We start from the raw sequence: 127,999 nt of genomic DNA, 5'->3' as shown, positions 1-127,999 counted from the left end.
TAAAGAGATAGGGCTTTATTTTCTCTCATCCTCAAAATAATGAGTTTGTTATGATAAATAGAGAAGGAAAGTAAAAAGACAACTCCAAAAATATATTTAAAAAGATTTTTTTAAACCTTTAGCCCTGCTACTCAGAGAAAACACTGCTAGACATAGGCTGTGTACCTTTCCCGAGTCTTTTCAAATGCATGTGTACCTACGTAACACACGCTCTAGGGTATGTTTTTGACGGGCCGTGCTTTTTCCCGCTGTGCATGCATTACGGGTGGTGTGCCTTGCTGAAGAGTGGAGCCCCGTGTTAGCGTTTGTAGTTCTGCAAGGTTGCGGTGGATGTTAGCTCCCTGCTGTGCTAGCCCGCACTGACCGGGATTGCCCGTCTGCAGCTCTTTGAGGTCAGCTCAGGCCGTGTGACTTGCTTTAGCCAATGCAGTGCGGGCAGAAGCATTTAACTGTAGGTGAGAGACTCAGCACAGCAGTCCCAGAAGCACATGTTGGTAGAGAAGTAGGACACCGTGCCATCCTGTGAAACCCAGCTTCCCTGGATCTCCAGTGAACTTTGCACAAGGGGAAAATAAATCTTTATCGTGTTAGTCCGCTGAGGTGGGGGGATGGACGTGTGTTTTACCTGCACCATGATCGGCAGGGACAGCGGTGCCGCGTTGTTCCATTATGTGGCTAAACCATCGTGAGAACCGCAAGTCCCGTGTCAAAATTAGATTACACAGTTTCAGAGTATTTATGATTTTAATTTAAAACACTATTTAAACATACTAAATTCAGCATACTTTTACGTTCATCTCTGCTCACTTTTTCAATTATTTTCTGAGAAGTGGGGATTGCTAGGTCAAAGAATATGCATATTGTAAGGCTTTTATTTTTATGGCTAATATCTTCATATCATCACCAATTGATTTGTTCCTTTGACTAGGTGATAAAAAGGCATATCTTCGAGTCATACTTGATGGAATTCCAGTTTATTAATTTACAATGGGAAGTTGTAAATCTGAGCAGACCCCAGTTTCTGTAGGACGGCCTAGAGAGAGCCCAAGTCTTCGTTCGCAGGCTGTTTGGAGGACAAGGACGCAGGGGAAGAAAGGCTGGATGATCTTGGTGCGTCAGGACGGCCTCAGGGGCTCGTCGCCACGGCTGCTGGAGAGTCAGCCGGTCTCATTTCACTTGGAAGGTGGAAACACCCCAGCGAGTTCTTGGTTCTGGCTTTCCCTCTTCAGGGTCCACCTAGATTATGATCCATTTGTGAAAACATTCCCAGGTCCTTGAGTTTCAGCTGTCTTTTCAATCCATCACTCTCGGTCCCTGAGTCTCCTCGACTATACTTCAATCCCTCTGTACGTCATTCCACTACACGCACAAACCATCCCTTAGCAAGCTTATGCACATTGTATGATTTCCTATAAAAGTTGAGCAATACATTCTGTGATCACCTTCGTGACTCCAGTCTCATCATCTGTAGCATACAAATGGAGCCTGAGAGAGAGTTTCCCAGGTCAAACCCAAGGGGAAAACTGAAGATTCAGACTCTGTCTGTCTGACCTCAAAGTCCCTGTTCCTTTTCTAGTTCCCATCTGGTTCTTTCATATTTAAAGAAATTTCAGGTCCTGAATTTGACCGTCTGGAGAAAGATAAAGTAATAGGAATTTCTTAACACCCATTAGCAATGGCAGTGTGGCAGATTGGCCCGCAACCTAGGGTTTAAGATCAAGGGGGGCCTTAGAAGTCTATTCGCCATTTTTTTTCTGGATCATAACTCAATGGCAGCGTTGACAGGTGGCTTCTGTGATGACATGCCTCCGATCATTCATTTCCCATTCATTCTAAAGAGCGGCGGTCCTTAATCTGTATTTTATCATACTCCACTATTCTTAAGTCATTTTGGAACTATAACAGAATTTCTTTCAGAAAGTGCATTGTATTTTTATCTGAACTAGACTAGCATTAATGCACAGTAAAGAATACAGAGTTATCCCAAAATCAAGGCAGTGAATTTGAAATAAGGAATCGCTCTTCTATCGTATGGCTGTTACACTTGTAACACCTCTTAGGGGGCTGTCACTTAAATCCACCTTCATGGCAGGAACTGTCATCTATTCCTGTAACACTTAGGAGCAGCCAATAGCCTGTAGGCTCTGCCGTGACAATCACTCCCAACTATCAAGTCACAACACAGTCCCGTGATCTTAGTATTTCAGAATTATAGGCATCATTCCCTTATTCAATAAATGTAATGTTAAGTTTTGACAAGATAATGGTAAACAACTGCATAGTTCCACAGCTGTGAATTCTTCCAGTTAATTCTGTGGTGACAGAATTTGCATGATTGCCCAATTTGTTGGGTTCAAGATACTTTAGGTCATAGAAAGGAAAAGCTGTGTTTAATCCATTCTTCTGGACCCATCCCCTGCTTTAACTCCCGTCATGGACTTGACACGTGCGTGGCGATGGCCCACTGGCCAGCTCTGGTTCTCGCCCAAAGCTCCGTACGGGACCAGCATTTATGTCTCTGTCCCAAGTGCCCATCACACAAGACCTGCTCAGTCCGTAAAGGATTATTAGCTCTTTCATTCTCTACATCTTTCCTGTGTTTCATTTATTCAGCAGATTAGAACGCACACCTAGGTATGTTCTTCCCATCCTTTGACAATGCCACCTTAGGCTGAGTGTGCAAGAAGTTGTGTTATGTGCACTTCGTTGAGCTGTTACCTGGAGCTGGAGGAACTCACTGGAGAGCAACTTCTGTAAATAAGCAGGAACACCTGGTTGAATTAACCCCTTGCGGTACTAAAAAGAGAAGAAAGGGAGAGGAAAAAGCTTATTGGTCAATCCGAAATTTGTTCATTTGTGGATTTACTTGTGTAAAAACAATTCTTTGCTCAAGTAGTTTGGGGGCTGTGTTTCCAAGTTATTAATGTACTTTTATATTTCTTGTATTTTATGGTCTGATGTGAATCAGGTATCTTTTGCTTCAGGAGTCACATCTGTTAATCAATCAGATGAATCCTAAGTTGTAAGCGTGCGCTGAAAACAGGCAAACTTGCAGACACAAATCTCAGTACAAGCCTATGTGCTCTACCTTCAAATGTACCCCAGAACACTCCTCACCACTCAACTGCTGTTCCCCGTGGCCCAGTCCCCCGTCAACTGATGGCTCGAGTAAGCTTCCCAACCTGTCTCCCTGATCCTGCCCCTGCCCTACCAGCCAGATCTCAACACACCTGTTAAAATGCAACACAGATCATGCCACTCCTGTACACAAACCCCTCGCCACTCCCATTCCAGTGGAAGCCCAAAGTCTAAACTGGACCCTTGTCTCCCTCACATCTGGGATGCTCTCTTACTCCTGTCTAGCCACACTCCTTGTTCACCTCCCTCTAACTTCTGTGAACACAGGGAATTTGCACATAACAACCAGCAGTGTCAGGCACATAGTAGGCACTAAATAAATAATGATGTTGTATGTGTGCAACTTGGGTGCTGTGTGCATAAATGAAAAGGAGCTCATGTGAACTTTTTTAGGGAGTGAAACAGTGTGGAGTGGCTGTCCCTACCACCCTGCATCATCTCATACCCATCTCATTCCACCTGCCAAGCTCCTGCTGCAATCGCCAGAGACAGGGTGTAGAGGATAAGTACCCGGGGGACAGGGTGAAACATCAACCACTAATTCTGGGTGTCTGATCATCATAAGACTTGAGACAACTCCACGTTGATGGGCATGTTGGTTTTAAAGTATTTCTGCAAACGCTTATACTGTCTTAAGGAGAGGTGGAATTAATGTTTTCTTCCCTCGAATCTGGGCCAACCAGAGTGACTCACAAATAGAATGTGGCAGAAGTGAGAAGTGACACTGCAGCATCTGAGGCTGGATCAGAAAATGCTATGCAACTTCCACCTGGTTCTATGCAGGGGACCAGCGGCCTCTGAGGCCGCTGGCGTTCCGGTCAGTGGCGGGGCCGAGCTTCTAGCTGACAGCCAGCACTAACCACCAGCTGTATACGTGCATCATCTTTAATGTCCAGCCCAATTGAGCTTGCAGATGGCTGCAGATCCAGCTGACAAGTGGCCACAATAGCAGGGGGGGCTGCCCATGGGAGTCTCCCCAATTCCTGACCCACAGAAATGTGAGCAAAATAAAATGGTTCTTTGAAGCTACAAACTTGTGGAGTGATTTGTTACATAGCAACAGTAACTTGGACAGTGGGCAACTGTACCCTTAATTCCTCATCTGGGGGCCACAGAGCAGAGCACCCTGACTTCCGCCCTAAGCAAAGAGAAGTAGTGTGGACACAGGCAGCATAGCACAGATGAGGAGCTGCTTCAGAAAGACTGAATCCAATCCTCCGCCTCTTCCATGACCTTGAGACCTGGACCACCCAAGGCAAAGGCAAGTCTAGAACCCAGATGTCCAATTGTCATCGTGGGCTCCTGGAATTTTATAATTGAAAAGACCCCTAGGCTGTACATAGTCCGAACTTACTAATTTTACAGATGATTACACTAAGCCTTGGTGGTTGAAAGTTCATTACTGACCTTACTTCTTAGCTCTCCTGAATTTGAGTTGACATCCTCATTAAGTTGTACTTGGAAAGGTGGCAACCAATTACAGAAAAAATAAAATTCCTAAGAATGGGCCTGGTGCATAAAGGACATCTTCCCACTGAACACCTTGGTCTTTAGACGCGGAGGAACAAAAAGATTCATACAGGTAGCTATTACTCAAAATGAACACAGGGGGTCACCATGTCCATGGTTTGTCCTGAAACTAGCTCAGTCTTCTCGTCTTTGAAAGCCATACTACACCTAACTCCCACAAGACTGTTAGAGTCTAGTCTTTAAATCCAGCAGGGAAAGACAAGTTATTTACTGCTCTGGGAGTATCATTTTACCAGATACCAAACTCTGAGCTAGTATTTAGGCTCTCATTTTGCCCAGACTTGTAGATTTGATGCAAGAGAACTATCTAGGCAAATGTTCGATGACTACAAAATAGGAAAATGAAAAATGTGGAAGTGAGGTAGTGATGTCATTTTTAAAAAGATTTAGAGAGGAGAGGGGGAATGAACATTCTGTTCATGATTCTTTAACTGTGGTGTAATCAAACAACTGTGCAACATCTTCACACATTTAATTGTGGTGTAACCAAACAACAACAACAACGAAACAGTTTCAGCTGCCTGCCGCCACAAAAGCCAAACTCAGGCAGAATGCTGGTGCAAATGGGAAGAGGTTTTATCCTGGTGCTGTGCGACCTGGGAGAATGGTAGACTCTGATCTCAAAGCCCAGCTCAGCAAGACCAAGACAAAAGCCAGTGCCCAGAGTTCCCGCTCCAATTTGAAGTACAGTCCTTTGGAGCTGCAGTCACAGTCTCCATCCAGGTAGCTTAGCTTGTTCCTGGCTGCTGTCCACTTCAGGCTCCCTTCTGAAGACTGTGTGCGGAGCCCGCATGGCCCTGGGCCTCAAGGTCACATACTTCCAGGACTTCTGGGCCTGAGAATACGTAATGCACTGGTTAGTGCGTCACAGGTGCGTGAGAGAGGCTCCCTCCTGGAGGCCATGGCCCACACGGCTGGTGAGACCACGTGGCCCATGGAGAAAACAGGAAATACCCCATGTGAGTTCAAGTCCTAAGCAAGCGAGTCACTGACAAGCAAGAAAAAGCAAAAGAGCCAGTCCCTTTGTTCCACTGGGATTATATTAGCTTGTGTGGGGGATGGACAAGGTGGTTTCTCAAAATGACCAGTCAACTTCCCAAACGTTCACCTGCTTCAGGTGGGCCCACCTCCCAACCAATCCTTTGCCCAGGCTACACTGACAGGCTCTTTGGTCCCCCACAGCCACCTGACCTGTTTTGTGTTTCTATGGCGTTTATGCCTGCCTTCCCCTAACCCACCCCCAACCTGGCACTGGAGTGGGGAAGGGCTTTTTCTCTATCCAGTTATCTTGCTAGCTCTTTGCCCACTCAGACCCTGTCCAATGATATTTCTAGCTTTTCATGTGCTCAGTGTAAGAACCTCCCCCTGCCGCCATCTTGGCCAATGAGGGAGACTCTGACAGACTGTCAACAGGTAAAGGTGGGAACCAGTAAGATATGGATGCCATTTTGCACAGAAGGCTAAGAGAGGTTCTTTTTAAAAATAAAGTCCCTAGTTTTTAGCAGAGCCTACAAAGCCTGCCTCACTTGGGACCAAGGTCTTTGACTGTTCTTCTCCCTCTTGAGCTTCAGCCCTACCTACCTTCATTCAGTCCCTCCAAACATTCACCTGTCCTCTCCCAACCCCTTCACCTGGCTGGTTTCTGTTCCACCTTCAGGTTAGGTGTCCCTTTCTCAGAGTCTCTCCCTTTATTCCCCTTTGATGTAGCTTCTCGTTGTACTCTATCACTGGCCCCTGGTTTTAGCCATCACAGAACTCGTCACAATTTCCAACTGTACTATTTTTGTTGGTGCACTGGTTTACTGTGCACTACATTACAAACTCGCCTGGTGCAAGGGTACTGTCTGCTTCCATGCATGTGCACCCAGAACAGTGTCCAGCACATAGTAGGTACTAAATACAGAATTGCCAAATTTTTGGTACTTGTGAGTAAGGAAAGTGGCCCTGGAGTCTTCATAAGCTGTGAGTTCTCTAATCATTCGTATTAAAAACAGAGAGATTTCTGCCCTAACCTTTGGGCTCTTTATCTACATAGCTCTCAGGGAGAGCTTCTTATGAGGGAGTGTTTGGGACTGAACCAAACTGAAAAATAATCGACTGTGAGGCCTGTGGAAAGTGTGTGGAAGGTGCCAGGGGCAGAAAGGGAGAACTCAGAACTGAACTGTACTGATTCCCCTGGTCTTTGGGAAGATACAGTCTGAGTGAGAGCTTCATTTTTACCCCCCAAAAGAGAGAGGCTCGCCAATTTTAGGATCAAAGAACAGATACCCTTCATTAAATGTTTATTCTGTGCCAGGCACCATGGGAAACACTTTACAGGTATTGTGATTGTGGTTAATTCTCGCAGCAAACGTAGGAGTTGCCTAGTACTGTCACCTCCACTTACAGCTGAGGAGACTGCGAGGTTACAGGTCAGTCCCAGGCTGCAGAGCTAAGCGGTGGTGAGGCCGGGACTGACAGCATGGCCTTGGGGTAGACTCTGAGCCCACCCCCCTACCGCCACGCCTACCAGCCCTGGAGCAGATCTGCTGAGTCAGCATTTCTCTGAGCAGGGCTGGGCACGCGTATCTTGAGCACGTTCCCTCCGTGACCTGTGCACACTGGAGTGGGAAGGCCCCGTCAGAGAGTGGGGCTCCGGGAGGGGGGGGGGGCGCACCCGAGGCCTCATGGCTTCCGGTGGCCTCCCCAGGGCTTCCCTCATGGATGTTTCAGTTTGCCGCTGAATCAGCGGGGCCCTGACCGTGTGTGCCTGGGGTGGTGACTCTGGACCTCAGGCTGGAGGAGGAAGTGTGAATGGGGAGTGTAGGACAGGAAACCTGTCAGACTCTTACTCACAAAGGCTAAAAGGTTTGGCTAAAATAAATACAGTGAAGTGCCGTGGGAAAGAAGAGGACAAGCACACAGGAAAGCTCAAAGTCTGGGTCACGCATGCTGGTGGCTAAAAGCTAACCCTAGTGGGAAGATAATGGACTTTGGAGCCAGGGGGCCCCAAATCTGAATCCCAGCTCTGCCTTTTGCTGGAGAGCTGATCCTAACAAGTCCTTTAACTATTCTGAGTCTCGGTTTGCTCAACTATACGCAGAGGGATGATAACTTACAAAGACCATCTGGAGCACTTTCAGTACTTTCTCAAATGTGGTTTTAAAGATACACTAAAAAATATAATAAACCATGTCATTGTTTAAAAAAAAAAAAAAAGACAAAGAAGAGAAAATCCACAAAGAGGAGACGAGCCTGCACAGAAAACCTCCACTGCTGCACAAATTCCTGGCAATTTTTTGCTTCACCCAACTCTTAAAATACTGGATTAAAAGAGCAGAAAGTGTGTCTTAAGATTTATTTATTTATTTATTTTTAGAGAGAGGGGAAGGGAAGGAGAAAGAGAGGGAAAGAAACATCAGTGTGTGGCCGCCCCTCATGCACCCCCTACTGGGGCCCTGGCCCAGAACCCGGGCACGTGCCCTGACTGGGAATCACACCGGCGACCCTTTGGTTCGCAACCCATGCTCAATCCACTGAGCTACACCAGCCAGGGCAAAAGTGTGTTTTAAAGATAAGATTAACAGCCACTAGTTATTACCTCCTAACACTGTTTTCAGATTATTGACCCATCCTAGAAAAAAAAGCCAACATGTAACAAAGTATTTATGATGGTATAATATCATTAGGACAGAAATTAGAAGGCAAAAGACCTGGTCTCCTTCAACAGAAGGGAAAATATTTGTTCACACAAATTTTTGAATGTAGGAGACAGCTTAACGACATTTTCTCAGGTGACGACTAACCCCTGCCTGTGCAGATCCAGCAAACAGCCGTGTGCCTTCACGTTACTCACCCTAGCACCTTGGGGCCAGCGATCTTCCCGTCCTGCTGTGTGTGCAGATGACTATTCTGCTTCTTTCTTCAGTTTCATGTGACACCTGAGCGTGGCTTGCTCCGCTGAGGACAAGCTTGCCGGAGCCACACAGCTATCGTGCCCTCTCGCTCAGCTTTGAAACATGCTTTTAAGAAGGCACGTTTTGACATGCTTTGGAAAAGGTATTTTGATCAGTGAGTATACAAGGTGGCTTTTTTTATTCATTCAAACATTCATTGAGCAGCTAGGGAGACACAAATGTGATTAACGCATGGTCAAAGAGGTGAGGCAAATGCACAACAAAGTAGAAAGCAAAGTGTAATGTCCACGGAGTCGCAGCAGATAAAGAAAGTGCTATAGGAGATCAAGCTTTTTTTAAAAAAAAGAAGTTAATACAACCTAAAATGTATTACTAGTGGTAATCACAGTAATAACTATTGAATACTGACTTTTTAATCCTGCCAGTGTTGGTAGGAGTGTCTACGGAAAGTAACTTCACAGGGTGATCTGATCATAAGTTCCTAACTGGCAGGTCGTGGTGGGTAGTCATGCCCTGGGCGTGTAACTTTCTAGTAAAAGTTGATCTCAGCCTTCAGCAAGCCCTGTCCATTGTTTCTATTCATCTAGGTGAACACACCTTTGAAATGCCTCTTTTCAGGCCTCTCCTCTAAAGCATGACCACCCTCAAGAGAACACAGAATTTTAATCCAATCCCCCGCTTTGCTTTCTCCCTTCTGCACAAAATCTTTTTAAGTTCTCTTTAATACCAAATGCACAAAAGAATGTGCAAATTGTTGTTTTCTTGGAGGCACTCACCTACTGAAATAAACCCCTCTTGTCCTGTAAGCCCATACCAGTGTAGCAGAACCCCTGGGTTCTATTGCTCTGGGTTCTATCGCCCTCTGAAGGTAAGAACCATGGCCCTCAATGGCAGAGTCTTATGCAAAGGAAAGGAACTGTTTATTCAAAAGTTATACAGGTTTAGAATAATGGTGGAATTCTGCTGTTAAATCCCAAGCTCTTTAGAAACAAAAAAAGAACACCCATAAACACACAGTCCTGCCCCACTTTGCTAAACAAGGCCAGTGGGAGGTACCATCTCTCAGGAAAAGAAATAGAAGTCTGTAGTTTAGCTGGGCAAATTCCCATTCTGGCTTCTTTCAGTCATCCGTGCTCATCTAGGCTCCTGCTCTTAATGCAGTACTGCATCATCGGGTGGGCCGGGGCGGCGTGGGGTAGGCGGGATCCTTCGGCATCCTTTCAGATTGAGTGGCCAAGCTCCTGCACTGCTGCTACATGGTCAAGAGGCTTCTCTGCCACCGAGCCTCATAGTTCAGAGAGAGAAAGAGAGAGAGCGTCTCTCATGACTCGCCCCCTCTCCTTCCCACATGGTCCAGAGCTCAAATGACTGGGAGACATTGGCTGCCCTGTGCCTGGGTTTAAATCCTGGCATGGATCTTCCTCTGTAACCCCATTTCTGACTCTTCCCACACTGGGTTACACCTGCCAGTACTCTGGTTTCTTCTGTCTTTCTCAGCTGCCATTGTTAATCCAGGAGGGTGTGGCCCCGTGAAAAAAAGCTAACTGCCTTCCTGCTCTGGAGTAGGTACAGTAAGCCCCTCCAGCTACATTGATTCATGGGTTAGAGTCACGCCCATTTCCATGGCTCTCAACGGCAGGCACAGATTTTAACCAGCACTCTGTTACACCAGTGGTGTATGAGCCACATTTCCCCAGGTAGGGGTTAGCTCTCCATCCTCCCCCTGTCCCAGCTCACTCGAGGGCTAGATGGTTCTGACTGTTCTCCATTGCCCTTCCCACTCCTTACCCCAGATTTTGAACCACTGGTCTTGAGGTTCAGCTGCTTGCCTGTGTGGAGGAAAAGGGGCCACATATTAACCTGACAGGCTCAGGGGAGGCCTGTGAGTCAGGCTTACAAACTCAAAGACCTAAAGTAACCACAAAGGATGGTCTAAAATTAAAACTTATTAATTAAAAGCAGTTCATGGCATGTAGTCGTGGCAGGTAGCCAGTATTTTTCCCTAACAAAGGTCATTCTTTACTTTAACTAAGCCAATAAATTGTCTTTTCGAGTCTATTATTACATACCTTTGGAATGTCAAGGTAGCTTCCCTTTTTCCCAAACCCCTTGGACACAGGCTGAGACCATAAATCCCCTCATTGTTATTGTTATCCTACTAATTGTTGACTGTTAACTAATCTTTACCCACCTATGTAAAAGAAGTATGTGTCTATCCTTTTACCTTTTTTCCAATCCCAGAGGTTTCTCTGCTTTGCTTACTCCTGCCTTCCCTAATCTATCACCAATGCACTTCTTATAACCCGCTAAATGGCTTCTCCTTTGATTCTAATGTATAAAATAAGGTGCTAACCTGCCATTCTCCAGAGCATTTCTCAACCCGTTGAGATGTTGCTTCCCGGCAACTGTCGTCAGTTTGGCTCAAATAAACACCAAAAATTCTCTACAGGTTTGAATGTTTCTTATGTTGACACCCAATACATACATTTATCTACTGACTCTGCACCTAGGCTTTGCCTACACGTGGCCACAGGATTACTTGGGGAGTGCAGCTAAAAGCTGCAAAACTAAAGGTGGCTGCTCATCAGGAGCACCAGGGCTAGCAATTCTCTAGTTACGTTGAAATTTAAAAATTGACCAAGGAGTTGCTCTGGCTGGGGTGACTCAGTGGATTGAGCACCAGCCTGTGAGCCGGAGGTCACTGGTTCAAGTCCCAGTCACGGCACATGCCCGGCCAGATCCCTGGTTAAGGAACATGACAGAGGCAACCATTTAATGTATCTCTCATACGTGGATATTTCTCTTGTTTCTCTCCCTCTTTCTCCCTCCCTTCACCTTTCTCTAAGAAGTAAAATAAGTAAAGTCTTAAAAAAATAGAGAATAAAGAATAAGAAATAAAAATCAACCCAGGAGTCCCAGAAGAAGCTGACAATATTTAATACCAACATGGCATCCAACTTCAGACCCAATGAAGGCCTCTCAAGTGGGAATGTGTCTCTTCCTATTATGTAGCATAGATGGCAAACCAAGGCAGGGAGCAGGAGGGCTACACATCCCACCCACTGACTCAGCAGTCCTTGAAATTCTACATATCTTTTCCATGATCTGGGAAAGAAAGCCTTTGAAGCTGTGCTTTCATCCTAAGTTCTGAAAGCCAGAAAGAGCCCATAGTGCCTAAGGGAAGAAGCTTATTAACACTTTTGGGCATTCATGCCCCCTTCCTGGAAAGCTAGTAGCACCTTTACCTGTCAGTCAATATGTAACTTCTTTAACCCCCTCCCCGCCAACTATTAAGTCCTCAGAACAAAGACTCTTACTCTTGCCACCCCTGCCCTCGCCACTCTTGCTCCTGCCTTTCTCCTCCAGCCCATTCTCTTCCAGGAGAACATACACCAATAAACTCTGCTTGCCCGATAATAGACTGGCTGATCCATAATTCTTTACTGCATTGGCGAGAAGAACCGAGTTTCTGGGAGTTTCTCCTGTAACATTCCTACCCAGCTATAAATCTGGCCCCCACACATCACACCTATGGCTAGGGTGACTCATCGCCATCACCACTGAATACGTCCTGCAGCCACAGGAACTTCCTGGAGAGTGGTCATTGTTTGAGCATTCAGAATTGCAAAGTCTGGCGGATGTGAAGAAAGAGAGCAAAAGTCAGACAAAAGTGGGATGCACTTTTATTTTTTATTTTATTTTTAGAACTTCTTGGGGTGGCATCGATTAATAAAATCATATAGGTTTCAGGTGTACAATTCTATAATAATCATCTGTATATTGTGTGTTCACCACCCCAAGTCAAGTCTCCTTCCATCACCATTTATCCCCCTTTTACCCTCCTCTACCTTCCTAACACCCCCCTTTTTCCTCTGATAACCACTTTACTGTTGTCTGCATCTATGAGTTTTTTTCTGTTCAATCTCTTCATTTTTTTTTCACCCATTCCAAAAACCGTCTCCACTCTGACCGATACAGTCCGAACAGATACAGTCTGTTCTCTGTATCTATGAGTCTGTTTCTTTTCTGTTTCTTTTGTTCCTTAGATTCTACATGTAAGTGAAATCCTATGGTACTTGTCTTTCCCTTAGAGGATTATTTCACTAGCATAATACCCTCCAGGTCTATCAATGATGTCACAAAAGGGAAGATTTCCTTCTTTTTAAAAATTAAAAAAAAATTTTACTTTATTTTTTAGAGAGAGGGGAAGGGAAGGAGAAAGAAAGGGAGAAAAACATCAATGTGTAGTTGCCTCTTGTGTCCCATACTGGGGACCTGACCTGCAACCCCAGCATGTGCCCTGACTGAGAATCGAACCAGTGACCATTTGGTTTGCAGGCCGGAGCTCAGTCCACTGACCCACACCACCCAGGGCTTGATTTATTTTTTTTTTAATATATTTTGTTGATTATACTATTACAGTTGTCTCATTTTCTTTTCTCCCCTTTATTCCCCTCTGCCCTGTAACCACTCCCCCACCATCATTCCACCACCTTAGTTTATGTCCATGGCTCATACATATAATTATGTTCTTTGGCTTCTCCATTTCCCATACTATTCTTAACCTTCCCCTGTCTATTTTGTGCCTACCATTTATGCTTCTTATTCCCTGTACCTTTTTCCCCATTCTCTCCCCACCACCTCCACTGTCTCCTTGTGATCTCTATTTCTGTGAATCTGTTCCTGTTCTAGCATTTGCTTAGTTCATTTTTGTTTTTGTTTTTTTTAGGTTTGGGCTGTTGATAGTTGTGAGTTTGTTGTCATTTTATTGTTCGTATTTTTGATCTTCTTCTTTTTCTTAGATAAGTCCCTTTAACGTTTCATATAATAAGGGCTTGGTGATGATGAACTCCTTCACCTTGACCTTATCTGGGAAGCACTTTATTTGCCCTTCCATTCTAAATGATAGCTTTGCTGGATAGAGTAATCTTGGATGTAAATCCTTGCCTTTCATGACTTTGATTACTTCTTTCCAGCACCTTCTTGCCTGCATGGATTCTTTTGAGAAATCAGCTGATAGTCTTATGGGCACTCCCTTGTAGGTAACTGTCTCTTTTTTTCTTACTGCTTTTAAGATTCTTTCCTTATCTTTGATCTTGGCTAACATAATTATGATGTGTTTTTTTGTGTGCTTCCTTGAGTCCAACTTGTTTGGGACTCTCTGAGCTTCCTGGACTTCCTGGAAGTCTACTTCCTTTGCCAGATTAGGGAAGTTCTCCTTCCTTAAGTTTTCAAATAAGTTTCCCATTTCTTGCTCTTCCTCTTCTCCTTCTGGCACCCCTATGATTTGGATGTTGAAATATTTAAAGTTATCCCAGAGGTTCCTAAGCCTCTCCTCATTTCTTTGAATTCTTTTTCTTCATTCTGTTTTGGTTGAATGTTTATTTCCTCCTTCTGCTCCAAACCGTTGATTTGAGTTGCGGTTTCCTTCCCTTCAATGTTGGTTCCCTGTACATTTTCCTTTATTTCACTTTTCATAGCCTTCACTTTTCCATCTATTTTGTGACCATACTTAACCATTTCTGTGAACATCCTGATTACCAGTGTTTTGAACTGTGCATCTGATAGGTTGGCTATCTCTTCATTGCTTAATTGTGTGTTTTTGGAACTTTGATCTGTTCTTTCATTTGGGCCATTTTTTTTTTTTTTGTCTCTGTGTGCCCGTTATGTAGTAAGGGGTGGAGCCCTAGGTATTCATCAGGGTGGGGCAACCCACTTGGCTGTATTGTGGCACTGTATGTGGAGGAGGGGTCTGAGAGGCAACAGCGCCGCTTGCTCTGCTCTCAGCCAGCTTTCAGTCACTTCCCCTGCTGCCTACAAGCAAATTGGGCCCTTCTGGTGCTTATTCCCAGTTGGGTGGGTTTGTGTATGTTTTCAGGGCCCCGTGGGTCTCTCCAGTGATTTCTGCTGTGAGGCTGGGAGTTTCTCCTGCTGCCTTAACCCCCACAGGTTTTTTCAATCAGAGGTTTTGAGGCTTTATTTCCCCACATTGTAACTCTGGGTTGTGTGGTGTGTCTTGCTCCCCAGTTGTTCCTCCTGGTTTATCTGCACATAAATGTGGGGCCGCCTGCTCCGCCAGCTACTGCCTTGCCATGCATCCTCTCTGCCCAGCTGCCAGTCTTCGCCCTTCCTACAGGTCTGGATGAACGTTTCTTCTTTAACTTCTTGATCGTTGGACTTCCATACAGTTCGATTTTCTGGCAGTTCTGGTTCTTTTTTTGTTTTTAAATTTGTTGTCCTCCTTTTGGTTGTGTGAGGAGGCAAAGTGTATCTACCTATGCCTCCCTCTTGACCAGAAGTCTGCTAGTCTGTTTCTATTTTGTTTACTTTGTTCCTTAGATTCTACATATAAGTGAAATCATATGGTACGTGTCTTTCCTGAATAGGCTTATTTCACTTAGCATGATACTCTCTAGGTCTATCCATGCTGTCATAAAAGGTAAGATTTTTTTCATTTTTAAAAATTTTATTTATTTTATTTTTAGAGGGCGAGGAGAGAGGGAGATGGGGGGGAGGGAGGAAGAAAGAGAGGGACACAAACATCAATGTGTGGCTGCCTCTCACGCCCCGTACTCAGAACCTGGCCTGCAACCCAGGCATGTGCCCTGACCAGGTATAGAACCAATGACACTTTGGTTTGCAGGCTGGTGCTCAGCCCACTGAGCCACACTAGCCAGGACTTGATTTCCTTCTTCTTCTTCTTTTTTTTAATAGCTGAGTAGTATTTCTTTGTGAAATGTACCACAGCTTTTTTATCTACTCATCTGCTGATGGGCACTTGGGCTGCTTCCAAATTTGACTATTGTAAATAACACTGCAGTGACCATAAGGGTGCATATATTCTTTCCAATTAGTGTTTTGAGCTTATTTTAATATATTTCTAGAAGTGGAATTGCTGGGTCATAAGGCAGTTCCATTTTTAATTTTTTGAGGTATCTCCATACTGTTTCCCACAGTGGCTGCCCCAGTCTACATTTCTACAAAGAGTGCATGAGGGTTCCCTTTTCTCTGCATCTTCTCCAACATTTGTTTGTTGATTTATTCCTGATAGCCATTATGACTGATGTGAAGAAATACCTCATTGTGGTTTTAATTTGCATTTCTCTGATGATTAGTGACGTTGAGCATCTTTTCATACGTCTATTGGCCATTTGTATGTTCTCTTTGGAGAAGTGTCTATTCAGGTCCTTTGCCCATTTTTTAAATGGGTTGTTTGTTTTCTTGGTGTTGAGTTTTGTAAGTACTTTATAGATTTGGATATTAACCCCTTATAAGAAGTATTGGCAAATATGTTCTCCCATTCTGTGGGTTGTCTTTTTATTTTGTCAATGATTTCCTTTGCTGTGCAAAAACTGTTTAGTTTAATGTAGTCCCACTTGTTTGTTTGTTTCTTTCTTTTTTTTAGATTTTATATATTTATTTTTAGAGAGAGGAGAAGGGAGGGAGAAAGAGAGAGAGAAACATCAGAGTGTGGTTGTCTCTCACACGCCCCCACTGGGGACCTGGCCCACAACCCAGGCATGTGTCCTGACTGGGAATCCAACCAGCGACCCTTTGGCTCTCAGGCTCGTGTTCAGCAGCCAGGACCTGTTTATTTTTTCTTTTGTTTCCCTTGCCCAAGGAGATGTATCAGAAGAGATGATACTAAGAGAATTGCCCAAGATTTAACTGCCTATGTTTTCCTCTAGAATTTTTTAAAAATCCTTACCCAGGGACATTTTTCATTTGAATTTTTAAGAAAAAAAGAGGAAGAAAGAGGAAGGGAGAGAGAGAAACATTGAGGAGGAGAAGTATCAATTGGTTGCCTTTGTATACACACCCAGAGTGGGGGGCGGGTCGCATGTGCCTGTACTAGGGATGAACCCGCAACCTAAGTTTGTGCCCTGACTGGGAATCAAATCTACAACGTTTAGATTGTGGGATGACACTTCAAGCACTGAACCATACCAGCCAAGGCTCTTCTAGTATTTTCATGGCTTCAAGTCTAACATTTACGTCTTTAATCCATTTTGAGTTTATTCTTGTGTATAGTGTAAGAAGGTGGTCTAGTTTCTTTCTTTCTTTCTTTTTTTTTGCACATATCTGTCCAGTTTTCCCAACACCATTTATTGACTGGATTGTCTCTACCCATTGCATGTCCTTTTCTCTTTTGTCAAATATTAATTGACCATAAAGTTGTGGTTTTATTTCTCGGCTCTCTATTCTCTTCCATTGATCTTTGTGTCTGTTTTTATGCCAGTACCAAGCTGTTTCTATTACTATGGCCTTGTGGTATAGTGTGATATCAGTGAGATTCACTATGAAAAGGATGATGCCAATCCTTTCAAACCAAGACCCAGGGTGGGGAAGGCAAGTCTCCAAACACTGACTGGGGGATCAAGTCAAGGGCAAGTCTTCACATGTGAAAATGTTTTGGTTGTTTTGAAGGCTCACAGTCTTTTTCTAAAATGGAAATATTAACTTTATTATTTTCAATTTAAGTACAGTTGACATAGAACATTACATTAGTTATATTAGTCTCAGGTGTACAATATAGTGATTCAACTTACACCCTGCAATGTGATCAGCCCAGTAATTCTCTAATCATCTGTCACTGTGTAACTTATCACAACATGGCAACCATCCCTTTGGTCTCTGTTCTTATGAGTCTTTTTTATTTTGTTCTGTTTGATTACACGACAATAAAAAAGAATGAAATCTTGCCATTTGCAACAATATAGATGGACCTAGAGAGTATTATGTTAGGAGACGTAAGTCACACAGAGAAAGACAAATACTGTATGGTTTCACTTACATGTGGAATCTAAGAACCAGACTCTCAATTCTCCTTGGCACCTGACATCTGTATTTTCAGTGGTGATTGTAACTGCCTTCCAGTGAAGGTGTACCTGCATTCCATTTCCCTTTTTTTGTGTTGGTATAGCTGTGATAACCATCAGCCTGCTTTGTGGAAGTATCTTGTGTTTAACAAGACAAACAAAATAAGAAGTACAGGAACTCCTCTTCCCCATTCCATTATTCTGTAGTTCAGTTAACATTTAACTAGATCGCCATTATGATTGGAAAGAAAGACCTGGTTCACTCTCTGACAAACCCTGTTTGATGGCCTCTCCTTTGCTTCTTTTACTTTTTTAAACTCGTAGCTTGGTATCTGTCAACTTCTAGAAAATTAGTATTTTGGTGTATGGACTGGCATCATTTAACTGTGTTATCATGTCCCAAATTGCTCGTCTCCTCCCTCCCACCATACACTCCATCGTGGCTATCACTTTTGCTGCATTCTCTGTATTTCCCATCACTGTGCAGCTATGGAGTGACTTGACAAGTGAAACTCATAAATTGAGCTAACCTGATACCAGGGCATTGGTTTGAGTCACTGGACCTACAGAATTGCACACACAGGCTCAGACACGACCTGATTGGAAATGTACAACACACCGTGCACCCTGGCTTCTGCCGATTAGGAAAAATGACATATGTGGAGCCACTTTAAAATGGACCTGGTGCTGCCATCCCAGAGGAACTGCCTTGCATGCGTCATTCCTCAAACCTTTGGACTGTTGAAACTGGGCAAACTCGCCTTAGGGCTGGACTGAAGCAGCACTGGATCCCAAACAACTGTTTGTTATGACCAGGACTGAAAATCAGAGATGCTCTTTAGAATGAGCATCGCTGTCACAGGTGGGCACAGGTATCCAGGTTCTTGGTGATTGGGACAAAGAATTGAACCAAGCACCCAGAGTTTATAGCAGAGAACATGGGCGCAGGCCAACTCTAAGCAGAGAGTGACCCCGTGGGCTGGAGGGATTCTCTTCTCATAGGGTGGATCCTTCCTGGCTAGTTTTGGTGGGCTTTTATTGAGCATGTACAAGTAGTTGTGTTTTAAAGCTACTGAGCATGTGGTCTCCGATGATTCCCTTGACTGGCCACCAGAGAAGGGGGTCACACAACGTTAACTTAGTATGATGCTATTATAATGAAGCAGGGGCCGTGTAGCATCTTCTGTGCAGGTACAGTCATAAGTCACCATGATTCAGCGCTTTTCTAGAAAGCAGGGACACGGGTCTTAGAACGGGGGGGGGGGTGTCTCTGTCTTGTGGGTGTCCTTTATCTTAGCCTTGGGGCACCTCCGGAGTTTCCTCCTTCCTATCTCCTGCCTCATCACTATTTAGCTTACCTGCACCTTCTCTTTCTTGGTTGGATTCAGGTAATTGTTCCCCTTCCTTTTCTCATAAATACCCTTTGCATTCACTTCCTAATGCGAACTCTATTTGGGTTCCTACCTGATACAGTGTTTCCTGAAAACATACTCTTTTGGATCTCAAGTGAATGCTTGTTGCCTTTCACTTTGGCCTTTTGTCCTTAGGTTAACACCATGACAGCAGATTTTGAATGTAAAGGCCCCGTCAGGATTGGACCAGGAAACCCCTCTTCACAGTAGAACATCCTGAGTCCCTTTAGGGGACCTCCGGGTCCTCAACAGGGTTGGCCTCCTTGTTGACCTCATGTAGAGCCTAGAGTTTGAAAGGGAGCAAAGGGATACGGAAGTCAAGACTCAAAAATCAAGCTATTCCACTGAGACACGTGAATGCTCTGAGTAAAGATTACTTAACACCACTGCAGAGTCCTGAGTTGGGTCTGCCATGTGTGCAGCTCCAGAGGGAGTCGGTGTGAGCCTCAGTGGAGCCTCGGTACCTTGGTTCCAGGCTTAGCTCTGCCCTTGGTTAGCTGTCTGTGCCTGCTTTGGCCTCACTCCCTCTGCGTCTCAGCCTCTTATCTGTACAATGGGCATAGTACTCCTTGAAACAATCAACAAAATACAAAGGCAACTATAAAATGGGAAAAATTATTGCAAACCATGTATTGAATTACAGGTCATTTTGATGGCAAGATAAGATACCCTATGTGAAGTGTCCAGCCCTGAGACCGGTTTGGGGTGTGGTTTGAGAATCTGGAGGGAAGAACATTAGGGAGAGAAGGCCAGAAGAGTACCCACAGCCTATCTCAGCAAGGTTGTGAGGGAGGGCAAGGGCTGCTAACAGTTTTTAAGTTGAACTCCCTCATTCTATAATCAAATTTTCTCTAACATGGGCCACACAGTCAGGGAACTTTCTCCTGCTTTAATCTTTTACTTCATGCGTGACAAGAGCATTGAGATTACTTTTTGCTTTAAAACTCACCTTTAGTCTCCCTATCTCCACTAGCAATGAAACCCTTAAAGCAGGAGGCTCTAGGAGCTTTTCATTGATAAGCAAGGTGTGTGAGACAGGGCTGAGCCCTGCCTTGAAATTAGATAGAAAGAGGAGATCCCTTGTACTGAGACCAAAAGTCCAACCTGGGGAGAAAACGGACCCTGGGCTGGAAATTAGGAGTTTAGAAAGCAGCTCTCCTCAATTCACAGTAAGCTGTGGACCATCTGTCCCAAGGCAAACTGAACCATCACCTGAGGTTTCACAGTTAAATCCTCCTCCAGCGCCCTCTGGCAGATGCCACACACTGGGAGCAGCAGCCATCGGGGGTGTAGTAACAGAACATTGAGCCTTTGAGGACTTTGAGGTTGGAAGCTGTTCTGTCTTGGGGGCTTTTAGTGCACATGATGCCTGTAATGTAGGATCCATGGCCCTTGGCTCCTGCTCACCTCTCGAACCTCCCCTCCCTTAATCCCAGCCACAGAGGCCTGTTTGGGGTCTTTTAAAAAGGACAGCTAATTTTTTTCCCCCCTGAGCACTGGCTTCTCATCTCCAGGTCTCATGTCACCTCCTCCACTGTTGGCCTTCCCTGACCTACCACCCCCTCCCTGCCCCGCCCACCCAAATAAATGAGCTTCCCCTGTGCCTAGCCCAGCAACCTGCGCGCATCTTGTCTGTAATCTCACCTGCTTAGCACTGCCCTTACTTTGTAATTATTTATTTACTTGTTTATTTGTTCCCAGCGGGAAACCCCACTCTTCTGTAGGGCCTGGCACAGGGGAAGCACTGATAAATATGGCTTCAATGCATGGGCGGGTGGAGCGTCCCTTACTTCCAGGTCACCTGAGCTGGCACACAGCCCACGGAAGGTACACAGTCGACCCTGGGAAGGACTTTCACTAATTTTGGCTTCCAGAGACGCCCGAGCGAAGTTCTTAACCTTTTGCGGGTGTGGATCTGTTTAGGTATTTGATACAACCAACCGACCCTCCCAAAAGAACATAAATATGTGTTCAAAACTCTTAGAGTGTGGGGGTGGGGGACTCCTAACACCCCAGGTAAAGATCTAGCTAGACTTAAGAAAAGTCAAGGGGAGAAGGAGATTGGAGACTCAAAGCCAGTCTTAGGAGAGACCTCTTAACACCGGGATGTTTAAAATGACCTAAGGCTTTCAATTGCAGTTATATACAATATATAATGTGTAAGAGATATAATGTAATACATATACAGGCAAGAAACCGATTTGAGCGCAGACAAACGCTCCCTCCACGCCCGGTTTAGGAACGAACCGCCCCTGGTACTTTCCACGAATGTATGGGGAGGTATCTTCGCAAGGTCTGAAAAACGTTTGTCGAATGAATGACACTTGCGCACCGCAGGATCAGGAAAGCAGCACCCCCGCCTCGGGACTCCCAGCGCAGGGGTTTTCCGGGAGGACCCCACAAGCTCCTGTCGCCGCGCGCGGCAGCCGAGGCCAAGGTGCAGCAGAGTGCGCGCAGGTGGACGGGCACCTGAGGCCTCCAGCGCCGCGCTGGGCGGGGCGAGCTGCCTTGGGGTGAGGGTGCGGGTGCGGGGCGGGCGGAGGAAGGGCGGGAGGGATAACGGGAGGGGCCGGAGGGGAATCGGCTGGGAGGAGTCAGCAAACTTTCAGTTCGAGGGCATTGTGGGAAGCAGCCATGGTCTGAGGCTGGTACTTCACCTGTCAGCCGCGTCGGCTCCTTGCACTCCGCTCTAGCGTCCTGAGTACTGCCCTCGCCGCTGGGCACTAGCCAAGCTGGGGCGGCGCAGGCAGCGGCCCAGCCACCATGGTGAGTGCAGGCGATCGGGCGGCGGCTCTGACTCGGGAGTGCGTGCTCCTGGGAGGCACCTGTGGAGCCCGGCTCCCGGAGCGCCTCTCGGGGTTTGCGGAGGGGGGTGGGCCCTACCCGGTCAGCTGGAGTCCCTGGGCCAATCCGCGACTGTGGCCCCGAAGCTGGGATGGCGAGGACGCGCCGGGACACCAGGAACATCAGTCTGGGACTCTCGCGGCCACTGGGCACCGCTTCTTCATTCATTCGATCAAGGTTTGCTGAGCGCTTAGTCTGTGCCAGGCTCGGTGCCAGGCGCTGGGGACCAGCGGGGGACCAGGTGGAGACTGCTATCTGGGAGACGTTTAATACACCAGTAACATATAGATAACCTCCGAGAGGAAGTACTCGGATAGCTCAGATACTGGAGGATGGCGGGTGGAAAGGCATGTCTGCAGAGTGGGCGAGCAGGAAAGGCCTCTTTGACAAGGCGGTGACATCTGAGCTGTTGGAGGTCGTGGAGGAGCCCCGTGAGCGGTGGCAGCGAGAGAGCAAAGGCCAGAGAAATGTAGGGGGCCTGATGAGGCCAGTCCTTATAAACCAAGTTAAGGAGTTTAGTTTTTATTCCAATTGAGTGGGGGGGATACTTAGGAGCGTTTTTGCAGGAAAACTAACCTTACCCTTTCTATACTTTTAAAAGATCTTTTTGGTGCTTGGTGGAAAGTAGAATGGTGTGTGAGGAGGGGTGTCAGAATGAAAACAGGGAGACCAGTAGCAATGCTCCAGGTGACAAGTTCTGGTGGCCTGCACTTGGGTGGGAGCAACAGTGTCAGGCATCTCTTGCTCTCGCCTCCTGCCCAGGTGGCGTTTTTGAGAGTGCAGTGGCCCGAGCTGCACCAGACCCACTTCCCCAGCTGAACGCACTCATCGCACCCGAGGAGGAACACAAGTGACCTGCACGTCCCTGGTGCACTCTGCTCAAGCAGGCCACTGCAGGCAGGAGAGGACCCCAGGCAGGACCGGGTGGGTTTGGAAAGTTGATGGGCCAGGAGAGCAGTGAGGTGCTGAGCCCCTGGACGGGAAGACCACAGGTGCCAGTTCCTAGGAGAGGTTTGCTGCACAGACTAGAGGCGCCGTTGTTGTCTGTTGAAGGTTTCTTGTAAGTACAGCATGATGCAAAAAGGAGGCTGTAAATAATGGAGCAGCTTTCTTGGCTTGCTCAGGTTTCCCAAGGAACAAGGTGGTGGTGAGCAGCGTGGCCCGCCAACATCATTTGCCTAATGGAGGGTGGAATGAGGCCCTGGAGTTTCGGAACAGCACTGGCTGCTTCCGTTCCACAGGCTGGGCCAGGGTCCATGCTCTCGACAGCGCCTGCTAGGGACATTCAATTTTTCTTGCTGGAGTCATACAATCAGTTGATCAGAAATGTGCGAAGTTTCCCTGGCTCTCCACCAGGTCTTGCCCGACAGGGAACATTAACATTCTTGAGCACTTGTGACAGGCCAAGCGGGATGCACAACCCTCTGTGTCCATGATCTCAATCCTCGAAGGTGAGAGCAACAGGTGCCCTTTGCCTTTGACCTGCTCTGACCTGTTCTAGCAGTGTGTCCTTGACCTCGCTGTGCCAGTTTGCTCATGGACATAGTAATTGTTCCCAACTCATACGGCTGGGGTTCTCAAAGGGCAGTCTGGGTACCCTTAGGAGTCCCGAAGACTTTTCAGAGGGCCACAAGGACAAACTGTTTTCATGGTAACACATGATATTATCTGCCCTTTTTCATGTTCATTCCCACGGGACTGTCCCTGGAGTTTTCTCCAGGCGCATATGACCTGGGGTGGTGCAACCAGTTTAATGCAGAAGCATCTGAGAGAGTCCAGCTGTCTTCTATCAAGCCAGACACTATGGCACTTACCAAACTACAACTGGACCACTCTCCTCGCTAATTTCTTTTTTCTTTGGAAAATATTATTATTCTTCATAAAAAGTTATTTCTGTTAGTGTGTTATAGCTTTATTTTTGAAAAAATAAACTGGTGAATATCTAAATTTTTCTCTATTTTAATGTATAGTATATGGCTACAACCTACATAAACAAAAATTTGGGGGAATATGTGTTTTTTAGAGTGTAAAGGAATCAGAGACAGATTCTGTGAGTGGGTGCAGATGAAAATGTATGGAGCCCCTTTGCCCACAGTAAGTGCTCAGTGACTGTGATGTCTCATCTATTTTTACCGTCACCTGGTAGGGAAGAGTAAGTGGCCCTCCCTGTTGCCCTGCAGTGCTAGGTTTTGGGGTGAGGGCCACTGGTAACTCCCGTCTTTGTCCTGCCCTGTTCCTGGTTCCTGACTCTTGCCAACTCTTCCTCTAGGAAAGTGGAAGGTGCTTAGGGCATCGCACCTCGGACATACGCCCAGCAAAGGGTTCTGGATTCCACTGTGCCAGTGACCCCGGTTTCTAGCAGAGACTTCACACTTCACGCCGCATGGAGCTGTGTTTGTGTTTGGACTGGACTGTGTGAATCAGCTCTGGCCCGCCTTTGTTTTAGAAATCTCTGCCTTGGAAAACAATGCTGGCGTTATCGTGTTTCAGGGGCTCTGAGCCCGGCGCTCTTAAACATCTTACTGGGAAGAATTTGCTATTGAATGGTTGAAAGGGTGATGGGACAGTTTTTTTTTTTTTAATGTTTCTTTATTTTTTATCCCCTGTAAGAAGATAGCAGTGAGGATTTATAGAGTGATGTTTAAAAGGCTTTGGGGGACACTGTTAATAAAAATGCAGGTGGATTTCACTCTATGCAGGCCACATGCTTCTGAAAAGTTGAGGTGGCTTCTAAAAACATTTAAAAACTGCTTTTGAAGTGTGATTAATCCCTTTCTTGTGTCGCAAATCCAATTCTTTAAAAAAAATATGTTATTGCTTTTACTTATACATTCTTAAATAAATACAAATCGTAGCACCCTGGCCTCAGTTTGTAACTTTCAGTTATTTAACATGCTGGGAGGACAGAGTTTATAGCAGCGAAAGAATGGAAGAAGAGTTAACATTTTTTGTGGGCTCTGGAAGTTATCTAGTTCAGTATTTCTCAACCCCACCTAAACATTAGAACCACTTGGGATCTTTAAAAATTATTGATGTCCAAGTCCATACCAAGCAATTCATCACATTTCTGGGATGCCACCAGGCTTCTGGAGTTTTTAAAAGTTTCCCAAGTCATTCTAAAGTAAATCAAAGCTTGCCAATATCTGACAAAATTCTCTACTCTCCGTCCTATGAGGATGACAAATAGCTACTCAGACTCACTCCCTCTGAGCTCCAGCAGCGGGGTAGCAGCTTGAAAGGCACCAGTGACAGGGAGAGACTGAAGTGTCTGGCAGCAAGGCGAGCAGAGGCCATTGTGCCTGTGCTAAAACCTCCCCCCGCACAGCTGGTAAGCTGGTGCCATATCTGAGACTCCATCAATCTGGCTCCAAATCCAATTCTTATAATGTGTGTTATTTATCTATCCTGAGATAGACTGATTCCAAAAGTGTCAACTTTTGGGGGGGGGGGGTTGTGATTTTAAGTCTTCTTTGGAGAGAGACCTTCCCAAGCTGAACTGTGAAGCCGTTTCTTTATCAGAAGTCCTGTTAGTTTGAAGCAGCGTGTGTGCACCCATCTCCTAAATCAGATGATTCCGTTTCCCATGTTCCATTCCCCATGTTCATTGGCCTCTTTATAGTACAGAAAAGGTGAAAAGGAATTGGGGAAGGTGAGGCAGGAGAACCCCAGCTATGAAGCTGTAGATCCTACCATGACCCCCCTCTCCACCCAGTCCATTAATTTTATTGTCTGAGGCTTAAGTGAACGGTAATCAGCATGTGGTTATTTGGGCACTTTAAATTCCAGGGAAGGAGTCTATTACCCTAGACTGTTTGGAGCCTGGGGTGGGCTGCTGGCCAGCAGCTAGTGTGGGGGGCAGGGGGCGGGCAGTAGGGAGGGAAATGGCCCTCTGTGGTGTTCAGTTGTCCCAAGAGGGTTCACCCACAACAGGCCCTTCCCGCAGGTCTCCCAACAACGTCAGGGCACTTGTATTTGCCTCTTGCCAGGTCTGTTACTTCTCAGTTCCCATTACTAGATTTTTTTTTATGACAAATACTGACAATAGCTTACAATTTTTATGTGGCATTTTACTAACAAAAGATGGAAGGAAATGGTCAGTAGACTGCATGTTTGCCACACTGTATTGTCAAGGTCTGTCCCTTTGGGTCCCATGAAATGTTTCATTATGGACAGACACAATAGGAAGAGTCATCCCCTCCCCTCTCACTCAGATAAAGAAAGTCCTTTGAAGAGTCCCCAAAGACAGGCATTTCATGACATCTCAGCAAATCATTCCTTCATGTAAAGAATTATTAAAGTATAGTTGGCATACAATATTATGCCATTTCAGGTGTACAGTGTAGTGATTTGACGTTTATGTATCTTATGATGTGATTGTCACAGTAGGTCTGGCAACCATCTGTCCCATTCAAAGTTAGGATATTAGTGACTCTATTCCTTGTGCTGTGAATTACACCCTCATGGCTTATTTATTTTATATCTGGAACTTTGGACTTCTTAGTCCTCTTCACCTTTTGTACCCACCTCCGCCACCACTCTGGCAACCATCATTTTCCTCTCCACATATAAGAATTGCAAGTAACACAACACAGAAACCAGCTCCTTCAATTTTATTCCTGCGGCCAGAGATTGTCCCGGAGATCTGAGACTTCATTGCAGTCACTTCTTCCCCGGGGCCCATCTTTGCCCCTCACAGAGTCTCCCTTTCTTATACCTTCTTCTTTTCTGTTGGAATTCTTTGTTTCCCCTGAAGTATCCTACCCAGGAGAAACTCCCTCATCACCATTTGAAGCCCCCAGATCCTGGGTCATGAAAGAATATACACAGTTACTGCAGGCAAATGTCCCTCAGGTGCTCTCGGTGGGGACGAGACTCTCACCAGCACCCTGTCTAGAGAAAATACTTATTGCATGGCTGCTAATAGCGGAATACATTAAGAATTGTTTAAGTTAAAAATGAAATGCCATTGACCCTTATGAGGAAGACAGGTTTCAAAAAAATCTCTGACTAAGTCCCAAGTTGGAAAGATCTGGATTATGAGATAGCTTTCCCTAAATAGTTTCTGAAAAATGCCTGGAGAAAAAACAACACAGTCACTCATTGGTCTCTCAGTGTGGTGGGGCATAGACCTAAGGAATATTCAGTCAAGAATAAAGGCATTCAGGATTTTATTTTGAATGTCCTTTTTGGATCTTAACTAGCAGGCCTAGCTGAATAAGCAAGAAGCTTCCTACTTTCCTGGAACTTCCATTCTTGGTGGGAAGTTCTGTCAACTTTCTAAATGTATTGTGTCAAGCACACAGAGGAGAATTATACTATAGAGCAGGGGTGTCAAACTCATTTTCACCAGGGGCACATCAGCCTCGTGGTTGCCTTCAAAGGGCCGAATATAATTTTAGGACTGTATAAATATAACTACTCCTTAACTGTTAAGGAGTTGAAACTTACATTCGGCCCTTTGAAGGCAACTGTGAGGCTGATGTGGCCCCCGGTGAAAATGAATTTGACACCCCTGCTATAGAGCTTTGCTAAGTCCTCATCTCATTTTTACTTGATGGAAATTGCTGACGTTTCTGAGATGGGCATGTGGGGACCTAGTTGAGACGTGTATCAGGGAGTAATGCTGGCCTTGAGGACTAACTCAGGCCCTGACACCCCCAGCCCTTCTTGGCCCGAGGAGGTGAGGCCATTCTTCTGGCTGGCTAGCCTTTGCACGGGCACTTTCTGAACCAGTTCCGACTGAACACGTTGTTCAGGAGCATCTACCTGCATTTAGTTTCAGATTAGTGCTTTTGCTGCAGGCATGCCTCTCCCCGTGTCCCCATGGAGCCTGGGGCGCGGGACACCATGGCTTCTCTAGACCCACTCCCCCGACCTGTGTCTGCCCTGGTCATGCAGGTGTGGTGTGGCTCATGCGCTTAGGTCTCGTACATTCTTCCCCCATCTGTGTGGGATAGACAGATACTCTATGTGAACTGAAAACTTCCAGAATGATATGTGGAGACGGCAGTGGTCTCTGGGAAGGGCTCTAAGCAACTCGTGTGGTCAGAAGATTCACTTTTTATTCTCTGTTCTATTATTAGACACTTCAGTCTTTTCTATTTGAAAGTAATATGTTTTTTGCTTATATAAAAATGACTATAAATATTGTTGTGTTTATGACTTCAGCAAAACTCTGTTTTGTTTTTCTCTATGTTTTGTAGCTTATTCAGCTTGGATGTGTTTGGAATCAGGATGGTGGCAGAGGAAATTCCCTTAAAATACCCACACATACGATTTCTCTTCTCAGTAAGTTGGGCTCTTGGCTGGAGTTCCAGAGCTCCTAATTGTACTTGGCTTTCATCTGAGAATTGAGACTAGCTGAGGGGCAAAAATGCAAGCCATCTTTCTCACTTCAGTGACTGAAAACTTTTGGTAACAAGGTAGAGTAATAGTTCTAGTTGCTTCACAGAACTGAACCATTAAAGTACAGAGCTGTTTGTCCGGTCATGTAGGGCTGGCCTCTCTGTGTTTGGCAGACAGGTGAACATTCCAGCAAGATTAAGAAGCCACATCCCTAAAAATGTCGGGAAGGACCCTGCAAATCTGGGATCAGATGCAGATTATCACTGAATTGTTCTGTCCCCAGTTTCAATGTCTGCTCCTTTCCTCTTTTTCCTTGAAAAAAACAAACAAAAAACTGGGTAGTGGTCTTTCAGGCTGCAGATGGATCTCTAAGAGCCCTAAGAAAAATGTCTCTTTTAAGAGAAGTGTGAGAATTTCACCAGGTAACAGAACGTGCTGTCAGAGGAGACCCCTTGGTCATGTGACACCAAGCATGTGACAGCTTTTCATGAAGCCTTTGCTTGTTCCCATCTAAGGCAGGTGTGGGATCCAGGTGTGAGGTGGCGGGCGTGGGGATGTGGCAAGGCGGACACCCCAGACCCTGCGTGTGAGCTCCACAACTTGGGACACATGGCTCATCCCTCTCCTCATCGGCCCACTTCCTCAGGTGCCCTGAGGATTAAATGAGAGAATCCAGTTCAAGCCTTTTGCTTAGGGCCTGGCACCTGGAATTTATTCCATAAATGTTTGCAAGGCTATTTTAAGAGAAATAGGGAAAAGCTAATTAATCACTTTAAAATGGTTCATTAGGTTTATTTTCTTCTCCCTGAAGAATGTATTTGAGCCGGTGAAATAAAGAAACAAACTATAGACTGCAGATATTGGGGAGGTGGGAGAAGGTATGTATAAAACGTTTTTCTTTGATGTCTTAAACAAGCACTTGCCTTCAGTTTCTTTACTAAGAAGCAACTTCCTCAATTCTACGTGTGTTGCATATGAGTCCTACCTTTCAAAGTCCATTTGGCCTCATGGTTTTGACACCCCAAGAATTCAGATAATCTAGTCTATATCAGCAATCTTTGGGAGCCTGGACTCTGCAACAAGGCAGGTCAGATTGAACCTGAACTTTGGAACAGTATGATGGATATGCCATCTCCCACCTGCTAACAAGTTTTGTTCTTAACTGGAGGTATCGTCTTCAAGACACAGAGGCCCTGGGGACTGGTTTTTAATGAGTGCTGAGCAGGCTGCAGTAGGAAGAAAACGAAAGTTCTTAATAAACATTTAAGTGGTCATTACCTTGCAGGGTGCTGAATTTTGCATATCGAAGCATATTGAGCATATTTAAGCATAGCCTCGTAAATGAAGTTGTTCCTGATCACAAAAAAATTCACATTAAGATCAAATAAGCATCACTATGAAATATAAGGTCCCAAGTTATTAATGTTTCATTCAACTTCAAAGTCATATTGAAAATTGCATGGAACTTTCACCTTCTGTTTCCGGTATTTTTATTCTCCTTGAAATATTTGAAACAGAACCAAAGGCCAGTCTGCCTCTCAAAAGACTCCAGGAAAAAATCTAATTAGAGGCATATTTACTATAAGACAAAATTAACCAACTAAGAGTATCGTTGAGATAATCTAGGTTGATTATTCTGGCCAGAGGAAATGATAAATGGAGAAACAGTCTATGAATCAGTCTTCATGGTTTATTTGCCACTTGTTAATCCTTGTGTTCTAACTGTGGGGGTTATTAGAAAAACAAAACCCACAAGTAAGAGGTCTGTTTCCTGATTACGAGATATTGTGCTGTTGGGAAGAAATTTCTCCCATGCACAGCAGACCCAGCCGAGGACGGGGGTGGATAATTAAGCTCCAAAGCATGTTGTTTGGATTACAGAATTGCTGCAGGGAGTCTGTGCAGGGGCCCTGGGAGGGGTTCTGGAGGGACAAGCGAGGGGCTGAGCCCCAAAGGGTGGGCGACCCTGCCTTCAGCTTTTCAGAGAAGGGTGTGGGAATGTTTGGATGTGTGCGCGGGAAGGGGTTACTGTGTGGACCGTAGGGAAAGGCGGCTTTAAGGAAATGTCCGTCTTGCAGGAGAGCCTGCTGAGTCTCCCAGGAGGAGCAGGTCTCTCACTGACTCCACCTCCACCCTTCTCTCCACTAACTCTGCCTTCCAGGCAGCCCCACTGAGAGAAGTCTTCAGAATATTTGGGCAATGACATTTCTCACAAGTGGGCACTATAGATAACTAAAAAGGGCAATCTTTAAAAAAAATTAGAGTTAAAAAATAAATATTAATACCCTCCTTAAACATTAGGGAAAATGGGTCAACAGTCATTTAAATCTTGTCCAGGGCCAGGAGGAGCCTCATTTCACTCCGCTGCGTGGCTTGGAAATGACTGGTATACTTAGCAGCCAAGGTCCAATGTTACTGAAGTCTTGAGTGTACTTAGGGGTGTGTGTGTGTATTTTGTCTCGGAGAGGGTTAGTTCCCTTGTGTATCTCTAAAGCACACCTGCTGTTACCCCCTCCACTGCCCCCTGCATCTGCCCCAAGCTTTCTTCCTCCAACGCTTAGAGTCTGTTTTGAGAGGGGACACTTACTTGAATAGCAGCACGGGACAAACCTCACTAGAAAGACAGAGGAGTGGCATGCTTGCAAGGACTGCTGGACTACGAGGTGAGGAGATTATTCAGGTCCTTCACCCAGCTGTGTCCCTAGCTGTGACCTTCCCCAGGTCACCTAAGTTCCCAGGACATGTCCTCAGCTGTCACACCGGGAGAACTTGGGCCTGAGATATAATCTTAAAACCCCTTTCTGGCTCTCACACTGTTATCAGCACCAAGAAAATCATACGCCTCTCTAATCCTAATATACATTAGTATCAAAATGAGAAGCAGGGCTTGCTGGGGGCTAAATTGTTGGTCCACGTGTCCTTGGTGTTGCTGTGGACCAGGGGCTGGGCTCTTTCTAGGTATAGCTTACAGGTGGGGCTCTCGTGTCCACAGCTGACACGAAGAGACAATGGCCACCGCAGCAGAGTGTGTATGTAACTTTGTGTGGGTGGTACCATTGCTCACCCCTCGGTTTGTGTGTGTGTGTCTACTTACTGACCATATGAAGCGAAGTTGGGGCTTCAATCAGGTGAAGTGTAGAAGCAGGACAGCATTATAATTTTGCTATAGGTGCACATTTACTAAATACCTACTGTGTTCTGTACCCAGAACTGGAGATTATCAAGAGACATAAAGGGAACACAAGTAATTATGTGTCTGATGCCACAGGGCGGGAAATGGATACGTAGAGCGGCTGCTGTGCCACCCTCGGCTGTAGGTTTCTTCACGAAGGCAGCAAACACAGATGTGGTCAGGAAGGGTTAGGGTACATGGGGCGGTGTGAATTCTGAGAGAGATTCTGAAAGGTGTTACAGACTTGGTTTGGTGAGGAGCCATTTCACACGTGGGGGAGGAAGAAGGAACTGGGTGGTGAGATGGGTCCCAGCCACACATGTTTCAAGGTCTATGAGTGGGTTATTGTGGCTGCATTTGGGAACGAGTTTGGAAAATGCACCCTGCCCCTCTCTCATACACACACATATACACACTCTGCAGAAATTGAGTTCCTGAGTCATTTGGTGGAGAATGTTGAATGACAGAGGAGGTTGTCTCCCTGTCACTGGGGGGAGGACAGCCCAGGAAGGTGTGGTATGTTTGCTTTCCCTTCAGAATCATCCTGTCAGAGATACGGAGTGTGAGCGGTATGACAGGCCTGCTGGGAAAACTCCTAAGCTGGATCTCTGTTCCGTTGTTTTGTTCGGGTGTCAGGAGCATTATGCACCCATACAGATGTGATTGGCTTGAAGCTTTAAAGTGAAATTCGAAGTTTGGTGTTAACTTTCTTCCCTACTAGATAAGTGGAGCCATCCCATCCATATCTCAGAAAAACTTGAGCCTGTCTCTCATGTCCGGTCATTTTTTTAATGCCCTTTTTGCTGAGATGCACCAGCTGATCATGAGTTTGGAGGCTGGGGCAACATCAAATTGCTGTATATTTTCTTCTTTGTTTGAGATACAACTGACATATAACACTGTATTAGTTTCAGGCATACAACGTAAGGATTCAATATATGTATATATCCTGAAATGAGCACAACAGAAAGTCTAGTTACCCTTCAAAGTCATTTTCTAAGATATTCAGGCAGTAAGTATTTATTGGTTAAGCAGCTTAATGTCATTGTCTATTAAAATTCAAACCACTAAACTTATTGAAGAATAAAACATTTAAAACATAATGGACTAAATGCAAAAATTTCAACTAAGGCTTCTTGTGTGAAGCATTAGGGAACAGGTGTTTGTCCTGCCCCAACTGCAAGATAAGTAGTTTTCAATCTGAGAAGAAAAACCTTTTTAAAGGTGACTTCCTTTGAAATCGTGAGCTTGTCTCATTAGCTGCTGTCTATCCACATTTATTAGTAAAATCTATATTGAAAGTGCCTCAGACCAGCAACTAGCTTAGCAAATCATTGTGCTGGTAAAACTGGCGCTGGTACAACCTCTGTTCCCCTTAAGTCAGTGGTAGGCCCAAAACATCAGTATTTTAAAGGCCACACTACATCTTTCTGACAAGATTTACGTTAAGATTAAAAAAAAAAAAGCTTCTAAACCCCATTTTCCTGAGTTCCCTTTTAGAACCAGTGAATATAATTGTATTCTATCAGTAAGAGTTTAAAGAACAGAATACTTAAGATAACTAACTTTGCATAATCATTATATTTTTACAAGTATTTACAACATGAAATGCTTCTATAATATACTTCTAATTTACAGTTATATTTTGTACTAGAGTCTCAACTATGGAAGCTAAAAATGTTGGACCTTGAGCAAAACTGACCAAAAAAACCCCCCAAAAAAACCAACCCACAAAATTCTTTTTTGTTTACTGTGAAATAAAGTAACCACTAACAGAGTAGGACTTCCTTTTCTTTACAAAGCATCTTTTCCCCCTGTCCCCTAGTTTTGTTGAGAAATAATTGACCAAAACATGTTGGGGGGTATTTTTTGTTTTTTGTAACATCCTTGAAAGATTTATAATAAAATCAGTGTTATTGCCAATTGCTCTAAGTGTTTAGAGGTGCCAGTGACTATAGTGTATTCTGTAGCTACAATTGCTAACATTTAGGTTAGATTCCTGAATTTTAAAATATTTAAAATATTTGGCAAGGGAAAAAGTGGGAAAATGGAGTGTACTTCTCTTACATTTCCTGTTTTTCTACTGGGGGATATAAAGAATGGTTATTACCAGCCCAAGTGACCCCCAAATATCTGTTCTATGCTTCCTTAAAAATTTTCACGCTCCCTGGCAGATCTAATGAAAGAAGAAACAAGTGTCCAAAATGGAAGACGTGAAGTCCATCTTCAGCCTGGCTGCGCATGGCCGATTGCTCTGTGCTGGGCCTGGTCTGGGGCTCACTGCGCTGCTTCCGAACAGGGGGCTGGAGGCCGCCAGGTAGAGAACAGGTGCCTGTTAGCCCCTGCATGTTTATTCCACTGCCTACCCTTAATAACATCACATGGTAAGAGTAGAAAATGCCCATCAAGGGATTATATAACGAGATTTGCAGGAGGCCAGGTTCACTACTAAGTAATTAGCCCTGGGGTTACTTTAATGGCAATTAGAGTAGTATTAACCTGTTTCGCCATGATTGAAGTGTAAATCCATGACTGTTAATGTCTTAAAAGTAGCTGATGGTTCTTACCATTTCATGGGATAAGAACCCCTTTGGGAATCTGCTAACTTTTCTAGATCTTCTCCCTACGCCAGTGCTCATAAACCCTAAATTTTGCATACACTTTCTGGAGGTTTACCAACACCCCTTTTGCCTTCCAGATTATCCTCATAAGACTCTGGGCATTTCTTGTAAAGCTGTAGAGTCCTACCTGAATCTAATACCTAGCCCGCCATCTATAGCTTCTTGACGCTGGGAAAGTCTTCTAAATGCTAACAACATAACTTTTTTTTGTCTTCAATATAGTTACCTTACCTGGGTCGGTGGACTAAACAATATAATGTATGCAAACATGCTCAGCAGTGTCCCTGCTGTGCAGTGGGTCATTTTTACTGGTAAGTTCAATGTCATGGGGAATACCACATGCTGATTAGTTGAGCAGCAGATTTGAGTCATCCTCGTGGAATGTCTCCTTGAGACGTCAGAGGATGATCTGAAGATTTCCTGGGAGAGCACAAGGTCAGAGCAGTGAAAGTTAATGGGTCACTGGCAATGCCTTTGGTGTGTGCTCACAGCTGCCGCGTCTCCCTCCAATCCAGGGAGACAAGTAACAGTGGACACTCACAGAAGTCAGACAAGACAAGTTTTCCCTTAGAGATGTGTTCGTGAGTTCTTCCAAACTGTCTTCTTTTTTAAGGATGCTAAGCATCCACTTCTGTTAATTCCACTTTCTTCAGACCAATCCCTGTAGGGTAGACCCTAGAGCCATTTTCTGGCTGTCACTGTAGCCGTGTCATACTGTGACCACGACCTGGCCATGATGTTTGGACCGCGCCTTCTACAGATCGCTAATATCACTGCCTATGCGCTATTTTGTTGCTAAGTTATGGGGATTACTTGTAGTGTTTTGTGACCAGACTGCAGTATTGTTGACGGTATGTGTCTAACACAGATTCAAAAGGTTCATGTAGTGTAACCAATAGTCCTATCTACACTGCATGCAGATGAAGACTGCCTTTGATTGGTGGGGAGGACTGAGGCATGGATGGAGGGAAGACCTCAGGCTTTAGAGCCACACGGATCTGCGTCGGAATCCCCGTCCGCCATTTCCGGGCCTTTGAGCTCAGTCCCTGACTTGGTGCTGTGGGGCATGTCCGTGGCCTCATGAAACGCTCACTATCTGTTCCTCGCTAGTGATTATTACGATTGGGATGCCTGTGGCTAATCACATTTCCTGCTTCTCTTAGCAACATTGTGTATCCGTGGCCTGGAACACTGGCTTTGCTCAAAGAGGGCCCTCTGATCTCTCGATTTGTTCTGACAGGTGACCGGTTGAAGTAGTTTTTTTCGAATGCATGGGAATGGAAGGAATAGTCACCCACTATCTGCCATAGATATTTACCTTTGAATATTTTACCTCAAGTTCCTAATTTAACCAATGAACCTAACTAATGATCAAATTCACTCTGGTAGCATTGTGTACTATGGAATGCGGAGTAATGTATACATAAGAATGGTTTATGTGTTTGGATTATGCTGTGGAATTTTAAAAAATCAGGTTTCTTAAAAAACTAGCACCCATTGCCTTAGTTTTCCTTACCTGGTTCACATATCAGGTTGGTTTTACACATTATGCATCATTCATGTCAGGTTGATGAGTACCACAGTTGACAGAGATCTGAGGTTGGTTTATAAACTTAGGAGGGGAAATTATTATTACCTGAGAGTTGGATCAGACCCTAAAGAATCATTGCTTCAGTCTGTCTGAAATTAATTAACCCAGTCTCTCTGCTTTCCTTGGACTGTATCCAAAATCAACCCTGGATGGTTGTCTCAGAATGAGCTTCTCCAAACTCTTCCTCCCGTAGAAAATGTGTCACATACACAGACCGAGCCCATGAATAAAACCTGCCAAGCAAGCCCTTGGTAGGGCAGCCCTTAGTTTTATAGCAAAAGATAAGGATATAGTCAAAGATTTTCCAGTGAGGTTTATAGAACATTCACATTTACTTTCTGAATCAATGGTATTATATATATATATATATATATATTTTTTTTTTTTAAGATTTTATTTATTTATTTTTGGAGAAAGGGAGGAAGAGAAATATCAATGTGTGGTTGCCTCTCACATGCCCCCAACTGGGGACCTGGCCTGCAACCCAGGCATGTGCCCTGACTGGGAATCGCACCAGCGACCCTTTGGTTCACAGGCTGGCACTCAATCCACTGAGCCACACCAGCCAGGGCTCAATGGTATTATTTTACTAACTCTATCAACCCTAAAACTAAAGCAAAAAACTAAATGACATTCATTTAAAGTGAACTTTGGGCTTTTGTTATTGTCAGCCTGAGATCTCCTCGACAGTCTTAGAGTGCTCGTATTTTCTAATTTCATATACAAACCTCATTTTGATTGAAGTACAACCAAGAGTTTCTATGCATGAAACATAAGACTGTTTTGTGGATGTTTACGTGATCAATGAAATTTTGTGTGTAAGGTTTATTGGCGTCATTGGAAACCTCGTCCTGGGAACGTGCCCCTGATTATTTTGTCATGGAGGGAGGCCAGGGATGGTCTCAAAGTCACCTTTTAAGTATATTTGGTTCTAGAATTAGGTGATGCTGAGCAGCAGCAAGGCCAACTCTTTGGCATTTTTGCCTCTTCATTAAACAACACTGGTAGGCGTGGTCTCTGTGTGTAGGCTGCAGGCTGTGGACTGGAGAGAGCAGAACAGACAGGAAAGGCAGAGAACAGCCACTTCCCATTGTTAAAGCACAGAACAAAGAGCAGAGTGTGAGGCAGCCAAGGGTGCCAGCCGAGTCGTGTCCGCTGTGGCCCCTTCCCATGCCTTTTTTCCCCAACTTGCTTTTCTCCGTCTTCTTCCCAGTGGGAGTCACAGGGCTTCAGGGCCTGGGGGCCAAAGGGACGAGAAGCCAAGGCCACTTCCACGTTCTGAAGCCACTGGCATGTGAGAAAAACGAAGTGCCCAAGCCGAGCTCTGCATATTGTGGCACCTTTCAAGCCTCGTGCTTAGCAAGCCACTGCATGTAGCGTGCATACAGTACTGCGCACTTTCAGTTTGCCTTTTGCAATATGTTTTAAGGATTTATAGAAGTGTATTGATTCACTGTGTATGTATGTATTCCAGGAGCTGGAGCTGGTGATGGGGCACAGACTTATAGCTGGGTGAAGAACATCTCTGTCTTTCAGCCTCGTTGGGGTTTCTCTGTGATAGCCTGAATAATGGGCAATTCTGAATTTGAGACCCTTTGTGGATGTGAGGCCTGCCCCGTCCCTCTCACCCCTTTCATTCAACAGGCTTCCTCCGACTCCAAGGACGGTTTGTCTGTCTTGGCGGTCCCACCCATGGGCATTCATCATGTCCATATTTGAGAAAACGGCTTACGGGAAGGGTGTAGGGGCTGTGTCACAGTGGGTTGGCTAGGCTGTGACCTCCAAGCAGGACTGTAGTTGCTAAAAATATTCAGAGGTGGGGACCTGCTGCCAATGTGCCTGGTTTCAAAGTCCAGTTCTACCATTTAGAGCTGTGTGACCTTGGGCAAGATACTGAACCTCTCTGACCACCGGTTACCTTCACTTTAAGGATGGAGAAGAACTATTATTCATCTCATCTGTTTTTTGTGGGGATTAAATGATGTAGAGTATTTAGCACTGGGCCTGACATGTAGTAAATGATATTCCAAATAATGAGCAATAGTAATAAATCAGTATTGTTTATCATACTGTTCATTCTTCTCCCCAGGATCTTAATCTGTTTACTCTCTTGGTCTTGGGCTCATATAGGCCCATGAGTATTCTGCACGGAGATGGTCAGTCTTTGGCCATAAATTCCGAAAGACACCTCTCCTTGACTATGCTGTGATGATGGAACATTGCTTTTTTTTTTTTTTTTACTGTAACATTTATAGGAAAAAATCCCTAGTGTTCTCATGTTGCTTTTAGTGTGCTGTTTTAGGCTTCCCCACCGAAGACTGACACCAATATACTCACTCATATGGTGATAGTCTGTCAACAGTTCCCAGAAGAAATCCCTTTACCTTCTCTCCCACAAGCTAAATTCTGCCATTTCAATGTGAGGCAGTGATGGATTTAGACATCATTTGAAACCCATCAACATTATTCTAAACATTAATCTTCTAAATGTTCACAGTTCTATTGTGAGTTAACTGAATAATTACATTTTCCACATCACATTTTCTTTTTTGTATTATGAAACTGTCATTGAGTAAATCATTGCTTCTTCTTCTTCATACAAGAGCTGATTTGCTGTAGTAATTCATTCATTCCTTCATTCACTAAGAATTTAGTGAGGGCCTACTATGTGGCAGGCATTGCTCTGGTAACTTGGGATATATCAGTGAACAGAAGGCAAAATTATTGTCCCATGGAACATACATTGTAGAATGTGGAATAATGATAACGAAGTAATAAATAAGCGAAACAGCCATGAATACTGTGAAGAATAACGGAGTGGGAGAGAAGACCAGCAGTGTTGGCGTATGGCAGTGATGGTGGTGCATGTTATATAGGGTGGTCTGGCCAGGCCTAACTGGGAGGTGGATTTTTGGACAGACGTGTTGGAGACGAGGGAGTGACCCATGCAGATATCTGGGGGAAGAGAGTGCTGGGTGGAGGGCACAGCTGGTGCCACGACCCTGAGGTGGGGTGTGCCCGTGGGGTTGGGACAGGGTGTGAAGAGAAGAGCAGATGATGACATCAGAGGCAGAGAGGGGCACTTCGAGTGAGGCCTTGGAGGTCCTGGTAAGGACTTGGCTCTTCCTTAGAGAGAAGGTGTTGTGCAGGGAAAGACCTGCTCAGACCTACAATAAATCTGGCTGCCTTATTGATACCCACGGTGAGGGAGCAATGGATGGAGTAGTTGTTACGCTCTTTCTAATGAGGTCTCCTAAAACTCCACCAGCCTGTCAAAATTGAAGGAAAATTAAATTGCATTTCTAAGGAAATCAAACTGCATTGTGTTCTGGTGCATGAGCCTAGTGCCTTCAAGTTGATTTGCCATCAAAGAATCAAAACTTGGGAGTGTGTTTAGGTCTGCCTTAATGAAAAGATGAGGCACTGAAAGTTAGAAATTCTACATCTTTCAACGTTCTGATGTCAAAGTGACTGAAAAGAGCCCTTCCTTCTGTGGTGGCCTGCGGAATGACAAACAATGGCAATAATAAAGAAGTAACAATCCCCGCTTCTGTGTAGCATTAGATTAGCCTAGGGTTTGAAACTTACCCAAAGGGGGGCGGGGGCTCCCCAGGGCAGGGTAGAGGGAGCACTTCCCCGCCCCCCAGCCCCCATCATCAACAAAGCCGTGTTTTCTTGGTCTGGCTGTGTTGGAGAGTGGGGTGGGGGTGTGTGTGTGTGGCACAGTCCCTGCTCCAGTGTCCCTGGCTAATGAATGGCTCTGCCTCCAGCTGTCCAGCAGAAGTTCTGAGAACAATTATAACTAAATTGTGTAGACTACTTGGGTAACCAGGAAGCCCAGTTCTTCCCGTCTTGTGTTGGAGTATTCTCTATTGGCCTAGCAACCTTTATAATTTATAAAATTACGATAATACATTATTATAGAAAATTTGAAAAAAAAAGGAAAGAGAAAAATACCCCCCCCGAAATGATGCCTTGAGAGAACCATTGCAATGTTGTTTATACTCTTACTTTTTTCTTCTAATATTATAAAAAGTAAACATGAACAATATCTCAAATTATTGGGGTTCAGAAAAGAATATTTACAATCTCTATCACATGTATATAAAGAATTTACATATCTTCTAAATACTGAAATTATAAAGTTCCTTTTTAAAAGTCAGAAGAGAATCTAACAGATGCAAAATGATATGTAGCTAAAATGATACAAAGCAGAGCTAAATGACAAAATGATTTAAAAATAATCAGATAAATGATATAGAATAGATAGCTAAAATAATATAAAAGTAACTTTTTCTTCATATCAAAAACTGAAATGTGTGCCATGGATTTCCGTGGCACACATTTCTTTTACATTTACTGGCGGGATTACCACATTGGGGTTGGCAGTATCGATAATGAAGTCATGTGGTCGTTCACTCAGTTGGAACCTGTTTGGTTTCTTTTTAACTTGGCAGGCATGCCTGCTAGAGAGTCCTGCAGTTTTTCTAATGTTTACATTCAAGTCTGTCTTTATTTCTATTTTTCTAGAAGTCAGATGTTTCACATTCTCTCTCTGTCTCTCTCTCCTCCTCTGAAATTTGGGAAACCTTTTCTTTGTACCATGCCAGCTCTTCTTAACAGTTGTGATTCTGTACTTGATCAGTGAGTGTTAGAAATGGAGGTTTCTGGTATACTCAGACTAGGGAAGGCACAGAAACTATTCAGCTTTAACCTCAGAATCATTATTTGCCAAGGCCCTCAAAAAATTATAGCTAAGTTATGTATACTAATTGGGAGAAATGAATAAGGCAAAAGGAAGGGGTGGGGAAAACCTTCAACTCACTGAAACCTCAAAGCAAAGCAAGTTTCAGGTCAGCCTGTAAGAAACCATAATACATATTTGTAGAACTATGTGATGTTAGATATAGTTCCGAACTGCAAGAGGCATTAGCATATATCTGTTCATTTGGAATGATATTGGATACACATCTAAAGTATCAGATGGATCATTTACCCAGCGGAATAAATTGTGAGACTGGACTTTTTTGTCTTGACATCAGAAGTATAGCACTATAAAGGCTTTCTGCTACAATCTTCAGAAATATCTCTGGAAGTTGTGCCTAAGTATTTATTAAAGCGGCAAGAGTCGCTATTTCCTTCATCCAAGCCCATCGAAAGGTTTCAAAGCTCCTTTCAATGCTGGCCTTCCCTTTGCCGAGCTATTCAGAGGCCAGCTCTTCCTGAAGTTGTATCTCTATGAATGTTTTCTCACGAGTTCTCTTCACTCGACTGGAAGTGTGTACCTATGAATGTCAAGCCTAGATCATTTCAGCTGTTAGTTTAAGGTGGTTTTCAACTAAGTAGAGCTGGACTGCCCATTTCCTATAACACTGTTGCAAAGTTTAGTCTTTTCTTAAGATTGAATATTCAAGATGGACATACAAGCACAATATGCAGCTTTTATCATTAATATCCTAACTTGAAAAACTCCCCTTCCTTTCATTGGATTCAGAAGATCCTAGTCTGTGTTACTCTCCCACGGTTTGGCATCAGTGACCCGGAACACCGGAAAAGAGGAAACTGGCCTTGGCACAGGGGCTGTTCACTTGGGTGTGCATTGTGGAGTTAATTAGCCGTTACACCTCCTCGCTGTGGCCTCGCGCGGCAGTCAGTGATTTGGAGGGTTTGGGATGCCTGCTCAGCCACTGCCTGTTGGCTGTTCTGTCATGCCCGAGCCATGGGTGGGACCTCAATTTTGGAGCGTGAACCCAGGCATCCACTGGGGGGTTGTCTATGTCTAGCTCTACTTGGCTGTAATCACAACTTTATTATTAAAAGACCATAGTTCATCCAATGGGGAAGAGAGACAGAGTAGGGTGGGTCACGATTCAGTGTCCTATTTAGGCGGGAAGAAAGCCACCCTTGCACTCCTCACGTGTGCTGTTCATTCCACCTTTCAAAGGTCAGGAAAACTGTGCCCTTTCTCCTTTGCAGCCGATGCTTCTGCCTTCATGCTGCCTCTGTCTTGGTGTGGTTACCTCAGATTCCCCACATGGTCTTTAAAGTCAGGGATACAATTTTTCACTCCAGAGACAACAGGAGGCCTGCCATCCTGGGACTTTGGAGAACAGTTATCTTTGAGAACACACTGTGGCCTGACCATGGCCTTCACCCTCTGACTAGTTGCCATGCTATTAGGTTAAGACCAATTAGTTGTTGCACGAAGTGAAAAGCACTTCCCTGTGGAGTTCTGAGCGGTAACACTTATCCACACCACAACTGCATTCTGAAATTGGGGCATTATAAATCCTACTAACTGGATCCAATTTTCCCATCCTATTTCGGCTCATCTTGGATATAAATTTAAAAATTAACTGGCTGCATTTGACTTTGAATAAAGCTTTAACTTTCTGGAAGACCCGTAAGTGAATTTCTCACCTATGAGACGATAGATTTTGGAGTTGTGTGGGTGGTTTTCACTGAGCCCTGGGGACTGACAAGAAGAAAAACAAATCTACTCACTCAACTGATAGTAGATGTGTTTGCTCGCATTTGATAATATCATTGCAATTTAAAGTGGCTTCGAACAGAGTTCACACAGTCACAGAAAAAGGCTGGTCTGTACTGACAACTAGTGCAGAAATTTTGACTGATGGAAATACTCAGATTTTAACATAATTACATAGATTGTAGCAATGGGAAAACCATCCTACTGTGGTTCTAGTGTATTCTCGGTATGTACCCGAGGGTGTACATACTTACTGTGGTCTCATCCACATGTTACTTGTTCAGAAATATTCCTGAACTGTAGGTTGGCAGAAAGATATTTCTTTTGAGAAATCTGGATAGTGGAATGGAATCAAAACTTTAGGAAAAATGCTCCTAATTGAAACCATTGATGAAGCTTAAGAATTTACTTAACCCTGAGGTTGAACAGGTCTTGGAGTAAATGCAGGAGAAGTACCCTTTAAAATGAGCCTTTGCCCATTTGGGATTTGTGAGGTCATTTGTTAAAAGTTGCTTGAGAACTCCTACATCTTTAATACCATTCACGTATTGACTAAGAATATAATTTATAATCATGTCAACTATTTTTTAAAGGTAGGATTCATTATTGGGAATCAAAAAGTCAGAAGACCATTAATACTTTTACATTACATTCTCTAAAAAAATACTTTTATATGTCCTATGTTGAAAAACTGTCAACGGTTTAGTCCTGGCAAATAAGTACTATTAATTTTTCTTACACTGTTAAAATAACAGTAACTGGGACTTTTTATATAAGCATTGCTGACTACATGGTTCATCATTGGAAAATGGTTCATTATAGGAAAATACTGAGATCCCCTAACCTACACAGTATTATATATTTTTTTCTGGTATATTTTGAATTGTTCTCTTTTAGTGAATTCAAAATTGAAAAGAAATAGACAAACCACACAGAATGTAACCTTTCTCACCAGGGTGGACAGATTTGCTTCAGGGAGTTAGGGGAAGGGTAACGTGTTTGACTCTTCTTGATGAGAAGCACTGAACAGCAGTGAACTTGGGCCTGGTTCCCCTTTCTGATTTTACTCACTCCCTTTGTGGTCTTGATGAGTCATTTCCTGTCTCAGTGCCTCAGTGTTCTCATTTAAAAATACTAGATTGGAGCAAATGACTTAGGACAGTTCTTCCAGCTTCACTATATTCACTAAGCCACTGGCTGAAGGACAGTCTCTGCATTGCAGGGGACCTTGAAACTTGACCCAACAGAGTGTTCAAGCCTGTTGCCACCTCCGTGACTGTTCTTTTTCCTTCAGTTTATCTCCTAATCCTCGTAGGTTCCTTGGACCACAAAATCTGCCAGCACACTTGGGAATTATTCTTGACTCTTCTCTCGTTTTCACACCCACAGCTCACCAAGTCCCATTGGTTCTATTGGGTTGGCCAAAAAATCAAAAAGTCTGTTGCTTTTTTTCTGTACGATGGCTCTAGTAGTGTTTAGTTGTCTTTAACTTCATTTGAAATAATTTTGCTAGATTGTATTGTGACAGCTTCAGTGTTCATTAAAAAAAACATCAAAATCGGTGAACTTTTGTCCATCCATTTTAATATTGAAGATGGAAAAAACCATGCAACATTTTCAGCATATTATGCTTTATTTCAAAAAAGGTAAAAAACACGACTGAAACACAAAAAAAGATTTGTGCAGTGTATGGAGAAGATGCTGTGACTGGTTGAAAATGTCAAAAGTGGTTTGTGAAGTTTCTTGGCACTATTGATACTTTGGCCAAGTAATTCTCTGCTGTGGGGCTGTCTTATGCATTAGAAGATGTTTAGCAGCACCCCTGGCCTCTACCCACTAGAAGCCAACTCAAAGTAGCCAAATCAATAAAGTTATTGGTGAAAATGAAAAATGTGTCTTATTTTACAGAAAGAAATGTAATGGACATTTGGCCAATCCAATAATATGGAAATAGCTTGGAATCCCCTACTGCATTCAGTCCTCACTGCTACATGTGGGTGGAAGCCACTGTGCTCATCACTTCCACGTGTCACTCCCTTCTTATGCTTCTTCTCATCACCCTTAGACCCAAGTCCGAACTCCTTACTATAGCTTACAAGACCATCCTTATGTTTGTGTCTGTGAGCTCTGCTGACTTTCTTTTTTTTTAATTTTAATTTTTTATTGCATTTTTTCCACTACCATTTATTCCCCTTATCCCCTCTTGTACCCTCCCCGCCCCCCCCCCCCCCCCGCCCCCGCAATCACCGCAGTGTTATCCTTGTCCATGAGTTCTTTTCCTTTTTCGGTCAATCCTTCCATTCCCCGATCCCCCCACCAAACTGAACTAACAAGCAAAACTGAGACAGGCTTATGGATAGAGAATGGTCGCTCCTGACATTCGTATCTATGATTCCCTCTGCGTGATCATTCCTACTTAGCCCTACCTCTCCTTTCTCTAACCAGTTCTGTTTGGCTAAGCCTCTCTATCTTTAGATCTTATCTTAAAAGTCACTTCCTTAATATATTTAGACAAGCTTATTTTATTTTCCCATAGCTGCTGTGCTACTTCTGCTTTTACACATCACACTTGGCTATAACTCTGTGTTTAATTGTCCATCTCTCTGTTAAGATGTGTACTCCAAGAGGACAGGAACTTGTCTGTCCTGTTCTTGGCGGTGTCCTCATCTCTTGGCACAGGGTCTGGTACAAGGCCACATTCAGTACATGATGGCTGAATGACTACATGCAAGAAATAAGGAAAGAAAGGAAGGTAAAACTGACTGTTTTGAAAACGGCATTTTCAATAAGAAAGGAAGCCCAGCAAACAGCAACTGTACTTTCTTCCTCTCCTTCCTTATCACACGTGTCCCTACTTCCCACCCCAGGGACTTTCCTACCAATACAGGGCCTGTTTTATCTTATAATCTTAAAGGAAGTAACGGCTCTTCCTCTTAATAGCATTGTAGACCCTTGGTAGAGATAGCCAATGATTTTTTTTCTAAATTCTTCATTGTTCTTATTTTGTATAAGAAGAGATAAGGGCCCATGTTTGATCTAGTTCAATTACACAGATGACTTTGGATTATATTTTTCTGTTAGTAAAAAATTATCAGTCCAATAAACTTTACTTAAAGCTTTTTTTTACCCATCTTTTTGTTGCTGCTGTGATATATTCAATAGCAGTGACCCAGACTAATTCAGTGCTAATGCTGTTATTACATTTAGTTGAATATTTATTTCTTCTATCTTAATCTCTATAAGCACAGGCTTTTTGTCCATTCTTGCTCATTTTAACAATTGGCGCAGAAACTCTTGATACTGGATTGGGCAGGTAATCCTTCAAGAAATATCTTCTAGCCACTATGGAAAACAGTATGGAGGTGCCTCAAAAAATTAAAAATAGACTTACCAAATGACCCAGCAACCTTCTTCTTGATATCTGCCTGAATAACTTGAAAGCATTTATTTGCAAAGATATATGCACCCTTATGTTCATTACAGTATTTTTCACAGCAGCCAAGACATGGAAATAATTGAAATGTCCTCTGTTAGATGATTCTATAAAGAAGATGTGCCATATATATATATATAAAACTCAGCCATAAGACAAGATGAAATGCTGCCATTTGCAAGAACATGGATGGGTCCTGAGAATATCATGCTAAGTGAAATAAGTCAGACAGAAAAAGTTAAGAATCCTATGACTTCACTCATTTGTGATATAAAACTGAAAGCAACAAATGAGTAAACAAGACAAACAAATAAAAACTCATAGACACAGACACCTGTATGGTGGTTACCAGAAGGATGGGGGGTGGGGGGTATTAAAGGGGGGTAGAGGGGGTCAAATATGTGGTGACAGAAGAGTAGACTGCAGGTGATGGGCCCACCATGCAATATACAGATGATGTATCATAAGAATTACACACTCGAAACCTATGCAATCTTGTGAACCAATGTCACTCCAATAAATTTAATTTAAATACAAAGAAATGCTTTCTAGTTGCAAAAATGGTTCAATATATGGACTTTGAAAGTGGGTGAAGCCAGCCTAGTTGGTGTCCAAGTCCGTGTCTTTGCCACTCCTCCAGGAGGCAACGCTGCGTCACCAGTTAAAGAGTGGGTGCCGAATCAAAGCCCAGATCTGGAACCTTCCAGAGGATTGAGCCGGAGCAAGGTACTTCACTTTTTATGGCTCCAATTTTCTTATAAGCCAAATACAGATAATAATATTACCTAAACTTCCACCCATTTTAAAGAAGATTAAATGGGATACTGCAGGTGACATGCTTAGCCTGATGTCTGGAGCACTCTCAACACAGGCCAGCCACTGTAAGCAGGTCTCTGGTGTTAGCATAAGTCTTGCCTGGTCATAATTATTTGCATAAATGGAAAAAAATGAAGAACAGTAGTAGTTCTAGCTTTGCCAGAAAACAAAAGGTGGCTTAAGGTGCCAAGTGCAAAGAGCCTTGGGCTGGGAGCCAGGAGGTCACTTTAAGTGGGCCTCTTGCTAACTGCATGACCCAGGGTCCAGCCACCAGCTCTCTGGGCCTGCACGGGCTCATCTTCAGAGGAGGCAGTTGCACCAAATCAGCTCTGTTGTGCTTTCTGACAGAGCATTTTGTGAGTCCAGGAATGAGAGATTATTTCATTTTAAATACCTTACTGTGGTAGACATTGGATAAATATTTAGTAACTTGAACGGAATCTGCTGATTTTTATCTCCGGAATGTAGAAGACTTGGTTTCATGATTTTGAGTTGTGAACACAGAAGACAATGATGATGATGTTTGAGATTAAAAAAAGGTCATAAAACTCAAAGCCAGAGATAAGATTTGCATTAGGGTTGCTGTAATAAATGGGCATGAACTGAGTGGCTTAAACAACAGAAATTTATATTTTCACAATTCTGGAAGCTGGAAGTCCAAAATCAAGGTTCCAGCTCAGCTGGTTCCTTCCGGGGACTCTGAGAGAGAACCTGCCCCACGCTCCTCTTCTGGCTTCCGGTGCTTTGCTGGACATCTTTGGCATTCCTTGGCTCTGCCTTCATCTTCACAGGGTATTCTTGCTACGTGTGTACCTGTATTCAAATTTCCCCTTCTTATAATAATACCTGTCATACTGGAGTAGGGGCCCAGCCTCCTCTAGTCTGACCTCATCTTACCATCTGGAATGACCAAGGTCACAGTCTAAGACACTTGGGAAGGGTAGGGGGTGGTTAGGACTTCAACACATGAATTTTTAAGTCATGTAGTTTAACCCACAGCAGGCTGCTGATCCTGTCCTACCAGTATAACTACCCACCTGCCCATCTCTCTATCCGTCCTTCCTTCCAATAAACATATGGTGGTGCACACAGGTGGATGGATAACAGACACTTTTATGAGGAATTTTCTTTACAGAAGTCTCTTTAATGTTTTACATAAATGATCACTAGCTAATTCTCATCACTTAACCTTTTAATGTGTGGATTGCTCATAACTTTTGTTTTCATCTCATTCCTTTTTTTCCCTTATGGTCCCTCTTTTTCCATCCTTCCTAACTCTTTCCTTCTCCCCAGCTCACCTGATTTTCCTTCTTCACTGAGCATTTCACTTGTCATAGCAGAGAGTTCTGCCCGCCACCAGATGGTGTGCAAGGATCGGGAAAAGAAGCAAAATACAAGGGGCCTGGCGCCTGCTCGTCAGCATTTTATTCCAGGAAAAAAATTGACGTAAGAAGCCAGACTGGAGATTCTGAGATTGTGTGGATTTTACCTCTCCATATAAATTTTCTCTGTGTTTACTGTGGAAACAGAAACCTGAGCTGGGATCTTGAGGGAAAGAAACCTATAAAATGTGAGGAATAAGAGTTCCTAGGAGATTCTGGTCTCAACATTAGGCTGAGATGTGGGAGCAAGGTTCTGAAGCCAGGGGGCCACTTCCTCAAATAGAAACCACAAAAAAGGGGGAACCTACTGAGGGCAATAAAGCTGTAGAATGACATTAGTGAAATAGGGGACTTTGGCTGTCACCAACTCGACAGTCTCCAATGAGGCCTGTATCCCAAAAGCAGCTTGCAGACCACAACTGCTTACAATATGCTTTGTTTAGCTCAAACAGGATTGTGGTATCACTATTATTATTAATTCCTAACATCACAATAATACCAATATTTTTTGCATAATCATCAGATTTCAGGCTTCTTTGCGGGGGAGGGGGGGACTCCTGGAGACCTGGCAATACTGGCTGAGATTTGATTTTCTTGACAACACCTTATGATGGCTGAGTTGTGGCTGTCTCTTTAGCTGGAACTTGTGGTTCGCAGTCTGAGTCTGTGTCTTCCACCCCTGCTGTGTTACTCTGACCCTTTACCCTCCTTTTAAATGTTACCTGCCTCTGCCTAGCCCATGAAAGGTATTTGATACGTGACCCTGCTGTCCCATTTTACAAATACAGATCCAGAGCCCAGAGAGGGGAGCGGGCAGCAGGCCTGGTGCCTCCGCTGCCCTGTACTCCCCCCTGAGCCACGCTGCCTCACGAATAGAACCTGGTGGGGAAAGAGAGAGAAAGGTCCTCTCGGAGGAGTGACGCAGTTCGAGCAGAGTCAGGAAGGAAGGTGATCACCAAAACTAAAAACAGCAACTGCCATCACCCAGTTACAGAGAACTAGAACCAGGCACACCCATGAGTGAAAAAGTTAGCACCTTACCGGGAACTCAGAGAGAAGTAATACATACTTGGTCAGAAGGTCACTGGTTAGCAGTCAAAGGAAAGAAAGGAGCTTAAATGATTTCCCTGCAAGTTTGGGCTGCCTGTCAACTCATTCTTTAAGCATTGGAAAGGTGATTGATGAGACCAGGTGATTAAGGAGACAACATAGCAAGTCAGCTGGAAACAGGATGGTTTATTACCCAAAGAATCAGCAGGATGCCCCTCCTGCACCTCCCCCCCCCTCCCCCCACCGGGTACCTATGACACAGCTGTCAGAGACTCCCTCAGAACAAGGAACCAATTGGTGAAAGGTGATGGAAGGGGAATGGAGTGATTCACAAGGAGGAAGCGAAGAGTTTTTTTTCCTATCCCAGTGAAGATAAATGGCGATATAAGTGGGTGGGTCAGTCTCCCGAAGGATTTATTAGCAATAGCAAGCATTTCTTGTGAGCCCGCTCTGTGCTAGACACTGTACTCAGAAGTTAATCTGCGCATTACATCCTCCAACGTTGCTCATGCCATTACTGTGGTCATCCCTATTTCACAGGTGGGGAGACTGAGGTCCAGAAAGATCAGGTAACTTTCCAGGTCTACTTAGCTCATACATCACAGAGCCAGGATTCAAATGCAAACTGTCGAATTATCTGCTAGCAAAGTCTTCCCACTTAACCACCAAAGCAGCTCTACCGTCACCCCCCTCTCCCTGGCCAAGCATGTGGCTTGGCCTGGTGACAGATGCCTGGCCAGCCCTGAATCAAGTATGGGTGCCCTGAGTCCCATCTGAAACAGGGATTGAGATATCCCATTTGGGCTGGATGATATGTTAGAAATTTGAAATAACCCAAAATTTTCATTTCTGGCATATAACAAGTTTGTTTCAGAGGGCCACTAAACTTGATCCCTGGCACATTGTCAATGAACCTTCATGCGAAGAATGTGTATAAATGACTTCTGGGAAACTAGAGTGGCAAATCTTGTTCCCACCCCGAGCATGCTGGTAAAGTCTGTAACAGGGTAGATCCCTGAAGGCTTAAGCAAATGACCTTTGCAGAGAAGGCAGCTTGGCTTGTGGAGGAGGGAACTGTACATCCTGGACCCCTTCGAGCAGGTGAATGCTTGAGGCTGCTGAAGAAACAGTGGATGTCTCTTCCCCTTTGCGAGAGTCCCTGATAGGGGCTCAGGTCGAAGGGAGATGCTTCAGACCCGGAGGAATGGTCTTGTGGCTTTCAGAGCAGGCTTAGAGGGAGGAAATTAGGAATTGTTAAAGGGTTCATCCCCACGTGCAAATATAAACTGTAGCGTCCTGAAGGAGTGCGTGCCAGAGCACTTGTGTGTAACATTGTTCGCACTGATCTAGCAGACCGAGTAGAACAGCTGGATCTCTTGGTGTGTGGTTGCTATTAAGCCTTTCTGGCCAAAGAACTGTTAAGCCCATCAGAATAAGCTGTCAGGAGATCTGGCAAATATAACAAGTGCTAGTTACTTTATTGCATCTGGAGAAAGGCAATCCCAGTTTTAAGCTAAAAAATCCCCAAACAACCAAAAACACCAAAAATTACTCTCGGCTTTTAAAAAGTCATCTCAAGAAAACCATAGTGTAGCATCACCTTTATAGAGAACCCAGTTCTCTAGGCAGAATATTAATACAGAGCTAGTTGCCTTTTCTCAAAATTCAACAGTTCCACCATATTTATGGAACCCCTATTATGAGCAAAGAATGGAGTTAGACTTGACTCAGGAAGAAATATGCAAAATGATAAGGAAATTAAGAAACCCATGGGATGAAAAGAGGCTTAAAAGGGAGACTTCTTTATTCCACAGGTGAAGGTTGGGGGCGCATATATAGAATACATTATAACGTGAAGGATAGGCACAGAATCAGCCAAAGCCTCTGCCAATTCCCTTTCCTTAAAAGTTGTATTAGGAACATCAGAATTCAGGTCAAATGTTACATGCCTCAAAGCAAAACCAGGACATATGTGGACATAGGTACTTAGCCTTACACAGCCCTTCTTTGTATTTTAATAAGGAAAATACTTTTTTATTTATTATGAAACTAGTACATGTTCATTGTACAAAAACTAGAAAATAGAAAAAAGCAAAATGAGGGAAGTAATTAAAAGCCCATTTAAGTCCAGAGATACTGACTGTGACACATTATACTGATTCACAGATGTATTTACACTGCCCTTCTTTTTTCTTTTTAGTCGAATTCGTTGGGTACACAGCCATTCTTGAAACTCAGCTTTCTCTTTACACTGCCGTGGTTTCCACACCCAGAGACCCACCGTAAATAGTTGCTTTTCACACTTGGAAAAAATTTATAATCTTCCTGGTACTCAGTTTTCTCTGACTGTAAATATTAACACTAATTTTTTTTTAAAACCTGTTTTTGTGGTTAACATTTCCTTACTGACTAGCTTTGTGTTAGGACATTTTTTCCTGCTTTTTTACTTCATTGTGGGGGACCTCTTTCCCAGGTTTATTGTTTTTGTGATCATTTCCCCCTTCCCTTCTTCCACTTCCTCCTTTTAGCCACAACCAATTACAAGAAACGCATTTTACACCACCACCCATTCAAAATATGTGCCATTGAAACAAAAGTTTCTTGAAACACACACCCTTAATGTATGTGATTTTTCTGAAATTAGAGATCGTTTTGCAATTAGACACATGGTTACTGGGGCTCCCCCATCTGAACGCAGCAACCGCGACCATTTCTGCAGCTCCTCACCGGCCCGTTGGTGTCTGTGCCTACCTTGCACGGTCCTACGGCCGGGAGACGGGCTGCGGACCAGTGAGTCTGGCTACCCCACACTCCAGGATGTCCCGAATGGTGTGCCGTCTCCTTCAGTACAGATTTGCTGTTGAGAGCACTTTGATATTCACTTGGTATTTAGCCTTCAGATAGAATGTTGACTGATTTGTTACTGAACTCACTAACATTCTTTTCATTAAGCATTTTTATACTCATTAAAGAATCACACATATGAAGTTTGGAAAATCCAAGTATATAAGAACAGAGAAGAAAATAACATTTATAACTCTATTGTTCTGAGATAAACGTGATTAGCAATTCCATGCAGTTCCTCCATATAATTTCCATGCACGTATAGCTTTATATGGTTGCTATAATATGCCATGTACCGTTTTATATTCTGTTTTTTTTAACTTCAAGTATACCATAGGCATTCTCACTGATTGAAATCATTTAACAAATACAATTTAAAATGTTTCTGTTATTGGCAATTTAGGTAGCTTCCAGTTTTATTTATTTATTGCTGTGTTACTATAAAGAGCTGCAGTGAACAGCTAATGCCTGAATATGAATCTGCATATTAAGGTGCGTCCTTAAGAAAGGTCTACAGGTAAGGGCACGTTTGCGCCCTCGACGCTGACAACTGTGTCATTAAGAAGGTTGGAATTCTGGAGAAGGCCATTGTTTTTTAAAGATGAGAAAGACTTAGTTATTCAGCACCTACATGCGAGGGTCCTCGGAAGAGAGGGGCGGAGCTCGGCAGTGGCAGCGCCAGAATGATGAATCTGCAGTGTCAGAATGATGAATCTGTGTTCCCAAAGAATCAGGTGAGAGTTGAAGGCCGGGGCAGGAGATGATGTATGTGTTCCCTGACATAGGGAGAAAATAAATCAGCGCAGGGTGGGTGTGACCAAGTGTGTGCTTCTGGGTGTATGGGTGTGGGAGGAGCTGAGGAAATCCCACAAAAAGGTTTTTATCTTCCTGGCTTTTCATCTCAGGGTCAGGGAGTGAGAATGGAGGTAAGGAATATGAGAGGCATGGCGGTGACCTGGAATAACCTGTGTAGGAAATAAAGGGGGATTTGCTTAGTGACCCTTTACACAAAGAGGTGCCTGGAAAGTTTCCAAGTCACACTGGTGATTCGGCTGAGCTGGACCATCATATATTTGTGGTTGTGCCAACCTGCAAAAGTGCCCTATGCCTCAGTGTAGAAGCAAAGATGAAAGTGGAAGGGTTTCTTTGAGTTTGGTATTTGCAGAGTGGCTGCAGAAGTTGGAAAAGGGGCAAAGGAGGGGAGGACCCTAGCAATAGTGTTATTTAAGTGATGTGTCATGAGATCCGGCTACCAGAGGAAGGGCCTGTCAGGTTGATGGAAATGAAGGAAAGGAAAATATTCTTTGTATTTAACATTTGCAGCTCAGATCCTGAAATACCAGCTAGTTCTGAAAACACATGTTGTTCATCGTGGGACAGTGTGGGGGACAGGAAAGGGTCCGGATACCCCTCTTCTTGGAAGCTCATTGTGGATCCAGTACACGGGTTCAGGTCAGGGGCAGGGAGATTCGCAACCAGTAAGAACCAAAACCACTACTGGAAGCCTTCACTGTTTATCTTCAACTGGAAGATGCTAGTTGGTGCACTATGAGAAACAGTATGGAGTGTCCTAAAAAAATAAAAAATACATCTGCCTTATGACCCAGTGATTTCACTCTGGGGATTTATATGAAGAAGCTGAATACACTAATTTGAAAAGATATATGCACCCCTATGTTCACTGCAGCATTATTTACAATAGCCAAGATATGGAAGCAACCCAAGTACCCACCAGTAGATGAGTAGATTTAAGCCGTGGTAGATATATACAATGGAATACTACTCAGCCATAAAGAAAGAATGAAGTCTCCCCATTTGCAATAGCATAGATGGACCTAGAGGGTATTATGCTCAGTCAAGTAAGTCAGTCAGAGAAAGACAAATACCATATGATTTCACTTATATGTGGAATCTAAAGAACAAAATAAATGAATAAACAAAATTGTGGCAGACTCATAGACACAGAGAGCAAACTGGTGGTTGTTAGAGGGAAGGGGGTTGGGCGTTGAGTGAAAGAGGTGAAGGCATTAAGAAGTACTAATTGATAGTTATAGAACAGTCACAGGGGTGAAATACAGCGTAGGGAATATAGTCAATAGCATTGTAGTAACTATGTAGAGCTCCAGGTGGGTCCTGGAAATATGCAGGGCAAACACTATGTAAAGTCTATGATTGTCTGACCACTGAGGTGTACACCTGAAACACTACAAAATCAAATTGAAAGAAAAAATGGAAAATAAATTAAAAATAGAAGGAAGATGCTAACACTGCTTCAGAGCAGCAGCCCAAATATTAATACATCGGTACCCATCTGCTGTGCGCTTCCTTCAAAGGCCTAATAGCACCACCCTAGACATGCGTCAGAAATGTATGATGAAGAAAACAGCCAGTTTCTGTCTTGGTTCAGAGTGAGAATTTGGGGCTTGCCCAGTTAGGCCAAGTGTTGCTTGGACTCTCTGAGGACAAGGAATTCTCAGATTAACCTAACATGTTTGGACTTGAGGGATCCTCAAGGGTAGAACAAGACCCCTTAAAAGGGCTACTGATATGAGTGGTTCCTTCTGGGGCAGGGATGAGAGATATTGGTGAAGCTGGGCGACCACCTGAGGCCAACACATTTCGGGCAAATGGAAGCAGTCAGACCTGCTCAACGAACTTCATTGGATTTCCTGGTTCTTTCTGGAGTTGGCATTTCCAGATGTCACCTACCAGTCTCCCCCTTACCCCTTTCTTCTCAGCAACATCATTGAAAGAAATGTTCGGTGGTTGTTTCCTGAAGTCAGATGAAATTTGTGGATGACGTCACCTTGAATTTAAGTCGGCTTCTTGTAATTACTGAAGGAACCCCCCCCCCCCATGGCCTCTTTTTCCTACTCTCAAGCAAACGCTAATCAAAAAATGTTTGATTAACCTCTTGAAACATATTCAAATATGTCTTGAAGGACTACATTGATAAATGAGATAAAATCAATTGCTGGAGGTGATGACTCGTGAATCACTGTAATTCATTCTGCCTGTCGCTCAAGCGACACCGGTAAGTCTGGGGGGCGTGTAACAGACATCTGACACCAGAGCAGAACTGGGGCGGCCAGTTCTTTCAACACTGCTTACCCCCTGCAGTTATTGGGTAAACGAGAACCTAGTTGCTGCTTCTTTTTAATTTGGAATGAATTTTTATATTTTGTGGGGGCTTTGTGGATACATATATTGTGTTCCTGATTATCCTTTCTCTTTGGATTCATTACTAGAATGAAAAAAACTGCTCTTTGTTTATTGTTCGCTATTGTTGATCCATGATTAAAAAGGCAGGCACTTGATCTTGAGTGAAGATTGCAACAGACAGGAACTAGAAAGTATTCTACAATTAAACTCAGGAATAGTTACAGCCTCTTGCTGGGACAGTGGCATTTAATTTGGGAGGGCCCCAAATTAAAAGTAACATAGAACCAATGAAGAAATCTGGAAGAATTGTAACCGTGATTACTTTGACATCTGAAAATCAAGCCAATAAGGACAAGCTGTGAGACCAGGGTTATTTCTTCCTGAAGGAAAAGATTTAGGCTACATTTAAAGGCTGTCTCCAAATATGCGAAGTTGGCTGTTATTCCAAGGACAGTGATATGTCTTTTTATGTACTCTGTGGATAAAATCGGGGAAAATTGGTAACAAGAGATTTGGATTAAATGGGGAGAAGAAAGTGTTCTGTTAGGAAATGCAAAGTGAACATTAAGAAAATGTGTGGACTTCACTTCGACATTAGACTGAATAGGCTCACCCATCGGTGATCACCCAAAGAAGGTCCCTGTTCTCAAGATCCTGAGATTTCATTATTCTGCCACCATTCGACCCCGTACTTTCAGAGTGTCACTTTTATAATCAGGTCTTCTTGGAAGCAGACTATGCTCCATTATTGAATCATCTATACCTGCTCTGGCAGTGGAATGGATATTTAAGAAAATGCTGTGTTCTAAGCAAATATTTTAAATTCCAGACTGAGGGTGATTTTTCTTAAAGCTGCTAGGTGTGTAGGGCTTTTTAATTTGCTTTCTCTTCATCTGCCATGTCTTGGTCTTTTAAGTCCTTGTTATAACTGATGTCTCCTTACTAAGACTAAGGCAGAAGACAGCTTGTTAAGAAGACCTCGAATTCTATCGGTTGGAGGCAGAGGAAGCTCGGAGGAGGGCCTGGTTTCTTTTGGCCCCCAGATACTGCCCCCTGTTGTGTTTGTGTGACATGTCCTGACATTCAGGGCCAAATCTTTTCAATAAAAGATGTTAAATATTGTATTTATAAAAAGTATTAAAAATGAGCCCAGGCTGGTGTGGCTCAGTGGATTGAGTGCTGGCCCGCGAACCAAAGGGTCACTGGTTTGACTCCCAGTCAGGGCACATGCCTGGGTTGTGGGCCAGGTCCTCAGTAGGGGGCACCACACATATATTTGTCTCTCCCTCTCTTCCTCCCTCCCTCCCCCTCTCTTTAAAAATAAATAAATAAAATCTTTAAAATTATTTTTTAAGTTTTAAAAATGAATTATTTTGGTTCCCAGTATATATTTGTTCCCTCCATGATACCATTAACCTCAGCAATGAGTTTTATTGTTTAAAAAACAAAACTAAACTAAAACTCAAAATAAATGTTGAGTTTTATTGTGATCTCATTTTGATTGTAAATGTGATCTCTTACTGTGGATTGAGAAAACTTAATCTCTCATAACGTAAAGATCAGGCCATCTAACAATTTCTGAAAAGCAGATCTAGCATACCTCCAAGGTACCAAAGTAAATTTCTACATGTGACAGTGGCTCCCATCCTTTTAAACCTTTTAAAATCCATTGGAATATGAATACTCATTTTAAATACACAGTTTGAAACTTAATTGAGAACAAGATCAGGTTGCTCCCTGACATAGCCAGCTCGCTCTCTAAATTGTTAAAAATCTGTTGGGATGGCAAAGACAATTGTGACTTGAGATGGTTGTTTCTAAAGCTCTCAGACCAGTGCCCTGCAAAGTGAAGAGTTTCCATGCGGATCTTTAACAACAAAGGCACCGAGAACACACAGCATGGAAAGGACAGTTTCTTCAGTCGGTGGTGCTGGGAAAACTGGCTATCGACATGCAGCAGAATGCGGTTGGGCCCTGACCCCACTCCCTGTGTAAAAATCAACTCAAAATGGCTTAAACACTTGAGTGTAAGGCCTGAAACTGTAAAACTATTAGAAGAAAACATAGGGAAAACTCTTCTTGACATTGGGCTGGGTAATAGTATTTGGGTATGACTGCAAAAGCACAGGCAACGAAAGCAAAAATGTACAAACAGGGTTGCCCCAAACTAAAAAGCCTCTACAGGAAGGAAGCAATCAACAGTGAAAAGTCAACCTGTGGACTGGAAGACAAATATTTGCAAACTGTACATCTGTTAAGGCCTTAATATCCAAAATATGTAAGGAACAGAAACAACTCAATAGCAAGAGAATAAATAACCTGCTTTAAAAACGGGCAAAGGACTTGAATAGACATTTCTCCAGAGAAGTCATGCAAATGGCCAACAGGTATATGGGAAGATGCTCAGCATCAGTAATCACTAGGGAATTGCCAATCAAAGCCATCATGGGATATCACTTCACACCTGTTAGAATGGCTGCTACGGAGAAGATGAAAGCTACATGTTGGTAAGGATGTGGAGAAATGGGAACCTTTGTACACTGTTGGTGGGAATGCAAATTGGGGCAGCTGCCATAGAAAACAGTGTGGAGGTTCCTCAAAGAATTAAAAATCGAACTCTCGTAGGATCCAGCAATCCTACTTCTGAGTATATTTCCAAAGGAAATGGAATCAGTATCTTGAAGAGATACCCGCATTCCCAAGTTCATTGCGGCACTATTCACAATTTTCAAGATATTGAATCAATCTCTGTCCGTTGAAAAATGAATGGAAAAAGAAAATGTAATACACACACCTACAATGGACTGTTATTCATTAACAAAACATGAGGAAATCCTGTCATTTCCCATATTGTGGATGAACCTGGAAGGCAGCATGCTGAATGAAATAAACCAGGCACAGAAAGACGAATTCTGCATGGTGTGGCTTAGATGCAGATTGAAAAAAGTCAAATTTGTTCAGAGAGTAGAATGGTGGTTTCCAGGAGCAGGGAGGGGGGGAAAGGGGGGATGTTGCTCAAAGCGTACAAGTGCAGTTGTGAGATGAGTAAGTCTAGAGCTCGGATGTACAGCTTGCTGACGGTGGTGGCTCGTACTGCATCGAATAATGGAAATTGGCTAAGAAAGTGTATTTCAGTGCTTTCAGCACACGCAAAACGTGGCAACTCTGTGAGTCCATGTTAATTAGCTTGACTGTGGTAATCACTTCACCATACATATGTATCGATACATGTTGTACCCCTTAAATATGTACAATTTTTATTTAAAAAGACAGAATATGGTCCTCTTCTGGCTTTCCCACTTCCCCCTTGCTTTATCCTCATTCTTTCCCTACTTCTCTCCTTTGCTTCTCTATTATCATTATGTTTCTATCATTGTGATATGGAACTGGGATGTAATTTTTAAAGTAAACTCTTCTACTGTTCTTAATTTTTTTTTTGACCTGTGAAGGAAGAATTGAATGTGTTCTTCAAAGAGTTGTATACTCCCTTGACATATTTTTTTCCCTGTACTGTGCTTGTGACTCATATAAAGAATTTAAAACAGAACTTATCTTTCCTCTATAATATAAATAAATGTGGTGTACACGTTTCTTTGTTTCTCTGATGGGTGAAAGGTAATTTCAGAGATAAGATAGTTTTCAGACTGGTAAGTGTTTTTTTTTCATCTGTTCAGAATTGTATCCTTTGTATACCCTGCCACTGAATTTTAGTGTCTATGTGGAATAATTTGGTTGACCAGGTTCTATTTTTTTTCTGTCCCTCCTTTGTTGTAGATACATTTCATATTGCTCTTCAGTCGACAAGGGAAATTACGGCTGCAGAAATGGTACACGACTCTCCCTGACAAGGAAAGGAAAAAGATCACCCGGGAGATTGTTCAGCTTGTTCTCTCTCGGGGTCAGAGGACAAGCAGTTTCATTGACTGGAAGGAGCTCAAACTTGTTTATAAAAGGTGTGAGTAACTTTATGAGAACTGAATTTCTCCTGACTGCTTTGCTTTGTGTAATCCTGAATGTTTTAGGTTGCATCACCAATGTCATCATTTACTGAACTCTTCGAAAACTGGAGGCCAAATATCTGTACCAGTAGACTAACTGGAAAGAACTCTCACTTATGAAAGGCCTTTCATGTGCCAGGATGGATTCTAGGTACTTAATGTGTATGTGGGTAATGCATGCCTGCCTTCGAGAAGTGTCTTGGAAGTGCCAGCTCTATTCCCAGCACTGTTCCAGTGGCTGTGGATACAGTAGTCAACAGGACAGGGGACATTCCTGCCCTCATGGCTCATACTCATTTGTTAAGGAAACAAAATATTTTCAGTTTGTAATAAATACTATGGGGAAAATGTGGATGAATGTGATGCAGAGATGGGCAGCTCTTTTTATTGTTACTGTCACTCATATTTGCAGATGAAGAAACTGAAACTCCTCAGGGAGTTTAAGTAATTAGTCTCCAGTCACAGTAACTGAGTGGTAATTGGCAGAGTCAGAATCCAAATTCAGATCTTCCTGGCTTTAAAGCCTGTATGTGCTCTCTTTGCTGTACCTGCTTGCATGGGAGGATCATACTGGAAAGAAACCTCAATTTATAGACGAGGAAACTGAGTCCTCAAGAGATAAAGTAATTTTGCCCATAAAGACCTAGATAATTGATCTTTAGGCCAGGACCTGAGCACAGCCGACCTGACCCTGCATCCAGCATCCTCTGGCAGCTTCCAGAAGGAAAACACACATTAGAAAAGCTCTTGCAAGCGGTGTTTACAAGACCTGAAGGGGAAAGACGGAAGTAACCTTTGCAGACTACATTTAATGGATTAAATTACCAGGAAGCGCCCAGGGTAAATTCCTTAGGCTGGATCCAAGGTCAAAATTTTCTGTACTTGCCAACAAGAAGCTTGTCTGTTTTCTCTGCCAGCTGGTTTTCTATAACTTTGGGTTCAATTGTATTTTAAATCATTGTATAAAGAACAAGCTTCAGTGGTTCTCTGAACAAATATTACATGTGCTGGGTATGGGTATGGGTGAAGCAGGCAGACTCAGTACCTGCCTTTGGGAAGCCACTGCTCTGGCAGGCCAGGCCATGAAATGGACAACGAAGAGACCAGATGCTCTGGGAGTTGGGGGGGGGGGTTAGAGGTACAGGGATGCACAGCAGGGGCATCTAATCCCCTCAGAGAGGATAGACATTTCCTGCAGAAAATGACATCAAGCTCAGGGGATGAAGAAAGAGTTAGCCACACGAATGGCATAGGGCAGAGCATTTTAGGTAAAAGAAACAGGAGAAACACATAGAGGAACCACCCGGGACTTGACAGTCCTAGGGTGGGGTTGTACAGAACAGCTGTGGGAGAGTGTGAGGGAGAGGGTGGGTGGGTGGGACCCTTGGGGAGGTGTTTGGAGTTTACAAAGGACCATTCACAAGCCAGGCAGGGGCATGAACAGACACCCTGGTTAACCTAGACCAAAAGACTCTGTCCCCCTGAAAATGGCTCCTCAAAGTAATATTTTGTTGAGGGACTTTCACACAATTAACAGAAGTAATCCAGGCACCCCAGTATTTTCATATATTCTATTTTACACTTTGGGAGGACATGGAATGTGATGTGCAAAGATTTCATCCTTGGCTTGGATGGGGCAATGCGCTGGGGTGCAGGTGGTGATGCACCTTCGTTGGGGAAGAACCACCTTCAGGTTGTTTACTGGGTCATTGTGTTTTACTTTATTGTTTTTTTTCTTTTCCAGGTATGCTAGTTTATATTTTTGCTGTGCAGTGGAAAATCAGGACAATGAGCTCCTGACACTAGAGATTGTGCATCGTTATGTGGAGCTGCTGGACAAATACTTTGGAAATGTAAGTCGTTCTGGTCCATTGGAGTCAGCCAGTCTCCGTCTCCGCTCTCACTTCAGTCTGTTCTCTCTCTCAAGTGTAAAATATGAATTGCATTCGTGCCAAGGATCAGAACACAAGGCTTTCCCCGCTTCCTGCAATTCTTGCATGATAGATTTAGAGTTTTCCAGAGGCAGGTGGTGTCTCTCTCTCCAGACCACGATGCTGGAGACCTCGTTAAATGCACGAGAATGTCTCCTTCTTTGTCATCGACTGCCAGCTCTCTTCTAGTTCGACTTCTGATCCCCTCTCTGGCTACTTTTACTAAGTTACATGTGTTCTTTACTGTTATTCATACATAAGAACAAAGAAACACCAACAAAATAAACAAAAATGAAACCGCTTTCCTTCACATTGCCGTTTTATCTCCTTGCCTTTACTCACAAGTAGTAAGTTACATGAGGCGGCCCAATCCTCTGAACTCGCTCTCTCTGCCGCAGTTTACTGCTTGGGTTCGCCCTTTGCTGCTACAAGGAAATCAGTTCCCACTGGCCCTTCCCAGGGGCCGACACTTGCTCATCACGATTCTTTCTTTAAATTTGCTCCTTTTTCTTTTGTCATGACACCGGCTTCTGCTGATGGCTAGGTTCCTGAAGGGCCGTCCTGGTTTCTACCACTGAGCCCCTTCCCTCCCTCTGCCTGCTCGCTAAGTGCCCTGCTGCTCTTCCTACTCTCTCATGTGTCTACTTGCACATTTTCTCTCCTGGAAACCTGTTCCTAGGCAACCCCTCCACGCTTTGCTGAAGATGCTCTTCGCTGGAGCTCTCGTAGTCATCTTAGTCTTTTCTGCGGCAAGAACCAAACCCCTCTTCAGTCCTGTGACTGCATTTATTGCGTCCCAGGATCCTTTCATCTTTCTCCAACCTTTATTAAATCTACCTAGCTGTTCAAATTGGACCAAAATTCCTCTCCTCCTTTCCTGTCACTAGTCTAGGTTTACTGGGGGTTACGCATTGGCTTCTCTTTTAAACCTCACCTCTGGCCCTCGCCTGGCCTGTTGGTTACCATCTTCCTTGCAAAGCACAGATCCAGGGCAACGTTCCTCCTCAGTCACTCTCCATCTGTAATGAATAAAATCCTGTCTTCTCAGCCTTTAGCTTTCCAAACACTGGTCCCAGACCACCTCTCCAACTTCCTTGCTTCTCTATTTTTACATCCCTGGCACACCCGGTGCTCCGGTGACATGGACCAGCCTGGTGTTGCCCTTAACTGCTGCAGGGTTTGCTTGACCACCAACCAAACTACAGGTGTCTCGAGGTCATGACCTAGGACCTATTTGTTTCTTTTTTCAACACTTGTAACCAGCCCTGCACCAGCTTTTAGCAAATGTTTCAGAAACCATTTAGTTCACACTTGAGTAAATAAATCATTGAATTTGGAAAATGTTTTCTTATTAACAATACTCTCTGCCATATTCCCTTGCTCACTGAAGATTTTTAGTAAGTGTCGTTAGGAGAGTTTCCTTTCAGAAGAGTTTTCTATATTTCATTTAACGGAATGGGCAGCATTTGCAGTATCGGTTGGCGTTGTATCAGATTTGTGGTAACAATGTTTTATAGGATGAGCACTTGAAAGGCTTCTGAAAGGATGTTCCTGCTGTCTCATCTTTCCTCTCCTCTCTTCCCCCCTTTCCTTCCCCGCTTTTCTTTTCTTTGTAAATTATGGTAAGACCTAAAATGTTGCTTTAGGGACTTTAGGTTGTAGGTCAACTTAACGTATTAAGACAGCCAGATCACTTTTCTCTCTCTCTCTCTCTCTCTCTCTCTCTCTCTCTCTCTCTCTCTCTCTCTCTCTCTCTCTCGGTTCACTAAGTTCATTTACATTTTTAAAAGAGATTTGAAAAGAAATAAAAGCATATTTTTGTATTTGATTAGTTAATGTTATGCTTTCTGTCATTCAAATGAATACTGACATTTTGGTTCTTTCTTTTGAAAAAAAAAAAAAAAAACCCCTGCAGGCATGGCCTTTTCCAGAGGCTGAAGGGGTCTTCCTGAGGCCTAGGTTTCCCCAGGGTCTGCCTTCTCCCCTCCACTGCTGCACTCTGGTTTGGCCACTTGTGTTTTTCTGGATTAATCCAACTAGGATCGTGTGAATGGGGGCTGAATGTTGATCTCAATGTTATCTGACCAAATTTTGGGTATTTCAGGACACATGCCTTTCTCAAGAGAGTTGGAATCACCTTTGCTAACGCTAGGCTCATGTAAAGCACAAGGAGAGTCAGAATGAATTCTTATTTCTCGAGCATTAATTTTTCATCCTATTTTGGCATACCTGAGAAGCTCTGTCTTTGTCAGGAGCCAAAATTTAATTCACTAAAAAATTCAATGAATGTTTCATTAAGCTAGGAGCAGTGAAGAGCAATTCAAGGCTATCTGCCCAGTAGGTGCTCAGTTCTTATTAATGAACAGTGATGAGCAAAGCGAAGTGATTTTCATTGACATCATCTCAGAAATATTTCTCTTTGGTTTAATTTTCCTCTTGCGTTAATACTGAAGGAAGTTTCCTTGAATTCTTCCCTCCTATTATCTAAGGGAAAACTTTGTGCTGAGCTTCCCTTTTATATAGTACTGGAAAAATATTACCTTCTTCTTCTTCTTCTTCTTTTTTTAAATATTACCTTCTGATGACAGATACATCAAAATCTCTGGCTACTAATTTACGTATTTTTTTTAGCACTTTTCAATTCCAAGGAGATTTACAAGGATTCACTAGATAATCTTTCAATCTGCAGTAAGTAGCATTAACCCCAATTTATGGAGGCTGAGTGGAGATGCCTCAGAGTCTCACAGTAGATGAGGGTCTGTTCTAGGGTTTGGGCGCCTGCCATATTTCCCCATGAAACATGAGGGTTTGCTCATGTGCTCCGAGGGTGTGGACGCTGCGGTCTCAGAGAGCTCGGATCTTGATGTGGGGTTTTCTGGTTGTGGGAAGAGGAGCACTAGGATCCCGCTGGATCCTCCTGTCAGTTCGCTCACGAGCAAGACCCATAGTTTTGGTCTTGCTCGCATCACATATTTCTGTTTTACAAATAAGGGAAAAAACGACACTCAAAAAGGTTAATAGAAATATTTATATGCTTTGCTAACCCCATGGGGCTATTGTGAGGGATGAAGACACAGTGTAGCTAACAGTACTTTGTAAACTGTCAACTGCTGTGTAGTTAGACCTCGCATTATGATGCTTTTAGGTATAGTTTCATACCTTTCTTGTGTAGAACTTGATACATGTTGTATTTACTTTAGAACAGAATCCAGGGAGGGAAAGTCCTTCTTGACTCTATCCAAAAGGATTTAGTTATTGAATATTGAAATATTCTTACTACGTCATGTACTCAGATCTAAAAGAAGAGCCTTAAACCAAATTATAGCACAAGGCTACAAGATCAAAGATCAAGTTAAATTATCACTCTTTCTGCCTTTTCTAAGCTTTCTGCCAGAATATAGATACACAAGAAAATGATTTAAAAATAAAAGGGGGGCTCATGTGCTAATTAACACAGAAGCCATGTGTTTTTGCATAATTAGAAGGAATGAAGTTATCTGGGCATCTGCTGTACGGAGACAGAGTGCTTAGGTGGAATTCCAAGTATTTGAGTAATTAGGCAGTAGCTGAAGAACCTGCATTTATTTAGGCTAAGGTTCTCCTGAAATGTTTTCTCTTTTTATTCTGCGATACAATAACCCCCTGGGGTTACACTCCAGAAATAACCGTAGAGCAGCACTTGGGGGCTGCTGTGTATGAACTAGCGGCTCATTGGTAACATTCTCTACCATGCCAATAGAACCTGTGTGTCCATTTCCCTTACGGCTTAGAGACGGTGACTGTATGTTCAAGTCGTGTGTGCGTGTGTAGTGCGTCTGAGTGTTTCGTGTGCGTTTGCCCTTGCACACCACCTGACCTTACCCCTATCCCTTGAAATGAGCGGTGTAGCACATTAATTGCCCCATGGCTGCAGGGGAGCCCTACAGGCTTGGGGATGGGTGCTTTGAGAGTGGAGTATGATATGTTCTCTGAGAACTTGCATTAGTATCTGTCAGGTTCACTTTGCAGAATTCTGGCTGCTGGTTTCTCCTCATGGGGCTCCTGTCTATTTTGGATTCCTGGTCTACACCTGCCTTGAACTCTGAGGTTCCTCAGCTCTTGCTACTGTAACTCCTGGCTTCCTGCTTCTTCCGACCTCTGGTAACTGCTTATTTCTCCTACCTTCTTTCACGTGCCTGATGTCTGTGCTTTGTTTATCTAGATTATTTAAAATAGCAAAGTAATGCATATTTTCACCTGTCCTTCTAGACATATACGTTTAAAAATAAAAATGGGATTGCATTTTGCATATTATCCTGCACCTTTATTTTCTTCTTACAAGTCTGTCTTGGAGCTCTTTCCATGTTTCCATGAAACCTCCCTCATTCTTTCCAACTTCTACATAGAATTCCCATAGTATACCATCCCATACTCAAGCAGGGGCATAGCATACACTGTTTAAGCAATTCCCTTATGCATGGACTTTGGGTTGTTTCCAGTTTTTATTATAAATGAGGCTTCTTTCCATTTTTAAAAAAATATTTTATTTATTTATTTTTAGACAAAGGGGAAGGGAAAGAAAAAGAGAGGGAGAGAAACATCAACAGGTGATTGCCTTCTGAGTGCCCCACACTGGGGGCCTGGCGCACAACCCAGGCATGTGCCCTGATGGGGAATCGAACCAGCAACCCTTTGGTTCATAGGCCGGTGCTCAATCCACTGAGCCAGTTTTTATTATAAATGAGGCTTCTGTAATTTTTCTTCTTCACATATATATTATTGTATGCTAGTTTAAGCATAGCACAGAAATGAATTCCTTGTGGAATTGTTGGGTCAAAGGATTTGTACATTTAAGATTGACAGATAGTGTATTTTGACCCTCCAAAATGTCCTGTAAAATTCAGATTCCACCAACAGTGCGCGTGAATACCTATATATCCACAGTCTCTCCAGCAATGGTTCTTCTTAATTATCCAATTAAGAAATTGGAGGAAATTAATTTAATCTGCATTTCTCTGACTACTAGTGAGGCTGTGCATCCTATGTGTATTGGCCTTTTTCATTTCTTGCCTTGTCTATGAATAGCTTCTCGGCAGCCTTTTTTTATTTATATTTTTTTATTTTTTGTCTTTCCATTGTGATGCTTATCTTAGGATTTGAGAGAATCCTTTCTGTGTCATGGATAGTATTCTTTCCCCTCTGTTACATGTTTTGCAAACATTATCCCCACTCTGTTGCTGTACTTTTCTTTTTTTAATTTATTTTTTTATTTTTAATGTTTTTAATGTTGTTTAAGTACAGTCGTCTCCATTTTCCCACCACTGCTTTCCCCCTCCTCACCCACCCCCTTTGCTGTACTTTAACCTTGTTTATAGTACCTGGCCCACCATGTACTCTGATCTTACCACATTTGTTTTCCTCAACTAGGTTACACTGTCATTCAAATACCTGGAATGAATCTGAACTGGAAGTAAAAGACAGTGTGCATTAGCTGAGAACATGGCTTCCTCGCTCTGATAGTTGTTCTTAAGAGGGAACCCTAAAGGTTTGCATAACTCTTAAATTGGTTTATATGTGTGTGTGTCTGTACATATATATATATACACGTATAGATGTACATATTGGTACCGGTACCAGTGTATATATCTATACGTGTATATATATGTACAGACACACACCAGTATATACACATATATATACACATATCATGTATGTATTCATATATATCTGTGTGGAGAGAGAGAGAGAGAGAGAGGGCCTCTTGAGGGAGGGGAGAAATAGACATAGATATACTATATACACACATTGATTTGGTGCTGTTTGTCAGGGAATGAAGAGACCATAACCTTTTAAAAGGAGCTTTTCTGAGTTGCCCATTTATCATAGTAGTATTCCATGCATTTGTCCTTATGCTTCTAGATTCAATTGGATCTGTCAACATAAACCATGTTCCTTGTGGAATCTCACTCCTGAATAGATGGAGCACTTTGCTAATTGACATCCATTTTATGTAAAGTCACAACATTCAGCGGCATCAGAGAACTGTTGATCTCGGGAGCCGTTAACCCCTGGCATCCCAGAGTCTGGGCCTGTACGGTGGCTGACATTTACCCTGCAAACGTTTCCTGTGTTCTTCTATGTGCCCGGTATCAGGGGTACAAGGATGGCCAAGACAAGGCCTGTGCCTGCGCTCACTCTCTTGGAGGAGTGACTGATAAGGAAGCCGATACTGGAGCACATAATGGATGAAAGGAAAGAGGGTTTGGGGGAAACTCTGTGCTTCTGACTTTTGACTTTGGCCTTGAAAAATGAGCTTGATTTTGCCAGAAGAATAAAGGATAGAACATTTAGAGAACATTCCAGGGATTGCTGGAACAAATTGCAAAGGGCCAAAGCATGAAAGGACACCATGAGTTTGTGGAATGTGTGTCTGTAGTTTCAGGAGTGAGGGCTACCTCAGGGAGCAGAGAGCAGGGCCCCGGGTGGCTCACAGAGACTCCTGTGAGCCACGCTGAGGGACTCAAACTTTGACTGAAATCTGAAACCCTGCACAGCGGAGGAACAAGATCAGCATTTTAGGGAAGTGTTGGTCGCCCTTGGCCTTGAGCAGGCACAGATGACACCTAGGAGGTCATTGCAGTGGCCTATCTGTGGCAGGCCCGAGCAGCAGTCTGTTATAGTGAAGGAACCAGAAGGGGTTTATTTACACGATGGAATCAATAGGAATTGGTGACCGGTTTGAAAGCCATGAGGCCAAGGGAGGGAGAGGAATGAGGGGGAGCGGAACGTAAGTTGAACTGTAGAGTGCGTTAGAATGGGCTACTAAATCGAGGGTGCACTTACTACAGAAGAGAGGGACTAGAGGAAAGAGAAAGTGCTTGCATTCAGTTTGGGACATGGTGGCTGACTGAGGGGTGTCCAGGCAGGGATGTCTAGGTCGCAGGTGGACATATTGAATGGGGCATCTAGGTTTGTTAAGCCACTTGCGTGCTAGACAATGAGGTTGACAATGACATTGCCAATAAGATTGTTGATGTAGAGAGCCCTTGTCTGAGAATACATGAATTACAAGGAGAATATGTGTGTAATCTATTCTGACGAGAAACGCCAATATTCACACGAAGTTGGATCGCTAAAATGTAGGCAACATGGAGCAGAGGTGTTTTGCTAATTGATGTGTCCCAAGCACTCCATAAATACTTCTTTTGTAAAAACAATTTTTTTTTACTTTATTTTCCAGTTACAGTTGACATACACTATTACATTAGTTTCAGGTTTACAGCGTAGCAATTAGACATTTATATACCTTATGAGGTGATCTCCTCAATAGGTCTAGTACCCATCTGAAATATTTCTTAAACAAATGCAAGGTAGGGGTGAAGAGATACCATTCAAGGAGCCTGAAGAAGAATCACGAGAGATGGAAGGAGGGGACAGGCATCGCATGGGATTGCCAGGGCCAGGGAGCAAGAGAGAGGAATTTTCAAGGAAGAGATTCAGCAATGCTCCAATGCTGCTGAGAGGCAGAGGTGGGGGGTAGGGGGACTGAAAACTTGCAGTTAGCAGACCTTCAAGAGGGGGCGGGAATGGAGAGTTCCGTGCCAGTGAGGTGAGGGCTCTGTGGGAAGGAAGCAGCAAGGAGAGTGCCTGAGTGGCTGTCTGGCTAAAAAACTGGAGATGAGCCTTATTTGGGTTATGGGGGGTAGATTTGCTGCTTGCTTCACTCGGCAAAGTCTGTCAGACTCTGCTCTGGTCCATGACCTTGACCGTAGTTCTCGACTTATCCAGCATCATTGATGTCATCTGGGAACCAGTTAGAAGTTCACACTTGCAGGGTTTTGTTTTCCTTTTTTTATTAATTTTTTTATTGTATTTTTTCATTACATTTAGTCCCCTTATACCTTCCTCCGCTCCCCTCCAATCAGCACACTGTTGTCCCTGAGTCCTTTTTCCTTTCCGTTCAATCCTTCCATCCCTGCCCTCCCTGCCCTTAGCTGTCGTCCTGCTCTCCGTCTGTGAGTCTGCCCCCATTTTCCTTGTTAGTTCGGTTTGTTCATTGGACTCCACATAATCATATGGAGTGAAATCCTATGGTGTTTGTCTTTCTCCAACTGGCTTATTTTACCTGGCATAATGTTCTCCAGGTCCGTCCATACTGTCACAAAGGATAAACATTTTTTCTTTTTTATGGCCGAGTAGAATTCCATTGTGTAAATATCCCACAGTTATTTTATCCACTCATCTACTGATGGACACTTGGGCTGCTTCCATATCTTGGTAATTGTAAATAACACTGCAGTGAATATAGGGGTGCTTCTGTTCTTTGGAATTCGTGTTTTGGGTCTCTTCGGGTATATTCCCAGAAGCGGGATCCATTTTAAAATTTCTGAGGTATCTCCACGCTGCTTCCCACAGGGGCTGCACTAGTCTACACTCTACCACCTCTCAGGTGTTACCCAGACCCACAGAGTCAGAAACCCCAGCAGTGTGTGTTTTAATGAGGTTTCTGGGTGATTTAGGCACATTCCAAAGTTTGAGAGCCACTGGCCTGTGACATAATTTTGAGAACAATTAGCACAACTGAGCTCTGAAGTGTGGGTTTCTGAGGGTCCTAAAGTTGGGAGCCCAGACTCAGAGCAGGAGAAATGGGGTGCCACCTTGTGCCTGAAATGCAGCAGGGCTCAGCCTCCATTTGTGCCAACCTGAAGATGAGCTGAGCGGCTACATGCCTCCAAGAAATTCCTCTCCAATGTCTTGTGTGACATTAGATATTATGTAAGGACATGCTCTCTTTAGTAGAATGTGATTTTACTACTTTAAGTATGTATGTGTGTATTTTTATTTATTTATTTTTAGAGAGAGGGAAGGGAGGGAGAAAGAGAGGGAGGGAAACATCAGATGTGTGAGAGATATACCAATTGGTTGCCTCTCGCACGTGCCCAATGGCGACCTGGCCTGCAGATGTGCCCTGAACAGGAATCAAACAGGCGACCTTTTAGTTCGCAGGCTGGCACTCAGTCCACTGAGCCACACCAGCCAGGGAGTGTAACTTTTATTAAAGGCTTACAATTCCCTAGTTCTATTTTCTGTCCTTAACATACTGTCTGATATTTTTATCTTTGGTATGGCAATAACTTGAAGAAGCTTGAGATACTGGCAAATGTTTCTCATAACACCACTGCATGTTTATCAAAACATTTGTTGTTGTTTTTTTGTCCTACTAGGTCTGTGAGCTGGATATTATCTTTAATTTTGAAAAGGCTTATTTTATCCTGGATGAATTTATAATAGGTGGAGAAATTCAGGAAACATCCAAGAAATCAGCTGTCCAAGCCATTGAAGATTCTGATATGTTACAGGAGGTCAGTGCTCAGTTTCTCATGCAATGAGAGAAGATGATGATGATGATGATAATGTGGTGGTGGCTGTGGTGGTGGTGGTAGGGGTGATGGTTGTGGTAGGAGTGATGGTGGTGGTGGTGGTGGTGGTATTGGTGGTGGTGATGGTGGTAGTGGGGGTGATGGTGGTAGGGGTGATGGTTGTGGTAGGAATGATGATGGTGGTAGTGGTGGTGGTGATGGTGGTTGTGGTAGGGGTGATGGTGGTAATGGTGGTGGTAGTGGTAGTGATAGTGGTAATGATGGTGGTGGTAGTGGTGATGGTGGTAGGGGTGATGGGGTGGTGGTGATGGTGATGATGGAGGTACTGGTGGGTGGTGCTGGTGGTGCTGGTGGTGGTGCTGGTGGTGATTATACATTGGCCGACCGTTACTGAGTGTTTATTCTGTGCTGGGTACAGTTTCTAAGCAACTGATGCATTGACTTAATTATCGCAGCGACTCTAAGAGCTAGGTAATATTGTTACCCTCATTTTAAGGACGAGTAGACTGAGGCACCCAGAGGTTAAATGACCTGTGCAGCGTCACATAGCTAGTAAGTGTGGAATAAAGATGTGAACCCAGGCAGCTGGGCTCCAGAGTCTTTGCTTTTCATGTATGTTTGAGTTTTTTAGTGAGAATACCTCATTATCAAAAAGCTCTCAAATATGTGGTGATGTTCTTTTCAAGAATAATTTTATGAGGGTTATAAGAAGACTTTCATTAAAATATCTGCTGCCCTAGGAAAGGAGAGTAGCAGTACATTGTTATTCCATTTGCCAGTGCTATTAGAGCTTTATTATTGAAGATGGCATTCATCACCTTAATTAAAATTCTTACACCTCCTCAGGAGGCTGTATGCGTGCCCCGATTTGCATAAATAAATTGAGAACACTGCGGCTAGCGTTCCTGAACCACCCCTGCGGTTGTGCTCCTGGCTCTGTGATACTCACATAAAGTGGAGTGGGGCTTTTCTTTCAGATGTAGTCCAGATTTGCATTGTACCTAATAAAAGAACTTACCTGCATTACTCCCTTCAGCTTTCCCAGGGACACGGGGAGAAATAACGCTTCACCCACCTACCTTTGTCCTCCTAAATGAGGTGATCCAACCCAGCTCTGCCACCTCTCGGCTCTTCTTCCCACAGCACCCTTGGGTCTTGCTGTCTGCCTATTTTCATAACATAAGAGATTCCAGAGTGTTATAAAGTATCTTTGAGAAATTGGCTTTAAAGCTGTTCTTCCTGCTGTTTGAACGTAATAGACTGATTAACTTAATAAAACACCATGAGGTGTGATTTGCCAGCAACTGTGCCTGCACATCTTTGAGCCGATTACTTGTTCCTGTCCCTCTAGGGAACCAGTCTTCAGACATCGAGAAAGATATCTGTTTGAGGGGTACCCATCAGCCTCTGGCTGTGCCCGTTGGGAAGCTGATGCTTTTATTGTGCTCACCTCAAAAAAGGCACATAAACTTTCTGGTGTTTATTTGACTCTTTCCAAATGCCACAGGAAGGGAATTCTACAAGGTATTTGAGAAAGCAGCAGTTTGGAAATTCCACAGAACAACCTTTGTTAAAATATGCCAGGGGGTTGTTTATAACTCTGTCCCCAGGGCCCTCACTGTGGGATCTCCTTACAGGAGAAACTTTAAGCAGGGGCTTTTAGCACTTTAGTAATTAAAGTTTCTTGCACTGGGGCCAAGACACAGAGGAGTTATTTTGAATTCCCCCCTCTGCAGAAAAAAGTTTTAAAGAACTTGCAGTGTATCTGGTTAATAATTCTAGTTCCATTTAAATATGGGAAGCAGGTATTTCAAGAGAGAGCCCTTGCACAATTAAACACTAATTGGTAGTTCTGATCCCTGGTGATTGAGTGGAAGGTCCTGGTAGGTAGGTCTCAGGGGACCCTCCATTTAGTCCCTGTGCCCCATAGTAAGCAGGCAATGCCATGCCGGTCCACTAAGTCTCACTGAATTAACAGCACCGGCCAGATCGAAACAGCATTATCAGTATTCTGATACAGGCCTCGGGTACTGGAGCTAAATCAATGAACATTTGGGGAGCTGGTTGAAAAATTGACTTTGTATATCTGGTTTGCTTCATATGTTCAGAGAAGCTTCGAATGAATGAGCACAAGTAATATAATTGCATAAAGAAAAAAAATTACTGCTTTCTTTTATTTCTGTCCTTTGGACCTAAGCGCGTATTGTAGTTACTAAAGGTTAGGGGAGGCCTTCGTAAGATGGCTTTCACTTTCAGCCGAGCTGAAAACCTGCAAGCAGCCCCTGGGACTTCCCCCTACTCCCTGCCTAACAAATGCTCTCTCCCCATGTTTAGTAAGGAAATACATAGTCTTGAGCCTCCAAACGCTGAGAGCTTATTCTCAGTGTACAGGGGCAAGATGTTGCTAATAGGGAAATAAGTGAACAGTTTCATTGGTTGGGGATGACTTTAGGCTGTATCTTATTTTGGAGGTAACAACTAAAGCCTTGTGGATGATAAGTACAAAGTGATTAGAAGGAAAAAGAGACTCTGAAAGAAGATAGTGACCTTGAATAGTAGAGGTTGCAATTCCTGAGGTTACCATGACAGCAACAAGCAGAAGATGTTTTGACCACAGAGTAGGAAAAGCATGCGTAGAAGGGAGGGCCCAGTGGTACCTCATTGTGAGCAACGGGACACCTTGCATGCATATGTAGATTCATGAAAAATGGACAGGTGCATCCCCACACTGCCACCCTTAAAGCAAGACCATGTCAACAGCCCAGCCACCCATAATGTAGTAAGAGGCCATAGCATGCCCAGGGCTGAATGCCCAAGAAACACTGCAGACTAGATGGGGAGCAGGAGAGCGGGAGGGATCCCAGGATGCAGACTCTAGTCATCTCGTGAAAGGCCAGGGCAGAGCTCTTTAAGGCTGTGCCAGCCTTGAACATCTGTTCCGACTGTTAAAGCAGCTGGCTCAAGACAATACCAACCTCATGCATTATTGGTCCACACAGCACAGCTTAGGAAGGCCAGCCCGTGCGGGCTTCAGCGGATTGATTTAGTCAGTGGCGCGAAGAAGTGCCAGTAACTAGAGGCCAGTGACCTGGGAAGTCCGTGGGGTGACAACTCCGGGGCTCTTGCTGGCCTAGGCCCCTTCCAAGGCTGCAGGCTCTTATGGTCAAGTTCATAAAGATTCCTTAACTGTAAAGAATATGTAGCCAGGCAATGAATATAAAATATTATAGAGGTAGTGTCGGGCTGAATGATTGAAAACCATATGTTAGTGTTCTGGATTTTGCGATATTTGTCATCTTAAAAAAAATTGTAATTTACGGCCATTTTTCTCTCCTTTTTAAGAAACTTGATGCCCAGTTTTGTACTTAGAACTTGGTATGTTTTTAAGTGGCATACATTTTAGGTGCCATGAAATCAGGCATGGGTCTCTGGCCAATGTGATGCCCTTCCTGAGTTGAAAGACATGGGCAGCTTCTGTGACGGGAGATACAGGGCAGAGATCTTAGGATGTCTCCTTGGCCAGCTCTCATCTGCAATAGGAGGTGTTAGAGCTCGATGGGCAAGTGTGGAGTGAAAATATCACAGTATTTTCAGCAGGAGAACACTGGTGTTATGAACAGAGCTGGTGGAAACCAGTCAGAACACCTGGTTCATAACCCTAGCCTCCTCTGAGCAGTCTTGCTTGGCCTTGGTCTTGGTCTGTTTGGCCCGTGCTGGTTGAGTGTCTTCCTGGCAGGTGCCAGTGAATCACGTACCCTGGGGTTCAGGCTTCAGGATACACTGAGCATCTCAGAATGAGCTGTCAGAGGCAGGGGTGTTACCTGGGGCTCCCCCCTTGATCTCCCTTATTGAATTAATCCAGAGGTCACTGTATTGCACACACACGCATATTACAGGAAAGAGTGCAAAAGTCCATCGTGCATGGTAAAGGGCTTGCAACATCGCTGTGACTTTGAACTCTGCCTGTGATTGTGAGCCCACTCAAACATTCCAAAAGGTGCTGGGAAAAAAATTACAGCCTTGTGGCATATTAGCAAACGTGGGAACTGTTGAGGAAGATGAAGAAACCTAATTTGTACACTTTGGAGGAAAGCCTCCTCAAAAATACATGGCAGGAAATCTTAGGAATTATGGTTGTTTGTTTGTTATAGCTTGGCAATAAGTGTAAGAAAGATGTTCTGCATAATATCTGTAACAACAAATATGTTGTACAAATAGAATTCAGAATTCTCTCATACGTGCGCCTGGCGATAGTCCTCGTGATCATTTTAGCAGGCATACTTAGCTGAAGTCTATGGTGATATCTTGCAGCTGTTGCATTGCTCTCATCAGACATTGATTTTATGATCCAGCTTAGTTTCTTCCCAGTTAAGCATTCGTTAGTTTCAGCCACATGGAGGTGTATACAAATTATGCTCAAACTTTGAACCATGTTCCTTGATTAGAATGCAAAGATTTATGTCTGCACATACTTTTCAGTAGTGGTGAAAGAATAAGTAAAAGCACAGAAAAGATTTTACAGTCTGCTAAAAGTTGTGGCTTAAGGGAAAGCTGTTCTAATGGACGGTTCTCTTTCAGACACTGGAAGAATACATGAACAAGCCCACGTTTTAACTGCACATCTCCCTGAAGACTCTGAGTGCTACCTGTTGCGGACTTGTCAGGAAGCAATGCCTTGCCCAGGTGACTGGACAGAGCCTCCAGCACCATGCCAAAACTAACTTAAAAGGGATTTTTTGTTAACTAGCAGAAATTTAAGTGGTTTAACAGAATATATTTATCATTATTACATGTCTGTATTATATTGTATATGATTACTTACTGTAGTTCTGGATGTTCGCATAGCTGCTTCATAACGCAGTAGACTGAGCATTTGTTTGCAATGTATTAGCTCCGTGTAATATTTTAAGCTAATTTAAATACATTTGTTGTAGTATGTTTTTGCTGCATTTGGTCTTCTACTGACAGGTTGAAAACTGTATTGTAGTAACCCATGATTTAGTATGTAAAGTAACAATACTTTTTTCTAAATATTTAGCTTTTAAAATTATATGAAAGATAATTCAAAATTATGTTAACAGTCCAGAGTTTATACATAATGCTAGACATTTTTAATATTAATAATAGTGTATATTCAGTCCAGATACAATGTATCTGATTTTAATGTCCTGAACTTATTTATTTGTCAGGGTTGGAGCGAAGGAAAATTACCAAAGATAGTTTAGGGGTGAAGTGTTTTTGACGCCTTGGAAGTTACTCTCGTGAGAGGTTTTAATTTTACCTTTTAATTGAATATAAAAGCACAGTGAGGACATGTTTTCTGCAAACTCTATATATTGATTAAGGTTTTTAGACATCTGGAGATACAGTGTCTATGACTTCCTTTATTATAAAAATTATATAATAGAGATTAATAACAATAGTAATAATTATTATTACTACTCTTAATAATCTTTTATATTTCAAGCACTCTTAGTTGCTTGAGAGATTTTGTTTCAACTATATTTTAATGTATTTCTAAGATATTTAAACCCTTACTGTTTATTAGGTTTACTTAGAGCATTTAATATAGGGTGGGCAACAGGAGGTTTCTAGTTGCTCATATGGACAATAATACAATCATAATAACAATATGAGAGTAACCTGTTTCATGTACTCACAGCCATAAACTACTTTTTCCCTACCCTATATTATTGCCATATGGGGGATGGATGCCTTTTCTCCTTTTTCTTTCTTCACCTACCCCCAAATATTTGCTGCTGACCATTATTGTTGTTAAAATGTCACATTCATGTTTCCGGGAATGGAGGTTCTATGTCAGCAGGTAGTGAGTATGACTGGACATGGTGCGGAAGTAGGGGGTAACCTTTGTCTCACTGCCCCACTTTTGATGTCTCACCTGCGTGCGTGCGGTGTAAGTGTCGAGCTCCGGTATCACGCTCACTGGAGTGGGTAGGGACCCTCGGGCGCTTTTACTGTTTTCTCTTGGGGTCTCTAGGAGATCCGATAGGGCTGACCTTCAGAGAACGTGAGGGAGAAAGGTTCTCATAGATTTCTCTTACCAGAGATATGTAGGGAAGAATGGCAAGGCAGGAGCAGAAGAGCGGAAGGAAATATTGACCAGTGCCTCGATATAACCATTATTAAACGGAAAAAACTCAGATTAGAATGTGAAGGAACTATTGGGCTTTCAACATCTAATGTTCCCTCAATCATGTAACTACAGTTACGGCACCAGGTTGGAGTTTAACTACCATTTTTGATCGCTTTGTTTGCCTGTGTGTTCAGTTTGCGGTTTAGCTTTCTGTTGTTATCGATATGGTGGAACTCTATTTTTAAAAACAGTTTTTTAAAGATGGACTTTGCACATCATTTTCTACGTGCTGGGTATTCTGGGGAATTCCGTCTTCGGCCCTCTCTAGCTGTAGTCGGGGCTCCTCAGGCTTCATGTCAGCGTCGCCCCAGAAAATGAACAGAATCCAGGGTGGCACACCGAGGAAAATGTGCGGGATTTGGGGACATCTTACATGGGCCTGGGGAACATAATCATTGTGTTTCCTTTATGTTATATGACTGTAATTAAACTACCAAGTGAAAGAAAAGATAATATTAAATTTTATACAACTTCTGAATAAAATGTTTTAAAATTTTTAAGTGAGGAACTTCAGTGTGTTTTCATGAATGCATTTTTAAAAAAATCAGATTTCACGCTTGAAATTGCTACCCGTGATTCCTGGTAAAGTCCCTTTGATGAGCCTGCTTCATTTTCTCGGCGCTTATCCTCACGGATGAACGTCACAGGTAGGTGACAGCAAATGAGGGGAATCACTTTGTTCCTGCACCTTTTTCTCACCATTCCGCCACCTTTTCATAATCTAATCTCTTTAGGAATAGTTAATGATGTAGTCATTCTTTAAAACTAGTAACTCCTTTCCTTTCATTAACTTATGCAAAGCTGGCATTTATTGTGATAAAACAAATGGGTTTTTATAATTATATATTTTTTTATTTTTTAAATAGTTTATTTTTTATTGTATTTCTTTCCACTACCATTTATCTCTCTTCCACCCTCTTCCACCTCCACCCATGGAAGCTGCCTGAGGGTTAGCTCACGTTTGGAGCCACGTGTTCTCGAAATTTTTCCTTTTCTTCAGCCTAAATGTTTTATTTACTTCAAAATGTTAGCAAGTAAATTATACTGACATCTTTCTAATAAACATCCACTTAACACACAGGATTAATGAACATTTTAAACATTTGCTAGTATAAAACATAAAGCAAAGTCCCCTTATAAATTATAACAGTATCCAGGGTAGCTCCTAAGGCCCTGCTACAAATGGCAAAGGCCCACGTAAGTCACCAGCCCCCATGAAAGCTCTCAACATTTCCAAAGGAAAGAAAAAAAGTGCTACTTTTGAATAACACTATTAGTAAATGGGACATGGCAAAGGCATGGAAATAATTCCAATCTAGAAGATGGTTAAATCATAAATGTATCATCTCAGATTAATCTATCCTCGTTAAGAACTATGCTAAGGAGAAATACTTAGAATAATATTCTGTAAAGAGCAAAACAAACTAGTTAACACAATAGTAAATTAACACTTTGAAACAATTGTTATAATGGAAACGCTGCATCAGTTAAGGCTGATGGCGCAAATTCAAGGTGAAAACCTTGAGATGTAGTTAATCTAGGAATGTATTCACAGAGAACTGGACAGAAGTAAAAGCTCATCGGCAGGCCTGAATTCCACGCTGAGTAGTGCTCTCGAAACGTCGATCCAAACAGCCCTACGGTTACAGTCCTCTCTGTTTTTCACCTTCCCGGACAAAAACAGACTGTCATTGCCTAATACCAAAGTACGTTATCTCTGAGTTTTTTCAAGTTTGTCAAGATTTAAATAAGAGTTGAAAAAAATTCTAATAACCCTGTTTTTGCAAGTTATTGGAAAACAGTCACTGGCTTGCTTTTCTTACATTCCAGAGCATCTGACTGAACTTAATCCAAAATTCGAGGGACCATGCGGAAAAATGTATTAACGTTTTCTGAAAAGTGAAATTAAACACGGTTCATCAGTGATGTTTCATGGGGATGATAATATGAGTCTTAAAGAAGAATCACTAGGTACAGGAGAACATTTGTGTATATTTGAAGAAAACCTTTAATATTACTTTAAGAAATTTGATATGGGAAATAGTTTGAATAAATTAAAAAGTCATTTGCTTTTCATGGACATGGACAACAGTGTGGTGATTGTGGGCAGGGAGGGGGTGGGTGTAGGTGGATGAGGGTATAGGAGAGATAAATAGTAATGGAAAAACAGTAAAAAGTAAACTTTAAAATACATACATGATTATAAAAATTCACTTGCTTTATTAGAATGAATGCCACCTTTACATAAGTTAATGAAAGAAAAGAAGTTAGTTTTAAAGAATGACAGTATAACTATGAGTGAATAGATTAGATTATCCAAATACGGGTAAACGGTGAGAAAGAAGTCAACAGAAACGACGTGTGACTTTGGTACCCCGGCCGGCTGGTTCAGTTGGTTGGAGCACTGTCTCATACACCAAAAACGGTTGCGGGTTCCATCCGCAGTCAGGGCATGTATGTGGGTTGTGGTTTGGAGCCCTGATCGATATTTCCCTCTCTCTCCCCCTTCTTCTCTCTCTCTTAAAAAAAAAAAAAATCAATAAAAACGTATCCTTGAGTGAAGATTAAAAAAAAAAGACTTTGGCTAATTATAGTATTAAAAGCCAAGCCAAAATGGTAGATGGATGAATAAATAAACCAAGGCACATAATAAAAAAATGAATGAAAGCAATTATGTACTACTTGGGATTAACTAATCCCATGTGATAATAGCAATAGTTGTAAAGAAAACAATTTGTACATACTTTCTCTATTAGTTGAAAACTTTAAAATGTAAGACCATAGAGCAAATTAAGTTGAAAGAAAATTTAAATCATAAAGTAAAATTCAGACAAGTTCATTATTTGCAGAAGTGTTAACATGTAGTCACTTTTATTCAAGTCCTCTCTGCTCTTGGTGCATTCTGTATTTTGAGCCAAAATACATAATTGGCACATTTAGGCATTTTTCTGAGGCAGCCATACCAATGTGTCAAATATAATTTGAACTGTTGAATCAATAGAAAATAGTGGCTTAATTTTCTGATTCTAAATCTATATGATTTTTAGCCATCAGTTTCAGAGCAAGCAAGTGGGCCATAACTCACTGGTCAGGGTATTCTGAGCCACATAATTAAATATACTTATGTTTAAAGCATCAAAATGGACTAGAAATTGGGGACCTTCAGGCTGTGGTCCTGGGAGTCCCACCAACAAGGTTCATGAACTTGCTCTTCGGAATGAATGGAATGTCGGAGTTAGATTCGAACATGGAAGTGAGCTAATCAGAACCACTCCTTATACACAAGAGGAAAGAATAATCAGCACATTAACAATTATGCTTTGATCAGGCCCCAGTGCTGGTCCATTGTTTAATTAAACCTTGTCTTGATCAAAGTGTTCCCTCGTGGAAGTACTTGATGAGCCTGTGTACCGGTATGAAATACATGCCTCACGACATTCAAGCATGTTTTCAACCCTTCTAAATGACACAAGTGAAGTACATAGAGTGCACTTTAAATGAAGGGTGCCTTACAGAGGAGAGAGAAGTGCTACTCCTGGAATGCAGACAAAGTGTGAATCGCCAGGTTTTCTTGTTTAATTTTAGAGGTGGAATTTCTTACATGTTTTAGAGGGAAGAATACTTTTATTTTTATTTTTTAATTTTTGTGACTGTTGAATCAGAGGGACTAGTATCTAGAAAAAAAGTCACAGAATTCTGTGACTATTTTCTGCATTTAGCTAAGCTTATCATTTCAATTTGTTGGCACCTACCTATGAAATAAGAGCTTCATGTTTGGTTCTGAGCCCAGGAGCCAGGCCTGAATGAAACCAAATACTGCTTAAAAAATGAGGCAGATACCAGCTGTTTATTTACCAAATCATTTGCTCTTTCCTCCGGGGCACACAGCTCAACTTCATTTCCCACTCTTTTGAAGTTTGGTTTCTCTGTGGAGACTCATGGCCAGTGGATTGCGGGTTGAAATAACAAATGCCCAACAGCAGACCTGACTCATAAACACCCTCCCACATCGCCCTCCATTCCTTGTTTCTCTTTCCCTGTTTCCAGCTGCAGGAACAGACTCCAGGATGCAGAGAAGCCAGAGCCATGAGATGGAAGAAACCTAAAAAAAGTCGTCAAGAAAGACAACCAAGTAGGAAGAGCCACACGGGACTGAATTGTGTGTCAGAAATACACTTCTATTGTGTTAAGCCACTGAACTCCTGAGGTTGTTTGTTATAGCAGTGAGCCTACCCTAATACGTGAAACAATTATGGGCTACCATCAGCAGGATGTGGATACATATAATCAAGTGTATTTTCAGGGAATGAAAAAAATATAGCACCCTTTAGTGCTAATAAAGGCAACTAATTATGGGTCCCAAGCACCCACACCAGAACCTAGTAAAATAGCAATAAATACTTGCTGAATGGAAGTTGGATGATGAAAGACTAAATTCAACATGGCAACTAATTGGCTGCAAGAGCTCCTATGGTAGCAGAAAAGTGATCAAAATTCAAACTGAGCACTTACCAATGGTGCCATAAAAATATGTGTTGTTTCTTGTGAAAGAAGAAACAAGAAAACAAGTGGGTCGGGACCAGAAGTTGAGCTACCACGTTTTCAGCCAGGTTTGTATCCCCTAGTTAGACTGACAGGCAGGCCTCTATGGTCAAACACCTCCCCTGGGCCCCCCCAGCAATCTGGACCTGGAAGAAGGAAGGGAGGAGTGTTAACCCCTTTGGGGGAGCAATGCTCTGATCCCCGAAAGTGTGAAGCTGCAGCTTCTTGGTGAAGCAAACAGGCTCATGCTCCCCTGTTTATTAAGCTCAGTGTCTAACTCCCTTTGCTTCCCTTTTCTTTATTAATAATTAATTACATACCAAGAGTAACAATATGAAAACAAATCCTGTGCATTTGCAAACAGAAATGGAAAAATACCGTTTAAGGAAGCTCACTCTAGCAGAAGGTGGTATTTGGAGTGATTGACTACCAATTACAGTTCACACTAGACCTAGTTAAGTTGCTACTGTAAGGGACAAGAAAGGCAGTTTCTGGTTTTGTTTTTTTTAAAGTTTTATTTTAGAACAGATGCATAGGGAGGGAAGGACAGATAGCAGTAAAGAAGAAAATTCTATTTCATGTTGGTAAGTATAAAGGTTCTCCATATATTTGATTCTTTCATTTAATGCTCTTGTTTATAGGTGAAAAAGTGGTATAACAAGAACTTAGAATGAAGTATAATTGTAAAGGAGACCTGAGAACCAAATTGAATTATTTTTTATTGATTTTTAGAGAGAGAGAAGGGGGGAGAGAGAGAGAGACATCAGTATGCTGTTCCACCCATTCATGCATTCATTGGATGGTTCCTGTATGTGCTCTGACTGGGGATTCAACCCACAACTTTAGTGCATTGGGATGACGCCCTAACCCACTGAGCTCTCCTGTTGCTAATGCACGTGCTGAGCCCCTGGCCTGAAATATCCTACTTTTTTATTTTCTACCTTGACAGTGTTCTGCTCACTGTTGAACTGGCGACTCTCCATCACCATCCAGGCCTCAGTTCCAGTGTCAGCACCTCCAAAACTCCCCCCTTTACTCCCTTCCCCAGTATTAATGATTGCATTATATGCTACAGGAGCAGAGAACGTGCAGTTGTTGATACGTGATCATACGCTGACAACAGGGTGTCCCTGTTCTTCAACACAGTGACTTCTTCAGGACAGAGGCTATGAGCTTCGTATTGTTATCCAGATGGTTACTTAATATTTGCTGCATAAATAAGTATGTCACACTTTCAAACTTTAGAGTTGAAACCATGGCCATGGGATCCCACCCACCATATCCTCCTGGACACAGTTGACAATAGAGTACAGTCCCACTCTCCCTTTTTAATGCCCCAATATTGTTGATGGAGCCATTTGAGGACATGTATACTTTTCTCTGATTACAACTTGTACAGGAAGGTGTTAACTCAGCAGGTCTGGGTTGTTCCAGCCCTGCATATTCCAAATAAACACCTGAACTGGCCGGCTCTTGGGAAATAACTTCTGAGCCCTTGGAATGTTTTGCCAGATAAGAGTGTGTTTGCATGCTTGTGAGCTTGGGCCAGGTTGCACGATTATTATCCTGATAATGTGGTTTATGGTGAACACCATTTTGCTCTGGGTTGGGGGCTGGAGACTGAGTAGCTGAAATCAGTCACATGGGTTCCACATGCCTATGTGATTGCCCCCCCCAAAACCCCTGGATACTAAGGCTCGGTGAGCTTCCCTGATTGCTGGCACTTTGCATGCTTTGTTGCACTAGGTTGCTGAGAAAATTAAGCATATCCCTGGGTGACAACACTGAGAAGGGACCTTAGAAGCTTACGTCTCCCGGACTTGTCCCATGTACCTTCTCCCTCTGCTGTTTCTATTCTATATCCTTTTATTGCAATGAACTATCGTTGTAACTAGAACAGCTTCTGAGCCCTGTGAGTCCTAATGAATCATCAAGCCTTAAGATGGTCTTAGAGACTGCCCCCCAAATTCGGTTGCTATAACTCAGTATGATGGTATGTGAAAACAAATAATTATGATGACCAGCAAGGGGAGAGTCTGGTGTTTTGGGGGTAGAGTACAATGGGTTCTTTGTGGATGTTGGGTCTTTCCACTTTACTCGGATTGGGTGGTTAGAGCCAGAATTGGCATGGCTGGAGTCGGAAAGCTGTGCTTCTTCTGACACAAAAGGTTTGTCTACGTTCTCAAAAGAAGGGGATGAAGTAAAACGAAGAGTAAATATATGTAACTGGCAACTTGGAGATTTTGGGGCTCTAACTCTGCTCAGGGTAGCTTGTTCATCAGCCTTATTAGGATGGCCCCTTTGGGCAGCTGGAAAGGCAGACTGGCATGGGAGTGAGCGGAATGGTGGCCTTTGTCAACCGTGCTGACTGTCTCAACCCTCCAAGACCAAGGGGCTCTCTTTATGTATCCCATTTGATAAACCCTTGGAATCAGCACTTGAAATCTCTGAGTTGATTAGTATCTCAGGAATTTTAGGGTTCATATTCTGATGTTGCTCCTTGCCTATGGTGACTTTGGGCAGATAGCTTCTGCCTGCCCTGGTTTCCTCATCCATGCCTGGACAGGGTCTGGAACCTAGTACGTGCCCAGGAAATGCCAGCTGCTGTTGTTGGTTTCTATTCTGGGTCCATCTAATAAGCAGCAGAAGTGCCATCCTAACTCTGTTGTTGAGAAGAAGGTTTATGTCGCCTAAAATAGCTTTATGGAGCTGAGACGAAGGATGGAACTGGGTCAGCATTTTGTGAGTAGATGACAGCAATTGCACTTAAATACTAAATTTCTTACATAGTCTACTCGAGGAAGAGGATTTCTTTATGGCCAGTAGGTTGGAGTGTGTCCCCGGTGGATTCAATGCCCTCCTTGCCCCCTCCCCCTTGCTCCTGCTGGGGCTGTGATGGGTTCTGCAGGCAGAAGCTGGCCCGGGCAAATTTCTCACTTCACCAGACAAAGCAAGCATGAAACTAATATCATCCCAGAGGCCAAGAGGGCAGATCTGACAAGACAGAAACTTTAATCATAGGCAAACTCTAGGTTTAAAATAGTCTATTCCTTTGACGTATTCAGGATAATCCCCAAATGATAAAGCTTATTTTTACACAGGTTTGAGAGGCCATAGGCTAGTTGTGTTCCCCAGAAACAAATGCTTCAGGTGCTGAGGGACCTTCTATGACACAGTTGGGCTGCCCCTTCACAGGACAGTGACAAAAGGCATAATGGGGCATTTAATTTCTCTGGGGTCATGGGCTCCACTTCCAACCTCAAAAGTTTTAGCAAGAGTGACATGTTTAAGAAAATGAATAAGAATTCTTAGCCAAAGTTCTTTGTCTTTAATAAAAATTCAAATTATATTCGACGAAAAACAGAAACTAAAAAGTAACACCCATGTTGGATGACACAGGTAAACTGCACACATTTCTGAAGAAGAATTTGGTAGTGGGTTTATACCACATTATACTGATCGTATCCTTTGACCCAGGAATGCTGAGACTCTAACACAGGTGTTAGAGAACTGGCTTGTAGGCCAAATCCGATCTGTGGCCTGTTTTTGTATGGCCACCAAGGTAGGGAAGGTCTCTACAGTTTTAAAGCGTTTCTTAAAAGAAGAAGAGAAAGAGGAGGAGGCGGGAAAGGAAGAAGGGGAGGAGAGAGAGAAGGGGGAGGAAGAACAGACAGACTGCACTACAAAGCCTTAATTTTTATTATCTGGCCTTTTCCACAAGTTTGCCTAGTCTTCACCTTGTCTAAGGAATAATCCAAAGCACGAAAAGGCTACATGAACAAGGATGATCTTTGCTGGGAGTTCAAACGACTGGGAACAATCTAAGAGACCAGGGTAGAAGAATGGTTAGGTGACTATTAAGTAACTCGTGGAAGGGGATGTTTTACCCCAGTAAAGTGATGGCCAGTGAGGGTCATGGGTCTAAGATTGTGAGTTTTGCCCCTAGAGACACTTTAGGGACATTCAAGGCTCACAGACATTTTCTTACTTCTTAGTGCTCAGTGCAGATGCTGGATAAATGTGTATATCAACACGTTTAAAAATGTGATGATGTTCTGCCTTAAACATGAAGACCTTGACTTAAGGAACGGGCCCTGACAGCTCCTGATACCTGTGCTCTTGCTTACCAGGCTCCTGTGGCAGGGAGGTGACACCCAGGGTGGCATGGTCTACTTGGGGAGATGTTCTAGCTCACTGTGGTATTTTCTCTTAAGGAAGTGTCTCCATCCTCTGGCAGCCAGTGGAACCCCTTCCTCCACATTCTGCAGATTCTGATGTGGGTGGGATTCTTATGCACTATAATTGATGTATATGTCTTTGCAAAACTGGATAGAGTAAGGTACATTACATATACCTCATTACACGGGACTTTTGTCATAATTTGCATAGAAGTCTGGCTTCAGAGTCAAGGCCAGGAATGTAATCAGGGTCACATTTTTGTTTCATTGCAAAACATCAGCTATAGTTTACAGTGTTTGCCCTGTTCAGGGGAAGAGACAATGGCCAATGTTTCAGTCTTTCCTACAAAGAATTTGAGACGAATCTCCTAACTCAGGCCTGGTGCCAGCGATTCCTTAGTGACTGAGCAAAGCACAGTGAGTGCAGATTGGACCTCCCCACTCTGTTGCTCTGAGCCTGCTGTCATCTCATGTGGTCATAAGATAATGTCCCAGCACCGTGGTGTAGGACCGGGCCTCGTCGATATTATCCTAATGTTATGCTATACCTGTGAACCTAATACTAATTTTACTCAAGTTTAAAAATATGTGTGTTCGTGGAGAGGAGTAGCTTGATTTATATTTGGTTTAGCTTTTTTCTTTGGTATGTCTCTCTCCGAACTTGATTCACAAAACAAAAACTAGAAATCATGTGAATGCATAATACTTCTGACTTTATTTCACTGTTATTCACCTCTTCCCCCAATAAAGGTATTTACAGTGTTACAGAAAATGGAGTTCTTGAAATAGCTTCAAAGAGTTCATTTCGTGTTTCCATTAGATGAGATTGTATTCAGGGCAGACACCTCACATACAAAGAGACAGAAGTTAATCAGAGTCAGGGCTGCATGGTTGTTGGCATAAGATACAGTATGGATAGACATCATTCAAAAGTTTGAGGTTTAAGATGCAAGCAAGATGTGAAGATTGTTCACTCATTCATTGCTTTGCTCATTCATCCATTTTCCCATTTCATGCATGCCTTATTTAGTAATAGCTCTACTGAATACAAAAAGAACATGGAGTGAATTATGCTCATGGGCAAGAATCAATGAGTTTGTAATAGAGCAACTAGCTTGGGGTGGGAGAAGTTTGCAGGGGGCTCGATTTCATACTGGAGCTGGTCCCAAACAAACAACCATATTTAGGGCCATGGAGTTGGACCTGGGTTTGGATCCCAGCTCTGCCAACTCTGTGGGAGCTTGGGTTTTGCCCAAGTTCACAATTTTTCATCAATAAAATTGGGGGACAGAGCAGAAATCCCCTTTTCATTTAAGGTTGTTGTGGGAATTGCATAAAGTGAAACTTGTAAGAACTTGGTTTCTAAATGCCTGACAATTAGAAAGTGCTTAATAAATGCTAGCTAAACCCAGTTGTGGGTACTTGAATGAATGGAACTAAGCTGTTATGGTGACAGCCAGCCACTCTTCTGAAACACCCATACCACAGTCAGAAAAGATATTGGTTTGAAACTCACTAAACAGTAGCAATAATAACAAGAAAATAATAGCAACTAGCATCTCTTGAGCACTCAGTGTGCCAGGCTCTCTGCTAACCATTTGAGTAGATTATGTCATTTACTCCTCCCAGCCAGGTGTAACTAATGAGGATGAAATTTTAACTTCAACTACTCTAGTTATCCACATTCACAGTCTTACATTAGAAAAGTAGCAGGTGTGCACGGGTATAAATAATTCATTAGTTTATTAGGGTGTCAAACTCATTTTCACCAGGGGCCACATCAGCCTCGCGGTTGCCTTCAAAGGGCCGAATGTAATTTTAGGACTGTATAAATGTAACTATTGCTCAACTAGGGGCAAGGAGCTCAGCACTGCCGCCGGGTAGAAACAAGGTGCCGGGCCAGATAAAACAAGGTGGAGGTCCCGATTCGGCCCACGGGCCTTGCGTTTGCCACCTGTGTTGACAATTCTTCTGGGTTCTTCTACTTAGAAAACAGTGGCACAGGTGACACTTTCACATCACAAGCTTGGACCTTTTCCAACAGTGGACCGGTGCTTTAGCTTCCTCCAAGGCAGCACTGCCTCAGTTTTACTATTTGCTCTTTAGAGATTGACTTCGGCATTGACCTTGGATAGCAACATCACTGTCAAGTGACCTATTTACTGATTGGGTCCTATTTCCACTCATTTAATGAGGCTCCAGTCAAAGAAGAAGGAGGAGGAGGAGAAGGGGAAAAGGAAGGAGTAGAGGAAGGAAGGGAGAAAAGGAGGGAGGATAGAGGGAGGGAGGAAGAAAGGAAGGAGAGGAAGGGAGGGAGGAAGAAGGTAGCAAACACCAAAAGCCAAAAAATCCTGTTTTGAATATGTTCTGCACTGTGAGTCACTGGCAGGGTGCTTTTTAACCTTAAATAAGGATATCTTAGATAAAATGTCCCTTGGTCCTGGTTTATTCAGATAAAACCAGATAAGCCAATACAAGAGGAACAGGTTCAAATGGGTGCTTGATGGAAAATAGGAGATAAACTTTTGGTCATCGATCCCATAAATTTCCTGGGGCTCTTGATGCTATATTTAGTCTTCTAAATTCGAGTCCACATCATAAATACAATAACTTAGAGGAGCCTGATGTTACTGATATTCAAGCTACTGAGTGTCCTTGAGGGGCATAATTCACAGAACAACACACAGCTATTCTTGTTTTTCTGCGTCATTCCCTCTTCAGGGAGAATTTTAAATCATCCGTGGGTAGACAGTTCAGCCAACTAAAAGTGAAATCTTTAATTTCCATCAAATAGATTTTGTGCAAATAAAACAAAACAGCATAGAAATCTCACTCTCCTTTTTGAGTGTTTTCTCTCTATTTGTTTTTGCCTTAGCAAAATAACCAAAGTCATTCTTCCCAGAATGGATTCGTTATATGCTGAATACATATTCATGCCTTCAGAAAATATTCAGCGACAATTGCCATGCACCACGACTGTAGGCTAAATTCTAGGGGCAAAATAATGACCAACACAGGGCCCCTGGTCTTTAGGAACTTATAGTCTAGAGAGGAATACAAATAGGCAAGCAGTATGAAAATGCCGAGACAGGGAAGTACTAGAGAGACTGGAATTACGAAGCCTGAGTATATATCACCATTGGGTGGGGGTAAGCAGGTGTCAGAGAAGGACCCTGAGAGTGACATAAAAATAATTCAACGTCAGTGCTTTATTCAACAAATATTTATCGAGCCCCTTATCTGCACAAGCATTCTTATAGACCCTAGAGATACTGTAATGAGTAAGGCAAAATCCCTGCCCTACGGTAATTAACGGAGAGAGACTGGCAATAAATAAGTAGATAACAAGTATACATTATCACTTTAAGTAGTGATAACTGCTAAAAATTGAAGTTGAACAAAGCAATTGAAATAAAGTATTCCTAAAAAATAGAAATAAAACTTCCCATTACACCTCGAAGCAAATTCAAATCTTTTTTACCATCATCTACTTGAATCTGACCCCTGCCAACATCTCTGTCTTCAGGTTGCTCACCCTGTTGTCTCTTTTACTGTAGCCATATTGGTTTTCACTCCTGATTTGTGAGAGAGCCCAGCCAAGATCAGCCGAGCCTCCTCACTAAGCCTCTAGACACAGGGGCAGCACAAGCTCAGTGTTGTATTCTACAGAGGTTTTGTGGTTATTACAGGCACCTTTTGGCAATAAAGAGCGAAGTGACTGGCCTTCTTTACTTATTTATGTTGGTATGCCTTCTACTCAAAGTGGTGGTTTCTGACTGTGCCATCCCTTTCAATTTCTTTATTGTTTTATTTTTCTGGTATCAATTACAGTGTCAGTCAGGGCCCAGTCACAAAAACAGGTATCAGTCATTTGAGCAGAGAACATTTAGTGTACAGAATTGGGTAGACAGAATGGAGTCTTGGAAAGGCTGAAAGGGGATCCCGATGTATCACAGAAGTGGCGACTGCAGTCAGTACTTTAGGGAACTTAGAAAGGAGGCTGGAGATATTAGAACCCAGAATCTTGGAGCAGGAATCCTCCAGAGCTGGGCCTGGGCGTCTGCGGGGTTTCAGAACTTGGGGGAGGATCCTGCCATTACTGACATTCAGACCTCTGATGAGGAAGAATGAGAGAAGGAACAGTAGCAACGATGTTGGACATCTCGTGGGGCTAGGGAGTGAAGGCTCATTCAAGGGTGTAGGCACACCACTTTACACTTACTGGGCCAGGAAATTCGCTTGACTTAGTTTATTTCAGGAATGGAGTAAGGAAGGAGCATGTAAGACAACATTCAAGAAAATGTAAGATGTATTTCATGCAAGCACCTCTCACTTTTATTACTTCACTTCAAAATCATGTCAAAATGTTGACATGGATGAAATGCCTAAAGAACAGAAAGAAATTCAGTAGAAATACAATGGCTGATTCCTGGAACAGAGAGGCCACAACCCTTGAGTCCAGCACACCATGGGAAGTTCACAGAGCGCCTGAGCCAGATAAAACTGAGTTCAAATCTCAGCTTTGTCACAAGCTGAGACATTATTTCTTATTTAATTTCTCTGTACTTCATATTTTTCATAATCAGGATTATTACTGCCATCAAACATGGAGTTTATTATAGAGTTAAAATCAAAGACCCATTATGCCTCTTACACCTATTGATGCTTCATTTTGGTCCCTCTCTTCCCGTAATTTAGCTCTGTATTATAATAACCCCAAATCATGTGCCTATTTATAATTTCTACTGATTATTTGCAATGCTTCCCTTTTTCTCTAATAGATGTCTATAGTTTGGATCTGTTGAGGGCAAGCTCCTGGAACAACCTCACTTTCTGACATACACCCAAATTTGGGAAACTCCAGATTGAACACTAGAAAGGTTAGAGGTTCTCAGGCAGATGTCCTCCAGGAGGACGAGAGGCAGAGTCTCAATGACAGGGATGAGAATACCAACCAGCACAGAAACAACCCCCTGAAGACAGGAGGGAAGGCAGAGAGCTTTGGAAATAAGAGGAAGATATGAAATTCAGAAGATGCGCATTTACATAAACTTTAGAAAAGGGAGTCAGAGAATAAGAAATTTTCATGGCGACTCTAGGCATATCCCAAAGGTTTAAGGCTCCAAATCTATGTGAGCAAAATTTTATCCTGCAAAAATGAAGGGCTATTCATCAGCTTTCCAAAGCCTATTGAAAATACCCATTTAATTTTTGTTGTTGTTGTTGTTTGTCTGATTCTTACCCAGTACTCATCAGGCATCTATCCACTTCTCATTCCAGTTTGCTTTCCTTAGTAGACTTGTGTGTGAGGGAGGAAATGCCCTCTGCTAGTGTCAGAGTTCGTAGGGGAGGTCTTCTCTCATTATAATTTAGTAAATTGGTAATTGGCTTCCTGTTACCAGTCATTCCTGTGCACATTTGGATGTAATGTTATTCTGAGGCCTACTCTCAAACCACTCTCAAGGCTAGCATCAAACTAATGAGGGCTAGTTTTCCATATCAATAGCATGTATGTGAATATGTTAAGGGATCTTGAAAGTCCTTCCAATCCAAAATTATCTTTCCTGACTTAGGTAATTAGGGCTAGAGGAGGTCATGCTGGTAGAGGCCCCATGATGAGATAGTTTCCTTGTAAGAAGGCAAAGACTAGAGCTCCCTCTTTCTCTGCACCATGTTGAGGTCACAGCAAGAAGGCAGCCATCAGCAAACAGGGAAGAAATCCCTCACCAGACACTGATTCTGCAAGCACCTTGATCTTGGACTTCCCAGCCTTCAGAACTGCGAGGAATACATGTTTGTTGTTTAAGACACCCGGTCCATGGTATTTGTTACAGCAGCTCAAACTAAGACATGGATCAATACAAAACATGCCGTGAAAGGAATTGCATTCCTTCAGCATTTTCGATAGGAGAAGAACTCACAGCAAAGGTTCGGTATCTCCCGACAGGGAGAGAAACTCCTGTTTCTAGTTTTCTAGTCAAACTGACTATAAAATTGCAGTTCTTACAGTTTAAACTTTCTTTGGGTTGAGATCATCATTACCAGTCAGGGGAGGAGGAAGCTGTTATGACCCACGCGGAACTCAGGAGGGCACCTGGGTCACTGTACCCTGTCATTACCATTCTCTTCCTGTTCCTACGAGAGAACAAGGGAATGAGGCTTTGACGTCAGGTGCAGATGAGTCATCTTTCCTCCCAGCTACCTTTGCAGCAGCTACTCTGTTAGTCATTCATTTAAAAAAAAAAAAAAGAAAGAAAGAAAGAAGAGAAAAAGAAAAGCATATTGCAAAGGCTAAAGGGAAGTGTTCGGATGAACGAGTGATTACATTTCTGTGTTCATGGCAGAGAACTTGCTTGCTTGCTCACAAAGGCACCTTAGGGACTCTCAGTCAATACATGTTGATTGGCTGACAAAAAGATCTGCCTGCCCCTTGTAAATGTTGGTGCTAAAATGGAATTTTCAGATATGATTAGGTGGCTGGTATACAGAAGTCTGTGCTTATTGACTCCTCCGTGGTGTGGAACGTCAGCTCAGATTCACTGGGTTTCCATAAAGGGGCTGGTAACATCCAGCCCCACTATCACGAACATTCTGAAAGGAAAAAAATAAGGCCCTTCCTGAAACTTTATGTGCTTGGACACATGTGGGATTCAATGGAGGGAAAGTTGAATTGGGATTCTAAGAATTATTCTTCATTTTGTTCTAGGAAGCCCTAAGCAAACTATTTTACCCATTTGACAATCTGCTAGAAAAAATATATTTCCTTTCTTGCCAGCATTTAGAGGAACAATGAAGAGTGAAGAAAAAGAGGCTGTTAGCCTTGGATTCCTCCAGGCTGAGGCAGGATACATCGTTATTGCTTTGCTCTTATTTAATTGATAGGAGCTCTGAGCTCCAGAGAGGGATGGGGAATTAATTAGCCAGTTGTGTCTGGGAACGAGCGCCTCCACCTCTTTGCTTCCCTCTTTAGGTCGTCTCCATGACTACATACCATGTCTCGTCGATGTCTCTCATATTTCTGTCTCTAGCCCTAAGCTCTGACTGCATGGGTACAGCTTTGTACTTTCACATGAAGGTCCAATGAGTATTCAAACTTGACATTCAAACTGGAGCTCATGACTGTCCTCCCAAACTTGTTCCTCCTTTGTCTCCTTTAGGGAGGACCAGCATTTGTATTTATTTAAGACAAAAAGTCTAGGAATCATCCTTGATTCCTCTGTTCTCATTCCCTACATCCAGGTCATTAGCAAGACTTCTTTTTACATTTCTGTCTGTATTCCCTTCTCTCCATGTCCAACATCCATACCCTAGTATGTCAACCATAATCACTTTTTACTCGGTTGTCAGCGGTAACTATGAACTGGTCTTCCTTCTTTTGCTCTTGACTTCTGTAATATGCTCTCTAATAAGAAAGTTAATATTTGTCAGGTCTTCTTACTTCAGTTCTTGCTTTAAAATGTCCATTGTCCTTCGGATGACTCTCCAATCTGCCACGGTGGCAGCAGCATCTTATGTGGGCTGGTTTATCTCTCTCCACTCTCCCTCATGGCTCTGGCCTCTCTCGGTGTCTCCCTTACACTATTGTGGTCTTACCTTTGCTCTTACTATTTCCTTTTCCTTACCTTTTCACACAGCTGTCTCTTTTCCATCTTTTAGATCTCAGTCCTAAGAACTCTCCCTCAAAAAGCTGTTTCTGAAAGCTTTTTTAAAATCAGTGTGTTCTGCGCACATTCAACCCCTGTGCATCCCATCACTCAGTTTAATTCCTTTGAAAATTAATCACAAGTGGTAATTGTCTAGCTTACTTATTTATATTTTTATCGCATTCCTACCATCTCCCTGCCTCTTTCCAAGTAAGTTGAAAGCTTTATGTGAGCAAGAGCCTTGTGTGTCTACAAAGAGGTAGTTTGGAGCAGTGGTTAGGCCCTCACCCTTGAGATAGATTTCTCATACTCGACGACCAGCTTTGCCACTCACTAAATTTATGCCCCTGGAAAACCATTTGATCTCCTGTACTCATTGGTAGAGTGAGGCCAGTAAAAGAACTCGCTGCATAAAATTGTTGTTAACAAATCACCACCCATACGACGTTCCTGGCACAATGGTCCATCCTCAGCAAGTGTTCGCTCTCACTATGTCAACCACATACCCACCCACTTAACATGCATGTGCTGAATGACCAGTACACTAATTTTATGTATTCAAGGAAGGCTTCCGCCATGTCATACAACAGAGTCTAGAGAACACGTTGGGGAGCTGAACAGTTGAGTCTTTCTCAGAAACTGGTCAGAAGCTGGCTGAGAAACCTGCAGTTGGGGAGAGAGGTGGGACACCGCACGTTGAAACGGAAAATTTGGCAAGAAAAGCCCGAGTTTATTTAGTACTTATTCTATATTAAGTACTGTGATCAATTTTTCTACTTTGTCCCCTCAAAATTACTGATGCATTACTGTGAAGTTATATTATGACCCACTACGGTTCCTTGTTACATCAACGAGCTGTGTACGGTCCTCTCCCCTGCCCGAATTCTCTTCTAATTCTGTACCCCTGTGCCTAGTTACCACTTACCTGTCTTCAACTCTCAACTACTATGCCATTTCCTTGAGAAGCTTCATCTGACCCCGATGGAACATTCCAGCTCTTCCTGTATTATGTGCTCATCATGCCACTTATCTTTCTTGTTTTGCATGCACTATAGCTTATGTTAATTTATGTGTTTATTTTAATATGTCTTCCTGACTAGATTCTACATTTTGTGGGACCAGGTTTCTGTCTTCTTTTTCTCACCAATGTACCCCCACAGCCCTGCAACACTGCTCCCCAATGATCAGCACACAGGAAGTACTTACTGAATAAGCAAGTGGACATCAATACTTCAAGGAGAATGAATCTCTCCCCAAACTTAACTTTGACTCTTCTTTGAAGACTGAAAAATGCAAAAGCCAGTTTTATTGGAATTGACTTTTTGTGCTCATCAACTCCCATTTTTTCTTACTTCCTTCCCAATTGAATTTAACCTGAAATAATGATGAAAAGCAAAATTTGTCTTAAGCTTTAGAAGAGAAGTCACAGAAAGAAGGAAATTGAAAAGAGATAGAAGTTGAAAGTAAAAGATGAAACCAGGATACTTACTAGCATCTATAAGCTTTCATTCTATTGAGAATATTTAAGAAAAAAATAATCATTTTTCTTTTTGAAACTACACAGCCAGTCTCTCCTGACTCTTGTACAGAGTTATCTGTACATTCATTATAACTCCACTGGAAAAAAGTTTGATTTTTTTCTTTAAAATTTTAAATGTCAGTAAAGACAAGTTTTACTGATAGCATCAAAGTTCTACATGAAAAAATTGCTCTGGTCGGATTAACATTATTTTTTGAGCCTGTCTTAACAAAAATCAAGAAAATTCAAGAAAAAGAATCATAAAATAGTAAAATTTAAATTATCACTTGATGATAAAGGTCATTCCTATCAAAATGAGAATGACTTTAATTCATCATGAACCACACCAATGGTTTACAACTTTTGATGATTCATGCCAACAATTTCCATTAGGGCTTATTATGAAACTAGCTGGAAGGCTGATGAAATTCAGAGAGAAAAGAAAAGACAATATCACAATGATGATCGTGTCATCAAAGATGGCAAAAGTGAGGAAATTACAAAAATAAGCTATTATTTACCCACTCAGTTGATAGTTTATGGAAAAGAGAAATGCTTCTGAGGGGGAGATCACAAAGGAACATGACAGGTGTGAATTCAAAGACAATTCGTAAGACTTTTAAAAAGTCCAATTGTGAAACGACCTATTTCAAATGTAAAGCCAAATCTTTTGTCTGGAATTTGACTTTTTCCTAGCTGTTAGCAAATTAATATTTTAAGCAGGGATAAAATTTTTCAGAGGGATGTATGAAAGGCATATTTACCATTTGGCATTGGAAGTGAGAACAATAAACTGAAATTACATTATTGATGAAGTCACTGCAGATCTAAGTAGTGAAGCTCTAGAACTTGAGGATGCTATTTATATAGCCATAGTAACCCTAAAGGAAAATTCTGAAGGGCGAATGACAGATGAGAACATTGGAGGTGGAATCTGCAGTGAAACTGTATTGAGAAGGTTACCCCAACTGAAGTGAAGGATTGCTAGGCTGTTATTGCACAATAACGAAGTGACCGAAACATCTGGAATCTTAGGTAATCTATCCACTGACACATGTGTGGAGTATGTTTTGTGTTGCAGATTTTTTGCATAGTTATTTCTACATAGTTTAATGGACTTTTAAAAAAATGACACGTAAATCATAATAAACTTATGTAAAAACACACAATACCTTTTTTTGTGTCTATTCTTTTCTCTGTGTTTTTCCCACTGATTCGAGAATACTTCTTTTATACTGCATAACTCCTACTTTTCATTCAAAACTCATCTTTGAAGGCAACTCATATGTGATTTTTTTTTCCATGCGCCCCCCAGGCTAGGTCAGGCACTCAGCCCTTTTGCAAAACATTAGAATCTTTCAATAAACTACTCACCAATTTATTTTTCAGATTCATTTCTTACAAGTTTATAGGCAGGCTTGCATAGTAGTTAAGAGACAGGGCTCTACTATCAGAGTTCTGGAACTAAAATATGGTTCTACTATTTCTAACCGCATGACTTTGGACACATTTCCAAATTCTGAGCCTTTTTCTTTGTCAGCAATATGGAGACTTTAAAATCACCAACGTCCTAATAAAATCAAGTGTCATAATAACAGGAGGTAATCCACTTAAGTAAATTACCCCCCACTCATTAAGCACTCCTACCTATTTGCTGTTGTTGTTAGTAATAGTTAGCAATAGTGTGTTTCATGCTGGCATCTCTTGGTTTTTCTAAAGTCTAATTGACATTGGAAGTCCCAAACCAATAAGTACAAAAACTTTCCACCATATCTAGAGTTCAACCTAGACATAAGTACACAGAAAGAAGGAAGTCCAAATATATATATATATATATATATATATATATTAATAGAGGGGAGAAGTCAGTGAACTCAATTTGTGAAAAAATTAGAGAACTTCTGGTCAAGATGACAGCATAGGTAAAAACAGCTCATCTCTTTGCACAACCACTTCAAAATGATGACCGAATTATAGAACAACCACCTCTCAGAACCATCAGAACCAGAGTTGAATAGAAGTCTGACAAGTACGGAATTAAAGAAAATACAACCATCCAGATTGGTAGGAGGGACACAGACGCAGAATGGGCTGGTCCCTCACACACATGTGGTAGATAAAAATTTGGCAGGGATACATTGGGATCAAGGAGTCCCAGCCCCACAACAACCCCCCTAGTCCAGAGTTCCAGTGACAGGAAGACAAGTGTCCATAAATTCTGGCTGCAAAAACCAGTGGGGACTCAGTTGGTGGAAGAAACTTCTGGAGTCCCAAGCAGTTTCTCTTAAAGAACCCACAAACTCATCTACTCAGACTCACTCTCTCTGAGCTCCAGCACTGGTGTAACAGCTTGAAAGGGAGGCATACAGGGAGGAAGTGAAGGGTTGCACATCAAGGTGAGAATTGGGGGACAGCTTTCTCCCAGACAGAAAGGCCATTGTCCCTTTCCTGAGCCCTTCCCCCACAGAGCCACAGAGCTGGCAGGCTGGTGCCATATCTGAGACTCCATCAACCTGGCAAACACTGTTAGCCCCCCACCGTGGAGATCCCCTGAGACTCTGTCCCACCCAACTTATGGGCCCACCCAAGCTGTTAACAGAGACTTTTCAATATTAATGGCTGATCTTGGTTGATGCTTCACAACTTCCTAACCTCTCAAACAAGCAACAGCTGACTTCAGCAAGCCCTCAACCCCTGTACCTCTTGCTAACTGGCCCCAGGCATGGCACTAGCAGCAGCCAGCTTAAATTCAGTTTGGCTAAGAACAGAGACAGAATCATGGATACAGAGAGCATTTTGATGGGGGAGGGATATGGGGAATGGGTAAAGAAGTGAAGGGATTAAGAAGTACAAATAGGTAGTTACAGAAGAGCCATGGGATGTATAGGACAGTATAGGAAATGGAGGAGCCAAAGAATTTATATGCATGACCCGTGGACATGAACAATGGTGTGGGGATTGCCTGAGGAAGTGGCGGGGGGGGGGGGGTGTTGGGTGGAGGGGGGAAAGGGAAAAAACTGGAACAAATGTAATAACATAATCAATAAAATATAATTTAAAAAACAACAAAAAAAGAAAAAGTAGAAAGAAAAGTATATAGAGAAGGAACAAATAAAGCACTTAGAAAGCAACTGCTTTATAAGTCTGCTTTTAATGGTGGCCAGAAGACTGGTCTGGCCAAAAGAGACATTTGGATCCACACTGGAACACTTAGATTAGAACTTTACATAAAGAGCTATATCTTTAAAGGAGGCTTTGGGTTAGATTATGCTGAGATTTTTTAAAAAAGGGACTACAATATAAAAATTTATTGGTTATTTTATTTTATTTTATTTCATAAACCCAATAATAGACATTATGTAGTACATGAATTTTATGCCTCAATAACAACAAAAAGCTTAAGTTAATTCACATGTTCTGATGAATTTTCTTTCTCCCTATGCCACGCATTCATAAAATGAAATGGTTGGATGGGATCATCACTAAGACAGATTATAGTCTTTTAAGATTACTTCTACCTCTGACATTCTGACATTTTGAGAAATTCCATTTTCCTAAGAAGCTTTCTATGGCAGAGAAGGAATAGTAACAGCAACATCCTTCCTAGTGAGCTTTCCTCAAGGGAAGGTCATTTAGAGTTTAATGGGATTAATTTGGCCGACTGGTTCCATTTTAAAAGGAATCTCTGTACCTGTGCCAGCCAAGCATGGGGTTTGATGACCAAAAAGCTCAGATCCTGCCAATTTCACCAGCGTGCAACCCTTAAGCCTGTGACTCCTGCTGAAAGCCACTCCTCCGGCGACCCGGTTGCTGAGATCATGACTAGGCAGCTGCAGGAAATGTTCCTGGGCTCCCATGGGGCAAATTCTACTTGTTCTCCAGGCTCTCCGGGTCTTGTCTCTCCAACCCTGTTCCCAATCCGAGCGAAAGGACCATTAGGTTAGAGGGGACCAGTGTTCCTCTACCTCAGGCCTCATGCACAACTGTAGGCGTATTTTGCACTAAGAAGCAAAGACTCCCTTTCCCGGAGGCAGCATTGGCGGCCCTGTACGTTCCCCTCTCCCTCTTTGGCCCTTCCTTTGCTGTATCTTCAGACTCTGGAAGGAATGGCCTCCAGCTGTTCATATTAGCATTTTCAACAGCAACTGCTGCCTTATCTTTCTGCTATGCTGGCTGGGCTATTTCTTTTATATTCCAGCTGCTTAATTTTTTTTTTTTTTTCATTTCATGCTTCTTCCTACAGGTAGAGATGGCCCTGGTGAATGAGAGGAGGGAAGGTATGAATAATTACGACCAACCCAGCAGAAGCTGAACTCACTGGGATTCCGAATAGATTTTCCTTTTACACAAGTACGGCCAATTTGGTAGGTAGATTCCATTTTTTTTTAATTTCCTGTAAAGCCGTGAGTGAAGGAGATCATACCAGAGTAGACAGGTATTGATTGATGAAACACATTTCTGGGACCTCTATATTTTTGCACATTGAAAAACACACATTTAATTTTGCACGTTTAATTGATTTGAGAAGACCTGCCCTGGAGTAAACACATGGTAACGCCATCAAATGACGTTATGGCCTTAGTACCTGGCCGTGGGAGGCAATAAATACCTGTACTGCTTAAGATTTACGCTTTGGATCAAACGGACTTGGCTTCAGCCTAAGACCCACTTCTTACTGTACAATGTATGTGTTAACTGGGCAAGTTGTTTAATATCTCTTCATATTAGTCTTCCCTTCTCTAAAGCTAGGATAATAATGATGTCTCTTCCATGCAATTATATTAAGATTAGATGAATTAATTTAAATGCTTAATACACATCAGCTAATATTGAAGCCTATACAGTAGTTTTTTAAATCTCTGTATTCCTTATCCTTGAATCCAGGATTCTTGGCCTGAAGTTAAATATTTGATAGCCTGAATTATACTGAAAGTAGGGGCAAGGGAAAGAAAAGGTTAGCTGACAGAGACTTAGCAATGAACAAATGGGAAATGTCAGTCCTTTTACGAGACATAGCAGTGAAACCAAGATTAATTTTTAGGTTTGGAACGTCAGAGACAAAGAAGATGGTGGCATTAAAGAACAGGAAGTTAGGAAGGAAAAATGTTTTGAGACAGACGATGAAACATGTAATTGCTGATGTACAGATGTTGAGACACTGGGAGAATATCCAGAACAAATGTTCAGCAGGCAAATGCAAGAAATGGGGAAACATCTATTATTTTATTTTTAGAAATTATGAAAAGATTCTGAATATAACATGATTTTGAGGGCTTTCCTTTGCATATTTTTGCTTAATATTGTTAATGCTACATAATTTCTTTCTTCTGTTCATCAGTATCTGAATGCATTTTTAACTTAATTTTCAAATACACTTTTCTTTTTGAAGGAACTTTAGAGGGTAGTAAATTCTACATATTTTTAAAAATAATCTTTCCCTTATCTGAAAATGTTTTGCTCTTTCTTTTAACTTACCTGTCAGCAGAGCTAATGAACAAAGTGCACTTCCTGGAACTTGGGGCTCTAACTACACAGGAGAATGTTTATTACTTACGGCTTCATTGATTAGCAGATCAGAAATCTCTGAGAATGGAACCTTATCAGCAAAACGTCTCCCTTTTAAATAGATTTTTCTCAGAATAATCCTATTAGTTCAGAAGCTTACTAAGTTTGTCAATTCTAGACACATTACTAAGGGGAGAAAAAAACCACAAGTAGAATGAATATGAAAAGTAAATGTTGATAGAAAATATATATTTAACTTCTGACAATAACAATCATATTATATCCAAATGTCAGTTGCACACCACAAAAAATTTGATGAACTTTTAAGATCTAAGCTTGATAACGTTTAGATAAAAAATGAAAAATTCAGTCTATCTTCAGATATTTGGGTCAATGTGATTTTATACGTAGTCATATGTATTTTTTAAAGTTAAGAGAAAAAATAGTCTTTTGCATATTTGCATATATTTATCAATTCTAATGCTAAGAGAATTTGTCTGAAGATGTATGTTTCTATCCCCTTCAGTCTAAAGAACATCCTTTAGCACTTCTCAAGTCCAGGTGTGAAGGTTATGCACTTTTAGTTTTCTCTCATCCAAACAAGCCTTTATTTGACCTTGATTTTTAAAGGATAGTTTTGCTGGAGATTAAATTTTATATTCGTTATTTAAAAAAATATTTCAATACCTTAAAGATTATTGTTCTGATGACAAGTCAGTAATTCTTTTTCCTTTATGGCAAAGTGTTATTTTTCTTTGTCTACTCTAGTTGTTTTTCTTTGGTTTTTCAACAGGTTGACTGTGATATGACTAGATTTAGCTCTTTCTGTATTAATTATGCTTGGTGTTCACTGTAAATTTATTACTTTCACCAAATTTGGAAAATTTTGGCCATTATTTAAAAAATGAAATGTTTTTCTACCCTGTACTTTCTCTCCTCTCATTCTGGAACTCCAATTACACATGGGTAGACTTTTCAATATTGCCCTACACATTCCTGAAGCTTTTTCTTTTTTTTTATTTTCAATCTTTTCTATTCTTCTTTAGATATAGCATTTTCTATGCATTTCATTCTTTTTTACAGTTTCTATTTTTCTGATGACATAGGCTAATTTTCACATACTATGAGAATACTTTCCTTTGTACCTTTGGGCATAATTATAGCTGTGTTAAACCCTAGTCAGACAATGCCAGCACATCTGGGTCATCTTGGGATTGGTCTGAGTTGTCCTTTCACTTGAGAATGGGCCATGTTTTCCTATTTACAAGTACGTTGAAAATTTGGTATTTCATCCTGGACATTGTGAAGAATATGTTAGAGAAACTCTTGATTTTATTATGTTTTTTGGAGAATATTGATTTCAAGAAAAAGCAGACTGGTAATTTGGATGAAGTGAAATTTTTAAAATTTTGTCCCGTCTGCAGCAGCTCAAATTTTAATTCACTTCTTTTGTCTTTGAGATTGCCTTCAATCAGAAAGCTATAAAAACTGAAATTTTACCCAGTGTCACTCTCTTTTTACAAATATTAACTGCACTCGATTTTTTTTCACCCTTAAGTACATTTAGTTGTACTTTTTATACCTGCTTTAGTTGCTTTTTATACCTGTTCAGCGTTTATAGCTGTTAGTTACTGGAGGCATGGTCTGGTAGGAGCCACTCAACCACCCTGGCAGCAGAACCACACCAGCTCTTTCCCCACTGATCAGAAGGTGGAGTGGCTGTTTGCACTAAATTCATTGTCGTGAGCATTCTCTCCATCTTTTCTCATCTACTGTTCTTTTTTTTCTTTCCCTGTTGCCTTCCTGAATAGACAGTGGCATTTTATAAATGAAGGATAAAGTACTTGAGCAGATGACAAGGAAGTATCCACTCTTTGCATTATTAAAGTGCAGAGAACTTGCCTATTCTTCTGGGCTGATAACACCTCAAGAGGGAAAACACTGAGTATATTATATGGATAGAAATAAAATGCAGTGTGAGTCTGAACTGCAGAGCTTATTTGAAACCTGCTGCTTTTCTATATAATGGAAAGGCTAATATTAACTCTTTGACTAGAAAATCATGGGTAATGAGTATAAGAAAATGAATTTTTAGAAATTATTAAATATAGTTCATTAATCATAACTATCTTGTATAGCACTTGCCAAATTTTGTTGAGATGAACATGTACTCCAAAACATTTCTTGGAAAAAAGGGCTATATGATTTGATAAATTTGAAAATAACTACAGGGTAGAGAAATATGGTTTATTACCTCCCACAAGTTACAGAGTTACCAAGATTGGGAGTACAATAAAATCTTCTTGGCATTGGTTAACTTTGCTGAACATGATGGATTTTTTCTTGGATGATTCAGAAAGTACACTGCCATCTTTCCTTGCCTTGCCTTCTCTTTCTCCCTTCTCTGCTGAGGCAAGGTCGTCCATTTTTGTAGCTTTAAGTGCCGGCTATGAGCTGATACCTCTCACATTTACGTTTTTAGTCATAAACCTCTTCTCTGAATACACTGAATACCTATCTGAAGTACCTTGATGTTTCACAGACATTTCAAACTTAACACTTCAACCCAGAACTCTTAATTCTACCCTCCGATCCCCAAATATATTCCTACCTAGTATTTGTCATTTCAATAAATGGCATCACTACTTACTCATTTGGAAAAGTTTGTAGCCATCATTGATTCTTCTCCTAAACTCAGTCCATTAGTGAGTCTTGTTTGTTGTTGATCCTCCTCAAAAATGTACCTTGAGCCCATCTACTAGTCTAAGATATTACTATTAGTTAAATGTGGAGGGAAAAATGTTATCATGTTATTTTCTGAGAAATTAAAATCTTATGGATTATTCTTACGTCTAAAATTTATGGTTTCATGTTTTTCATTATTATCTGATTATCTGATTAATGAAGAGTAAGAAATGTAAGAGTCCCTGTGATAATTTAGATCAGGGGCTGGTCAGAAAACTATGGCTATGGGCTGTATCTTGTCTGCCCCATGTTTTTGTAAATAAAGTTTTATTAAAACACAGGAAAGTCCATTCTTTTAAATATGCTATGTGGTTGTGTTTTGTGTTACAACAGCAGAGTTGAGTAGTTGTGACAGAGGCTGTATGACCTACTGAACCTAAGATATTTATTGTCTGACCTTTTATAGAAAAGGCCTGATTTAACTAAATGTGATACTTTAAAGATAGTGACTATTTAGTTTTAAAATCAGTGACTACTTGGGTAGTTGTATTTTCTTTCTATAACAGATTAGGTTATATTTCTTAGGACATGTCAAGGCATGAAGATCATGAATGGGAAATAAAAACCTTGAGCATCTGGTTTTCTATCAAAAGTAATTTGTACATCCTAACAGCATCAGATAAGATTTCAAATAAACAAATCAAGTTTACACTTAAAGGAACTAGGAAAAAAAAAACAGGTAAGTCACAAGTTAGCAAAGGAAGGAAATAATAAAGGTCCAAGCTGAAATAAATGAAATAGAGACTAGAAAAACAATAGAAAAAGATCACCAAATCTAGAGTTGTCTTTTTGAAAAAGTTAACAAGCCTGACAAACCTATAACTGGACTGACTAAAAAAAGGAGAGAAAACTCAAATAAATAATATCACAATTAAATTAATAATAACACAATTCCTTGACTTGTACACTTCAAATACACACAATTTTATTCATCAATTCTACCTTAATAAAACTGGAAAAATATGTTATTATCCCCATGACATCTCTTTTCTTTAAAAATAGATGGTTTTATTTATCATAAATATGAATCCAAATGTTTAGATGGATATAAGAGAACCAAATGCAACAAAAATTGTAGACCATCTTTCCCTCTAACCTGAAAAATTTGATATTTTATATTTCATTGGATAAATTACTCACTGTTTTCTAGACCCTGAGGCTGCTGCTATATAGCTGCTATGATTGGCTTTCTTAAATAGTTAATTTAACTTCTTTTTAATACATATGAGTTTATATGACCCACAGGGATGGAGCATAAATTATTTCATTGCCTTTAAGGGTTTTTATGTAGTAGTAAGTTCTATGATTAATGCAGATAATTTGCTTGGGAAAAAACATTAAAAAAATAAAAATCTCTTGGCATTTATGTGAACATCTTTATAAGGCAGCTCAAAATTATGGGGTCAAGAAGTGTATTTTATCTTGCAAAATACATGTATTACAATAAAAAGAGTGTTCAGTAAGTTTACTTCTCCCTTTTAAACAGTATGTCGGTTTGGCTGAATGTGATGCTGAAGCTCAAACAGCTAAATGCACCAGCTCATGACACATTTCCTCTAGTTAGTCACCGATTCATAACTCATCTTTGTTCATCTCATGTACGCAGGAAGTCTCAAGATAAACACTGAAGTACCTTATGTTCTTTTTCTACTAGGAATGAAACTACATACATCCTCGTTTTCTTACAAATATATATTAAGTGATTTGATGGATAGCAACATGAGATATCATGAAACACTGACCAAATGGTTCAGACCCTTTCTCTTCATTGTCCTATCTTGTAAACTTTTTCTCCTTTAACTTCTCTCTAGCCTGCACATCATCCTTTCTGCCTCTAACACAACTAGAACTGATCTGAAATTTTCCCATGCCTGAGATCCAGTTTAAAACCGAGTCATAAACCTACTCCTTTTCAATGGTTATTTTCCGTTAGCTACCCAACAATGATGCCACCCACTTCTTGGGTTTAGTTTCTGCACAAAAAATACTTCCCTCTCTGTCATGTCTTACGGGCCCCTCTACCAGCTAGAAAGGCTAGTTGCTGAGATGCAATGATAGAGCCATTCTTAAGAGGGCATGGTGGCTGGATTCAAAACACAGACACTGAAGTCTGAAAGGTAGAGAACTTGAATTCATTCCTGTATTTTAATGAAGATAGTAAAGGCATTAGCTTGACACGTGTGCCCAGACTTCATTACTCTGAGGCTATCCCCATTTTCTCTGCTGGAGACAAGGAAGCATTAGAGAATATTTGTTGAATGGCCAGGAAAGAGTAGAAAAAATGTGTGCTGTATTTTATGGAATTAGAAGACTCCAAAAGATACTAAGAATAAATTGGGACATGTATTCTAACAGTATTTGTACTTGTTGGTAAATGAACAAAAAACTGCCTTCTAATCAGAATGAATGGCATTTGGAAGTAAGAAATAAAGGGTAGACTTTGGGTCCATATAGCTTAAACAATGGCTTGTTCCAAGAGTCAAAGTGAAGTCATTTTGAAGAATATATCCCATAGTTTCTCCTTCTTTAGGGGAATGATGACATTATTTAGTGAACTGTGAATGACAATCAAAAGCATTGCTTGGGGAAGATCAGATAAATAGTCTTTCTCCTTGAGCACATTGTGCAAATGTGGCTCCTTTTCAACAACATTTTTACAGAGAGTAATATGTTGCTTAAAGTTACCAACACTTCACTGTGCACTTAAAAAATCTGTGAAGAGGGTAGATTTCACATTGTGTTCTTACTTCACACACAAAAAATGACAACAAAGAAAAACCAAAGGAGCCGGAGGAAAGTTTTGGAGGTGATGGATAGGTTTATTTTCTTGATTGTGATGATGGTTTCATGGGCATATGCACATGTTCAAACTCATCAAATTGTGTACATTAAATACATGCAGTTTTTTGCCTATGAATCATACCTCAATAAAGCTGTTAAAAAGAGTGATATATTAATAGTGAAGGCTATGCTGAAAACATGTTAGAAAAAGCAAGACTGAAATAGAGAGAAGGTAAGTATGGGATGGGTTGGGGAGGCTCCATATATATACACATATATAGTCCCACCGATATCCCCTGTCCCCTTGTCCCCACCCAGTCCCAAGTATTGCTCCTCTTAAAGTTACAATAATAGTGCCTTAAATGACAAGCTGAGTACAAAAGGTAGTAGGTGATCTACTGCCTGTCACGAGAGAAGAGTGTGTGTCTGTACTCTCACGTGTGGGTGGTGAGACCGTCCTCGGCCTTCCTCTTGGAATTGACCCCGGAAGCTGCTGAGTCAAAGAGAATCCCTCCCCTAGCTTCCAGGCCCAGGTGGGTGTTGTGCCGAACACCTGGGCAGACAAATGCTACCACCTTGCTGCAGATACATTTTTTTGCCTTTGTAAAATGCACTGCTTTTTATTTTTCCCCCGAAGCTGAGTAAAACAGATCTCTCAGCTCCTCCAAGGTTTGTTTGGTTTTTTTTTAACATTAATGAGAAAGAAGTTTGTTTATTTCGAAACCCAGGGGCCAGATCACAGTGTTCCTTAGACTGAGTCATAAAAAAGAAGCAAAAGCTATTACCTGTTCCTTGATGAAAAGCACGGATATGAGATATTTCTGAAGTTCATATGATTCACAGGAAATAAACGAAAAGGACAGCCTTATGGAAAAGTATCAATCCATCTTTCCTGGTAATTTGAGGCTTCAGTTTCATTAGGGTTCAGCATGTTTAATGAAGGAAGATCAGTTTCTATGGAGAATCATTTCACTAAAGTAGTTGAACTAATAACTTGTCCGATGACAAATATCTTTTAGCTATGAAGTCATTCTTTTCATTTAGTAATTTTTAAAAACGTGCTACACTCTTTAAAGTATCCAGTGTCTCAAAGTGCTGGTGAGATTAGAAGCCTAAGGGGAAAAAATGTTGGAAAACATAGACGTATCTGGGATGGACCATGATATAATGTGAATTTATCACTGAATTTCACTGAATCCGATCAGAGCCTTTGAAAAAATGCATCTCATTTGACACACTGCTGCTACCTCATGGTGGTATGCATCAGTTATTTCATCTTGTACCTGGAGATTCCAAGAATAGTTCCAAAAGGCAAAGGATTTCTATTATTATAATAAAATTCCATGATAAGAAATAGACCAAGATATGTCGCTTGTCTCTCTCTTTCTTAGAAAAGCCTACGATGCTAAGTAAAAATGTCAAAACATACAGCTTAAACTACTACGCATAATTATGGCGGCTGTGTTTGTCAGTTGTTCCCAAAATGTGTCAATGTGTCGAAAAAGTTTCATTCCCTTGGAGAATATTTGTTTATTGTAGAAATTCAATTTCACTGTCAGCCAGGGTCATGTATCAGAAGCAGAGGGAAGAAACCATTTGTGGATAAAATATCATGACCTGATATAAAAACACTAGATGACTAGGCCATTCTCCCTTTCTGCTAAAAATTTATGTTAGACAGAAAGATTCTGGAGGAACTGAGGAAGGAATCCACATTTTTGTCAAGTGGCAGGTTCTTTCTGATTAGGTGGAGTGAAATCTCATACCAGGGGACTGGGAAACTGCCTCAGTCATTGTTGGAATCACTTTAAATGTAGATCAGCGTGGAGGAAAGGACAAGACTTCTTTGTTTCATTGAGACTGCTGTTCACAATGAGAATTGTTTTTCAAGCTGCCCGCCATGGTCTGGGTTTACCAGCCTTGGACCTCAGCACATACCTGTGAAACTTTAAAAACAACGGCTGAGTCCCACCCAGATCTATTGAACCTGAATTTGGCAGGGGTGGGGGGGAATTGCAAAGCAGAGTCTGGTTTCTCTAATTTGGAAAGCTCCAGTGGTTATTCAAAAGGGCAGCCTGGTTTGAAAATAGATCCCTAGAGTTTTATGAATGGATGTAGGCAGATGTCTATAACCCTCTCCCCTTTGCCCTCAGTCCAAGAACATCGAGGTCTACGTGTTTTTACACTTGAGGTTTCCTTGTGTGAGGGGTTAAATGCCATTAATGCAAGAAACTCACCACTCCCCTACTCCCTGCTTAGCAAGTCTCCCCACCCCCATTCTTAGGAGAGAAAGGACAGGGCTCATGAGGGTGCATTGCAGGGAGGAAAGAAGGACCCAAGGAACCTAGACGGTGGGTCAGGATGACCTGAATGAGACAGTTCTTTTGTTTGGTGGTGGGGAGGGGAGGGGTTGGCTGGATGAGGAACAATTCAGTGAAAGACTTCCAGGATTAGATAGGGTGCATGTGAAGGTGGAGGCTGGGGTTCAAGAATTAATAATCAGGCTTGGTAGACCAATTCTTGGACAATACTAAGTTTGAAAAGGAATAAAAATTGAGACTTCTAACTAGGCCTTGCTTTTTTAAATGTGGTTCTTCTGTGGCATGGCTCATGGAGGAAGGTATTTTTTTCAGTTAGGAATGCTGAAAGCATTTTTGGGCTTCTTAATCATATCAGTGACCCAGGGTCTTTGCTTCAGTCTACTTCATCAGCCGTATTGTGTTGGTCTTTTGTCTTTACACTTGCTCCCCCCGCCCCCATGGTCACCAATGGCATCACATCTAGCCATGGGGCAGAAAGAATAGGGAAGGCGTGAGGCCAGGAGCTCACACTGGCCCTTTTCATAAAGAAGCAGGAGTTTTCCAGTCTCCTGTGCAGACCTCCCCTTGTGAGTTCTTCACTGAATTGCATCATAACACTCCCGCATTGCTAGTAGCTGTGTGTGAGCCTACGAAAGTGAGTGGGGGCTCGAATTAGCTGTTGAGTAAGCCAGCCAACAGTGACACGGCATGTCACAGTTTCACAGGGCTTATCCTTGAATAACAAAAAAGTGACAAAACATGAACCCCAGCTAAAGAAATTAAGAAACTCCTGTCTTAGAATGGTAACTTTCAAGTTTTCAGAATCATTTAAAACTTGTTGAAAACTGGTATGGGGGCCTCAGTCCCAAACATTCTAATTCAGTCGTTTTGGAATAAGACCTGGAGACCTACCTTTTTCATGATCTTCTGATTCTGATGCGGGAAGTCTGTGGGTCACCCATTCACAAACAAGGGTTTTGAGAGAGGCTATCAATAGTTCAGGGGTTCTTCAACTGGCTGAATGTTAGAATCATTGGGAAGCTTAAAAAAAAAATCAAAACAATGCTTGTGCCTGGGCCCTTTCTCCAATAATTAAATGTCACTGTGCTGTTTTGCAGAACATATTTCTTAACAGACCCACTGTCCCTTGATTGTACCAGAAATTAATTACACATACATTTTGGACTCCACGCTTCCTGAATAGAGTTGGCAGTACAGAAAAACGGCCCATCATAGGAGTTTAAAAGGAAAGGAATTCTTTGATGGACTAAAAGCATTTTTGTTTGCAGTGCCCCTCATTTTTTCTCATCCTCCAATCTAGAAAACCAAGCTAATGATACAGAAGAACTTATCTCATGTGTTATAAAAATTCAATGAGAAGATGCCTGTAATGTGCTTAGACATAGCTCAAAAATGTGAGGTATAATGATTATTGATAGCACTGAAGGAGCTGGGATTCAACTCTTTGTTTTTGACTCCAAATTCTGTGTCCTTTCCACCCCTCAGCCCCCGCTGCCTGGCTTTCCTGTGTAGTGTTGATCTATAACAGTCATAAGCTTTATGTTTCACTCCCCGTGGTTTCTTATCATCACGTTTTTCTCTTGACACATGTTCTGGCAGCATCTTTCCATAGAAACTCTTCATCCGTGACAGCCTTTGACAAGACTCCAGGGGCCCTCCAGGCCTCAGAGGGGAGCGTCTGAGAGCTGCCTGTGCGGGAGGTGGGTAAGCGAGCCAGAGTGGGCCGCTGGTGTGGCCTGCAGTCACGGCACTGACGATCCCAGCCGAACAGACGTGCTCTGTGGAGGGACTGGAATCCTGGGGAAGCAGCAAAGGCCCGCAGGCAGTCAGGAAACTGCCCATCGCTGCAGAGAGCGGACCCTTGAAATGTCTCTGACCTAGATGTCTCAAGATCTCATTCCCATGAGTGCTAGTAACTAATTACGGCAGGTAAATACAAACAGCTGGGCTTCTGGTTGAACATGACACTTAACATCTGGTGAGGGGTGCATTCTGCTAGGGGCTCTTCATGTTTGCCTCTGCAAGGGGTATTTATACATAGAAGACCTGGTCCCGCCATCCTGGCCTATGGTCCATGCAGGGGTGTCCAGCCCAGGATGGCTATGAATGCGGCCCAACAAAAAATCGTAAATTTACTTAAAACTTTTTTTTTTTTTTTGCTCATCAGTTTTCATTAGTGTTTGTGTATTTAACGTGTGGCTAAAGACAACTCTTCTTCTTCCAGTGTGGCCCAGAGACACCAAAGGGTTGGACACCCCGGTAGAGTCTGATATCCATGGCGACCATAGTTCATAGAGGAAGCTCTACCTGGCAAATACTTCATTTAAATGCAAAACATTCTATCATCAGCTAACCTCTGTATCAACCAGGAGAGCTGGGTTATGCAGCAGTAACAAACATTCCCAAAATATTAGTGGCTAGGCAACCTAGCTTTATTTATCGCTCTTTCTTGGAAAAAAATCCAGCAAGTTTATAGCTCCTCTCTTCTTTACTCACTTGTTTTCATCGAGATTCTACAATGTGACAATCGTGAGACTAACACTTTACACATAACATCTGCTTGAATCTCACAGAAGTCCACGAGGTTGGGGTTAATTCTCTCCTTTTTGCAAGTGTGAAACTGAAATTCAAGTTCAGTGAGTAAGTGATACACTGGGTTCTGGATCCAAATTTTTCTAATGCTAAACCTGTTAATTTCAATTATTATGTTATGCTACTCTTTTAAGCATAATTCTCAAGGTTTAATTTTTTAAACTTTATTTTTGTTGTTGATGTTATATAGATGTCCCAAGTTCTACCCCCCGGCCCTTTGCCCACCTCCACCTAGTCCCTGTCTGCCTTTCCCTCTGGCTATTTTTAAATGTAAATTCACTAATGTTATCTTTCCAATGTAGGGGAAGGGAAGATTCAGATATTATTTTTCTGCTATACAGATTGGCAAACCGAGGCATGGGTGGTCATGTAATTTTATCTATCCTGGCCAGTACATTTAGTGACAGAGTTGGAAATAGAATCTTGAGCAGTGTTCTTGCATCAGAATTACCCTGTTGTAGATTGTGAAAATGCAAGTTCCAAGGCTTCCCCATCATCCTGGGGTGATTCCCATTCTGGTGGTAAAAGACCTAGGTCTTCATCTCTCCCAGTATTACTGGCACCAGGCCATGCAGTCAGTGAACATGGAAAACTGTTGGGGAGGACGCGGTTGATACTCTGCAACCCTGCTAATAATGATTTTGCCCAGGGAGATCGTCTGAACTTGAAGGCTGACTTTTAGAACATCATCGCAAATTAAACTCCAATTGTAGCATTAGCTTTGTGAGGATAAACTGTCATGGTCCATATTCAAGTCTAGATTTCTGAGAAGACAATCAGTAATTAATGAGCAGTGCTAACCTTTGCAATATTATTAGAGTCCACAGTCCCTGTTTACTTCTGTCCTTTAATTTTATGTCCTTTGAAATTGAGATGGAAGTGGTGTTTTTATAACTTAAAAGAACCACTCAGTTAGGTGGGGTAGGAGACTGAACAAAATATTGAATTGGCAATTCAAAGGCAAAAATACCTGCTGGATTATTTCAATCTTTCCTATGGCAAATATGACTGTTTCAGCACTGTGGCTAAATTTCTTAAAAATAAAGATTACATACTTTGATTTTTTGCTCAAATGTCATTGGATGGTGGCAGGTTAGTTTACCAAAAGTTTGTTTGATTGTCACTTTTACTTTCTACGTCAGTGTTTCCAAATTGGCTTTCCATCAGTTTTTAAGGGCTGGGGCACTTTTAAAACATGCAGATTCCCTGGTGCCCCCTGGAAATCTCTATTTTAATCTACTACCTGGGCCATTTTTATGTGAGCAAATTTGCCCTCATCACCAGCCCACTACCTACTTGTAAATTAATGACTCCTCAAAAGTTGACAATATTACCCTTGTAAGTATTGGAATGTTTCCTTGTAGGGTTGGGATAGCAACCTAATTCTGTCTAGTTTCACGCTAACTTTCCTTCATCAGAGCAAAGGTTACAGCTATTTATTTATTTATTTATTTATTTATTTATTTAGCATTCCTAAAAGTCTAATTTTGCTTTTCCAGTACCAGTGACCCGTTGTGACCTAACATGCACAACCCAGCAGTTTTTCTGAATTTCTAAAAGATGATACATATCTGTTCACAGCAGACCAAATAGATTAACGAAGGAAAACTTTGGGAAATGAGACTTTCATCCAAACGATACGTACCTCGTTGGGTGGCATAGTGAATGGAGTGGGACTTCAGATGAGTGAATGTAATTTGTCCAACAATTTTCCTTTGCCCTTTTATCTAAGACTTATTAGCAAAATCACCACCTTTTGTTCTTTTGATAGTGTGTTGTATTAGGGAGATGAGACATAACATAATTCATTGGGGAAATCAAACACTGCTCATACCCATAACTTCTCTAATTCTTTCCAGGATATCAGAGGAGACTCTTCGATCACTGGTTTCACATTTGAAAAGCACAGTAAGTCACTTCCTCAAACGTGGCTTGATTTACACGACTTAAATTTCTTAAAAAGTCTACAACACCGAAAATATTAAATAATTGTTAAAATGTTTTTATATTGACAACCTAGAGATTTTACTAAGTAATATGATCTGTAACAAAAAATAAAATTTAACCCTGTAGATAGGTACGGATATGTAGGTAGTGTTCTCTCCCCAAGTTAGAAATACGTTACAGGTCACAGGCTCCTTTGGAAGTCAGGTGCTTGGAATTTGAAAAATTGCCTTATTTCTGATATTATTATTTATTATTATATTATAATATCTGTGTACTTTATAAGGATAATAAAGATTACATTTTAAATTATATAATAATTTTTTGTTGTTGTAACATATCATTATATTGTTTTATGATGTTATCAAAGGTGACTATCTGCATGGTCAGCTCACACAGCACTGGGTTCTTAGTTTGTTTTTGAAGTAGTTTATACTTGGCCGCAACATTTTCCCACTATTTGTCACTGCTGCCACTTAGTAGCACAGTTAGGCGGTAAGCTAAACATGTTTAGATGGTCTCAATGAGATACACAACTAATAGTTATCACACAGTTATAATGAAAAATGTCCTGTAGCGAGAAGAGAATGTGATGGCTTAGAAACTGCTTCTTCCTTGGGAGGGGGATCGGCAGACGGCTAGCTCCTTAGGCTAAGGAAGCGCCCCACGTGGCGTGGCCCCATCTCTGTTATGTGTAGATATTTAACAACCCTGTTTTGTACACAGTACAGACTCTGCATGACTAATGATAATGAAGATAAAAATCACACAAACAAGAATAACAACTACTACGTGTTTATTTTATTCAGGCACTCTGTTAAGACTGAAAATATTTTGCATCACTAATCACAACAACTTGATGAGGAAACTGAGCCTTGAGGGGGTCGAGTGACTTGTTCAACACTCTCGGGAGCAAAGTTTGTGAGAAAAGCCAGGACTTGATCAGCCTGCCTCGATCAAAAAGCAACATGCCCTCATACCTGCTTATACTTGTATTTAAGAAAAAAAATTATGCAAGTTATCCATTTTGTACAAAAAATGGTAAATAAAATAAGGATATAGGGAAAAATTAGTCATAATCTTACCAAAGGTGACTACTGTTGGAGCCTTCCTAACTCCCTCACCTAAATGGAGGACCTTTGCTCAGGGAGCGTATATTAATACATTTGGCCTGATCCGACTTTATGTTCCCCCTGCCATTATCCCGCACACTCGGCGTCCATTTCCACACATTTCCCTGGGCTTCTGCTTGTATAAATTAGAACACTCAAGCAGATGTTTTGAAGTGTAGCATACCTCCTCATTACTCACATTTTGTATCTCACTTTTAGGGGCCTGCTGGGACTTGAGTCTACTGTGGTTATAGGTCTAGAGCAAAGGAGGGTGGAGGGGTGGGCCCTGAAGGGAATTAACATCTTTCATGGCAACTGTCTCGGAGGAGGCCCTTACTGTTTCCCCAGGCAACGTGGGGTTAATTCCCTCAGGGGATGGTGGAGAGGCCACTTCTGCTGAGGGTGGAGGTACCGCGGAGGCCAGAGAGCTTTCACTGGTGAAGACATCAGAATTTAGGAGAGAATTTCTCCCAACTCTAAGATTATATAAAATTTTCCCTATGTATTCTTCCAGCAATTTTTGGTTGCGTTTTTGATATTAACATTTTTAATCCTTTTGGGATTTATTTTGCTATGAGAACCAAGGCAAGAAAATCTTATTTCATGATTGTTAGAGTACTTTAACATACATTAAGTCATTTTATACTTGTGAAGTGGATGAGAGATATATCATTTCTTATATTTTACACATATGAACACAGTAACTTGGAGACTGCAAGTGATTTCCTGTGGTAACACCTTTACTAATAGCAGAATCAGGCCTGGAATCTAGATCACGGTCATTTGCTTGGGATTCTTTATACCCCAGCATCTTGCTTCCCCGTTGGTATTAGTTACAGATAGTTCCCTTTTCTGTGGTGGTCTTATTTGTCACTGGAAGTGAACTTGGTCATAAAGTTTATCAAAACATTCCTGAATGCAGCTCATTATGTTACTATTGAGAATTGCAGCTTTTTGAGGCCCCTCATCTGTCATTAACAGTGTGACCTCATGCGAGTTGTAACACCTCTAATAATAATGACAATAATTGTTGACATCTATTGATACTTTCCATGTGCCAGGTTCCCTGTTAAGCCCTTCACTTGGGGCATCTCGTTTAATCCTCACAAAAAACACCTGTGACTAGATATGTTGAAATACACAGAGTGTGGCATAGTTGTCATTTTCTGACTTTTGGGTTTCTGACACTCCCCGTTACACCCTGACACTTACCGAGGACCCTAAAGAGCTTTTGTTTATGATTAATATCTATGGACATTTACCATGTTAAACACCAAAACCAAAAAAATACCAGTTATTCACTATTTCCTTTAAAGAAGGGAGAACAATAATAAACTCATTATTTGTCAAGCTAAATATCATTTTTCTAGTAAAAAATGGCTGTTTTTCCAAAAGTGGCCCCTTTTCCTTTTGTAGTACCTCTGATGACTGCCTGAGTAGATGGCTGCAGGGGTCCCTTTGTCTTCTACCTTAATCTGTGGCAGTGTCCCACATCACGCCGCCTCTGGGAAGCTGCCAGCATGACACCCGGGAGAGAATGAGACTAAGAACAAATTATACCTTATGATTGTTCTGAACATCATTTGATCTCACAGAAGCTCCGAAAGGTCATGTGTTTGTTTCTCTGCAAAGAATCGGGGTGGCTTAACCCTGGCTGGGAGGGACGAAGATGTGACCCTGAAGCCGGATACCTGGTTTGAGTCCCCACTTCCCCATTTACTTGTTGTGTGATCTTGGGCAAGTTATTTCACACTTTTTATAATAGCTCTTTATCTGTAAAAATTGGGGTTATAGTAGTGAGGATTAAATCAACTAAAATATCCCAAACCCACACAACAATGCCTGCAAGACATAAACATTTTATATATAATAGCTGATGTCATTATTATTATTATTATTACTATTCCCTTTCTACATTGAGGAACTTGAGGCTTAGTGATTGAGACCCTAGACTGACATTTAAACTATATTTCTGTCAGTTTTTAGCTATGACATTTTTTAACATTTGGGAGCCTTAGATGTCTCATCTGGAAGATGAGACAAACGAAGTAGACACCCACAGAGATGTAGTCAGCTGTCAGTGAGACAGCACGTGTAAAATGCATAGCAGAGTGACTGCCATGGAAGAAACACTGTGTTTGTCGTTACTCCTGACTAGTTATTACTACTATTAAATATGACGTTCTATGTATGTATATATAAGTACATATATGCCCACACACACTTGGACTATCTCATGGCCCATGGGGACAAACAAATAAAACATAGTATAGTCAAAAGAGTCAGCTAAGTCAATTTAGTTAGCCATCTGGTCTACCAGGTTGTTGGTCTAGCGGGGATGCTTTGAAGGGAACAGCAAATCTTGCCTTTTATTAACATTCAGAGGCAGGATTCTATAGAGGCTTATCAAGTATCAGTCTCCTAACAACTACAACTATTTAAGTATTAGTACATCTCCACAAAAACCTCCTTTTGTTTTGTTTTTCTTAGGGAGCTCTGAACTGTTGCCTGTTGATAATCAAATCTGAAAACTCCACTCTGATATGGTCGGATGGCTGACTGGTCTTTTGAGATGGTGGATTTTGGATTACTTGGAAATTAAAGCGGCACATCATGTCACGTGTGAGAGTCTAAACCCCCTCTTCTGGTGATTGAGATGTGGCCTGTATTTGCAGTGCACTGAGTTTGGTTGTTTGTTTTGTCATAGGTGTTACCCCAGGAAGCTTTTTATCAGTGAAAATTATTACTTACACATTTTAACTGTCATATTACAGTCTCTTAATAAGAGGGGAAATAAGCTGTGACACTCTTGTTTGTGGATAAAATACATTCTTTTTAAAAATATTAAGAATATTTTGGGAGACTTTTAAGAAAAACACTCAGATAATATACACACTTTTCTAAACATCTAGGGCTTTTAGATAAAATAAAAATAAGAAGTTTTTTTAAAAACATGGCTGTATTAGTTAGGGTTCTCTAGACAGATAACCAGCAGGGCATTAAGTGTGTGTAAGAAACTGGTTCAGGCAACGTGGAGGGCAGAGGGGACAAAACCTACGGGGTGGGCGAGCCGGGGAGGGCAGGCCAGCTGAAGACCCCGGGAAGAGCTGATGTTGCAGCTCCATTCTTAGGGCAGGCTGCTGGCAGAGTTCCTTCTTCTTTGGGAAGTGGGTCTCTTTCTTAAGGCCTTCCACTGATTGGGTGAGGCTCAACGGCATTGTGGAGGGTAATCTGCTTTACTTAAAGTCCACTGATTTAAATGTTAATCTCACCTAAAAACTACCTTCACAGTGACATTGGGACTGGTGTTTGACCAAAAGTCTGAGTACTATGGACTAGCCAAATTGACACATAAAATTAACATTACAATGGCCGATTTCACCAGAAAAAAGGGGACCTGGAAGTGTTGATGTACCAGAATCACAGAGGACGCCAACAGCCACAACACAGGAGCCACCTGGTGGACAGTACTGGGCTTGGCCATGATAAGCTATGCAAGGACAGAGGAAGCGGTGTTTTGTTTTTTTTATTTTTGTTTTCTTTTGTTACAATTACCTTTAAATCCATTTTGCATTTAATATTTTCATAACTTTATTGAGGTTTGTTTATATATAAAAACTGCACATGTTTAATATAAACAATTTGATGAATTTGAACAAAGGCATACACCCATGACATCATCACCACATCATGGTAAGAAATGTATCTATCACCTTGGAAAGTCTTCTCGTGCCCCTCCAATCTTTTTGTGTGATAAGAACACTTAACATGTTCCAGTTTTTCCACATCCTCAACAATGCTTGTTATCTTTTTTTTTATAATAGCCATTCCAACAGGTATGAGGTGATATCTCATTGTGGTTTTGATGTGAATTGCCATAGTGATTAGTGATGTTGAACACCTTTTCTTATACCTGTTGGCCATTTGTATATATTTGGAGAAATGTTTACTCAGGTATATTGCTCATTTTAATAATAAGTTATGAGGCTTTTCTTTTTTTTTGCTATTGTCTTGTAGGAGTTGCTTATATGTTTTGGATATTAACCACTTATCACATGTACGGTTTGCAAATATTTTCTCCCATTCTGCAGGTTGCCTTTGTACTTTGTTAAATGTTCCCTTTGCTTTGCTGAACTTTAAGTCCGATGTAGTCCCACTTGTCCATTTTTGCTATTATTGTCTGTGGTTTTGGCATTATATCCAACAAATCATTGCCAAGACCAATGTCAAGGAAAATTTCCTCTATGTTGTTCTCCTAGGAATTACAGTTTCAGGTCTTAGGTTTAAATTTTTTTAATCCATTTTAAGTTCATTTTTGTATACGGTGTAAGGGTCCAAATGCATCTCGATCTCTAGTTTTCCCAACACCATTTGTTGAAAAGACTATCCTTTTCCCACTGTGCATTCTTTGGCATCCTTGTTGAAGATTAGTTGATAGTTTACATGTGGGTTTATTCCTATTCTATTTGTCTACGTCTATCTTTATGCCAGTACCATACAGTTTTACTTACTCTACAGATTCAGTGCAATTCCTATCAAAATCCCACGGGTACTTTTTTATAGAAAAAGAAAAAAAATCCTGAAATTCACATAGAACTTCAAAAACTCTACAAACCAGTCTGGAGAAAGAAGAACAAAGTGTCTTGAGTGGGAGTGGGTTGCATACTGAAACCAAAGCACATACAGAAAGCTGGGATGGGCACAGTTTATGGAAAGGAACTTTTAAATTAAAAGAATAACCACCTATTGACTCTGAAGGCAGCAAGGAAGCTTATCTCAGGGATAGATCAGGGTCGGTAAAAAACTGAGTCTCTGTTGAGAAATAAAAACTATATTCTCCTAAGTTGTAGTCTGAATTTTAATTACCTTTGTGTCGAGGAAATTCCAGGATAAAATTTACATAAAAATGAGACTTAGAGCAGAGATTCTCCTGGGACATGTGGTAGAAACAAGACTAAAACTTATCCAGATGTTAGATTTCAATAACTCTGACAGGACATTAAAAAAAGGGTCATAGAAGTGAGGTCAAGTAAAAAAATGACAAACACATAAAAACACTCCATTGTTTTTTATCAGGTGACAAAAAAGGAGAAAATTGTTCCCTCCAGGAACAGAAAAGACTATGAAATAAGAAAGTCTATAAAGCATCTTTAAAGCGACTTAAAGGGAGAAATAAAGTATAAAATGCATATGGAAGTAAAGCAATAAACTACAAAAATAGCTAGGTTTAAAAAAAAATCCAAAGACAATTTATAGAACAAAAACATACAGACATTAAAATTAAAAGCTCAGTGGGCAGATTAAATGAAAGAGCAGCAACAATTCAAAAAATTTAGTGAATTAGAATCAGAGCTGAGACATTGCCAATAAAAATAATAATAACAATAAGGATGCTGACATCAATCGACCACATACTCTGTGTCAGTCCCTATAACTGCTTCAATGTGTTCATTTGTCTGACCTTCACACAACCTCTCTGGACAAAGCAGCGCCGAATCCTGGCAGAGAGCAGATGAAATGGTTCCAGCTTAATTTGAAATACACGAAAAGAAATTTGGGATGCATTATGGTCTTAAAGGTACAATTATAGTCTACGAATTGTAATAAAAGCTGTCTCAGAAAACTTTATACCTGAACTACTTAATTCGGTGTATTTATTTATTTTTAAATCAATTAATTTATTTTTATTCAGTTACAATTGTCTGCATTCTCCCCATCCCTCCACCCCACCCCAGCCAGTCCCACCTCCCTCTCCCACCTCTATCCTCCCCCTTGGTTTTGTCCTTGTGTCCTTTATAGTAGCGCCTATAGATCCCTCTCCCCACTATCCCCTCCCCACTCCCCTCTGGCTATTGTTACATTGTTCTTAATTTCAATGTCTCTGGTTATATTTTGTTTGCTTTTTTCTTTTGTTGATTATGTTCCAGTTAAAGGTGAGATCATATGGTATTTGCCCCTCACCGCCTGGCTTATTTCACTTAACATAATGCTCTCCAGTTCTATCCATGCCATTGCAAAGGGTATAAGCTCCTTCTTTCTCTCTGCTGTGTGACTTAGCAATTCCGCTGCTGGGATTATACCCTAAGAACCCTGAAACACCAATCCAAAAGAACTTATGCACCCCAATGTTCATAGCAGCACAATTTACAATAGTCAAGTACTGGACGCAACCTAAGTGCCCATCAGCAAATGAGTGGATCAAAAAATTATGGTACATTTACACAATGGAATTCTACACAGCAGAGAGAAAGAAGGAGCTTATACCCTTTGCAATGGCATGGATGGAACTGGAGAGCATTATGCTAAGTGAAATTCAGTGTATTTAATCGTTAGTATCAAAAGAAGGAAAGGAATGTGTAGAAAAGAAATCCTAAATAATTTAAGGACAAGATTAAAAGTTAGAACCCTGGTGAAGTTACCTATAAGCCAACCTAGGTTCTGTTACTTTTATCCCCTTTATAACTTTGGGTGTGTAACACAGTCTATTTTTCATCCGATTCCTCATCTATGAAGTAGGAATGTTACTAGGAACTTGTATGTTCAGCTTCTGACACAGTTCAGTTAGGTTTGTGTTGTCACTTAGTCAACTTTTTAAACTTATCTTTTTTATTTTAGAATAAGTTTAGATTCATAGAAAACTTGGAAGGATAAGGGAATTTCTGCATATCATTTACACAGGTTTTCTAATGATGTAGCACCTAATGCAACATTTCACATAACCGAGAAATTGAGATTAGTACCTTCCTATCAACTAACTTCTTGATTTTATTTGCATTTCAGCAGTTTTCCCACTAATATCCCCTTTTCCTGTCTCAGAATTGAATCCAGTCCAAGTCACCACATTACATGTACTCATCACATTGCTTTAAATCTCCTTCAACCTTGCTTTTAATTACAGAACACTGTTGGTAAAATGCTTAAGATACTTCCCCAAATTCTGTTTTTCTGCTAACTGTTCCTACATGTATGCTCCTGTGAAGACCATTCAAAAGTATTCTCATAGGGTAAAGGGTGAGTGTAGCTATTCTGCATGCGTTTGTTAAAAAGCATTAATCAATACATTATCCGTCTGATCACGATCATCTGCTTTGGTCATGAAAAATATATTCTTACCCAATTTTTTAATGCTATTTCTCCTGTGGAGGAGGTAAACAAAGCCATCTGGGTAAACGGGAAGTGTGAGTTTGGGTTAAGAATAATCACAATAGCTCACCAGAGGTACCAGGCATTGTTTTGAGAAGCAACTTTCCATGGATTACATCATTCAATACTCTCAATAACTCCGTAAGTTAGGTACTATTTCTCCCATTTTATAAATGAGGAGATCAAAGGCGACAGAAGTTATGTAGTTTGCCCAAAGTCACAAGGCCAGTAAGTGGCAGAGTTTCTGGGTGTGTGTTGCAAGTGTGAAAAATTCTCAGAAGTCAAACAAGAGAGGAAAAGTTGGAAGAAGTGTTGGGAGGAAGGTGGAAAGCAGATGCATGGGAAGACCAGCTCCTCGTCACATCCTCCCACGTCTCTTCAAGCCTGACAGTCCACTTTCACCTTAGTTTTGTGGTTGCTACATAAAGCAGCTCTGAAGGCATGACAGTTTTGTAGACAGACAGGGACTTTTCACTTCGGATGAACTGCGTAAGCCTGATGGGGTCGTGTGGTAGGCAGTCTGTGATCTCTTTTAACATAATGTATCTGTTAGTATGTCTCCGGATGCTAGAAATAGAAAACTTCAGCCAAGCACTTGAAAGAAAATTTGTTGCCTCACAGAACAAAGAATCCAAGGTAGGTGTCTCCAGGGGTTGTTAACGGAGGAGCTGGATAATGTCATGAAGGACCCAGGTCCTTTTCATTGGTCTACCCTACCATCTTCAGAAGGGCGGTTTGCCCTCTGTCTCACTCACCTCAGGGCTGCAGGATGGCTGCTCAGTTCCATGCATCACATCCTGACTCGACAGCTTCCAATGAAAGAAGAGGTATTGTCTTGCCTTGAGCATATGCCCAGCCCTAAAATAATCACTAGAAAGGGAATGGGATTACCACAAAAGGCTAAGGCTGATTGAGATTCACCCCGGGCTGAGGCTTCAGACACCATCCTTGAGTATATTACATAGAAGAGAGGGTGTACACGAGGCAAGAAGTATCAGAGGACAGATGCTGGAGAGACAACCAACAGTGTTGCTTCAAGTGTCCTAATATTATAGTGGGGCTTGTTGCGATTGAGTGAAATCATTGTATGTTTTCCTTTTATTAAGAAAAGTATGATCTCCTGTTCGTATGCACTGCTAACAGCTCTGTTCTTTTCAAACTTATTTTTCTTAATTATTTTTTCTGATGCATTTATCTGTCAGTTTGAACAAATAGATATTTAAAAAAAATACAGGGTCTAGCACAAATAATGACCCTTTTTTATTACAAAATCATGAGCATGTAATTCTACAACATATAACATAACACTTTCTCACTCCAGCACACCATGTGACATTTTAGGTGAAATGTTCAAATTAGAACCATAAATTATTACACCCATATTATTACCCTACCAACCTCACTCACGCGGGTCTTATTTCTGCCAGACCCTGTATTATCCTGACCACAAATGAAGAATGGTAGTAAAAGTAATCACTAGTTTTAAATGAAACCAATACCATTTCTATTTAGGAAAAATTTTCAGGTAATCCCGACGTAGTCTATTTATGATTTGTAACTTTTGTTTTGAAAGTTTTTTAAAATTGTTATTCTATTACAGTTGTCCCAATTTTCCCCCTTTGCCCTCCTCTGCCCAGCCCCCTGACCACCCCCCACAGTTAATCCCCACACCGCTGTAAACGTCCATGGGTCCTCCATCCATGCTCTTTGTCTAGTCCCTCCCCCTTCTTCCCTCCACCACCCCCTCCCCCCTCCCCTCTGGCTGCTGTCAGTCTGCTCCATGTTTTCATGTCTCCGGTGCTATTTTGCTTGTTAGTTTATTTTGTAACTTTTAAATGACATGAACAAACATATCTAAACTACTAAAATAAAAATATATAATGGGCTTGAAATATTTTCAATATTCAGGTGAGTGAAAGTAAAATTTTATAATTTCTTACAAAACGAAAGTGAGTGATGAAGAAATATCTGCATGCCAGACTGAGGACCCCTATTCTCTAAGAGTTACGGATGGGAGGATCTAGTTAACCTTTACATTCATTGCCAGCTGAAGTTTCTGCCAGTTGTCTAGCTCTTAATTTTTGTTTATTCTTAAAAAAGTTTCACATGTATTTCCTTTGTTGGGCATTGAGAATGCTGAATGGATTTAACATTAATGATTTTTTTCTTTGCCTAGATCAAAGACAGAGCAGCAATTAAGAGCTGTTTCAAACCTTGGAAACAAATTAGGAGCATTTTAGCAATTAGCATTACAAAATCTCATGCTTCTGAGACCCCCTGCAGCAAAGAGTTAATGTTTAAACGATTTAAAATTCAGTGGTGGTTAATAGGGCAGTGTTAAGGTTCTCATTCCATGACCTCAGATTTTTCTGATGCAATTTTTCAATTATTTCATCCACTTTTAAAGAATTGGGTTTCTAATTTAACTGCAATTTTAGGTGGCTGTTTTGACACCTTCACTTGGTTTTTGCGATCATGCCATAAGCTACCTGTGGGTACTATCCCATTTTCAAACTAAGATGTTAGAAGCAGAAACCCTAAATTTCCTCCATATCTTAAAAAAGTACAAATTCCCCTGGCCTCTTTTGTCATCCTTTGTGTTGGGGGAGGTCATTGGGAGGACATGGCTGCCTGTTGACTGGAGAGCTGGGCCTGGGCAACTGGAGGCTCCCCACCCTACCCCTGTCCTTGGAATGCACACTCTGCCCACGGTTTTCACACTAGGAGCTGTTTTAAGAGTTGTAGCCTTGAGAGAGTATGGTGCTGTGTGACTGAACCCCACTAAGGCCTCTCTATAAACTTTTAAGATTCTGGTGGGTGAGCATGGAGGTCTCCTTGTCTCATAGCTACTCAGGCCAAGCCTCCTAAGTTCCCTTGCTTATTACACCTGCCATCTACCAACCTGGGGCGGTCTGCCTCTTTCTTCATTTCTCCTTGCCTTTCCTGTGTGTGTGCGGTAGGGGGAGGTGTAATTTGAATTTCACAGGGGGAATTCCCAAGGATGGGAACCAACAATTTGCTAAGGGCGTAAGATCTGAGTTGAGTGTTGAAGAAAGTGTGAAAGAGCTTGCCAAGCAAAAAAAAGGGACCAAGGGCACCCAGAGCAACCTAATCAGTTATTTATTTAGGGTGTCCTTCGTGATACTGAGAGACATTTTGTCAGGGAAAGAATTCTGGGAGTACATCTCTCAGCATTACTTGTGTTTGTTTTTATCAGCTCATTTCCCGCTCTTCATCACTTTCCTTCCTCCTCCTTATGAAGGCAAGTTCTTTATGAAAAAGCTCTTCAAAGTGATTTTCCCCATGCATTTCATTTTTTGCTGTGTGACCTTTGCAGGCAAACAGTGTCCTGATAACTCCTGTATATTTGAAAAGAAGAGGGTCAGTGGTGCTTCTGCAGCCTGCAGAATGGGCATCGTCTTCACTTCTTTCTCATTGTCTCAAGCTCCCTCTCTTAAACATTTGTGATGTTCCTATTCCGGCTGTTGGACCACCCCCAGTGCCCGCCCCTTCGAGTGTATTGTCTGTGACTCCTGAGCCTCATGAACTTGTTAGAGTCTTCCAAGGCCACGCACTGAGTTTTGATGCTTAAGAAAAGAATGGTTTTTGTCCTTTTCCTACATTATATCTTTTTGGGGATGTTTTTTCTCCATGTGGGGTTCTGCTCATCTAGTCAATATGCAAATGTATTCTGTTTGTTCTCTGATCCCTGGCAATACAGCCAAGTCTTCTTTTGTTAATTTGAGGTTAGATTGTATCTCTCATTCAAAGCCCATCTACTTTCTGTTTTAAAGAAATAAGACTCCATTCCCACAACAGACACGGCCAAGAACTCTGAGTCAGTCTCAGCCAGTTGTACAGAAACAAGGATGAAGGTCTGTGGATGTTTTCCAAAGGCCATAGAAAGATTAGTTGAATGCTTTTTTCCAATTTGTGCTCTTTTGTCCTATGGGCCCCTGAACTATCTGCACTTGATTGTAGGAGAGAGACAGGGATATTCACTTCCCTGTGAAGACTTTACTTTCTCAGTTCTTTATTTAGTTAAGACTCTACCACATTTTTCAGAGACAATGCACTTAAAGATAAGGAGGCTATATGACCTGCTCAAGGAGTCACATTTGGTGTAAAGTAAGCAAGCTGTGACCTTGAAAAAGATACTTAACTTATTTTTCTTGCATTGCTTGATCATCTGATCATTCAGCCTAAAATGGCCAAGCCAATCTGGAAAATTCCAGAATGTTCTCTGGAATTCATTTGCTCAGACTCTTCTGAGAGTAGTAGGAAAATTGTCTTGTAAGCCCATCTTATTAAGCTATAGCTCTTCAGAAGAAGTGGTTAGAACATGTTGGATTATCCTGTGTTCAAACAGGTATGCCTCTATTCTTAAATTTTTCTCTTTCTTTCTTTCTTTCTTTCTTTCTCTTTCTTTCTTGAGAGAGGGGAAGGGAGGGAGAATGAGTGGAAGAAAAACATCAATGTGTGGTTGCCTCTTGCGTGCCCCCTCCCAGGGCCTTGGTCTGCAACCCAGGCATGTGCCCTGACTGGGAATTGAACCTGCTACCCTCTGGTTTACAGGCCGTCACTCAATCCACTGAGCCACACCAGCCAGGGCTTAACCAGCTTTTTTGGGACAAATAACGGTTAATTAGATGAGGGTTTGGAGTAATGTCATGCTAATTTTTTTCAAGAGAGTAACTTAAATCTTTAATCCTAGAAGGGATGTTGCTATTAAAATGAGTGGGAAGGAGTGCTCCAATGCTTGAGCAGAGGAGACACTCAGCAGATGTATGCTTAAGTGAAATGAGGGCTTCACCGAGAGTTGCCAGCTTCCTTGCAGAAGCCTTGCTGAACGACAGCCTAGTCTGGGGCTGTGTACATACCAACCGCTCAGCATGGGTTGATTGCCCTGATGCACTGCATATTAAACCAACTGTACATAGGGTTTTTCAGACCGCTCTCATCCTTTTCTTTATTTATGGCTCAGAAATCTTGTACATGTCTGTATTTGCATTTGGCTCAAACATATAAAAAGTATAAATTAAAAGCATGCTTGAGTCAAGTTATTCAGGTTCATGACTAATTTTTTTACTGAGATTAAGGTAGTCATTAGTAGCAGAGTACTGATCAGATTTGATAGGATGATTCAGTTCAAAGTGATCAACATCTCTATGTAAAGTTAGATCTTTAAAAGTGGTCCATATATCCTATTTTGTGTGTGTATGTGTGACATCTTACATTTTAAAGACTAGAGGATACAATAATGAAAGATATTTTTTCATTGTTTATTGCAAAAAAATCTACATAGTATAGAAACACTAGACTCTAATAAACACTTTTATTCCTGGCTGCCTTAGTATACATCCATTTGAGCAGTCTAAAAGAAGGAAACATTCCATAACTCTCAAAGAGGAAGCTGAGGTGTTATTAATTTTTGTTTTTGCTCAGAAACTCAACTCATAACCTTGTAAACCATATCTGTTACAGCCTAGAATAATAGTCTCAGGCTCAGAAGGTCAATTTTAGGTTTGTCATTAATTTCAATATCTCTTCTAAGAAAACAGTGAATAGTTTGATTTTGACTGATTGCAAACCTCTCTAAGCATTCTTAAAATACCAATTCACCGTCTCATTTCCTTGTTTTCCCAGCCTTAGTTCGGACCTTGACTGTCTGGTAGGTAAATCATTGTAATGAACTGCTAAACAATCCTGTACCTCTTGCAAAAGAAAGTCGCCCGATGTACTCTAGAGTGACAGGCATTTTGTCCTGTTCACCACCATATGCCTAACACCTAGGATACTACTGTACTTAGTTGGCACTCAACCTGTTTGTTGAGTAAAAAGATACCTAATTAATTAAGATAATCTGAGTAAAAATATATCTGTTATGATAATCCCTTATCTATCCTACTCCAACACCAGACTTTAATGTTTCCTTGTTTTATTTGTATAATTAAGCCCTTGATTCAACACTGAAGGGCAGTCCTGATCTAACTCCCATCTATCTAGTCTCATTCTGACCTGTGATATTCTTCGCTCCAACTCACTTCCACTCAGTTGGATCTAGGAAACCCCTCTTTCCTGAACATGGTCTCCTACTGCCTGACCTTTGCTCGTGTCCTCCTCATTCACTGGAATGCTCTTTACCTCACGTCCACATGTTAAGTGCTAACAACTTTTCAGGGCTCAGCCCAAATAGCACGCCTATGTTCCACTGCTGTTTTATACCTCTTCTGGCCTTCTCACTCATATACATGCACTTCTCTTCCCACTAGGCTGTAAACTCCACACCTTGTACAGCTGGGGTTTTGGTTGACTGACTCAGAGAACACTGGAGTTGCCCAGGTAAATGTTGTTGAGTGAAATACGGGGTCCGGCAGAAGTAAGGCCTGCTTGAGTGTGGTTGGTATAGGAATAATATGGGTGAAATAATATATAGTTTTAGTTTGAACATTTCTCCTAAAATGTCATATGGTGTGCTTGAGTGTGATATTGACATGTTACAGAATTACATGCTTATAACTTTGTAATAAAAGATTTTGTAATTAAAAAAGGGTCATTATTTGTGCCGGACACTGTATTTCCCTCCAATTTTCCTGCAGAAAATCCCCATTAAATTCAGTTCTTAAGGGGCTTTTGAGACGGTGGTCTTAATTAGAATAAGGTATTATGTGTTTTTAATTTCCTGGAAAGGGTATCACATTAATTCACTAGTGAATCACTTGGGATGAGTCAGTCTGAGCAATTTTTACATCCAGAAACATTCATATAAACCAGGAATTACTGAGATTATATACAGCAAGTGTTTTCAGTATTAAGTAATTATCAACGTCACCTGGGATATTGTAAAAATACAGCTTCCTGGTGGTCCTTATTTGGTAGGTCTACAAACAAGATCAGGAAATCACGTGGTTCTAGTGGCAGCCTGATTTGGAAACTAAAGGAATACAGGATCTGATGAAAGAAACATTTTCAAGAAGTATCTGGGTAAAATCAACATAAGAGAACTGAGTGCTGAAGTTGAGGGATGAAAAGGAGGCAAGTTGAGAATCAAATAAAATCGGAAAAGAAGTTTACTCACTCATTGAATAGGTACTCTGAATGGGCCAGCCCAGGGGTAGATGTAAGGATATCATGTAAACAAGGACTTTGCTCTCACTGATGTTTCCTGGTGAGGAAGATAAATGATACAAACCCCAGAAGGGGAGGAGTGCAGGGAACTTCAGCAGCAAACGGTAAGACCATCTAACTCAGTGTGTATATGTGCAGGGAGTAAGGGGGAGGGAAGACATGCAGAGGAAATGGGACTTATGGCTAAGAGTAGGCATGAGACAGGAGCTGAGGAGGGTGAAGAGTAGAAGGCAAGCCAAGGAGGCCATAACAAGCTTGGTATATTTGAGGAAAAAAAATTCATAAACACCAGAATGTGGGGACAGAGTGAAGAGGGGTTACTGAGGAAGGAAATGTAAGAATTGCTCAGTTACATTATATGATGAATATTCCGGCTTCTAAGTGGAGAGTAGATTTGAGAGGGCTCAGCGGCAGTCATCCAGGTAAAAGATAATGGAACCAGGGTGATGGCCGAGAAGGCAGGAAAGGTGGAGGTGAGTCCGTAGGTAGATCACAGAGGGTCTGGACCTGGTCACAGTAGAGGTTTCAGGGATGCATCCCATGCCTCTGACTTGGAAAATCACATGGATGGTCATTGTCAAAGCCAGAGAACACAGAAAGACAAATGTATGTAGCACAAGGAGGGAAGACAATCACTTAGTTTTTGATTTCTTGTATTTGAGTGGCCCATTGGACATCAAATCAAGTTACTGAATATCCAATTGAATAAAGGCTGATGAATTTCAGAAAAGATTTGGATCAGACAGGCAGGGTTGAAAGTTATCAGCATAATAAAATTAATAATAAAAACAAACATCTGAAGGCTTCTTAGTAGGTGTAGGCATTCCATTGAGCACTTTGTATTGATTATTGCTGTCCT

At 41.8% G+C, this 127,999-nt stretch overlaps 1 protein-coding gene across 1 annotated transcript; it reads left to right on the top strand.

Moving 5' to 3' along the window:
* The first annotated feature begins 21,413 nt into the window (after nt 1-21,413).
* AP1S3 (adaptor related protein complex 1 subunit sigma 3) lies at nt 21,414-76,603 on the top strand. Its single transcript, XM_024564264.4, has 5 exons — nt 21,414-21,561; nt 58,320-58,498; nt 60,288-60,396; nt 69,678-69,815; nt 74,412-76,603. The coding sequence occupies exons 1-5, from the start codon at nt 21,559-21,561 to the stop codon at nt 74,445-74,447; spliced, it is 465 nt and encodes a 154-aa protein (XP_024420032.2). The 5' UTR covers nt 21,414-21,558; the 3' UTR covers nt 74,448-76,603.
* The last annotated feature ends 51,396 nt before the right edge of the window (nt 76,604-127,999 follow it).

This window comes from Desmodus rotundus, chromosome 2, assembly GCF_022682495.2.
Source record: "Desmodus rotundus isolate HL8 chromosome 2, HLdesRot8A.1, whole genome shotgun sequence".
Lineage (NCBI taxonomy): Eukaryota > Metazoa > Chordata > Mammalia > Chiroptera > Phyllostomidae > Desmodus > Desmodus rotundus.
This window is presented reverse-complemented; position numbering and strand designations above follow the sequence as displayed.

Bases quoted from the DNA above. Each gene is read 5' to 3' on its own strand.
- AP1S3 (XM_024564264.4), top strand. The intron at 58,499-60,287 runs GTGTGAGTAACT...TTTCTTTTCCAG, and splicing joins CTCAAACTTGTTTATAAAAG to GTATGCTAGTTTATATTTTT. The intron at 69,816-74,411 runs GTCAGTGCTCAG...GTTCTCTTTCAG, and splicing joins ATTCTGATATGTTACAGGAG to ACACTGGAAGAATACATGAA.